The 101,281-nt window shown below is 40.8% G+C and overlaps 4 protein-coding genes and 1 long non-coding RNA gene across 11 annotated transcripts; 2 read left to right on the top strand and 3 right to left on the bottom strand.

The window, feature by feature from the left end:
- Positions 1-6,487: 6,487 nt before the first annotated feature.
- TRIP11 (thyroid hormone receptor interactor 11) lies at positions 6,488-43,913 on the bottom strand. The gene is made up of 20 exons (XM_083500788.1): positions 43,420-43,913; positions 40,184-40,260; positions 39,922-40,032; positions 38,515-38,793; positions 37,825-37,893; positions 37,264-37,429; positions 34,655-34,996; positions 33,823-33,863; positions 32,330-32,536; positions 28,808-31,861; positions 28,116-28,256; positions 27,622-27,815; positions 25,158-25,321; positions 24,851-24,954; positions 24,102-24,201; positions 13,287-13,368; positions 11,191-11,305; positions 10,603-10,728; positions 10,191-10,335; positions 6,488-8,786 (listed from the first exon to the last, which is right to left on the bottom strand). The coding sequence occupies exons 1-20, from the start codon at positions 43,562-43,564 to the stop codon at positions 8,566-8,568; spliced, it is 5,883 nt and encodes a 1,960-aa protein (XP_083356914.1). The 5' UTR covers positions 43,565-43,913; the 3' UTR covers positions 6,488-8,565.
- Positions 43,914-45,659: 1,746 nt separating this feature from the next.
- ATXN3 (ataxin 3) lies at positions 45,660-66,014 on the bottom strand. 5 transcript variants are annotated; one of them, XR_014526206.1, is made up of 11 exons: positions 65,889-66,014; positions 59,570-59,734; positions 59,238-59,282; positions 57,231-57,316; positions 56,654-56,720; positions 54,974-55,061; positions 54,549-54,681; positions 51,358-51,533; positions 50,160-51,076; positions 49,960-50,045; positions 45,660-48,199 (listed from the first exon to the last, which is right to left on the bottom strand). XR_014526206.1 is itself a non-coding variant. In XM_083503272.1 (11 exons), the coding sequence occupies exons 1-11, from the start codon at positions 65,910-65,912 to the stop codon at positions 48,105-48,107; spliced, it is 1,092 nt and encodes a 363-aa protein (XP_083359398.1). In that variant the 5' UTR covers positions 65,913-66,014; the 3' UTR covers positions 45,660-48,104. The 5 variants fall into 5 exon arrangements, 3 of the variants coding, with proteins under 3 accessions (XP_083359398.1, XP_083359399.1, XP_083359400.1); XR_014526207.1 differs by having other exon boundaries at positions 59,238-59,279; XM_083503272.1 differs by having other exon boundaries at positions 50,950-51,076.
- LOC310707311 lies at positions 55,560-56,022 on the top strand. The gene is made up of 2 exons (XR_014526425.1): positions 55,560-55,674; positions 55,705-56,022. It is a non-coding gene; the product is annotated as an uncharacterized lncRNA (long non-coding RNA).
- A 2,339-nt stretch (positions 66,015-68,353) lies between the features above and the next one.
- NDUFB1 (NADH:ubiquinone oxidoreductase subunit B1) lies at positions 68,354-73,466 on the bottom strand. Its single transcript, XM_083503809.1, has 3 exons — positions 73,290-73,466; positions 72,057-72,201; positions 68,354-68,440 (listed from the first exon to the last, which is right to left on the bottom strand). Exons 1-3 carry the CDS (start codon positions 73,462-73,464, stop codon positions 68,404-68,406), a joined length of 357 nt encoding a protein of 118 aa, XP_083359935.1. The 5' UTR covers positions 73,465-73,466; the 3' UTR covers positions 68,354-68,403.
- A 146-nt stretch (positions 73,467-73,612) lies between these two features.
- Positions 73,613-92,274, top strand: CPSF2 (cleavage and polyadenylation specific factor 2). Of its 3 annotated transcripts, none has more exons than XM_083501856.1 (15): positions 73,613-73,761; positions 75,741-75,895; positions 77,210-77,369; positions 77,491-77,596; positions 78,103-78,232; positions 80,483-80,598; positions 81,367-81,554; positions 82,180-82,470; positions 83,120-83,220; positions 83,674-83,874; positions 85,585-85,737; positions 86,180-86,405; positions 87,964-88,266; positions 91,273-91,407; positions 91,561-92,274. In XM_083501856.1, the coding sequence occupies exons 2-15, from the start codon at positions 75,747-75,749 to the stop codon at positions 91,651-91,653; spliced, it is 2,352 nt and encodes a 783-aa protein (XP_083357982.1). In that variant the 5' UTR covers positions 73,613-73,761; positions 75,741-75,746; the 3' UTR covers positions 91,654-92,274. The 3 variants fall into 3 exon arrangements, with proteins under 3 accessions (XP_083357982.1, XP_083357983.1, XP_083357984.1); XM_083501857.1 differs by having other exon boundaries at positions 73,621-73,766; XM_083501858.1 differs by lacking the exon at positions 73,613-73,761 and adding an exon at positions 74,063-74,087.
- Positions 92,275-101,281: the final 9,007 nt, after the last annotated feature.

Raw genomic sequence — 101,281 nt, 5'->3', positions numbered from 1 at the left:
TTTTAGAAGAAATTAAAAGGAAGGAAAAATTGGCCTATGCAAGCAAAAATAAAGAGAGATTAAATCAAGAAATTAAATTACTAAGAGTAGAATATAATAAAATTATAGAACAGGAGGTAGAAAAACAAATCAAATTTTGGAAATGTAAAAATTTTGAATGGGTAAATAAACCAGGCAAGATCCTTGCCTGGCAATTAAAGAAACAAATAAATGAAAAATTAATAAATAAAATAAAAGTAGAAGAGAGGACAATAAGGGATATGACAGAAATTAAAAAAGAATTTGAAAAATATTACAAAAAATTATATCAAAAAGATGAAGTGCCAATAGAAGAAATAGAGGACTATATAAAGAAAAATAAATTAATAGAGATAGCAGAAGAAGACCATAAATTATTAAATGAACCAATATCAACCGTAGAAATTAAGGAATCAATTCAAAAATTAAAAACAGGGAAATCCCCAGGTCCAGACGGCATACCAGCAGAATACTACAAAGAAATGTTAAATGAATTAATCGACCCACTAAAAGAAGTAATAGAGGAAGCAGTAGAGAAGGGGAATATTCCAGACTCTTGGACTCAAGCGTATATAACGCTCCTGCCAAAACAAGGTACGGATTTGGAATCTGTCTCAAATTATAGACCCATTTCATTGTTAAATTCGGATTATAAAATTTATGCAGGATTCTTGGCTAACAGGTTGAAAAAAAATAGGAAAAATAGTACATAAAAATCAGGCTGGATTTGTGGAAAGTAGACAAATAAAGGATTATATTAGAAATATAATAGACATAATGGAATATCTACAAGTAAGAAGAGATAAACAAGCAGCCCTGATTTCAATCGATGCGGAGAAGGCTTTTGATAAAATCTCATGGGAATTTATGAAAAAACTATTAAAAGAATTGTGTCTAGGTGAAAAATTCCAAAAAGGTATAAATGCAATATATAACCAACAGAAAGCAAAAATTATTATTAATGGAGAGTTTGGAGAAGAAATCAACATCTTTAAAGGTACAAGACAAGGATGCCCCCTATCCCCAATGTTATTTATACAGTGGTGCCTCGCAAGACGAAATTAATTCGTTCCATGAATTTTTTCATCTAGCGAATTTTTCGTCTTGCGAAGCACGGTTTCCCATAGGAATGCATTGAAAATCAATTAATGCGTTCCTATGGTCAAAAAAAGTCCAAACAAAGCCAAATTTGGTACAACTGTTCCCCCAGCCACCCAGCACACAGAAATTCAAATCCAGATTTTTTTAAAAAAACAGCAGAGTGGCCCAATGGTCACAGAAAATCATAAAAATGCAGGAAAAAAACAAGCTTCCAGATTCTTGCAAACCCCTTCCCAACACCAAGTCCTTGAATTCCAAACACCCCAACCCAAAATCCAACCCCCCCAAAAAAGTTTTAAAAGCTTAACTTACCAAATGGCTGCAAAAGAAGTTTTGGAAAAGCTTCAAAAATCACCAAAGTCTTTAAAAACCTCAAAAAACGCTACTATGTACACTGCGTTCTATGAGTTGCTCCTCAAAGTCAAGTCGCAACTGTATTAACGGTGTTAAGAAAAAGGAAACAAACTTGCAAGACGTTTTCATCTTGCGAAGCAAGCCCATAGGGAAATTTGTCTTGCGAAGCAGCTCAAAAACGGAAAACCCTTTCATCTAGCGAGTTTTTCGTCTTGCGAGGCATTCGTCTTGCGGGGCACCACTGTAATAGTATTAGAAGTTCTATTAAAGAAAATAAGGCAGGACAACCAAATAAGAGGAATGGCAGTTGGTTGAAAAAGATACAAGTTAAGAGCCTTTGCAGATGATGTTATGATCACAACAGAAAATCCTCTACAATGTACACCTAGAATATTGGAATGCATTAACGAATATGGCAGATTAGCAGGATTCAAATTAAACTATGGGAAAACCAAAATATTAGTGAAAAATATGGAAGAAAAAGATAAAGTGAAATTACAAGAAATTACAGGATTGGAAATTTAAAAGAAAATAAGGTATCTTGGAATAAATTTAACAACAAACACTAGAGATTTAAGTAATGAGAACTATGGGAAAACATGGAATGAAATAAAAAATTATTTGCAAGTATGGGGAAAATTAAATCTTTCCTTACTAGGGAAAATATCGGTGATAAAGATGAACATATTACCAAGGATGATGTTTTTATTTCAAAGTATCCCAATACTAGGAGATAAATGTTTTAATAATTGGAAAAGAGATTTGGCTAAATTCGTATGGTCAGGGAAAAAGCCAAAACACAAAATAATGATAGATAAGAAGGAGAGAGGAGGATTTGGTCTCCCTGACATGGAGTTATATCATGATGCGGTGGGTCTGACCTGACTAAAAGAATGGATCAAATTAGATGACTCGGATGTATTGGATTTAGAGGGAGTAGAGACGAGATTTGGATGGCATGCCTATCTAATAGATGAAAAAGTCAAAGTACATAAAGGCTTCCTAGAGCATACAGTCAGAAAGTCTATATATAAAATATGGGAGAAATATAAAAGACTCCTAGAACCGAAAACTCTCTGGTAGGCATCGCCAGCAGAAATTGTCGTAGTGAAAAAATTAAATATGAAAGAAAATTGGGCTACCTATAAAATTGTATTAAAGGAAGAAAACGGAGAATTGGAATTAAAGGATTATACAGAAATTAAAGCTCATATTAGTGATTGGTTCCAATATATTCAAATTAAGTATAGATTAGCGAAAGACAAAAAGTTAGGATTTGAAAATGCAATATCAAAATTCGATAAATAATACAAGAAAAATCAAAAAATATATCTAAATTGTATAATCTGATCTTAGAGTGGGAAACAAAGGATGAATTGGTTAAAGCATCAATGATTAAATGGGTGCAAGATATTGGGAAAAATATTATGTTTGAACAATGGGAAAAATTGTGGAAAGAAGATATGAAATTCACTATGTGTTATATATTGAAAGAAAATTACCTCAAAATACAACATAGATGGTATTTAACACCTGAAAGAATAGCAAAAATGAATAAAAATTGTAGCGATGTCTGCTGGCGATGCAACACTGGAAAAGCTACTATGATACATATATGGTGGAATTGTTTAAACATCAAACAATTTTGGGAAACAATATATAACGAAATGAAAAAAAAGTTCAGATATTCATTTAGGAAAACACCAGAAGGTTTTCTATTGGGAATAGTACCAGGAAGCCTAAAGGAAGAGGACAAGACCTTATATTTATACGCAACAGTAGCCGCAAAGCTATTGGTTGCGAAAAATTGGAAAAGTGGTATTGTACCGACAAAAATAGAGTGGCTAGCCAAATTATTGGAGTACTACAATATATCCAAAACAATAGGAGAAATTGGAAGGATCTCAAAAGAGAAGATAGATAGGGACTGGAAGGTGTTTAAAGGATACTTGCAAAACCATTATCGAAAAATCAGAACTCCTATTAGAATAAACAAGTTCCGTTTCAAATACTTAAATACTAAATAAGATGGATAACAATGTGTAATAGAAAAAGAAGTATGAAATTAGGTTAAAGGTGTGTGAAAGAAAGTAATAGAAGTGGAAAGAAATTGCAATTGAGTAGATTGGAAATCCAACACCAAGGTGGGGTGATGGTGGTGGATGGTGATGGGAAAAGGAATTATTTGTGGGATTGAGTGTAAGTATGTTTGAACACTTTTAAGGATTGTATGAAATGTATGTTTGTATACGCTTATATATTTGTAATATATGTGTATTAATGATGAATTATCTTAACAATAAAAACTTGTTGTTAAAAAAAAAGGAATGCTTTTTGTACCAGAAGCCTTCTGCTTTTAAATCAGGGGAGCTACTGCAGAGTAGATGAATGCAACCTGCAGCAGATGGACAGGTACAATCATCAGTGTGGGAACAGGGGTGTTGAAAGGAATTCATATTTTTATCTGTGAAAGGTTGGGATGATATGCAATTCACAACCACCTTTTGTTCCTCTTGAGCCCTCCAGTGTGGTGTAGTGGTTAAGAGCGGTAGTCACGTAATCTGGGAAACCGGGTTCGTGTCTCCGCTCCTCCACATGCAGCTGCTGGGTGACCTTGGGCCAGTCACACTTCTCTGAAGTCTCTCAGCCCCACTCACCTCACAGAGTGTTTGTTGTGGGGGAGGAAGGGAAAGGAGAATGTTAGCCGCTTTGAGACTCCTGAAGGGGAGTGAAAGGCGGGATATCAAATCCAAACTCTTCTTCTTCTTCTTCTCCAGTCCAGAACTGTGTTGCTGAAGAGGTTTTATTACACTAAAGAGCACCTGGTATTTAACAATTTGGGTGGATGAAAATCTTAACACTGTTCGACTTCATAGCCTTCGTTGAAGCCACCTTCTTCATTTTCATGATTTTTCAAATAGGTATTTTAAAAAAATTATTCCTTTGCAAACTACATTATAATGCAACAAGAGGATGCCTGCTTTGAACAAGGCAAATATAATTCTGTAGCTGTTGGTCAACAGTTTTGTCCCAAACCCATCTTCTATTCCCCAACAACCCCTTTATCCTTCCCTCCTGCTATCAAGGACCAACTTGACCTCCTTCCTCTGTCCCTTTAGTTTACCACTAAACATGTATATTGTTTAATAAAATTCACAAAGTGGCTAGAATAAGACCAGACCTTTTACCATTCTGCCAGAGGTTTATAGCCTTTGTGCACTCCTTCAGTTGAAAGAAATGAAAAGGGATCATGACACATTTTTAATATTTTAGGTGAGAGAGAAATAGGAGTCTGCGAACTTTCTCCACGGAATGAACTTCAATAATCTTATCTGCAGTATTAGAGCCTTGAAACAATTTTGCATTCATGTGCATTTTTAGAATGCTTTTGCCTAGCACATAACTTGGTACACCCCTAGATTTGAGGGTCTTTCTCTCCATCCTTCAAACACAGCAGTTTTGTGAACTGGTACCTGCATAAGCCATTGAGTAATGAAACTGAACAATGACTTGTGGATGGAAGACTAGCTCCAGCGATCACTATGTAAACACAATGAAGCGAAGAGAGAAAGTGTTCCCTGAACTTCCACTTAGAACAGTATTAATTTGCAACAGTACCAGGGAAATACTTTTCACAAGCAATTGCAACCTAGTTTATACAGCTAAACAGTTTATCAATGCCAGTGGCAAAATAAGAATGTGCAATTACTTTCGCTGCACTACTTCATCTGCATGGCATGCATATGAGACAAACATCTTTAAGGACTTTGTAGTAAGTTACTAAACTCACGTTCTGATTAGCCTAATTCACTAAGGCCATTTCTAACTAAGTGTGTGTGGATTTACCTTTAAATTATCATTTATACAACATGTACACCAACAAATTGCAAAATTCAGCTCATGCTGATGTAGTCCTAGATATGATTTTACCATATCTTCAAGATGATCAATCTGATATTAAAAGTTGGGGTGCTTTTACTGACATTTTTACTGTATAAGGCTGTGTTACCTTTCAGTTTTTGCCAAGTCTGCAGATACTTAATGCAAAAATCTACCATTCATTGGTAACAGTTACTACAATATTCACCCATTGATCTTGAAATGAGGCCACATCAAAGTTGGCTCAGATATACAACCTGATCCAGCTCCTGTTGTTCATAATTATTTGCAGTTACTTGTGGCAAACTATGGATGTGCCTAATGCACACACAGTTGACAGGTGTGAAAAAGTGTCTGCATACTGATTCAAATGTGTATCCAACTGACACCCATGACCATGTATCCACGTGCAATAAGTTATTGATCTGTACTGCTTCACTCTTAATCAGATGTGCATTTCTGATATGCACCCACATTCTAGCACAAATAGCCATGTGCACAAGACAAACATATTTTATCCAACTACTTGAGCCAAGGCAGTTGCATGGTTTTCAGGTTTTCTTCAGGCAAGAATAAAAGAAGTTTTCTTTACAAAATTTCACTTATCTCCTACATTCTTATTGGAAGTGTTCTAATAGGACAGGGTATTTTGCATGCTATAATGCACTCTGTGCCGGAGTGGGGAGAGGAATGGGGTGGAGGCATCTAAATCCTATGTCAAGGAACAGTGGTTTTTCCAGCCTGCATAAATTATGAAACTTCCATTATAATACATTCTGATTCGTTTAATAATTGAGAAGAAAAATCCCACATTCTCATCACATTCTGAGCTATTGTCTGGTTTTGTAATGATGACAAAAAACTTAAGAAATAAAAAGGAAAGCTGACATTACCAAAATGTTGAATTTTGTGCCCAATTCAGTACACTGAACTGCATGAACATGAAATCACACAACCATGGCAAGAAGTACTGACATACAAATGCAAAATCCACTGTGATGTGAAACTTCCTCTGTTCTTATGTCTGCTTAGTTTCATTTGTTGCATCATTAACAGTAAGCAATTTTAAGAACTGTATGCTAAAGCAACCACACAGATATAAAACGTATGCGACAGAAAGAAGGCACACAACACATATTTTAAGTTTTCTTTATAGTCCATTGGAAAAATTATAGCCATTCTATAAAGTTGGTTTTTCAAGGAAAGTAATGTTTCAAGTGGCCTATAAACTCAACATTAAGATGTGTGAAGAAACCATTTGGAAGTTTATAGATTAGAAGTTCATACACTTGCGATCCCTAACCTATGTTTGCCTTATTTGCAAAAACCCCAATCTACAAAAACAGAGTCAATGAAGAATATTGGGGATATGAAATGTCAAAATGTAACACTTCATTATGAATATAAACTCACGAAACCTTGCCAGAGATTCACCTATGTGGATTTAGAATGCTATCAATAAATATAAACAAAAGGCTTTGTGATTCATTGATTTGGCAGCTTCCAGGCAACTACATATCCGTGATTCAGTCTATACTTACAATTCAAACTGCAGGGCAAAAACTAAGATACACAGGAGAAAAGGCTGTGAGTTCTAATATAGAACTTACACAAAATACCTTTCAATACCAATTATATTATTAACAATGGCAGAAAACTCAAGTTTTATAGAAAAAAAATGACACTTCAAACAGATGTTGTGTCTCAACTTATTTTTCCAAGGTGGCAGGAACCCCTTTCATTACATGTGTCAATACACTGACACACTCAGTATAAACTGTGCAAGACTGTGCAGCAAAATTTACAGAATTCTACTAGTTCTTACGTAGACCTATTTACACATATTTGGAATAAGCATCTTCCTTTTAAGCTTTATACATACGTTCATACTTGGAATCTTCAATCAATTCTGTAAGTATAAGCAGGCATTTCTTAAATATACATTTTGAACCATTAAAGTATTGCATATTTCAACCACACACACCATGAATATACATAGGGAATATCAGGTTGCTTATTAGTGGTCAGTCACTAAATGTTGATATGCAACAAAAAATAAAGGGAAAATGTCCACAAACTCCTTATTGCTGGTTAGTTTTGAGCTTTCATTGTTCTAAGTAGCTACTAGGAGCTAAGAAACTCCAACTGAGGTGTTACCTATTAATAACATTTATGGGGTGTGAATGTTCTTGCACACAAAACAAAAACCCGCAACTATGAAGTCTCAGAGAACTTTAACAGAAGCAACTTCTTTCACAGATACCAGCCCATCCTCCATATTCAAATAAATTGGCTTTGGATTATGCTGAATTTTTGGTCAACACAATTATGATCCTGTTATCTCCAGCATTCCTAAAAAATTGACTTGGTCAGCTCAGCTAATGCCATTTATTTGGGAAACCTCCTACTTGTACTTTATCCTTTCAGAGGATTGTGTTGCAGTACAACCCATTCTGGCTAAAGAGAGGATACTTGACCACATGAACACATTCTAGATCAATACAACACTGGATAATTCAAAGCAAGTTTCCTCCCGCTTTATGAAGGGAAGGCTTTTCCAGACTGAAATGCCACGACTGGGCTCAGTATCTGAACATCAGTTCAAGGACTGGGAACATATGGCCCCAGGCTCCCTCAAAACAAACAGCAGATTGCATTTGTTTCCCCATCATTCCAGGCTCCAGAAGGCGTTGGCTGGAATCAGTGAAGTGATACTTAAATGGACCAGATGCACCCTGGATGCTGTCTGCATCCTGACACTGAGCTGGATTCCTAATGTGCTTGCAGCCCTTTCTAGAGAAGTTGTGTCCTTTTTATATAAAGGCACTCTATGTAACACCTCATTTGTCAAAGAAAGAAACTGCATACATGGTTGGAAAGCCTTGAACTGATTTGTTAAGTTCTCCAATGCTAACCTGTTATTTCACATGTAGATCAGCTTTTTCAATTTGAAAGTTAACTCGGCAAACTAATATAGGAAGGGCTATTTTTCTTGTGATGGTTAGAACATCCAAATATTGCTGGATTAGTTCCAAACTTCACTTTTTAAGGGGCAAGGAGAAAGACACACAAAGCAACTTACAAGCAATTGAAAATGAACAAACAAACAACTTTTTACAAAAGGCCTCTTTGTGGTATATTATATAAACTCAGGGTTTTTTCCCTTTCTCCTTAAAGTGCTTCTATCACTGCCATCCTTGGACCCAGAATTCTCTATTGCTTTAGCAGGTCTTTTAGTACTGCCCCAGCACTAGCATCAGGCGCTACTGGCAAAGGTGTGAAAGTAGGCAAAGCATCAGAAATGGGTTTCATAAGCAGATGTCCTGATCCGCCAGTTCCAAGATTCGTTGGGGTGATGAGAGGGACTGCTGCTGACCGGGGTGCAAGGAATGGATTTGCATCTGGTCTTCTGGTGGTTCCTGAGCCTGTTGGATCTGACAGAAAGTGCAGTAGTAAAATTATTATTATTGTTGTTATTATTATTATTATTATTAGTAGTAGTAGTAGTATTTAAGAAATCATTCTTGCAGGAAAGTCATGGCCTAAAAAGTGTCGTTCTTAGAAAAACACCCTAACATAATGAGACCGTACCCCCATCCATCCACAGGTGCAGGTCATCCACTTGAGTGACCAAGGCAGTGTTCCAATCCCAAAGGTAAATCTGAGAAAACCTAATGCATTGTTTTCCCCTTCCCTCTTTCCAGGGCCCTCTCACCACAGCCTCTTTCAAAGCCAGGAGTACCACTTCTTTCCCCAAGGGGAACCGATTACTGCTGCCACCCAACAAGCTATTAGTTACAGCCAAAGGCTATCATCGTTCCTTTGCACTTTGAACTTTCCTTTGCACTTTCACACCCTTGTGAAAATCATGCAAATAGTAAGCGCGATGGTCTCTGGAAAAGCAACCCCCACCAAAAGATAAATACATTATCAGTTGTGTAGTGAATAATCAGATCAGTGTGGCAAGATTCTGCACACACAAAGATTTCCACCTGGAGAATTGCAAGACCATTTTGTGTGAATGAGACCTTGTAAAGATTTAACTACAAGCCTGTGAACAGAAATGTAGTTTTTCTTCTAAAAGAAGAAGAAGGAAAAAGTCTGTCAGGAGTTAACGTCAAGGTCACGGATAAATCTTTTGCTCACTGAGTGAAACCTTGAAAGAATGTATTTATGTCTGATAACCTATTCTTAATATATAAAAGAAATCTTAAAAACCCAAACAATTCAGGGATATAGAATGGGTGTCTGGTTCTATATGACAATAATCCTGTTCCTGTGTGGACAAAGTCCCTGTGAACATTTCGTCCAGACAAGAAAACTGGGTGACTGCCAAACCAAATATGGCACCTTCAAGCAACGAGTACAAAAGGCATATAAAACATAAATTTATTTAAAAATGTAAACTTTCAAAGATAAGCCTTCAGACTGGAAATTCTCCAGCTTTACTGCAACAATATGAAACCAAACATTCACAACGACTAAAGTTTAGTTTCAAAGTTATATCAAAAACCATATTCTGCAAGGCCTATTTAACTCATCCATCAGCATCATACAGTATTTATTTGTTGCTACATTGCAACCTGGAAATCCAGGTTAAAATTCATGGCCTTGCAGTAAAAGAAATGGTAGAACAGTGGCTTTCAGGTCACACAATGGTTATCGCTTTGCTGTCCCCAGCTGGAACCTTGGCAAGGAGAAAATTCTTCTAATTTTATTTGTCATCCTCCTTACACTGCGCATCCAAATAAATATAAACTTGGAAAGACAACAATCAACAAGTCAACACTCAGATTCAACGTAACATTTTGTGTATTAGGAATATAAAAATACACTACCTGCAATGCTGCTAGAAGGACTAACAGTGGCTTTGCTGATTCCTGTTGATGCTAAAGGTTTCATGTCATGAACAGAGAGTTTTGGTGGGGGAAGAGTTGGACGGGATTCAGTTTCAAGGAACTTCACAAATAGCTCTGAGAAAGACTGAACGGGTGGAGACAAATTAACCCAATACAAACAACATTTCTGGAAATAAATGATATATACCTGGCTCATCTGTTCAAGATGGTGCACAACTATCCTAGTAGCAATATGGTTCTAATTTTAACACAATCGAGTTATTTGACACTGGTTTTAAAATGCAAACACCTTCAAGCCTTCTGCAAGTGTAACAATGACCTAGGTTGATAGCAATTATAATATGGAAGTCCTGCATTTTCTATACAAAAGCAGACAATGGAAAATACTTACACTGTTGAAAATTGAGTGATGGGTTGGTCTCAGAGGTGTGTTGGGGACACTCTTTGATCCAGCACCTCCTCCACCAAACCACCCAGTCACCCATCGAGTAACACCTTTTTGATCTTCTGACAGCAACTAGAGAGCAAATTAAAACAAAAAGAAAAGGTTACAACCCACACCTACTTCTAACACTTAGTATCAAACAGAATCTTTACTTCAATTTTATTAATGAACAAACCAACCAAAGTTTGTTTATAAAATTTACTTGTGTAAAAATTTCAGCCAGAACAAAAACTATATACACCGAGAAAGCTAGTTTCAAACAGACAATATGGACACGTATGTAAGAATTTAAGCCACACCATCAACATCAACATATGTAGTCCTTTGGTGAATATTTGCGTGTTTGAATGGATTTTATATTATTAAAATAATGGTAAACATTGTAACATGTTTGGAAAATATAGAACTTGTTCCATTCCAGAATGGTAGATGACTGGTTGTCCTTGGGGCCTAGCCCAGCAAAAGAAGAAAGCATGCTAGTGTATTGATATTGCAGGAGAGGAGGAAAATAGCAATGAGACGTATCAGAACTACCTGTTCTAATTCTTCCTTTTTTATTCCCAGGATACTTCCCATCAGCCTTAGCACTTCATGACGTTTATTCTTTGGGGTGTGGAAATGTCCAACGAAGAGATTCCTCATCAAGACTCTACCAAAGGGGACACAAAAGCAGTCAAAATATTGCTTGGCATTGCTAGTAACAGAGAAAAGTGAGGGTGGAGCACCTTTTGCACTCCAAAGCTTTGCTTATGGCACACTATCATCCTGATGATTCATCTGTACAAAGACCATGAGGGGAGCCCAGTTGAAGAACCATCTCAGCCCCAGTGACAAAGGAAAAGGTAAAGGCATAAAGCGGACAGGCAAGTTAAACACCTGTGCGAAAAGGTAAGTCAAGTTAAGCATGCGTGTGAGGAAAAGGTAAGTACTGCCCAGATATTTAATTCATTAATCATCAGCTGAAGTTGTAATGAGGCCATCTTGTGCTAGGAGCTAAATCCCAAGGGAATTTATGGGTCAGGAACCTTATGGGATATAGTTCCGTAGAAACAGTTTTCACAAACTGCGGTGGCAGGGAATCCTTGTGTGACTGTAGTAAACATCAGCCAGAAACCTAGATTAAAACCTTTATTTTGGAAAGGGGGTGAAAACTAATATATAGTCCTATGCTGACGCTATGGCACAAGGCTGAACTGAATATCTCTCTTTATTCTCAGGGGTGTACTTAGGGTTGGTTAGGTTGGCCCCCACCAAGGGTGCAGGCCAGGTGTGTGTGTATGTGTGAGTGTGAGTGTGTATGCAAAATTCACATCTCTCAACTCTGGTTCCGAGTGGCTAGGTGCCCACCCGCCATCTGTGCCTTCCCAGGTCAATCCTCCGCTGCTCTGGGCGGCTGGACAAGGCATGAAGACTCCTCTGGGTGACTCGGTGGAGGACGTTGCAACAGCCCTGCAGGGGGCCCTCCCCAATTAGCCAGGTGTTGCTATTAGAAGTGTGAGTGGAGTGTTCAGAAGGGCTCAGAGGGAAGAAAGATGGAGAGAGCCAGGGAGAGTTGCAGGAGAAAAAGGGAGGGAGGGGGGGGACAAGGGCTTTTCTTCCCACCCCCAGCATTTTAAAAAACCCCGGGACAGCGGAGGACTTCTCCGCTGTCCGGGGCGATGTAAAAGCCCCTGGGAAGGCAGGCAGGGGGGACAAAGACTTTTGCCCCCCGCCTGCCTTCAAAAGCCGTCCGGGAAGGCAGGCAGGGGGGAGCAAAGACTTTCGCCCCCGCCCGCCTTCAGAAGAGGTCCTGGACCTCTTCTGAAGGCGGGCGGGGGCGAAAGTCTTTGCCCCCCCGCCTGCCTTCAAAAGCTCTCCCGGGAAGGCAGGCAGGGGGGAGCAAAGACTTTCGCCCCCCGCCCGCCTTCAGAAGAGGTCCTCAGAAGAGGTTCCCTATGGGCTTGCTTCGCAAGACGAAAGCCCATAGGGAAATCTCCGGGGACCTCTTTTAAATGCTGGTGGTGGGGAGCAAAGCCTTTCCCCCCCTCTGGCCTTCAGAAGAGGTCCAGGAAGGCGGGCGGGGGGCGAAAGTCTTTGCTCCCCCCCGCCTGCCTTCAAAAGCCGTCCGCGATAGCGGGAAGCTCTTCCCTGCTATCCCGGACTGCTTTTAAAATGCTGGCGGTGGGGAGCAAAGCCTTTCGGCCCCCGCCGGCCTTCCTGGACCTCTTCTGAAGGCCAGAGGGGGGGAAAGGCTTTGCTCCCCACCACCAGCATTTAAAACAGGTCCCCGGAGATTTCCCTATGGGCTTTCGTCTTGCGAAGCAAGCCCATAGGGAAATTCGTCTTGCGAAGCGCCTCCAAAACAGAAAACCCTTTCGTCTTGCGGGTTTTCCGTCTTGCGAGGCATTCGTCTTGCGGGGTACCACTGTAACATTAAACTAACTTTTACTCACATTAGACCCATTAAACTTAATGAACTGAGCTTAGTCATGTTCATTAATTTCAGTGAGTCTACTCTAAGTAAAACTTAATTGAATAACCACCCAGCCTGTTTTAAACCATATCAGATGCCGCCACAGCCATTATTTTACTGTGCAAAGCTTGTACTTCTCCAAATAACTTCAAATTAAAAACACTTAAAAATCACTCACTTGTCCACTTTTCCTTCTGTGCTGTTTATGAGGTTCATTAGCTTATTCTGTGCATCTTCTAACATTTCTTGTTTGAGTTCACCTACAGGGGGGAAAAAACTTTTGCTATAATAATTTTATAAACAAAACTGATGTACTCATTAGGGGTCCTAGCGGAAGAGTTTCTCAAAAATATGTGCTGTGCAAATATGAGTTTAGCTTCCCTTTTATCCATTCTGCTGAAAAATCATGGGTCAAAACTCTATCCTATTTTTCCATCCTAAAATGGCAAAAACTGAGATTTTACAATGGATCGTGTTCCCTAGCTTTTGCTGATACAATAAAAGCAAGGCAAGGATTATAATGATGCCTTTTTGCTTTTTACAGTTTGAAGCAATCTGTCCAAATTTCTACCCAATGAAAAGGATTGTAAATTGGCACAGAGGAAATACTACGCAAGAGTTGTTTCAGAGAAGGGCGATACATGTGGAAAAAGCTTTACTTTTCAATTTGTGTTAAAATACCTGTCACATTACCCTGACATAGGCTGTGTTCCCAAGTCACTTCAAATGATTTTAACTATGGCTTAATGCAAAATGAGCGGTGTGCTGGTACACACTACTCAAAAGCTTCTACTCTGTTGCTCCCTGGCTCTTGGCCATGCTAACAACAAACCAAGGTTTGGGAGTTGTTGCTCACAGGGCAGCATGGCCAGGAATGGGGAAAAGCAAAGCAGGAGTTCTGAACATCAGCATGATGCTTGTCCATTTTAACCCACAGTTAGACACTGTGATTTAATGCAACATGCGAACTGAGCCACTGAGTGGAAGAAGTCAGGGGCAGCAGGACAAATCTAAAACACATGGCTAAGGACACATTCCATGCAACCTTATTTTATTTATTTCACAAAATTTATACACTGTTCGATTTTTAGAAAAAAGCAACCCTCAAAGCAGTTTACGGAGAGTGTTAAGTAAGATAAATCTGGGCTTAATAAACCAGTATATATTTGAGCTCCACGCACAGCCTCTTTGTTCCTCTATTCATACAAGCAAGGAAATAAGCCAGGAAGCCACAATGAACAATAGCTTTACATTAAGTCCAAACAGGGAACTATGGCTAATGGCATCCAAACAAGCTAGTGTACAAAATCATGGTTTAAAATGGACTTCTGCAAATTGGTTTAACATAGCTCCCATATCAGACTGCATGAGAAGCTGTGGAGAACTGCGGCTTCCTACCTAGTTTCCCTCTCACCCAACGGGACTGTGCGTGGGTGCACAGAAATCTTGCCCATCCTGGTTGAATAAGCTAGGATTTGATAATTCAAACAGTCATTGTGAGTACATGTTGAATTTTTGTTTAAATAGGTCTGGTGGACTACATATCTTTTTTAAAAAAAGATATTTATTTTTGAAAGTTTCTTTTACAAACTACATTTACACCTATGATTCAAGATTCACCATTTGAGAAGATAAGATTATAAGGATCAACAGCCATTTGGCAGTATTTAATAAATTCTTTGGGCAACTATATAAGAAGGAAGCTTTAAAATGAACTGATTGGTGTCCCAACTAACTCACCCCAACAATGTCTGCTTGCGCAATGGAACTCCCCCACCTTCACATGCAAACTGTATCCTCCCCAAACCCGCTCTGGAAGGTTGTGAGAAACCCCAGAACAGTTTTAGGGAGCATGAGGACAAGTTCTGTTACACAAGTGGAAATTCTTGTGCTGATGGAATGAGTTACTTGGATACTACCCACCGGATGTGCAATTAAAGAATAAAAAAATAGGCAATGCCAATTTTAGCTAATGCTAGGATAGTCAGATGGAAATGAAGTACTCAATCACCCCTCTGTCTTTTCTTTGATATAAATAAAACTACAAAAGTAAAACCAGACTGGTGTATCAGACTAGGACTGCAGAGATTCAAGTTTAAATCTGTATTTGGCTATGAAGACCTCACTGAATGACCTGGGACCACCTTCTATCTTTCAGCCCAACCTACATCACAGGGATGCTGCGACGATAAAAGGAGGTGGGAGAATCATGCCCAGTACCTCAAGCTGTTTGGAAGTAAGGATGAATATAAATGAAACAAAAGAAAAAGAAAAAGATGTATTGGTAAATTATTGCTTTTATAAATGATATAATACAGTATTCAGTTTGATATTATACATCTACGATTAATTGCTAGGCTGAATCCCCGCCTTAGCTGTGAACTCCAAGCACCTTTTCTCCACTACTGGCTAATTTTGCCATAATATCTGTTTCTGAATATAATATGATGCAGGACAGAATAGAGCCAACATTCAGCATGGGCTTCCGTAGACGAGATATTTACAGTGTTCTCCTGTAATCTGTTAACCATTTATGGAAATTCAAAAACCTGCATCTGGTCTTTCTTATGTTTTTCCATTAATATAATTTGTCCTGCCAAAACAATCCATTTAAAAAGCCTTCAGCAGCTTGGGCCAACAAATCTGTGTCTGGGAATGTATCTGGCCACTGTTCAACAGGACATTATATGTTTTCTTGTATAAATAAGATCTTTTTAATTCAGTCTCCTTTTTTTATACTAGCATTCGTCATGTCTGATGGTTGGGGGGGAGGGAAGGAGAGCTCCAATCCCATCCCCAACCCAACTCAATATGCACCACCACCCTGAATTCATACTGTTAGTGTGCATTAGAGCAGGGGTAGGCAGACTTTAGGCCTGTAAAATATCCTCTTTTTTAACAGAAACTCAAGATCTAGCAGGCAAAGCCAGGTACAAGAGACACAGAGTTAGAACAGAGTGCCCCCAAGAACATTCTGAGCATAGGAATTTGTTTTCGGTACCCAGACTGAACTGAGCTCATAGTCCTTCCTTTCACATAAAAGTCTGCTCCTGGTTACCCCTAGTTTTCTTCATTTCAGCATCGTTATTTAAAGAGGGAAATGTGCCTGCTGTCCCCAACTGCTAAACAACTGAGAGTCAGAAATCCTTACTAATCTATCAAATCACTGAGAGATCTACCAAGAGGTCCTGATCTACTATGTTCTCCATCCTTCCTTCTGCAGACATTCTCTCTTGTCTGTATGGCTCTCCTTGTGGCACAATTCCCAAAATGTTGACTATTACTGCTAAGCTAGCTACCCGGGAAAAAATTATTCAACCCTCCCCAATCCTTACCCCCCCTTCATTCCACAAATGGTAAAGATGGTCTCCATCTGCAACTTCTTCTACCTACTACATTGACAGCCATTTAAAAAAGAAAGAATGCTAGAGTGAAAAGTAAGAGATGCAGAATTCTTCTTTCCCCAGCCCTCTCATCCATCTGAAGCCACTGCTACAAGCATAGTCAAACCTAGTTCTAGCTCCTGTTCAACTCAAACTGACCAAGAATGCTAATAAGGATAGATACGTCCAATTAAATAATGCTCTTCCCTTCTGGCAGATGGCAGCTGCTGACAGGCAGATTAGGAAGAGAATTTCCCCTTCCCCTATTGCTGTGCTGTCTTCTTCCATCATCAGTGGGGTAGTTTTGCCCCTGCCCAATGCAGTGCTTTACTTTTCTCTGGAAGGAACAAATTTACAAAGAACGAAACATTCAGATTCTTTGCCTCCCTTTAGACTGAAGACCTTTTACTTTCTTATAGAACGCAGTAGCACCATGGAGAATCCTCAGTGCTTATCTGCATAACGCTTCCCAGTGTCCTATTTCTCATTCACATTAGGGTAATGCAAGGTCTGACAAAAGAATGATATAGGAGATGCTGGGGCCTCGAAGGTTAATGGGCGACACTCTTCTTGTGGCTTTTGAATTCTAAACTTAAATTAACAGGGGTCTCCTCCTACTAAATGGGTACAGAACAGCACCTGGATATTGGACTGATCAAAAGATTTGGTTCATTGCTCAGGCAGATAATCGTGTTGTATGTTTAAAACTTTTAAGTTTATCAGCACAAAAGTGTTTTGGCTTCGCCCGACTCTACATAATTTAATGACTTGCTTGGAGAAGGGCTTGGTGTATTTTAATTCAAACGATACTTTCAGTTTTTTCAAAAGCTACTCAATCTATTCCTTGCAGATCCCTGCAGTAAGATGGAGTGATGTGTAGTACTAGGCAGCAACATTTACCATGGGTGACTCTTTGGGTTCCAGTTGGAAGATGCCTGCTGGTATATAGCAAATGGATCATAGGAACTGTTTTGCCAGTATTTGCCCCCAGTTGCTGCAGGGCTAGGGCACAATCTTCATTCCTGCCCTTGTTAACAAATGGCATCATAATGGTATAAAAAAAGCTGCTACCGACAAAGTTACCGTATTTTTCGCTCTATAACACGCAGATTTTTTCTCCTAAAAAGGAAGGGGAAATGTCTGTGCGTGTTATGCAGCGAATGTGTGGTCCCTGGAGCCGAAAAATAAGGCAAAAATCAAACCGCGCTTCAGGGAGAAGGGAGCTCCGTGAGAGAGAAAGCTGTTGCTTTCCTGCATTCTGCCTCAGGGTCTTACTGCCCACCCTGCTCTGTTTCGTTGCTGTGTTTGCTCAAACGGAGCAAAGAGCAGGGAAAGCCCCTCCCCTCCAGGCAAGAAGAGAGGAAAGCAGAGCGTCGCTCTATCCTGTCCCTGCTCCGGAGGGAACAATGTATGTGAAGGGAAGAGAGATTACAGGTTCGGCTTAAAATTCTGATTTGACTTCCTGCTTTTTGTTTTTGGAGACACACAGCATTCAAATATGCTTTCTTCCATTTAAAAGGATGAAATCCTTAAACAGTGGCTGGCTTGTGTGGGTGGGTGGGGGGAAACTTTTGCCTTCCTTTCCTCACGTTATAGCCCTCTCCTGCATTCTTAGCCTTCTGTGTTTTTCCTTCCCTCCCCACTTAAAATGTGGTTACAAAGCATGGATCCACATGGATCCTCAGGATCTTTGCATTGGGTCACCCCAAATTCACCATCAGAGCACACAGCATGTCCATGGCTACAGCCTGTCCCCCCCCCCCAAAAAAAATCACGCACCCACTGTTGCCTGGGGCTGCAATGGTGCAAAAACGTGGTTACAAAGCATGGATCCACAGGGATTCTCAGGATTTTTGCATTGGGTCACCCCAAATTCACCATCAGATCACATGTCTGTGGCCACAGCATGAAGCACAAAAATGATACGTCCACTGTTTCATTCAGAATATTTTTTCCCTTGTTTACCTCCTCTAAAAACGATGTGCGTGTTATGGTCAGGTGCGTGTTATAGAGCGAAAAATACGGTATTTCACTGAATATTTGACCAGCCAGTCAATTTAGTTCACTATCTGATTACAGCAAGAAGTTGTGTGTGCCAATTGCAACAGGGCATTTCAAAAGGTAAAAAGGGGGAATAAACATGGAGCACTTTGATATTTGGTTGCAGGATGCAGTGACATTATCCTACTTCAGCTATAAAAATCCAGACTGCAGTCACACAGCTGGAATTTAGGGCAATGTTTATATAATCAAGGGGTAAATATAATAGTTTTATTGCAATGTGGCGGCTGATTTGCCATGGCCAAATTTCTTTACACCCTCAATAGATGAGGAAGGTGAAGTCTTTTAGTCTGTTAAAAAAAAACTTCAAACATAAGATGAATCCTCTAAGAGCTTTTATATCTTTTGAGATTCCTTGCCTAACTGGGAAGCATGATTTTAAAAAGTCTTTAAAAATTACAGTTACATTTTTCTCCCAGCCCCCCCCCCACAACAAAGAACAAAGAAAACAACCAGACAATGCAGCAGAGAGAAGACTGGTGTGACCTGGAGGATATTCTCTCCTGAAGACATTCCAAATTCAGCACCTCAACCATCTCAACACTGATTACAAATATAAAATTTGGAGCATCTGCAAAGGTCATCAGCCCTGAGCCATCAAGAATAACGTAGACGTGGGTGGCGCTGTTGGTTAAACCACAGAGTCTAGGACTTGCCGATCGGAAGGTCGGCGGTTCGAATCCCTGTGATGGGGTGAGCTCCCGTTGCTCGGTCCCTGCTCCTGCCAACCTAGCAGTTTGAAAGCACGTTAAAGTGCAAGTAGATAAATAGGTACCGCTCCGACGGGAAGGTAAATGGCGTTTCCGTGCGCTGCTCTGGTTCGCCAGAAGCGGCTTAGTCATGCTGGCCACATGACCCGAAAGCTGTACGCTGACTCCCTTGGCCAATAAAGCGAGATGAGCACCGCAACCCCAGAGTCGGTCACGACTGGACCTAATGGTCAGGGGACCCTTTACCTTTACCTTTAAAACTGAAACGAAGATCAATTGCTTAACACTCTCACCCAGCTTAACAGATACTGTTAGCAGCAGCATTTCTGCACAGCCTTGCTCACAGGACTGATGTGATTTGCATGGGGACTACCTTGCGTGAATCAGTCTCCAGAAATGTGCACAAGTGCTGCTACCCTTAGATCGTGCCTTGTTACTCCGAGACATTCAAAAGAGCAGGCCACAGGGACCTGACAGAACTCCAAGGACTATTTTTGCAAATCCAATGGTTAATGGAGCATCACGTTAAAAGAAAAAGGTAACTCCCCATAACATGAAGGCCAGAAGGGAGACACAATTATAGATTTGCATGATGAAGGATCCATAGGGTTTGGCAGTATGTTTGGATTGGCTGATTATATTCTCCAGCACCTATTATGAGAAGGGTCTATTAAGGCACAACTAAGTTACAAATAATTTTCCCACAAAAAGAGCCTTAATTATGTTTTGCTAAAAAAGAAGTCCCTATTAATACCATTGGCCTGTCCTATCAAGAAACCATTAATCTTAAACTGGCTTATATTTCATTTCAAATTCTGTCACAAGGCAAAAACAATTACCGCTTTCTTTGTTAAAAAAGAAAGAAAAAAGGTTTCTCCTGGCAAATCCTTCTACTGTCTGGCCAAGTTGAGTGTTAAAGAAAATACATTACAAAAACATTTAATCAAAACTTTGGCGTTCTTACCGCCCCCACCCCACCCCCGGCCAAGGAAGCTTACATTGTAAGCAAACCCAACATGAGATTCTGTAGATGGGATTTGTGCGTACAAGGCACAGCAGGGAAGGAGGGCACCTTAATTTTACAATTTACATTCTTGTTGGCACGTGAGTGAATTTGTAAGCAAATCAGAGACTCTAATTGTTTTTGGAAAAGCGAATTCATGAGCCCTCTCCAGGGAAAAACAGCATTTAACTTCACTGTGGCTCCACACTACTTAGTAACATAGCACACACATACACACGACTAAACAACCAAACAACAACAAAACACACATATATAGCTTATATGCCAAAAGAGCTTCTGTTGTTGTTGTTTAGTTGTGTCCGACTCTTTGTGACCCCATGGGCCAGAGCACGCCAGGCACTCCTGTCTTCCACTGCCTCCTGCAGTTTGGTCAAACTCATGTTGGTAGCTTCAAGAGCACTGTCCAACCATCTCATCCTCTGTCGCCCCCTTCTCCTTGTGCCCTCCCTCTTTCACAACATCAGGGTCTTTTCCAGGGAGTCTTCTCTTCTCATGAGGTGGCCAAAGTATTGGAGCCTCAGCTTCAGGATCTGTCCTTCCAGTGAGCACTCAGGGCTGATTTCCTTCAGAATGGATAGGTTTGATCTTCTTGCAGTCCATGATTCAAAAGCATCAATTCTTCGGTGATCAGCCTTCTTTATGGTCCAGTTCTCACTTCCATACATCACTACTGGGAAAACCATGGCTTTAACTATACAGTGGTGCCTCGCAAGACGAAAAGAATCCGTTCTGTGATTCTCTTCGTCTAGCAGTTTTTTTGTCTTGCAAAGCAAGCCCATTGACGGATTAGCGGATTAGCGCTATTAGCGGCTTTTAGCGGCTTATCGGATCAGCTGATAAGTGGCTTAGCGACTTAGAAAAGGGGGGGGAGGAAAAAACCCCGCAGGAACTCGCAAGACATTTTCGTCTTGCAAAGCAAGCCCATAGGAGATTCGTTGTGCGAAGCACCTCCAAAACGGAAAACTCTTTCGTCTAGCGAGTTTTCAATCTTGTGAGGCATTCGTCTTGCGGGGCACCACTGTACAGACCTTTGTCGGCAAGGTGATGTCTCTGCTTTTTAAGATGCTGTCTAGGTTTGCCATTGCTTTTCTCCCAAGAAGCAGGCATCTTTTAATTTCGTGGCTGCTGTCACCATCTGCAGTGATCATGGAGCCCAAGAAAGTAAAATCTCTCACTGCTTCCATTTCTTTCCCTTCTATTTGCCAGGAGGTGATGGAACCAGTGGCCATGATCTTAGTTTTTTTGATGTTGAGCTTCAGACCATATTTTGCGCTCTCCTCTTTCACCCTCATTAAAAGATTCTTTAATTCCTCCTCACTTTCTGTCATCAAGGTTGTGTTATCTGCATATGTGAGGTTTTTGATATTTCTTCCGGCAATCTTAATTCTGGCTTGGGATTCATCCAGCCCAGCCTTTTGCATGATGAATTCTGCATAAACGTTAAATAAACAGGGAGACAATATACAGCCTTGTCGTACTCCTTTCCCAATTTTGAACCAATCAGTTGTTCCTTATCCAGTTCTAACTGTAGCTTCTTGTCCCACATAGAGATTTCTCAAGAGACAGATGAGGTGATCAGGCACTCCTATTTCTTTAAGAACTTGCCATAGTTTGCTGTGGTCGACACAGTCAAAGGCTTTTGCATAGTCAATGAAGCAGAAGTAGATGTTTTTCTGGAACTCTCTAGCTTTCTCCATAATCCAGTGCATATTTGCAATTTGGTCTCTGGTTCCTCTGCCCCTTCGAAATCCAGCTTGCACTTCTGGGAGTTCTCGGTCCACATACTGCTTAAGCCTTCCTTGTAGAATTTTAAGCATAACCTTGCTAGTGTGTGAAATGAGTGCAATTGTGCGGTAGTTGAAGCATTCTTTGGCACTGCCCTTCTTTGGCAAGGCAGTGAACCATGAAATGGCTTCTACACTAGGCTTTAAGATGTTGAAAACATTTTTGTGCATATTAGCTCAGTAATATTTGCAACTCTGTAAGGTAGGCCATTTATTATTCTCCCCATATATCTCCTATTTCGATTCTGCACATGGTTCGTTCAAAAAAAGGCCCATGATATTCCATTGCTGTTTGGCCAAGACAAATATGACATCTCTGGAATATAGTCCACTGTTGTTATCAGGGACTGCACATGTTCAAGTGAATATAGCTAAGGAAATATATAATAATAATTTATTATTTATACCCCGCCCATCCAGGGAAACTGGAAAAACGAGAGCCAAACCAGAGACCGCAAATCAGGTGACGTCATGGCAGGTCGTCAGTCTCTGTTCACACACACAACACAGCATGTGAATACCCCAAGGCAGCAGTTCACCATCCCTTCTCTACAATTACACATTCTTCCAGTATGCTCATTCTGACAAGGGCACTTTTTTCTCTCTGGGAATGTTGGTCCCATTGGGGAACCTTCCACCTTCTAGGCAGGTATTAGTTGAACCACTTGCAATTTAGTTACATGACTGATTTAAAACTTTGAAATCTCTTAACATGAGGAATATAGGATAATATAGATCCAAAGCCATGTGTGATTGGAAAAGGCACTTCCTTTGTGCAGTGTTCTCCATGCTGCCTACCATTCCAACTCCTGGGGTCTCAATCCCATGTCATTTCAGAGGCACCCTTGGCCTGCAAAAGCATATTTCTAGGGGGCACAGGAGGCTGCAGTGGAAAACTGGAACGCCACTGGTGTTTTCCTAGATTGAACCACCAACTAGCTAAAAGTTCACCCTTGCAATATTGTTGAATTTCTGGCAAACTTTTCTGTTGAGTAGTTCAGAGTAACATTTATGTTCGGGTGCACACAAAAATGGCTACATACGTATATGTCTATTTACATGTATAAGTATATGTATATAATTACAGGTAGGTAGCCGTGTTGGTGTGCCATAGTTGAAACAAAATAAAAAAAAATCCTTCCAGTAGCACCTTAGAGACCAACCAAGTTTGTTATTGGTATGAGCTTTCTTCAGATAAGTGTGCATGCACACGAAAGCTCATACCAATAACAAACTTACCGTAGTTGGTCTCGAAGGTGCTACTGGAAGGAATTTTTTATTATGTATATGTATATCTATATGATATAGAGCTGCATTTGGAACTCCAACTGCTGGGTAAACCTACTCAATCTGGCTTCTATTGTTCCCCAGCCCCCCACCATCTAGTACACCACCCAAAATTGATCTACTTTTGCCTAGCTTGTATTTGTTCTTTCTCCCACCTGCCCAGGAAGCCGTGTGTTTTACCCTACGACCGAGAGAGACCCGGTAAGCAGCTGTCTTTAGTATCTCCAGAGCTGCAGAATAAAAACTGGTGAGGGGGGGTGAAACCACTTGTCTGCATTTGGCAAAAGTCTAAGGGCTGCATCCAATGGGGTTCCACTGGTACAAGATTGACATTTCCTTTCCTCCCACCCCAAATCTGCTCCAGAGGGCCCCCCATACCCTCTAGAGTTGATTTTGAGGGCGCATGGGAGGTTGAAGGGGATGAAAGATGAAGAAGCTCCATTGCATGCAGCACAGTCCAATGCACCAGTGGAGCTGCAGTGCTAATGGAATGTGAGAGAAGGAAGCAGACATTCAAATGAGGCTCTGCTAGGTGTTATGCAGGCTTCAGTTTGCACCAAGGCCTCCTGTTTACCATCTAGCCTGATGAAGAATTCTGGAGGTCTCGAAAGCTTGCACACTGTTTTGTGACATTTTTGCCGGCCTAGTAAAAGGCACTGCCACCAAAATGGATTTTATAATTTTTTCTTATAGGCCAACACAGATATCTTCCGGTTTTGGTGCATTGCGACCAAGTTCTGTTACCTTGTTTTTTAAGGTCCTCAATTTGATCCTCTTTAAGATCTAGCTGCTCTGCTAGCCTTGATGCAGATTCTAATGCTGTGTTTGCTTCCTCCAGGTTTTCCTGTAAGATGAGGTAGATCATTCATAGCAACCATATACTGCAATAACTATGCTATCAATACAGCACAACAGAGTTTAAAATCAGGCTAGCCAAATGGATTAAACACATACATACTAGTATAACTTAGGTCACACTTTTTAAAGTTTTCTTTAAGCATTATATTCCTTGAGTGATGCCACCAAAATGGGTGAATTCTTACTCTATGTGATTAATAGAGCAGAATGTAATTTCTGGGTCTTGTATTCTACACCTGCTGGGATGGCCTTAAATAGTTCACTTCACCTCACTGCATGGCAGGGCTGACCCTTGATTTATATAAAATTGTGACTGCAGTTTGATTTACTGCAGGTCTACCACCGATTTGCAAACTCTCAAGGCATACACCTTTGCAAAAATCATGTTCCTCACCTATGGGAAGAATTTTGGTTGGTCTTGGCTTGCAGAAAATATTTAACGACATGATCAGGCAGATTCTATTCCTCTCTCAAATCCTTTCCCCCCATTATTTCCTCATACCTTTCTATAGCAATAATCTAGTATCTTATTTCTGCTGCCTTCCACCCTTTCCCATCTGTCCGCTGCTGCTGTGGTTGTTTGCCATGCCAGTTAAAAGAAATGAGGCTGCATTATAGAACCATTTCAACATTACCTGCAACGAAACTACTTTATCTTCTAGTTGCTCTACTTTTTTCTTCCATTCTTCAGTCTGCCTTTGGTGTTTCTGTAGCTCAGCTGAATACATAGCTTTCTCTTCTAAAAATAAAATATGTACACTTTTACTTTTATATATATATGTGTGTGTGTGTGTGTGTGTGTGTGTTTTAAAAAACAAAAACCTAATTATGAAGAGCAGATATCTGGGAGAATATCTCAGTTTTATCACCAAAATACTATTAAGTATATTTTTTAAATAAGCTAGTATGAATGCACTCTTATTTCTGGAGGAGTTAACTTACCTTGCTGAAACTGCTCTAGCACCATCTGCAGGTTGGCCAGGGACACAGCATACTGTTTCACTTGGTCCTGAGAAATTGTTAGCTGCATGACAGTTTCATCTCTCTGCCTGGTAACAAAGTTCAGCTGTTCTTGCAAGGATTCCACCTGCATGCTAGCCTGGTGGCTTGAAGTAAAATATGTAAAATCAACCAGGTTATTTTAAAAACACACACCAAAAAACCTTAACTTCTGCTGCCCCTGGATCTTTCAGGGGTCTGGATATCTGGCACTTGTCACCTCGGCTTCAAAATATAAACATGAAATCAGTTCCTGCAGATATTCTTTGCAGGAAGAAGAGTTTACACTTTTCTTCTATCTTTCAAAAAAGGTTTTAAAAAGTTAATCAAATTTTGTTGAAACTACTCTCTTCTGGAAGCAATTCTAGTTATATACAGGTATTTCATTCTCTTCAGACTTAATATAACCCAGGGGAAAAGAGGGATTAAAGTGACACACGCAACAGAAATGCCAGTTTTTATAGGCAGATATTAAATAAATGATGGGACGTGGGTGGCGCTGTGGGTTAAACCACAGAGCCTAGGACTTGCCGATCAGAAGGTTGGCAGTTCAAATCCCTGCGACAGAGTGAGCTCCCGTTGCTCGGTCCCTGCTCCTGCCAACCTAGCAGTTCAAAAGCACGTCAAAGTGCAAGTAGAGATAAATAGGTACCGCTCCGGCGGGAAGGTAAACGGCGTTTCCATGTGCTGCCCTGGTTCTCCAGAAGCGGCTTAGTCATGCTGGCCACATGACCCGGAAGCTGTACGCCGGCTCCCTCGGCCAATAAAGTGAGATGAGCGCCACAACCCCAGAGTCGTCAATGACTGGACCTAATGGTCAGGGGTCCCTTTACCTTTTATTAAATAAATTATACGAGATACTAAGCTGGCCTCTAAAGAAGAAAGTGTATTGTCAGTTAGATTTTTCTTTTCTTTTCTTGGATTGTTTTGATTGTAAACTTTATGGAAAATACAAATAAAGGTACAAAAATTTTAAAGGGCCAGTGAGAAAGCAAGTGCTTCCCCACTTGTATGTTTCTGCCGTTTGAACGAGGAAGTTGAGAAGTCTGTAACAGCTCAGCTGCATCAAACCAAGAGGGACATTAAAGGCTAGCATCCTGCCTCTTTCAGTGGCCAGCTGAGAACTTCCAGGGATGGGGACAACGCTCCTCAACAACCGGCAGTCAGACGCGATTCACCTCTTAAGATGGAGGTTCCACTTAGCTCTTTTTCAAATCATCTAGCCAGTGACCATCGGCAAGTACAGTGGTACCTCGGGTTACATACGCTTCAGGTTACAGACTCCGCTAACCCAGAAATAGTGCTTCAGGTTAAGAACTTTGCTTCAGGATGAGAACAGAAATCGTGCTCTGGCGGCGCGGCAGCAGTGGGAGGCCCCATTAGCTAAAGTGGTGCTTCAGGTTAAGAACAGTTTCAGGTTAAGAACGGACCTCCGGAACGAATTACGTTCTTAACCCGAGGTACCACTGTATTCCATAAATGAGATCTGTTGCTTTCTTTGATCCATTAGCCAATCACTTTTATTGTCAGGCCGCAAGTTCCAGTGTTATGAAGGAAAATCCCCTTTTGCTCTCTATTTTCTTGACACCATTTTATAAAACCTCTTTCATGTTCTCTGTCTAATCTGAAAGCCTCCAGCACTTAAAGCCTTTCTTGTGCTTTACCGCATGTATAGATCAAACAAGGCCCTTCAGCTCCCACCCTAAAGAATAAAACACCTCTCTCTACCATGCGTTAAGATATGACTTATCCTATTATTGATGCACCATCTAGTTCAGGGGTTGTCAACCTGGTCCCTACCGCCCACTAGTGGGCGTTTTAGGAATCTAGGTGGGTGGTAGGGGGTTCTAGGGCACAAGCTGAATCCTCCTTCCATCGAGCACTGGTGGGCGGTAAGGAAATTTTACCATCAAGAAAGATGCATTAGTGGGTGGTAGGACTACCCCTGGTCTAGTTGAAAATTTCAGGACTTTCACCCAACCCTGGTTCAAATTCCCTCGCAAACCACACCCCCCCCCTTTCAGACATTAACCTAATTATAACTTATTCTGGGCAGGTTAAACAAGTGAAACCACCAGCATTCCCTTTTGCCTTTAGAGAAGGAGGGATGGCAGGCAGGCAGGCAGGCAGAAAGGAGGGAACAGTAAGAATGATAAAAATGTACGAGCGGGCCCTGTGTTGCAGTTAAAAGTCTGAGCATGATGGCTGTAGTATACTGACACTTTAATTACTTTCTGAAAGAGAACAAAGGAAGTGACACAAGTGCCAGCAGGACTTCTGGACAAAACCATACAAGGGTGTTCTCACATCACCACCCATCTCAATAGGATGTCTGGACCAAACATTTCAACAAAACTAGTTGCTGACTAGGATTCTGGGTACAGGCTAAAGGAAACAAAGTTATTACCTGGCATTCTCCACTGCAGTTGATGAAAACTGCAGCTTTTCTTCCAAAACCTGGACTTTCTTTTTAAGCTTAGATTCCCGATCCTCAGCTGCTAAAGCTTCCCGTGTGGAAGTGTCTTCCCTTTCTAAAAGGTGATTGCGCAATCTCTCCAATTCTTGATTCAGTCGCTGCTCCTTATCACGTAAATGCTGTATCTGTATAATTAATTGAGGGCACATTGCTTCAGCTTTTCTTATTCACCCTCAGCTACCCACTCTTTCATTCACTCAGTTTTCATCCTTCGATGGTGCCACATGTTTCTACAGAGACTTTCCCTGGTACCCAGAGTCCCCTGCCTCCCCACCCCCAATTAACCCTGCAAGGAGCATTATATTTCAACCTACAGACCAGGTTGCTGTGTGTACTTGGATTAGGGGTGGGTGTGACATCCCTGAGAGTTTGTTCAGTTTGCAAATATGCCCACAAGCCCCCAAAGGTTGGCAACTCTTGCATACCTCATTCTGTAGGGCACTAGTCTCCATTTGTTTCTGCTTCAGTGCTAACATGACTTTATCTCTCTCTTGCTGAAAAGCAACAGCCTTCTCCTGCATTGATTTTGCTTCATTTAACAGCTGGTTCAGCTCTCCTGCTTTCCCCTTCCAAAAATAAAAATAAAGAGAGGTTATTGCATTTTAAAGATCTATCTTCTTTTAATGTTAAAGGTGCAGCACTGTGCCAGGGGACTTGAAAGGATATAAATGTGGATGTACAGTAATAAATTTGAGAATTAAACTAAGGCTGGGAACCCCACAAATACTTATCTATGCACAAGCCCCTACTGAACACTGCTGACTTACATCTGAGTACGCTTGCATAAGATTGCATTGCAAATCAGATGTTGACTAGAATTTGCATCTTCCTCATTTACAAACTTTACATTCTAAAATATATGGACATTTAAAAACTGATACTGGTCTTTTCCTCAGGAGACCTGAACATGTTCTTTAGTTTTCAGCCTCTGCAAAAGTATAGACATTTCTCAAGCAAGAATGTCTAGAAACCTATTGACATCCTTCCTGGAATTCTGCATATGCAATTGGGACCCTGCGCCAGATAACAAAAATAAGCATTGCATGACTTAATAGCAATCACACCTTTCTCCCTTTGACCTTGAACAAAAGAAGCAAAAATTCAACTCATCACGTACCTGCTCTTTCTCTTTCAACAGTTTTTCAAACGTGAAAGCCTTCTCCTTCATGGAATTAGACTCAAATTCCTTCTCCTTCAACATCATTGAGAACTGCAGGTTAGTCTCCTGTAGGGCTCTGAACTCGGTTTCTTTCTCCTTGCATCTTGCCACTATTCTATCATTTTCTTCTTTCAATTTACGGATGTCCATTTCTAATATCAGAGTTCTCTCCTTTAGGTTAGTTATACCTTGCTTCAGCAGTTCATTTTCGTTCTCTTTATTACTAAGGTTTTCACTGAGAGAAAGCAACTGATCACTTTTTGATTTTATTAGCAGGTCTTTTTCCCTAAGTGACTTCTGCAGGACATCACACTTCTCCTTCAAGTGCTTTATCTCAAATTCAGACCCCTCTTGACCCTTTCTTTCCATCTCCGATGATGCAGCCATAGAATCAGACAGCCTCTGATTATTCTCCTGCAGAATTCGGATAGTTGAATCTTTTTCTTCCAGTGCTTTACTCATGCGCTCCAGTTCCTCATTTAGTGGTTTGGAGTCACTAGTAAACATCTGAGAAGCAGCACTGCTGGAAGTCTCCGATGACTGTGAAGCGGCGGTAGACTTTACTGGCAGAGGAGGTGTTACCATATCAAGTTTCCCCAGAATAAAATCCCTGGTGTTGTTCAGCTCTCCTATGCTATGCTGAACTTGTGCTAATTCTTGGCTAAATGTTTTCAGCTTTCTCTCATTTTGTTCATAGCCTTGAATCAAGCCATTATACTCTATCTGCAGCTGAGAATTGTTCTCACTATCCATGGAGATCTGTGTTTGAAGCCTTTGCAGTTCCTCTTGGAGATGAGCAGACTCATGTTGCATATTTTGGACTGTGGTCATTACTTGTTTCTTCCACTCTTCCATTTTCTTCACTTGCTGTTTCAAATTATCACGTTCCTGTAAAAGCTCCTCGAACTGATTGCTGTTAATCCCTCCTAACTCATTGCCTCCATCCACGCTGGATGTCTGGAGGACGGTCAATAAAGTTTGGCATTTTTGACTTAAAGCATCAATCTCAATATCTTTCTCTCGAATGATCCGGGACAAGTTCTTAATAGTTTCTCGGGACATATCTTGGCTGCTATTTTCAAATTCATTGGCTAGTTTCTGATTTTCTTCCTGAAGCTTTTTCAGAGCTGCTTCCTTAGCTGCTACAATGTCCATCATCTTGTGATATTCTGTTCTTAACTGACTGTTTTCCCTAGTCTTTTCACTAAGAACTGCCAGCACTTGCTCCCTTTCCATGGCATAGGCCTGTAATTGCTGCTGAAGGTAAATAATATCCTGCCCATAAGATGGAGCTGAAACCCTTGCATGGAGAGCTTGTATCTCTAAGTTTTTCTCTTGGATGATTTGTGTGAGCTTGCCAACTTCATCTTTGGATAGCTGATCAATTTGTCTACTTAGCAAGACATTCTTTTCATTCAGAAGTTTGATCTCCATTTCTCTCTCCTTGATGCCTTTCACCAGCCTCTCAATTTCAGCTTTAGATAAGTCATGCTTCTCATTTCCATTTTCACCATTAAGTGTCTGCACTTTGGTTTCTTGAAAGAGATCAGGAGGATCTGGCTGAATGACTGTTCTCTGATTATGCAACTGGTTTTTAATTTGTTCTACTGTCCGCTGCAAGCTTTTGATTTCCTCATCCTTTTCCAAGCACACCTGTTTGTGTGTGATGCTCATTTGTTCACACTGAAATTTGGACTCCTCAGTCTCCTTTTTATACTCCTGCAGGGAATGCTGAAGTTGGGCCATTTTCTGATTCTGATCCTCAACTGTTATTTTGTTAAGTTTTACCTCGTCTTCAAGATTATTTTTATGCACAGTTAATTGTGTTACTTCTGCTTCAAGTTCAGTGATAATATCTAGGGTTTTGGGCTCAGCCAAAGAGGACGACCTACTCTGCTGGTCTTTCACTCGTTCAATTTCTTCTTTCAAATGATTGTTCTCTTCTTTCATGGTTGAAAGGCTTTTCTCCTTTTCTTCTAAACTTTGTTTTAAAATGTCAAATCTTTTGGAGTCCTTAATATAATCTTCATGCTGCTGCTCTAGTTCAGAAGCCCTGGTTTTAAATTTTTCAACAAACACTTCTTTCTCTTTTATGAGCTCTGTCAGTTGTTTTTGCCCGGCTAAGCTAGTCGTTAACATCTCCTTGGTTTCCTCATGGTCAGCTTCCATCTGTTCAATGCTTCTCTTGAGTTCTGCTATCTCAAAGTCTCTCTCTTGGTTGAGTTTAACTAAGCGTTCGTGTTCAAACTGTAACGCCGTGGTATTCATGTTACGTGCATTAGACAGCTCCTCAATGGTTTGCTCATAATTATGAGCCTGTTCCAACAATTGGCTTTCAGTTTGGCTTAGTTCATTTTCTAGCCGCCTTTTTTCTAGTTTCAAAGCTTCCACCATGGTATCTTTTTCAAAAGCGATCTTACTCTTCTCACTACTAGCTTCCTGTAACTGCTGTTTCAGTTCTTCACAAGTCATCTGAAGCTTTTCCTTTTCCATCTGAAGCTTTGAAATACATTTCTCCAAGTCTGTATTTATTAGTTTATTTTCTGAAATTTGCTCATTCAACTTTGAAATTTCCGCTTCCCTTTCTTTGGCTGATTGGATGTGAAAACCACTGTTAGATTCTGGACTTCCACTGTTATATTCTGGACTTATCTTGCTTAACTTATTTTGGAGCACAGAAATTTCTTCTTCTCTTTGTGTTAGATTTTTCTTTAATTCCACTATTTCCTGCTTATTTTTGGAGCTACAGTGCTGGGATATTTTTAGCTGTTCTTTTAGCTCTTTTATTTTGTTTTCCAGGTGTTGTTTAGTCATGTGCAAATCATTAAGTGCAAATGTACACTGATTCAATTTCTCTCTCTGGCCTTCTAGCTCCTTGCTCATTTCCAGCTTCTCAGCTTCTAGCTTCGATGTTTTTCTTTTTTCAGACTCTGTATCCATTTTTAGCTGGTTGACAGTATTAGCTGTTTCTGCATTCTGCTTGGCTAGCTGCTCTTTTAAAATAATCATATGCTAAAATAAAAACACAAACAAATGTTAAAAAGTAGAGAAAGCCCATACATAAATAAACAGACCCGTAAAGCACCCTGAAGAGTGGAAAAATCACCATCACTTCATCATTAGTTTTTCAAAATACTAGAGAAATTATGTTATTGAATTAAGCATTAATGTCAACACCAGTTAGGGTTGTATTCAACTAACTTTTACTCAAGAGTAGATCTGCTGAAATGAATGAACCTAAGTTAGTCATGACCATTAATTTTAATGGGCCTACTCTGATCATGTTAACAGGAAATGTTAACATTTTGAATATATTCCATCCAACATTCTCTGAAAACTTGCATTGTTTCTCTTCACAACAAAGCAAATTCACTGATGAGTAATACTGATAAAAGTGATTCAGCCAATAGTTTTAGATTTCAGTACAGATAATAAATATCCTTACCCACCCAACCACTTTAGTTTTTTTCAATATATTACCTGGGTAGCTTCTTGGTTTTGCTTGTCCAATTCTTCTAGTTCTGCTATTAATGTTTCTTTTTCAGCAATACTTTCATTAAATTCATGTTCTTTCCTTTCCAAGTCTTGTCTTAACTGATTTAACTCTAAGTTCTGTCCTTGAGTCAATACATACGCATCACTTTCACACGTTGGTTGTAAGCTTTCCAGTTTTGTTTGAAGCCCTTCCTTAATTTAGACAGAAAAAAAGACCCTACATTTAATAGGATAAAATTAATTTGAGAATATTCATGAGTATCAATCAGTTGGGTTTTTTTGTCTTTTTAAAGAGGGTTTGAAATTATTTATGGAAAACACAAAATTCACTTTAATGACTGAAAGTACTAAATTAGCCAAATGGGAAGACAAAGCTATTCAATTGAAAAGAGAGGGCACCATTTATATTATTCCTGTCCAGTTTGTAACAGAAGCTTAGGAAACAACCCCATGCCTGGGCACAAATTTCATATTGCATAAACCACTTTTATTACATTAAAAGATTTAAGTCACCTTTGAAGGTGACCCGGAAACTACAACTAATCCAGAACGCGGCAGCTAGACTGGTGACTGGGAGCGGCCGCCGAGACCATATAACACCAGTCTTGAAAGACCTACATTGGCTCCCAATACGTTTCCGAGCACAATTCAAAGTGTTGGTGCTGACCTTTAAAGTCCTAAATGGCCTCGGTCCAGTATATCTGAAGGAGCGTCTCCACCCCCATCGTTCTACCCAGACACTGAGGTCCAGCACCGAGGGCCTTCTGGAGGTTCCCTGACTGTGAGAAGCCAAGTTACAGGGAACCAGGCAGAGGGCCTTCTCCGTAGTGGCGCCCTCCCTGTGGAACGCCCTCCCACCAGATGTCAAAGAGAACAACAACTACCAGACTTTTAGAAGACATGAGAAGGCAGCCCTGTTTAGGGAAGCTTTTAGTGTTTGATGTATTACAGTATTTTAATATTTTGGAAGCCCCCCAGAGTGGCTGGGGAAGCCCAGCCAGATGGGCAGGGTACACATAATAAATTATTATTATTATTATTATTAGTAATTCATACACAGCTGTAGGAAATAAACATATTTCTGAATTTATGGAATTGCAAAAATTACAACATTCTGGAAGAATGAGATGCCCTTTTTTAAGGGGATGCAAATGTTAAATCAGGGAAGGCATGAACATAAATGCTTACTAACTTGCCTTGTCCAGTCAATTTATTGTTTGGTAAGGTCTGAAGATACTGTGCTATTATGCTCTCTCCATCAGTGTATCATTGAGGACATAGTATACTACTATGGGCTGACAGAGATGGGAGAAATTGCAGCAACCTCCTGGTATTCACATAAATTTGGGTTCACATTTATCTGTTTCTCAGTGGCATTAAAACAGTACTGAGCAACATGGGGCATGTGTGGCTGTTGGAGCACTTTCATACTATGCAAGGTTATTTGTAAAAGCATGAGAATTTAGTAATTTGTTTACCTGATCTGATTTTTTTAGTCTTGTTATTTCATTTTCCGCATCTGTAAAAACAATAAAAAAATAACAGCTATTATTTTTAGAGGAAACTATACAAGAATACAAAGGCAACACCTAAGGTTATAACAGTAATCGCAAAGATACAATTTTGGAATTTTACATACTACCAAGTTAAAACAAACAAACAAAAAAGCTAGCATTAAAAATAATTGTGTAATTACTGTTAATTTATTTTCTATCACTCATCATTTCTGTGACAGCCACTCAGAAATAAGCTAGAAACCAAGGCAGCCAAATGAATTTCAGTATAACATACACATCTCTAATACAGTGGTACCTCGGGTTAAGAACTTAATTCGTTCCGGAGGTCCGTACTTAACCTGAAACTGTTCTTAACCTGAAGCACCACTTTAGCTAATGGGGCCTCCTGCTGCTGCCGTGCTGCCGGAGCATGATTTCTGTTCTTATCCTGAAGCAAAGTTCTTAACCTGAAGCACTATTTCTGGGTTAGCGGAGTGTGTAACCTGAAGCGTATGTAACCCGAGGTACCATTGTATGTATATTCTTAGAGGCATTCATTTTCATACACTTGGGCCAGGAACCAGACTCCTCAGCTTTCCTTCCCAGGCAGCAGCCTTATTCCTGAAGGTCAAGGGGAATTTTGGAGTAGCATTAAATGAGAGGACACTGCTGGAAGAGAAAATGGCCAAATCCCACCCCCATCCTCACATAAAGGAGCACTTTCTTCATATGTCTCTTTGAAGTGCATTTCAAGATTGTCCTAAAACTATATGCACATGATAATATTAGAGACAACATTACAGTGGCTTCATACCAAGAAGTGCTTGCTGTAGTCGGAGCACTTCTGCTTCCAGCGATTCTGCTGCAGACTTAGGGACTTCCACCTGTGTTTTTAAATCAGTCTGTTCTTCAAGAAGAGATGCTTGGAATTTATGGGAATCAGATTTGAGTCTTTCATATTCCTGCATTAGTTGACTCTTCTCCATTTTCACCAATTCAAGTTCTTTCAAGAGAATATTTTTCTCTTCCGCTGCTGCTGACAGTTGTTGACTTAAGCTTTTGACTTTATCCTGCAAGTCCTTCAGCTGCGATGCTGTCGATTCAGCCACAATGTTCTGTGGGTCACAGTCAGAAGAAGGGTCAGCAGCTGCACCAACTATAAAGTAGAAAAAAATGCAACTGTAACATCTCCCAGAAATAGGGCATTTTCCCATAGCAGCCACAAGATTGGATTTTATTCTGATCCTGATCTGATTTGAGGATGTATTTTAATTGATTGTCTGATTTTATGTTAATGTATTATACATTTGATGTTAGCTGCTCTGAGCCCAGCTTTGGCTGGGGAGGGTGGGATATAAATAAATTTATTATTATTATTATTATTATTATTATTATTATTATTATTATTATTATTATGTGCCAAAGAAATGTAATAATGGGTTGGGTCCAGAGTCAAAACATGCATAATGGGGCTGACAAAAGTCAACTTGTCTGCCTATCTTTTATTTTCTTTTTCCTTTTTTTGCACATCCTTTATTATTTTATTCACATAATATACATACTTTACAACAAACAACTCCAAAGTAAACAGACAACTCCAAAATAAAATCATATGTAACAAAACCAATTAATTAAAAATTATTAAAGAGTGGGAATGCGTTAAGGAATACATAAAAAAGGCGGTGCTGGAGCTTAAAAATTAATATGCAAAAGTTTAAAAGGGCAAGGAGATAGGATAATAATATATTAAGGATGGAATAACAAATAAAGTGAATAACACAACAATAACAAAAATAATAGTAGGTAAAGAAGATCACACACAGGAGGAGGGAAGTACTGGGCTGTGGGGGAGGGAGGTGAAGGGATTAATTGAAATTGTTAAAGACTGGTATAGGATTTAAGAGATTTAAATTTTTATAAAGATTCTATAAGGAAAGCAGAAAGCAGCAAGAAATATCAAGTAAAGATATCGGAGAGGAGATCAGTGTAAATGAAAACATGAAACTTGTCTGCCTTTCTTTCCCACACTACCAGGCACCGGAAAATGCTTCATCAAGGGCTGGAGGGGCCATGCAGAAAGAGGTAAGCTGTGGTCTAGGGGACTTGGGAAAACCCAGTAACCCACTGACCATTAGTGGAACAATTTCAGGGAGCTGCTGTGGAGAGAGGGGGGCAGGGAAGACTCCTTCCATGAGCCCCATTACATATATGTAACTCTGGATCCAACACAATAATTCTGGAATAGCAGGTATTTTCAACCTGTGAAAAATCAGTTTTTTCTCCAGCAGATATGTTGTCAAAAATCAATTATAAAAATCAAAGGTTTAATTAACGCTGTTTGGCATTCATAGCTCAATTACAAGTGAGCAGTTATTCTCATTCCTAAAAGATCTATTTCCCACAAGTGCAGAATTAATATTATGTGGCACCTATAGCAGTACCAGCTCTACATATGGAAGCAGTTGAGTTAGTCCCAAGCTATTGGCTTTATGTAAGAATAGTAAAAATTGGCGCCGACAGGCAAAGCATAAAACAATGACAAGGTTCTTATTAAATCACTTTTAAAAAGATTGAGAAGCTTCTGCTTTACCAACATGTTAGATCAAGTCCCTAAAGATGGCTGAAACAGGAATTTCCAGGATCTACTTCCATGCCTTTGGAGCCTGCTAGGTAGAAAGGGTGTGTTCAAAGGGTGTGTTCAAAGATGAACTGAACTGTGTCTGTGAAACTAGCCATTATGTGAATTTTGTGGCTGCTGAACCTACAGACTTGGGTGTAGGTAACTTTAAAAATGACTTTTTCCTAATACAGATGCTAAAAAGTGTGTGTGTGTGTGTGTGTGTGTGAAAATGGTATTTAGCTAGTACAGATGCTGAACTTATTCCATCCTGTCATGCGTATATTACTGTATGGTTGGGATCTAGGTTCTAAGACAGTAATCCTAGGCATGCTGATGGAGGAGTAAACCACACTGAACTTTGTGGGACTTACTTCCAAGTAAACATGAATAGAGTCAGGCTGCACATTTTTATTTTATCTTACATTCTCTATGGCCAGCATCACGCCCAGCTGCATCCAGAGTTAAATGTCACACTGAATAAATAAGGAGTGTGTGAGAACAAGTTTTCCACCTCTCGGCAAATCTGATCCCTAAACCATCACAGACTTGGTTAGGTATCTAGACAGAAAAGTCAGTGTAGGATACCTAGGAAGCCATCATTATAATTTCTTCTGAACGTTCAATTGGTTCTTACAACCTATTTAAATGCACCAAGGCCAATAACTGTGCAAATTGTCATACACAGTGCAACCATAAAGTATTCTTGAATGCCATACATATTTGGTTCTCTCAAGAGCTAGAATCAATGACAATAGATTATCAACAATTCATTTAAAAACTCCCATCAAACCAATAAACAAGACCTTTCTGTAATTGATCCTCAAGTTCTTCTATTCGTTCCTCGTATTCACCCAGTTCTTCTCGATGACGTCGGCTTATTTCTGCTAATTTATGACGGTGTGCATCCTGTAATACTGAAAGCTCGTGTTGATGCTCATCTATTTCTTGACTCAAGTTCTGTTTTAGCTCCTAAAATGTGCATTTTAAAGAAAGTTATATCATCTGTCTAAGATATAGGATGCAGATTGTCTGGTATTTTTAATGTGAGCAATAGTTCATGCAAGACTTCTGAAGACTTGGGGGCATGGTACACATTTTATATCTACGATATATCTTTATCTATATACACAATATAACAACACAGTTTACTTGTAAGAAACAACACAACATCTTGTTTTAATTCACTCAGATAATTTCTCCAGCACAAACCTATCAGTATTTATAGTCATCCTCACCTTTAATCGTAGTTTGTCCATAGTTAAGGATGTGAATATCTTGTTTTATGTGAATTTTTACAAACTGAAAGAGGAGTAACAGAAAATGTAAAGCAAGAGGAGAACTGATTTATTAAAATATAGTCTTACCTTGATAATATTTTGCAGCTTGCCGATTTCATTCTGATCTGTATTATTTGCTCCTTCTGGTTTGGAAAACTAAATAACAAGGAGAAAACTTTTAGTTTTGAAAATGCTGAAAGATGTTCAACTACAATGTATGGGATCCGCAGCAGATTTTGGGAGAATGTGGGAGGCTGCAGATGGAGAATGGGGACCCACTAAATGTTTGAAATGGGAAATCCCATTTGTGTAAGCCCACCCTGTGGAATGCCCTCAGATGTCAGGGAAATAAACAACTACCTCACTTTTAGAAGACATCTGAAGGCAGCCCTGTTTAGGGAAGTTTTTAATGTTTTAATGTCTGAGAGCTTGAATGAAGCAAGTGTGTGCTTTTCAAAGCTTTACAACCCAAGCATTCAAGGGTAAATGTAGCTCCACCACAATCTTGCAGAGCTTTGCACTCCATGGTTTGTAAGAGAAAGTTGGACACTGTCACCATGCTTATGCCATTCATGTAATAATATATATTAATAAGGATTACCCAGTTTTAGAAATAAGGAAGTCAACAATATCTCATTTAACGGAAAAGCCCAGAATAGTAATCTAATTCCTGACAAATCTTCCACCCCAGTAGAGACTGTAGCATGGCCTTTATTAGCAGTTAACTCAAAAAGTGTTATAAATTCAGAACACTTGTAACACAGGAAAGCGATCCACCTGTGCAATCTGTTTCCAATGGTCCACTTCTGATTCGAGTCTAGAAACTTCATTTGATAGTCTGTTTATTTCTTGTTGGGACCAGATTACATCTCCGAAGTCCATGTCATCTCCTTGAAAACCAGAAGAACTATGTCTAACCATAGGGACAAAGGAAGCTGATGGAGTGGTTGATGGAGAGGCAGCAGCTCCTAACTGTGCTGACTGAGCAGCTGACTGCACCTTCCGCAGTTGCTCCTGTAGTGTATTCTGCCTGGCTTTAAGATGGCTGATCTCCACCTAAAAAGACAGGACACAGTTACAAGTAAGATTCAGCGCGAAGGAACAAATAATCTCAGAATTTACCTATCACCTGATAAAAGTATTCCCATCTGAGCGGAAGACTTCAGAGATCGTACATGTAATAAAGCAGGAAAAAACTTTCTCACGTAACTCAGTGGTTACAAGTGGTATCAAATTGGTCACCCAAAGTATTTCTTGACCAGCAGCTCTACACTGCGGCTTTCAAGTACAGTCATACCTCGGGTTACGAATGCTGCGAGTTGTGCGTCTTCAGGCTGTGGACTGCGCCGAACCCGGAAGTACCGGAATTACTTCCAGGTTTTGGCGCTCACACATGCGCAGAAACACAAAATGAAGCACCGAATCGCATCACACATGTGCGCAGACGCAGCGCTGCAGGCTGCGAATGTGCCTCCCGCACAGATCACGTTCACAACCCAAGGTATGACTGTAATTAATTCTGGAATTTTCTACTTGATATACTACAGGTATTGCACAAGCACATTTTTCACACAGATCCTGTTCAGATGCTTATCTGGATGGCAATCTTGTATCTGTGGGGGAGGAACAGAAGAATTCATCCCCATCCATCATGCTCATAACACAATGCATCCATGTGGATGACTGTAGAATGAAGGGTAATTCTTCTGCCTTAAAAGAGAGAATGGGTGTTTACATATATATCTGCTATCGTGGGAACAGCATTCTTGATTAAGATAGGGGTCTATGCTATGCTACTGTCTCCTGGAAAAGGAAAACCACTCTGGGATTCGGGCAAACATAAAATGACATTCATAACGTATTTCTGTGTTTTAGTCCTTCACTGAAATTCCACCAACCACACTGAAACAATTCAAGAAGTATATGAAGAGCTGAATCAACAATTATTCCTATTTGTTTAGTGACAAAAATTCGACTGGGTAAGCAAATTGTGGGTAACCAGTGCAGCTTAACTCAGACAAAAAGCCATTGATATTATATTTCAATAAAAGAAACAGTAGTGCGCACATACACACAAAATTCTTGAATCATCTGTCACCAACCCTTAGGTGAAAACCTATAAATTTAATCAATCAATCAATGTACACACCCTTGCTGAACAACAATTTCTGTGTCACTTTATACCTCTTTCTGCTGTAGCTGATTCCGGTATTCTATGGACTGTTGCTTTATTTGAAGCTCTGCTGCTTCATGCTTTTCTTCCAGATCATTATAAGCCTTCTTCAGCCTCTCATTCTAGAGGAAAACAAGTAAACTGAATCGTCAAAGAAAAGAATGCTAAATCCAATTAAACCAACATTCTACTGTACTGAAAATATGCCAAGAAGTCCAAGCTTAAGAACAGGTGTTATTTTTTTCAGTGTGCTTTTACAGATTAATTTTTTACCTCTGATCTCAGTGTTCCATGAATATTTTCTACATCCCGCAGACTGGAGCTGGATACAGGAAAGTCTTCTGCAGAACCTGAAAGGAATGGAGAAGGGAATACAAATGAAATCAATTCTCACAACAGTATATGTATGTGGATAGGTTTAGTGGCAATATATTAAAAAGTGTCAGTTGAAGGTAGATTATTTAAAAGGATTTCTTAGACTGAACTACTACTACTTCAGTACTGTATTAGTCCCTGAGAGTCAATTAAAACGAATAACACAACATTTTAGAATTCATGTGTGTTGGATTTAAAATGGAAACAAACATATAATGGACCGACCATATTTGGATATTTAACCACTTTTTTAAAAAAACAACAACACAGGGAAGGTTGACGCCACTATAATTGTTTCTTACCTACATAAATCTCAGAGATTATATGTGTAAACCATATTCTCCTCAGAATATGAAATACTGATCCTTAGAAAAGATTTTGCTTCCCTTATGATATAGTGACAGTTTGTGTATAACAAAACATAATGCAAGTAGGGATAGTGCTGGAATATTTTATTGGTGCATTTAGTAAATACGTTCTCAACCTTTAAACTTCTATGTGACTGGCAGGTAAAAAGGACATAATACAGATGCTTGAAAACTTACTTAAAAACTTGATATTCAATAAAGTCACTACATGTTTTAAATTCAAATGTATCTTCCAGAAACTGCCTACAAATATTATGTTCTAAAAATTCTAGGCAACTGAAATACTTTGTTTTTTCCACCACACCCTGTTGGAATAATGGATAATCTCCAGAATCCCACTATTATAGACCTTTAACACGATGGCTGAACTTTGCCTTCTGAGTGTACACAGTGAAAAATGTCTTATGTGACATCACCTTTCTTTTGCAATTGAGTGTATATGCATTTCTAACAACAGAAAAATAGACATAAACATAACGATGTGCAATAGTTATTAGACCAAAATTATTTTTGCTGTCCTCCTTTCTCATATGCCACATGTTCTCCAAAGCTCTTGACAATTTAAATTGCTTAGTTGTGGAATGAAAAAAGTTGCTAAAATTTTCTAAAACACACTATTCTAATGAAACAAAGCCAACTGGAGATTAAATCAACCAACAAAGAAAACTACACTCAAGTTGCATGTTACTAACCATCACAATATTAAAAATTGGTACAAACCTTTTATGGAAAGCATGTTTGTATTACATGTTTGTAATTCATAATATACCTTCCTACGAAGTTTATATTAGCGGTGTGCTTTCTAAGATTGCCCAGGTATAGCAGCAATATATATATGTATGTATATATATATATATACAGAACGAACAATTGAAAACCATATGCTAAAAGGGGCAAAGCTCTGCCAGTAATACAGAAATTTTTTTGCCAGTGACATATACATTATCCGCACTTGATCCACAAATTCCACCTGTCATTAAAAATGTAATTTGCCTTAGGCAGTAGTCAAGTGTGAACTCAAAACAATGGTAAATCTTAATCACGTTTTAGGACAGAAAGCCTTCCAGATGATCCACTGTTTCCCCACTACTCCCACAACCCATGCTGGCTGGGATGATGGCAGCTGGAGACCAGAAGTGCCTGGAAGGTTAGATTCCCCATCCCTGATCTACAGGTAGCCCATTTTACACTTGATATTTTTTGAAAAGAAACTACTGCAATTTAGATCTTTAAAGCCCATTACACCAGCAAACAGCACAATATCCAAGGCATTTCTTATTGTTTTCTGCCAGGTGTCGCACACTGTTCCTTCCTTTATGATCTCCATGGTTGACTGCTGTTTTGTGATGTTCTTCATGAACAGTCCCAGTTTTAAAAGTTTTCTGAAATATCCTCATTGTATTTTTGACCAATACCGTCCTCCCCTATCACAATAATGCCATTTCCCCCAACCCCCAATATCTAACCTGTTGGGTGCAAGTTCGTGTTTCTGTGGAGGTGCCAAAACAGTGCAACATCATACCAAAAGAACTTCACCAGCTCCCATTCCTGTGTGCTTTCTGGTGAGCAGTCAAGACGTTTCCTCCCCCCCCTTTTTTAAAAGAAAAGGCACTTTTAACAGTTTGCTTGTTTTGTATTTGTTATTGTTTCAGTTTGTTTACATTGTTTGTGGCCTTGTGTATTTTTGGATGGGATGGGCAAGATACTTTATTTCAACATTTGTAGCTCCAACTCAAAACAATCCTCCCTGCCCTTTCATAAGCTCTCGATCTGACTCTGCTACCTTGCTTCCACATGAGAAAAGCCCTGATGAATCAGACCAAAGGCCCATCTAGTCTAGCATCCTGTTCTCACACAGGCCAACCAGATACACGTGGGAAACCCGAAAGTGGGAACTGAGCAGGGCAGCACTCTTCCCCAAATGTGAATCCCAGGAACTGTCATCTAACCTTAACTGTCATTTAAAAAAAATATTTTTTTTGACAGAGTAATACTAATAATTAAATAAAAATAAAGATGCGCACTCCACCCCCAAGACTATTCCACTGTAACTACCCAACCTCCCAAAATTTCAACACCACTTGCGATGGTCTGACCCTTCCATTTTAACAGTACAAAACCTACAAACACCTTCCACATCTCCTCAAAATCATTTCTCCTGTACATTCCCCAACTTACCTTAATAGCACATGTCAATTTGCCATTAATAGCTATATCCCACACCTCTTTATACCATTCTTCCATTTTACACTCACCTTGCCCCTTCCTATTGACAATAACTTGGGCAGCTGTCAACAAATTCGTGAGGAAGTCTTTCCTGGCCTGTGAACCTTCCACCCCATGGTAAATCAATTGACAATACTACCTCTGGACTTTCGGTCAGCTTTAACCCAGTGATTTCTCCTTAAACACCCTTTGCCAAAAAATAAATAAAAATAAATTACATATTCATACCCTTAACCCTGTCATTCTGTCGTGGATGCTTTAACTGAGATTCCTGCATTGCAGTGGGTCGCACCAGATGACTTTTGGGGGCCCTTTCCAACTCTACGATTCTAGGATTTTAACTCCACCCTTCCCCATCCCAAGAGCACATTTGGCATTTATAGACAACTCCCAGCATCAGAGCTACTCCCCTCCGGTATTCAGGACACTTTTGATTCCCCCCGCCCCCCGTGTCTTTCCTTTGTCTTCTCTATGCTGAGGACCCCTGAGTGCTGCCACCTTCCTCTCCCTCCCTCCTTCCCACCCACCCACTTTCCTTACCTCCCATCTCCTCCGCGCCGCCTTCCAGCAGCATATCCTTGGTGAAGCTGGAGATCTGACCGGTCAGGGTGGACAGGCTGCCTCCCACCTGGCCCACCAGGGACTGCCCCAGTCCCGCTCCCAGGCCGCCCAGCCACGACGCCATCACCGCTGCCGCTCAGCTGTCGATGGGGAAAAACAAGGCGCCGCCGCCAAGAGCAGCTGCCGCCGCCGGTTCCCTTCAGCGCCGGTTCCCCAAGCCCGCCTGCCTCGGGGAGCAACCCAGAGAAGGGAAGCCAGCTGCTGGACCTCCCTCAGAGCTCCGGGGCCGCCATGAAGCACCTCGCGCTTCCCCTCCAGCCCGGGCTCCTTTCTTCAGTCAGCCGTGGGGCCTCCAGGTTGGGCTGCCACCTCGACGGCCGCCATGACACCTCCCAGTTGCACCATAGAGCGGCAGCCGCTAGCGCGCCCCTCCGGACGCCCAGGGACGTGGCCCCGAGAGCAAAGCCAGCCGGGATACGGGAGGATAAAGCGGCAGCGCCCTCAAGCCGCGAGTGGGAGAAGCGCAGGCAGCCCGGATTTCGACGAGCTCCAGTCGGTTCGGAGGGTGGCAAGGCAAGGGCGGGAGGCGGGGTAACCGATCCGGGGCACGTTTACTCCGAAAGGTGTGCTGATTCACAGTTAAATGAAGTTTATTTCACTCCAACATTCTGTGCCCTAATCTTATTCAGACAATGTTAATGCAAGATTTCTTTCCCAGTCGTGGGCTCAGCATCCAATATTTAGTATTTTTCGAAACAGGGCCATCAGCTGCATCATCTCAAAGGAGATAAAGGGAAAGGACCCCTGGATGGATAAGTCCAGTGAAAGGAGACTTTGGTGTGTGGCGCTCATCTTGCTTCAGGCCAAGGGAGCCGGCGTTTGTTCACAGACAGCTTTCCGGGTCAGGTAGCCAGCATGACTAAACCACTTCTGGCGCAACAGAACACCGTGACGGAAGTCATAGCGCACAGAAACGCTGTTTACCTTCCCACCGCAGCGGTACCTATTTATCTGCTTGCACTGGTGTGCTTTCAAACTATAGTGGTACCTCGGGTTGCAGACGCTTCAGGTTACAGACTCTGGTAACCCGGAAATAGTATCTTGGCTTAAGAAATTTGCTTCAGGATGGGATCAGAAATCATGCAGCGGGAGTTTCAGGTTAAGAACAGACCTCCAGAATGAATTAAGTTCTTAACCTGAGGTACCACTGTACTAGGTTGGCAGAAGCTGAGACAGAGCGACAGCAGCTCACCACTGTCGCGAGGATTCAAACTGCGGACCTTCTGATCTGATCGGCAAGCCCAAGAGGCTCTGTGCTTTAGACCACAGTGCCACCTACTCCGTCTCTCAAAATAGCACTGTCTTCAACAGGGTTGTTGAGGAGCGCTGCACACATTATCAACTTATTTAGTTACAAATGTTGCATATGCACACCCCAACACACACTCTGCTGACTTAATTCTGGTTTTGAAGATAATGAATGTGCTGGTGGGAATGTGCTGGTGGTGCTCAGCAGGATTAAGAGAAAAGATGGCTGAATCAAAAAGCCTAGTAAAGTTAACGCAGAACCTGGCTAGAATGTGAAGACAAGTATCCAATACATATCAGCTTAACATTAGAAGCTTTGAAAGAAATCTGTTTACCTTCCTGCCAGAACTGGATTCTACATTCCCCTAATATGGAAATTAGGCTATGAAATGAACAGAAGATACATTCAATGTTTTCCAAGCTTTAGGTAGTTCTGACATTACTGGACAACAGGTTTTGTTCATAAACTGCAGTCCAAACTCATGGAGAGAGTTCATGTAAGATTTTTAAACTAAAGATGAACAAGGCTGAAGGCTTTCCATTAACTTAACCCTTAGGAGCAGCATATCAAGGTCAGGGGCTGCTACCATGCCTTTCAAAAGCATTTTAAAACTAGTCTTTGGAAGTCTTGTTTCCATATAAAGAAGTCTTGTGTTTCAAAATAGCTAAAGGCTACACAAATACATGTACAGCATCCATTTTGTAAGGTGTGTGTAAGTTTGAACCACAGCTGTACTCTATAAATTATGCAACAACAGACCTCCATCTTTGGTGTATTCTAAATGGAAAGGTAGATTTAGAAACCTCAGCACACCTTCCATAGTTGATGCGGTCCATGTATATTTTGTTCTCGGGATATATGCACTCAAGTAAAAGTATCTTGAAAAAAAGTGGCCCTAAATTCCACCAGATTCAACTTGTTCAAAAGAACACGATTTATTGGAAAAGTACAAAGGAAAAAAAACCATCATTTTTACAGACTGGTATGATTTCATGTTTTATATGAATCCATTCGCATATTTGTTTTCAAGTAATACCTTAAAAGCAAAAACAAAAAATCAACGCAGACAGCTTTATGTAACTAATGGTGCAGAAGTTTTAAAAACAATGATGGTGCATTAAGTTTGGCAAGCTAATTTCCTCCTGTTAATAAATCAAGTAAATTGTGTAGCACAAAACAGTGTTGCCTTAATTTTATGGAAATGGTAAAGCTAGATGCATTCTTAAAAGCAATGCTTACCCTCAGGGCCAAATCCCATTATCCATACTTATACAATGGTTTTTAGAGAGATCAACAAAACATGAAGCATGCAAGTAAGATAAATGGGATTCAGCTTCTGTAACTAGCCAAGCATCTAAAGCTCAGTGTTGTAAACAAACATTATCAAAATCCAAGTGTTCTTCTTTGTAATGTATTCCTTTGTCGTACCATATATTTGCATACAGTTATCTATCATTCAGTAGCTAAGGATGACACTTCAAGATGGTGCAATAATATAATTAATTTTGAAAACATTATCAAAAGAAATTAACAATAGGTTTTGCAATATTTTTCTTGGTATACCTGGCAAATGCCTATGGTTTAAGCAGAGTATACAGTCTGAACACTGTAAACATCCCAAGACCATAGCCATAAGATACATATGTAAACATAATATATGCTTAAAGCACCATTTACAAAATAAAAATAAAAATGTTAAAACAGTTTTTTTGTAATACAGAATGCCAAATGTGGTCATCCTCCCGTAGTACTCTTGTATACCTCAACTAACAGAATAAAAAAAATAACTCTAAGTTTGCTCCCCCATTTTCCTCAGTAACAGACACGACGATAGAAAAAAAACTGTAAGGTGCATGAACAAAGGCCATTCATGAAAAGCGGCAAAAATCTTACAGGTAGAGGACATTCATTAACATCTGATAGAACACACACCCACACACATTCATTTATGAATATCCATTCTTAACACATAGGTAACCATGCAGGGTTCATTTCAGAAAGCAGGTGTACAGGTGGCACTGAAGTCATGGCATTAAAATGTTTCCTCATCTTCTTTACTCCTAAAAAAAGAAGCCTGGAATTCTGGGAAGGCCTTAGCTTAGTGGCAGAGTACATGCATTGCATGCAGAAAGTCCCAGGTTTAACCCCAGGTTTCTCCAGTTAAAAGAAACTCAGGTAGCAGGGATGGAAAAGACCTCTGCTTGAGACCTTGAAGAACCCACTGCCAGTCAGAGGGGACGGTACTGGACTAAATAGACCAATGGTTTAACTCAATGTAAGGCAGTTTCTTTTGCTTATCCAGTCTAACACTTGTATAGAAACACAGGAACGGGGAGAAAGGATAAAACGAAGGATCAGAAAAGAATTCCCATGCAACAGAATAGGAATTAAAGTAACCGGTTCTGAAATATGCTCCACAACTTGTTACTTCAGCTATTCAACCAATGTTCAGGGAATCAGAGTGCTAAAACAGTGCATTGAGGGCAGAACTGCCCAAAATTTAGCAGAAAGAGTATAACAAATGAAAACGTTCCCTTTCCTCCTCCAAAAAAAGGAAAAATATTTACAGTTGAAAAAGATGCTAGATGGGCTTGTTAGTTTGTATCTCTTGCAATCCTTAAAACAATCAAAATTCAGTTCTGGAACCAGACCTTTTTTTGCATCTTTTCTTATACAGGTAAAATAACTTTATCTAATTTCGTCTATTAAAATGGTTTGCGTAAGAAGGACTGAGAATACAAGCCAACTTTCCTTTTTTAAAAAACTGTGTAACAGAAATATCTTTCAGAAGTGAAAGGCAAATTATATTTATATAGGCTTAAAATATAAAAAATACAGAGGTGTTTGGAGTGCCTTAAGGCATGTACGTGAGCCGATGAAGCTGCAGGTGTCACCCAATGCTGGCTAGCATCCCAACAGAAAAGCCTCAGGACTGGACCTCTGTGTAACTGGGTACAGTTGATTTTGCTGTGCAGAAACCCGCATGAATACGCCATCACAACTGAACAGGGCTCCTACCCCATACAACTATTTGAAGGAATCACTAACTTACCCTGAACATCTATGGATCAGGAAGGTGAGTTGAGATTTTAGAACAAACTGATAATCCTTTTGCTCACGTGCAGCAAATCTACAATCTTGATTAGAACTAGTGGCATGGGGAACTAAAACCTTGAGGTGAGAAGACTTTATTTTTATTATATGCAATTGCTTTTTAATTCTGATCCTCAGCCCCATAGGTTTTAGGGCTATATCCTGCTTTGGTACATCAGTGAAATGAACCCTACCTTTATACCACCCGCATAGGATTAATACAGGATTTAGTGTTTCGATAAAATAAAACTAGGAATTTTTGTCATTTCTTTTCTTCTGCATTCAAGCTGTTTCTAACAGTTTCCAAGGACATATTCATAGCTGCCTGAAGCATATCCTCTTCACTCATATCACCTCCTGGCAAAATAGAAGATAAAATGCATTAGGTTCTAAAATACAGTGGTACCTTGGGTTACATACGCTTCAGGTTATATACACTTCAGGTTACAGACTCTGCTAACCCAGAAATAGTACCTCAGGTTAAGAACTTTGCTTCAGGATGAGAACAGAAGTCGTGCTCCGGCAGCGCAACAGCAGCAGCAGTGGGAGGCCCCATTAGCTAAAGTGGTGCTTCAGGTTAAGAACTATTTCAGGTTAAGAACGGACCTCCGGAACGAATTAAGTACTTAACCCAAGGTACCACTGTACAGCTATAAAAAGGGGAAATGTATATGTCATTTCTCTTTTTAGATTTTACTGACTTCATTGTACCTTTCCCCTGATAAAATGCTCAGATCTTAATAGCAGTTGAGGTTTCTTTATTTTTCAGCATGCACCCATCTGCTAGAGGGTGGGGGTGGAAGGGTTATCCTGGTTACTAGAGCATGTAACAAGCAGATCAATAACGACTTGCACTTGTCTTGATCCAACAAATACAACATGGAGAATTCCAAGAAAGGAGCCTTTCAAAATAGTGCTCCATATCAGTTTCTTCCCTGTAATGTGGCATGAAGAAAGAAATCAGACTTGCTTGCTCTGGAGATCAAACAGCATGTATGACTGGGGTACTCTGGGCCCTCACTGGCGATAGTATACTGTAAGCAACCCCATTATGTTTTATGGCTGCAAACCCGCCCCCCCCCAAAAAAAAAGTAAGAGGAGAAACTAGTTATCCAAAGTGCCAACTAGTAATCAATGCATGTCAGAACTGAAGAGCTTGTTAATGTAGTTCTAACAATTTGTATTGTTTTCTTTGTTGCACTGGTCTTAAATGATGCCTTCTTTGGGTAACTACAGTCATACCTTGGAAGTCGAACACCTTGCGAGTCAAAACTTTTGGCTCCAGAACGCCGCAAACTCGGAAGTGAGTGTTCCAGTTTGTGAAGGCGGGTTATGCGGGTTCCGAATCGGAAGCCGTGCCTTGGTTTCCGAACGTTTTGGAAGTTGAACGGACTCCCGGGACGGATTCCCTTCGACATCCGTGGTACAACAGTATATATCTCTAAGATTTCAAACAGTTTGAATAGTATTTTGTTTACACATCAATAGTTGTCTTTTACAGTTTTGATTCTCTCTAGATTGTTCCTGAAGAACTTCAATTCTGAAATGTGTTGAACTACAGCAAATATTCATGGTTGGCACTTCTAACAACTAGTTTCTGCTTTTTGTATTCTTTATAGGTGCACCTGCAGTCATGGCTAATGATGAGTTAGTCATTGCTCTAGATTGCCTCTTGATTGACTGAAACACGAGGCTAGGCAGTTAGTAGAAAATACACAAACATGCACCATATCATTCATTCACTTGCTAAACTATACAGATAGCCATACCAAATCTTCCCAAGTCAAGACTGAAATTAAGACCCATCAAGTTAGAAAGAAAGGACTACTACTACTACTACTACTATTATTATTATTATTATTATTATTATTATTATTATTATTATTATTATTATTATTCCCCACCCATCTGGCCACTCTGGGCGTCTCCCAGCAGAATAGTAAAAACACGATAAAACATCAAACATTAAAAACTTCCCAAAATAGGGCTGCCTTCAGATGTCTTCTAAAAGTCAGACAATTGTTTTTTCCTTGACATCTGAAAACATCATGTAGAAAACAGTAGGCAGAACAGTAAGGTAACACATATATGGTAATATGATAGAAGGAAAGTAATACCTGGATCAGTGACCAGTGTATTTGAATTTGTAACTGGTGCATCATGGAAACCTGGGTTCTGAACTTGCTGATGCAACTGCTGCTGTCTAGAACAGTCAATAATAGTTTTAAAAGTGGAATCTAAATATGCAGTTCTAATTTTGACTAAACAAGTTCAGTGATGTTGTAAAGTAAGGGTAAATATTTATTCACATACATACCAGTTTAAATAACACTCACAGCAAGATCTGCTCTTGGCAATGTTATAAAGGCCTGCTACCCGCGTTGTTCATTGCCTTCCCATCTTGGCTTTTAGAGTTTCATTCAATGCTGCTGTTGCCTGAGTGGAACAGATTTCCCATTCGCAGACCTCTGCTTGTGCAACAGGACATCTTCTTCCCATCCTCCCCCTGCTTCCCCCCCCCCTCCAAATCTGCCCCAGGGCTTTGGGGGACCTTTTGGAACAGAATTCAGCTTGTGTGACATCAGATGCAAGCCCTTAGTTTGCTTCATTTTCCTTTTCAGTAATGGAACAGTATTTGTGTTAAGATTGTAAAGTACTGACCTAACAAGAGTGATGAGCTGTAGCAGTGCTTTTTTTTGATAGTCAATTATATACATTTTTAAAAGAATTATCTACCCAATTCTAAAATATTTATTAGGCTGGATGGAAAAACCTAGCCCAATCCTGTGCCACAACCAAGAATAAAATGAATCAAAAGCAACACACTGTCATTTTTGCTGCAGCAAACAAACACAGCTACCCACCCGAATGTTTTTACAAAGTAATCGAGACATCTACAGAATTGAGAAAGCATTTACTAGACAACCACTGATGTGAAAATAGTATTGAATAAATTAACTGATCATAAATCAATCAAATGTGATGAGGCCCAGGAGAGGGAGTTACAGATACCAGTAAAACACTGGTATTACTTAATGCAATGGCCAAGTAATGAAATACTTCTGGGACTGCTACGAACAAATCCCACTTTGCAGTGTCTACATTACTTTTCAAAATAGGCCTGTCTTCTCCGCCGCAGCTCTTCTGATGTAAGGGATTCAGAGTGGCTTGTTGCAGATGAATGTGGGACGTTTTGTGTGCAAGAATCTGGGAAACCACTTCTAAGGCCGCCTCCTAAAATTAAAACATGTACATACACCATTATTGGGATAGAGCAGATTAAATTTAAAATGATTTTAATTTTCTACTCTTCTATTTACAGTTTTTCAGTGGTTTATAATCCAAATTCCTCCTAAAAAATTAGCAGTATAAAAAAATAAAAACCACCACCAATCACCCACTGAAAGTCTTCAGAGAATAAGTCTTGCCTGTTGATTAAATTATTTTAAAAAGGATGGTGACAGCTGGGTCTACAGGGAGGGGGCATTTCAGGGGCGGCAAAGTATGCATTTTACCTTGCATACTAAGTTGAATGGCCCTACGGAGATCTGCTTCTTCATCCTCCATATCTATTTCCTGTCTGCTGAGAGCAAGTGCTTTTTGGAAATTCTCTTCATCTTCATCTAACATGCCTGTACCATCGAAGGGAGGATTAACATCTACAGCTGGTTCGAGGTCTGTTTTTTGTACCCTGCAAGGATTACAAAGTTTAAAATGGCTTTACTCTAACGCCAATGATTTCAAGTTCTACCACATTTTCAAAGCAGTGGGAAAAACATTTAAGATATTTTTTATAAAAAGATTTAAACTTATCGATCCCCCCCCATAGCACATAAAACAGTAGAAAGAGTAGAAAACAACATGAAGAATCTGATGGAGCTACTTTGAACAAAAGCATGCTAAGTATCAAAATAATTCTCAAGCTGCATTCCCAGCTCTAGCTCGGAACGTAACAATAGAGGATAACAGGGAATGGGGGTTTTCTTCACGTCAATAATTCTGGAAGAGGCAGGCACTCCCTCCACCAAGTTAGGCAGTGTTGCCACACACCTATTAAACTGCACTACACTTTGGTTAACTGAGTTAGGTTTTCTCCATCATAGTGAGAGCATTCATTTCTTTATGAGTCACAACTGATGGCATTTATGTAGTCAAAGACAAGTGTTGTTTTGCCATTCTGGAAACCTGCTAAACAGGTAAGCAAAGCTCAAAATGCTTTGCTGGCTTAAGATATGGAATATGGTTAGTATGAATCTAATAATTGAGGATGCCTTTCAACAGAGGTGTGGCAGGAGGAAAGATGGTGAATATCATCACGGGTGGGCTCTTTGGAACAGCCCTCTCTGCTTGGAATCCTTGGTAGATTTTCATTCAAATGGATAGCTATGGGAAGCATGCTCTTTAGAGTTTCTATACAAATGAAGTTTCCCCCACCCCCAAGCAGTGCACTATACCAGTGTTTCCCAACCGGTGTTCCGCGGCACACTAGTGTGCCGTGAGACACCGGCTGGTGTGCCGTGGGAGGGAGGCGGGCGAGTCGGGCGGCGAGAGGCGGCGGCGGCGAGGATCCGCGTCGAGCCGGGGGCGGCTCCGCGGTGCTGGTGCCGAGCGGCAGGGCAGCGCGCGCAAAAGGGAGGAGCGCGAGACAGCGGAGGAGGAGGAGGCCGGCATGTCCGGGCAGCAGCAGCAACAGCAGCAGCAGCAACTCCCGGCGACGGCTCCTCCTCCGCCCGCTATCGCCGCCACCACCACAACAGCCGCCGCCGCCTCAGCTGCCGCCGTCCCTCAGTCCCTCGCTCTGCTGCCTCCTCCCACCCCGGCAAGGGGAAGGGAAAAAACTTTCACTTTTGTGCGTCCCTCCCGGCGTGACGCTGCGCGCTGACGTCACGGGGCGGGGCTTTAATGGTGGTGTGCCACGAGATTTTTTCCCGGTAAACAGGTGTGCCGTTGCCCAAAAACGTTTGGGAAACACTGCACTATACAGACATAATGTAAAACTTGTACAGTGGTGCCTCGCAATTTGAAATTAATTTGTTCCGCGAGTTTTTTTGTCTTGCGATTTTTTTCGTCTTGCGAAGCACGGTGTCGGAAAAGCTTCAAAAATCACCAAAGTCTTCAAAAACCTCAAAAAAGGGGGGTGCTTGGGAGGGAGGGAGAGGCGGGCGTGGGACGTGGGGGAGGCGAGGCGGAGGTTGCTGCCTGAGCCCCCGGGATCGGTTCGGCTCGCCTTGCTCCGACCCTTTGCACTACAGTCGGCGCCGTCTTGCTGCTGCTGTCGCCGCGGTAGTCAAAACTCCTACCGGCCTAAAAGTTGTCTGGTTCAAAATCCCTTCTGCAGCAGCAGCCCGAAAGAAAGCGAGAGCGCCAGCCAGCCAGCCGCCCGCCGCGGGCAGGATGGAGGGAGGGAGCGTCGGCGACGGTAGATGCCTATTGCCCCTGTTGCTGCTGCAGCCGGCCAGCCAGCCAGAAGCGTGCGAGCGGAGAGGGGTGCATCCAGCCCGTTGGTGGCTCCCGAGCTGACCTTGCCTGGCCCGGCGCCTTCCGCGCTGCCAAAGGGGGACTCACCTGCTGCCTGCGCTGCGCCGGGACTAACTCGAGCGGGGCGAGAACACACACTCGCGCGCACACACACCGAGAGGCAAACTTGCCGCAGCCGTCGACATCACGGGGTTGGAAAGCGCGGAGATGCAGGTAGGGGGCGCCCCTCACAGGGCGAGCGCCGGAGGGCCCGGGCAGGCGCTCTTGTCACCGCCGGGGCGGTGGGGGGGGAGAAGGAGCGAGCCCCGTCCGAAGAGCCCCGGAGCCTGGCCTCCCTAACTGGGAGTTGTGGGGAGGGAAGTGTGCGCGCCTTGCTGTTTTTCGCCGAAACAAAGCTCCCTCTCCCTCAGAACCCGCCTTAACGCATTCTTGCCCCTACGGAGATGCACACCGCGTGCTATGAGTTGCTCCTCGAAGTCAAGTCGCAACTGTATTAACGGTTTTAAGAAAAAGGAAACAAACTTGCAAGACGTTTCCATCTTGCGAAGGAAGCCCATAGGGAATATCGTCTTGCGAAGCAACTCAAAAATGGAAAACCCTTTCGTCTTGCGGGTTTTCCGTCTTGCGAGGCATTCGTCTTGCGAGGTACCACTGTAATTCCAAATTTGATATATAGGCAACCCCTGATTTGCATGGGGTTGTGTTCAGCACACTTCCATGAAATTGGGTGTAATTGAAAAAGCCTGCAAACACCCCGTTCTGCCCCCACTACCTACTCTACCCCCATTCCGCCTTCTTAGGGGCGTCTTTTATTACGTTTCTGGGTTACTTCCGGGTTTGGTGCCATACATGGTCAGACACATATTGAACACACGTCAATGGGGGCTGCCTGTACCTTTTATTGTTCTTATACAACCTTCCCACTGATAAGGTGGCATAGGGAAATATATGTCCTACTTAGTATTGTGTGGAGGACAACAGCCACGAGGTTGGAAGAAGTGGCAAGGGAACACTCAGGGACAAGGAAGCTAGGAGTTCATCTCTAGCCTACACAAAAGTTTTGCAGATAAAAGCAGGCAGAGAGAAAGATGTTTCGAATTACTCTCGCTCCTGCTACAAAAGGGTAGTTGTTATCTCTTACTGTATTTCCTTGCCTACTTTCAGAGTTCAATATTACTCACAGCCAACGCTCAACACTGATGAAAATACAAGTTTTTATTTACCTTACCTCTGATCTCTTGATTGCAGTGTCTCTTCCCCAATCAATTTTGGCCGCTGCATCTGCTGCACCCGAACCATTTGCAGTAACTGGTCAGCCTCACAATCTGGAAGGTCACCCTTTACCACAAATATTGAATAGCCTTGAAGAAAGTAAAAGCAAGTAGCCAAAATATGAGAGACCAAAACTTATTAAGAAACATTACAAGGGGGGGGGGGGGAGAGCAGGGGGAATAGGGAAGAGAATAAAACTGTCATTTGCCAGTATTTTGCATTCTGTCTTCCCTTCATTATAACTAGTACACTTAGTGGATGTCATTGTTTTATTCATAAAATTGAGGAAGACAGACTTCTTGCATGAACATCATTGGTTGGCCTTTGAATTTTACTCTTGCTTTCAAATAACAGGGCTCAATATTTCAAAGTTACCATTACCTTCCTGTTGTAACTGGGCCAGGAAAAGTGCAAGATAAGTATCAGATATTAGTTCTGGACCCGTCAAGAGAGAATTCAAGTTGAACCACTGTAATTTTAGAAAAAAAAGATTTCAAATAAAAGTAGTTAATATGTGATTTAGTCCATTTATTTTTGTACATGGCAAACACCTGCCTGCTCTATATGTAATTGCTATGAGTACACATAATTTTCAAACACGAGTGAATGAACTGAGTACTTTTATTGCCTGCTTCATCTGAAATTTCAGTAGGGTTGCCACTATAGCCTAATAAAGATTTGTGGGATTTGTGTACTTCCAAGGTATAACTTATTAGCAATTAATTTAACATTAAATTTCATTGCCACAACTAAACGTTCAACCTAGAACATCCTTTGACTGAACTGATATAGGGTGCATTTTTACATCTCCAATACTCTTTATGTTCCGGAAACTGTCATGCCTCATTCTTTAAAATGCCCCATCTCCTAGTTTGGGCACAGTTCACCATACATTCTCGAGTTTTGATTACGTCAGCCAAAACGCTCATGCGATCTTGTCAAGGATGCTTTAGCTGAGATTCCCTTTGGGGTGTCTTCCAACCCTGCAATTCTATGATTCTATGTAGGATGATTTGGCTGTTCACCTAGATCTCAGAAGAAACGAGCAGAACAACAGGCGCCTACCAACTAGAGTAGGAGATGTTAATAGGTGACTTAAAGTGTTGCAGGAGTTCATTTTTGGCAACCCCAACACTGTGTACTGGCACTATTGAACTGATTGCTCCCCTCATTTGTTCATCTTGCCTTTTTTTGTCTGACAGACTGAAGACAGGGCCTGTATCTAACATTTGTTGGTGTACAGCACCTGCCATCAAATTTTTAACTGATGGGAAACCATTTTATGAAAAGCAGGATACAGTTTTACATAAATGCCCAACTAAACGTGCAGTCTTTGTTCATTTATTGAAGGCAGTCCAAATATCTCATGCTTCTGCTGAGAAAGACCTGTGTTCATGAACACTCAAGGTATAACAATTTGTAAACACCCCCCCCCCATTGATGTTCTCACCACAGAGAACAAATTATGACTGTAACTGCCTCATGGAATGTAGCTGCCACAAGTATTTGAAGCATCTTATTTTATATAACTTGTGACGTGGAGGATGAGCAACAGCTCTTCAACATGCCAGATTATCTTATTTTTATTCTCTCTTATTTTTAAGTGGCAAATACTAGCCCCGTCTCCTCACAGGATAAAAAAGTGGGTTGCTTAATTTATTTATTTTTAAACTCTATCTCATTTCATTTAGTTCTTTGCATGCTGTGCAGCCGCTGTCAAACACTGAAGTTCTCCCCCATTGTCGCTTTCTTAAAGAAATCAACAATACAATCATCTCCCCACTCCTCCCGGTATTGGTAGATGCCGTCATGCAAATGATTTGAAAGGAAGAACTGTGGCCCAAAGGCTGGAATGTTGTTGGGATGCTGCCCTTCATATTATGCACATTTATGCCAAACTACATGGTTGTTCTGTGATGCAACTAAACAGCTGTGAATGTTATTCAACTACAGTCTTAGGCTGTCAAATACGCAATTATAATACTTGGCCCTAAGAGCAACATTCTTCTGACACCCAAGCTTGACGTTAATTTTTAAACAAGAAAAAAAATAGAATGTCACCTGTTTTCCTAATTTTCGAACTGTAAACCAGTGTTCCTTATAGTTACAAATAAAAGATCTTTCATTTCTAAAAGAAGAAAAACACAACGTATACAAAGAATTAATAGAGCTCGTATTTTAAAGGGTTGGGGTTTTTTTTTGCTATCATTGGTGTCATTTTGTTATCATTTTAAGCATTTTATTAAATTCAGCTACAATTTCAATCAGATATTTGATCATTTAAATATTTTGATGGTTCAGAGTACTCGGATAGCACTCTTTTGATGATATTTTTGTATATATAAAGCATATATATTAATAGACACACACCATGATGTCATAAAGCAGATATGATGCCACGTACCATTCAAAGTCAGCATTCTGTGATGCCACAGATACTGAGATGTCATGAAGGCTCAGAGGACAAATGGACATGTAAGGCCTCAATAATATGAAAAAGAAAATGCTGAGGGGATAAAACCAGAACTTGATATACTAATTTTCAAAAGGAACTCTGAGGAAAATGATAGGGTTTCTTTTTCTTGCAATTTTTTTTTTTTTGTATAATGGAAGCAGGGAGCTAAAAAGAAATTCTTACATAGGGTCGATCCCGAGCCTCTGATACTCTGGGCTGTTGAAGAGGATTAGTTCTAAACCCCAAACTTTCAAGGCATTGCTTATAACCTGTCAAAAAACAGCACTTTTCATGAGACAAACCAGTCAGTTATAAAATTTAAGCAATGCAACCATTTTAGCTACTATAAAAACAAATATATTGTTTTCACAAAGCTGGGACTGGAAAAAAATTTAAGTTTTATTAAAAGGAAACCACTGGGGTGAGCAAATTCAAAAGTCAACCTTCATGAATCTACATTCAGCAGACCACATATATAACACATTTAAGGGTGAATAACGAATACACAATTTGACGAGGAAATTCTCAAAAGGCATAACACTCCTGAACTGGTGTTATAAACAACTATACAATTGTCACTTTGTTTTGTTTTGCACTTCAATTATGCCGAATGCCTGAACTGGATGTTGGCAAGCTATTGAGAGGCAATTTGCCTAATTCAGCAAGCTCCATAACTACAAAAGATTTCACTTTGTCCTAGCATGCTCTAAGATACAAAACAAAAAGCACCCATGTTCTAAGCAGGTCAGGATATTTGCACAAGAAGTATACTATCCAGAATTACTATTGAGACCTTCCCAAAATACTTTCTGCATGTTTCTGAAGAATGTCAAATACATTTAATTTTACATTTTCAGTTCAAAATACAGTTTTTGGCACACACTTTTTAAAGCTATTTAGGAAAAAGGCAGTTGGGACATCACAGAGACAATTCACCTCAGACACCCTGTACAAGAAAAGGAATACTATTTAAAGCAAAGTGGAATTGTAAGTTGCAAGCTGCAATTGTAAGTCTGCCAGTTTCAAGGATTTATTTCTTCTTCTTCTTTTTAACACTGGTGTTTTCTGTAGCATACGTGTGAAGTGTGGAGCTCTCACACAGTCATGTACACGGATCTGAAGCTCCTGGCCCTAGATATTTACACAATATTTTCTTGGCACTAGTTACTTACTAAATATATAGTCCATCTTTTAGTCTGAGATACCCATGAAACAGCTTACAATGCAAACAAGAAAGTGTTTCTTCAATGTGCGTGTGTATTATCACACCTTTCACATTTTGCTTGCCTGATTCAGGAAACATCAGTGTGAACACTAAAATTGTTACAGACAGGCCTTGCACAACATGGAGCTGCAATTATCACTTTCTTGCTGCACCATTCAGAAAAACGAAGAAATGTTTCCATTAAATATAAGCCTTAGAGGACCCATGGGCTGATCTATTTCCCAAGAGCACAAATTGAATGGAATTATCTCACGTCACCAAACAAAATGAAATTGTATAACTGCATATTTCAATTGTGTAATAAAAGAATCATTCACCACTTTAATGCTTTTGCCACTTTGGAAGATACATGTAAACCACAAACCCCAAGTATGTAGAAGACTTCTGATTTAAAGGAAACGTCTATTAAAACTACAGTGGTGCCTCGCAAGACGAAATTAATTCGTTCCGCGAGTTTTTTCGTCTAGCGAATTTTTCGTCTTGCGAAGCACAGTGTCGGAAAAGTTTTGGAAAAGCTTCAAAAATCACCAAAAACCTCATAAAAGGCTACCACACTGCGTTCTATGAGTTGCTCCTCGAAGTCAAGTCGCAACTGTATTAACGGTATTAAGAAAAAGGAAACAAACTTGCAAGACGTTTTCGTTTGCGAAGCAAGCCCATAGGGAAATTTGTCTTGTGAAGCAGCTCAAAAACCGCAAAACCCTTACGTCTAGCCAGTTTTTCGGTTTGCGAGGCATTCGTCTTGCGGGGCACCACTGTATAGGGCTGCCTAAATGTTACTGAAAAATTAGTGGCATATAAAGATCAAAATTATCTGTAGGGTTGCAGCCACAGGGATCTGAACTGACTCCTAAACAGGCTCAAAAATGTGAACATAGATTGAACTCTCAGTAAAACACACTGCATTTTTAAAATGTAAACATTTTACTTTTTTTAAGAACGGAGACTACAAGGAGAGTGCTTACTTGAATAGAGAAGAAGCCACTGTCATCCATGTTTCCAGAAGGCTGCTGTTCAAAAACAAATTGAAAAGGGGGAAGGGGGAAGGTGATTAATCCATATTACTAGAAAGGCTTCAGGGGGGTGGGGCAGAAGCTGAGAATGAGTTATGCCCATTCTTCATAATTTATTCATGCTTAAACATATTTTTAGTAAACCACAAACCACCCCAGGCAAATAAAATAGGTACCCAGGAAATATATTTGGTAGACCAATCCCATTTTAAGCATATTAAATTTGCATAAAACAAGCTGGTGAATTAATGCCAGGTCATCTGAAAAGTTTTAAAGGCTGTTACCTGTAAAAATGTTTGATACTCTTCACTAGAAAGTCCTCCTTCTGCCATCCTTATTCGCTCTTCTTCATCCAGTTGCTGTGCAATAGAAGACAGTTCTACAGGACTGAAATATTCCCCTTGTAGTAAGTTATTCAAGCAATGCTGGGCACACAGGGAGCCTTCTTGCTAACGAATGGAAATGTAAGAAAAGAACGCCACAATGAACATTACAATGTCTTGCCATGGTTTCATTGTTCAAATGCTGGGTTTTTTAAAGGACGTGTTTATTGAGCTTTCAAAAACAACATTCAAACAAGATAAATAATAAAGACACAAAGGACCATGGTTGTGTGGAGTATGCTATTGCAGTGGGAATAAAATTAACAGAAGGCTCTGTACAATTTTGCAGACATCATAATAAGATAAATTCTAAGAAGGGACATTTGGAATGTAAGAGTCACATACCAATAAGGTAGTCTCACCACACAGAGGCATATGTCATGGGCGGAAGGGTCTATGAACGTGCTATTTTTATTTATATAGTGTATGAACAGAGACTATACAACATCAGAATGGTATTGCTTTGTGACCCCTTTTAGAACCCCTGCGATGGGTTGATGCTCACACAAGGCCATGCCTCACATCCTCTTAAACCATTCATTTCTTGAGGGACCCCACCTGATGCAGACTTCCAATGTTTGGTGATTTTGAGTCTAGCTGCTAGCTTTGCTAACTCCTTCCAATGGCCAGGAGAGCTAATGTTGGTTCCAGGATTAGAGACTGGTTTTTTTATTGAAGAAAGATCAATGAATATGGGCTGCCAATAAGCACACTGACCCTTTAAATTGCCCTGAGGAAAGTAAACACATGTATTCAAATGAGGTTTGGGCCTGAATGCCTTCCCCCCTGTACAGTACAGACCTCATGAATGATCTAATTTGGGTTATTTTAAACCAACTATGCTTTACGTTGGAAGGTACTGAGAGGTATTAACTCAAGTTACACCTAAGGAATTGAGAATTCTCCATTAATAATCAGCATCAACTGCTTTAGCTGGAATGTTGTGTTTTTAAAAGACTTCTGTGTTTTGTCACTTTGAGAAATGCTCTCCATCTCTTGACAATGAAATGGACAGGTCTATAGACACGAAGTTGAACAGACTGTTTTCCAATTTCTTCAAGAGCTTTTAAGTCACTGCCATTTTTATTATAGAAGCATTATCCAGCAACTGAAGTCCATGCAAAGGTACATGTCACAAAAATTGTGCAACAGCAGAAGCACAGTCCCAATCACTTGAGCTTTTCTGAATTGCCTCTTTAGGACTTTCTTCTCTTGGCCAATCAATCCCACATATTTACTGTTCAGCTGCTAGCAAACTAGGCCACGCATATTGTTGCACATATTGGATTCTGTGTCAAAATATGCACATTAATACAGTTGTGTTACAGTGGTAAACAATAATAAAGTTTACCACTGCTCCAAATGAAGAGAAAATGGACAGGAAAAGCTATTGAAAAAAGTCTTTTTAATAATTTGGTCTCCTAATAGGCAGACTGAGATACAATTCCATCAAGGGCTACTGCCTGATGTCAGCAGGCATGTGAATAGCAACTAACATTGTCAGGCAGACATCTATTCATAAATATATGGCATTGGAATTTTCTCCCTTCTTCAATGTGGTTGTCATACTTGATTGAACTTCCCAATGCCAATTATGCTAATGGTCACAGGATAGAAAAATATTTAAGTCTTTGGGTCAGCAATCCTTTGAGTCATATTTACAACTGAAGACTGAAGGGTCAGCAACATTACCTCTATCCCCACAAGCAATACTTTCAGCCAGCCCAAATCCATTTGCAGCTTCTTCTTGTCCCTGCCTCTGCAGGGAAAAACCTGGCATGTGGACCATCAGGTGCCAGAAGGGACTGCTATACAGTGGACGCTCGGGCTGCGAACATGATCCGTGCGGGATGCACGTTTGCAACCCACAGCGATGCATCTGCGCATGCACGGGTTGCAATTTGGCGCTTCTGCGCATGCATGCCCGCCAAAACCTGTTCCAGTACTTCTGGGCTTTGGTGGTCCGTAACCCAAAAAAACGCAACCTGAAGCATCTGTAACCCGAGGTATGACTATACTCAAGTATCCTTCCACCATCTTTTGTCGCATCTTTTTAATGGCTTGCAACTGTTGCAAGCTACTTTGACTAAATAGTGGGATATAGTTAAATTAGTTGCTTGCTTTCTAACCCAATCCTCCTCAGCAGGAAACGCGACAGAAGCTTTAACACAATCACTCAAATATTCCAGGGTTTGAAACGCTTCAGTCACTTTTGTTGCTCACAACAGAAAACTGAAAAAAAGAAATACAGTGGTACCTCGGTTTAAGGGACGCGGGTGGCGCTGTGGTCTAAACCATTGAGCCTAGGGCTTGCCGATCAGAAGGTCAGCGGTTCGAATCCCCATGACGGGGTGAGCTCCCGTTGCTCAGTCCCTGCTCCTGCCAACCTAGCAGTTCAAAAGCATGTCAAAGTGCAAGTAGATAAATAGGTACCGCTCCGGTGGGAAGGTAAACAGCGTTTCCGTGAGCTGCTCTGGTTTTGCCAGAAGCAGCTTAGTCATGCTGGCCACAGGACCTGGAAAAACTGTCTGCGGACAAACATCGGCTCCCTCAGCCAGTAAAGCAAGATGAGCGCCGCAACCCCAGAGTCGTTTGCAACTGTACTTAACTGTCAGGGGTCCTTTACCTTTTTACCTCGGTTTAAGAACAGCCCTGTTTACGAACTATTCGGTATATGAACTCTGCAAAACTGGAAGTAGTGTTCTTATTAGCCAACTTTACCTCAGTCTACGAACAGAAGCCGAACCGTGGAAGGGCACTGGTGGTGGGAGGCCTCATTAGGGAAAGAGCGCCTCGGTTTAAGAATGGCTTTGGTTTAAGAACGGACTTCCGGAACGAATTAAGTTCTTTAACTGAGGTACTACTGTAATCATCATCACCTCCCGTACTAAGACTGCAATCATATATGCACATCTACCTGAGAACAAGCAAGACTAACCATGGTTGGGCTTACTTCACGATAAACATGTATTGGATTGCACTGCAAGTGTGACCATAAACAGAGGCTCTCTAAGAGTTCTAAGCAGCTTGCCACCATGGACAAACTACTACACAGGCAAACAAAGGGATTTATATAATGAGGACAGAGAACATCTTGTGGTTCACAGCTGAAGAAGGTATTAAAGAGCCTCTTTCCCCATTTATTCGCCTGCATGGGAGAAAGTGGATAAAAGGCATAATTCTGGGGATGGGAGAACAGTCCTTGGCTCAGGGCTATACTAAGGGACAAACAGGAAGCCAGTGGTGACTTGACTGAATCCTTCGGGCATCAATTGTGCAATCATACTATTGGGTTCAGAATGAAGTAGCAAACACTTCCCAGCTTCAAGCAAAGTGTTGATGGCAGAACATTTTCATTCAGCCTGTGTATAGGGCTGCTTTGCAAAACAACAACGACAATGTCACATTCCAGCTTAGAAGTTGAGGAAACAGGGTGTGCACAATGTTTTGTCAGAAAGAATGTGTGTAGGACGATGTATCTTTGAGACATATAATTATATTTGTGCCTTTATGCAATCATAACTGATTTAGCTAAAAGGCTTCTATATCCCTGTGTCTTCTTACTTCAGAAAATAGAACATGAGCTCTGCATTTAAATTTCATACAAACTTTTTTTCTTTTCATAGAAGTGGAATCTTTTTTTAAGAACTGTTTATCATTAAAGTGGAGCTCAAGTTTGCTTCTCACGCTGTCAAGCTGGACTAATGCTCTGGAGCTGCTTTTTGGAAGGCATAAGAGACAACAGCTGTAGAAGGGGATACGGAGTAACCTCATTGTGTACAGAAGTGTCTTCCACATATGTTTGCTATAATCTATTAAACTGTACCCAAAACCTTGGAGGGGGAGTTAATTTATAAGAATATTAATAAAGTTTAAGACCTGGAAGGAATATCAAGAGGAATCTAGTCCAGTTTCTACTTAATGGGGTGTCTAGTGTTTGACTAGAAAAATATATTTCTTTTAAATGTGTCTCAGTCCTGAAAAAAAGTCACAACATTTCAGTCTGAACTACCTTATGAGGTTGTTGTAAGTGATCAAATTAGTTAGCCCATGAATGGTACAATGAGCTCCTTGGAGCAAGGACAGGATATGAATGTGGTAAATTATTTCCAGTCAATTAACACAAGCAATACAATATACTCATGAAGCTAATCAAGTTATGTTATACCAAAAGTGAAATGCAGGAGTGACCAGAATATATCACACTTGCTTATAAGTTGATAAGGTGACTGAACCTTGGAGGCAAGCATGTTTGCCTTATCACTAGTAGATATCATGAAAAAATGAAAGATGAAAAAAGTTGTGCCGAAAGCAAAGAAAGTCATGTCATGTGCAAGACTATTATCAAAGTATTTGAAAAATCACATGTTTTCAAAATAGCAAGCTGGTCATATGTTTAGGACAGGAAAAAATATATTTAATACTGTACAAGTAAAGTAGCTAAGGCACAGCAAATATACATTATACAGATGTCAGTGGAGTAGACAATGTTTTGAACTAAGCAGCGCCCTTCAAACTAGGATTGTGACTCACCCTTGTCCTTCAAGCCGAACCACCACTTCCCTATTTTGTACTCCCTGCCACTAGCAGCAGGGTTAGTTGCCCCGCACTTGCCCCACCAGGAAGGAATTAAAAGAAAAACACTCCTCTGTGCCACCCAGCTTACAATTTTACATGAACATGCTTTAATGGGGGATTAGCCATTTCCAATGATCATTAGTATCCTGTCAGTAGAAAAAGGCGGAGGACAAGAGTTTACTTCGTTATTTTTTTCAGACTTTCGAGATCACCCATCCTCTAACAAATACCAGGGTTGGGTACAATATACAAGGGTGATCTTGAAAATCTCTCTCTCTCTAAACATCCCCACCTTTCATGTGATAGGACACAAGGATAGTATAGAAATATAGAGTGGCTGGGACAAACCAGCCAGATGGGTGGGGTATAAATAAAATTATTATTATTATGACTATGAGCAGAGACCATAAAAGCAATTAGGATGGATTCATACCCTCCAACATTTTTCCGATGAAAATAGAGACGTCCCATTCCATGATGACAATTTCACTATTTATACCCCACACATCTGACTGGGTTGCCCCAGCCACTCTGGGCAGCTTCCAACATATAGAAAAACATAATTAAACTTTTTTTTAAACCCACTTCCCTATACAAGATTGCCTTCAGACGGCTCATGTGGTCGGATAACTCCATACCTCCAAAATTTCTTCAAAGAAAATAGGGACATTCCGCCATACCCTCCAACATTTCTCCGATGAAAATAGGGATGCCCTAAGGAAAACCGGGACATTCGGGGATCAAATCAGAAACCGCGACGGCTTCTGTAAATCCGGGACTGGGTGTCCCTGGAAAACAGGGACCCTTGGAGGGTCTGCGGATTAGGGAACCCTAAAAGACGCCTGCTTCTTGGGAGAAAAGCAATGACAAACCTAGACAGCATCTTAAAAAGCAGAGACATCACCTTGCCAACAAAGGTCCGTATAGTAAAACTATGGTTTTCCCAGTAGTGATGTATGGAAGTGAGAGCTGGACCATAAAGAAGGCTGACCGCCGAAGAATTGATGCTTTTGAATTATGGTGCTGGAGGAGACTCTTGAGAGTCCCATGGACTGCAAGAAGATCAAACATGTCCATTCTGAAGGAAATCAGCCCTGAGTGCTCACTGGAAGGACAGATCCTGAAGCTGAGGCTCCAGTACTTTGGCCACCTCATGAGAAAAGAAGACTCCCTGGAAAAGACCCTGATGTTGGGAAAGATTGAGGGCATAAGAAGAAGGGGACGACAGAGGACGAGATGGTTGGACAGTGTTCTCGAAGCTACCAGCATGAGTTTGACCAAACTGCGGGAGGAGTGCCTGGCGTGCTCTGGTCCATGGAGTCACGAAGAGTCGGACGCGACTAAACGACTAAACAACAACTGCTTAACCTGCCCCCCAAGTGCCACTGAAGCGTCCCAAAACGAGGGCCCCCTTCGCCCCTCACACAACCGAAGGTCCATAAACTTGTGTCCAGGGGGAGAGGCTTCCCCAGGCGGCTTCCAATGCAACCCCTGGAGCGGCCAGGCGGACGGCAAGCGCCGAAGCCACGCGGCTGCCCCCTCGAGCCTCCCCTCTTCGCAGGCAGGCCGCTCCCTCAGGAAAGCCTCTCCCGCTTCCCCCACAGCCCCCCCCCCTCGCCGCCGCCACTCTCGCTCCGCTTACCCTCTCGTGGAAGATGGCCTCCATGTTTATTTGTCTCCCACCACTACCACGGCCGCCGCCGCCAGAGGCAGCCTCCACACCACATGACCTCCGCCCAGCCAATCCAAGCTCCGCCCCGTGACCCGCTGCAGCCAATCGCCGTGGCTACCGCTTCCCCCCTCCCCTCGGATAGGCTGGGCTTCGCTCTCCCCCACGCCGCCACCTATCTCTATGAACGCAACAATCGCCCCAAAGAGGCACGCGAGGGGCAGAGAATGCTCGCGGCTACCCGTGGCAGCCTTCACTTCCGGTTCCGATTGAAAGGGGAGGGGGGAACAGAAAAGTGCTGTGGGAGAGAAGCGTGTAGAAGAGAGGTTCCCTTTCGACGCCGTGCTTTGAGATACGTAACCCTGACGTGCCCCTCAGGAAATTGATCTTGCTCAGTCGATGGGTCAGCGTCATCATAGTAGAAGTGTGCATGCACACGAAAGCTTATACCCAGAACGAACTTAGTTGGTCTCTAAGGTGCTACTTGACAATTTTTAAATTTATTTCGATCATAGTGCAGAGTAATAGTTCGAGCTCGAGTTGGGGGTGGAGAGAGCCTTGAGTTCCTGAGTCTTATCCTTTATATAATTTATTTTTTAACCCTAATTAGACTCACACCAGCTGTTGCCCTTTTCATATCTATCCACTATTTTCCTCCTTCCTTGACAGCTGTACAGCTCCTTTTCGGCTTTTCAAAAACAAAAACCCAGTGATGGGAGTTGTAGTACAGCAAAACCTAGGAGGCAACAGGTTCCCCACACCTTCAGTAGACAGGCTGGAAAAGAAGGGAATATTTTATCCTTAAAATAAGGGCTCTATTGCAGAGATGTTTGAGAGAAAAGTAACAGGTTGAAGCCTTAGATGCGTGTTTCATAATTGTACCTGCCACTGCTACATCACAGGTTTTGAACAAGGGCCTATCAAAAGTTTATTTTAAAAAAATGGAGCTCTCTGCAAGTATTAATGAATTATGTATTAATCCATAGAAGTCAGGATCCTTATGAGGATTGATGAGAAGTGATTTGCAGGATTGGGTGGGCACTTTATGGCATATGGTTACATTGTTATTAACTGTACGTTAGCCTCATTGAAGAGTTATGTACTTTATTGGTCAATTACAAATTTTCTTTATTGCCCCATGCCATCAGTTCAGGCTGGGTCTATACTGATCCAAAAAACACTAAGAAAAATACTGTATAGCTCCCAGCGCAATTTTCCATTAACTGCTGTACAGCACCCCCTGGTGTCACATTTTTATAACACATTATAACTCACCAGTATAGATTAGTCCTGTCTTTTTTAAAGATTGTGTGTTATTGCAACAGAGTCCGAGCATTTTAGGTATTTTTATCCTTCAAAAACTGCTGCCATCTTTGCACCTGTTGCAAGAAGTTATTTTTGCTGCAGCCCTATAGGGCTTCAAGGGCACCGCCATTACGGTGTCAGCTTGGGTCCCCAAGGAGCTATCACAGTACATGAACTGCCCAACTCCTTGCAATGAAACAGGAAAGCAGCGTTCCGTTAGTAGAGAGTGGGTTTTTGTGCTGAACCAATGGTCACAGACACATGACCAAGTGCTTTCCTTCGGCAGTTCCTCCCTCAGTTATATGATGGCCAGGGTATGATTAGTTTCACCCAGCGGTATATTGAGTGAAACCGCCACTGCTCCAGGGTCTCTTTGCCACCAGTGCCTGGCTGCCGTTTGTTTTTCCTTTAGTGCGCAAAGCACTGGTGGCAGGAGGGACTCAGAAGCGGTGACAGGTTCATTCCTGATATACCACTGGGTGAAGCCACCATTGTGGTCTGGCACTCATACTGGTCCAGGCAATGTATTGATACATCACCCAGGCCTAACCAGCTATTTTCAGTGTCAGGTAAAAACTTCTCTTTTTCCAGGCTTTTGATAGATTATGATGATGATGTTTTGCTGTTAGCTTTCTGCTGCTCTTGGGAGAGGAGCAGGAGAGAGGATATTATTTCCTGTATTTTTAATGGACTGCATATGTTTTCGTGTGAACATATCAACATTACGATGTATTTTTATTTATGCTGCAAGTCATTTTAAAACTTCTGTGAAACAAACAACTAACAAGTCAAATAATAATACTCTGAACATGACTTTGTTGGTCATGACCCATTTTTTAAAACTCAAAATGTCTGTTTAAGCGGAATGTTAAGACATTTTTTGTTTTAATGGAATGAAAAGGGCCCTGTCTGATCTTCTCCGAGAAGGAATTCCACAATTGCAGCATCACCACCAAAAAGGGCCCGTATCTAGCATCTACCAACATTGTATGGCCAATGAAGTATGCTTGAGAACAGGGTACAAGCTTGTTCATACACAGAGAGATAGTCCTTCAGGTTTACACTTTAACTGGCTGGAAAGTGCCCATATATTTCTTCATTTCCTCATTTCATTTGATAACACAATCACACACTTCTTATAGATACAAGTTTAATTATCTGGAAGCATTTCTCATTTAATGCATTATCGCCACGTGACTTCTTCTCCAGGTTTCAATTCCCTGTGGAAAGGAAATAGAGGACCACAGAATTAGGAATGAATTATTCCAGAACATAGCTTATAAATGTAAAATATGTTCTGTTAAGTAATTAGATGCTTTATAACTGATTTGGAAAGCAAGACTTAACTTCTGAACTGTTATGTCCACTACTTCTCACAAAGTCATGAATATAAACATCATTAAAAACAACAACCTTCAAATCAAATTTGTGTAAACGATTTCCCTTTTGCCTTTTATTTAATCAAAGGCATTTAGGTAGTTGTCATTATCCCTCACATCTCCCCAAATTGTGTTCATGACTCATTCCCCTAAGCTCTTTATACAAAACTGACTATCCCATTTTATCTTTGCATGAACCCTATGAAATAATTAGGCTGGGAGACAGAGATTGGCAAAAGGTTACCCAGTGAGCTTTACAGCTGATTGGGGGCTGAACCTGGGCTAACTGAAATAGGGGAGATCCACTGCAATGTAGCACAAGCAACCTGCAAGTTGATATTGTTCAAATGGTTGCACACAAGCTGGCCACAAAGTATAATTTCAGGAACAGTGGTTGCGCAACATTTTTCACAAGCAAAGGTCACCCATTTGTACAATTTGTACCTATTTCTGGGGGTTGGCAATAGAAGTGTCTGCCACTTCTATGTTCTACTGACCCTAAGAAGAGCAGGCTGGATCAGGCCAATTGCCCATCTAGCCCAGCTTCCTGTTCTCACAGATCCCTTTGAGAAACCTGCAAATGACCCCAGCACAAGAGCACTCTGCCCTCCTGCCGTTTTCACCAATAGGTATTCAGAAGCATTACTGCCCCTGACCCTGGAGGCTGAACACTGCCATCAGGGTTAGTAGCCACTGATAGTACTATCCTCTATGAATTTGTCTAATCTTCTTTTAAAACCATCCAAGTTGGTTGCTCTCACAGCCTACTATGGGAATGGGTTCCACATTCTAGTGTTACAAGAGAAGGAGAAAAACCTTTATCAACTTTCTCCATGCCATGCAATGTTATACAAATATATCAAAGGCCTGGAAACGATGCCTTATGAGGAACAGCTAAGGGAGCTGGGCATGTTTAGCCTGGAGAAGAGGAGGTTAAGGGGTGATATGATAGCCATGTTCAAATATATAAAAGGATGTCACATAGAGGAGGGAGAAAGGTTGTTTTCTGCTGCTCCAGAGAAGCGGACACGGAGCAATGGATCCAAACTACAAGAAAGAAGATTCCACCTAAACATTAGGAAGAACTTCCTGACAGTAAGAGCTGTTCGACAGTGGAATTTGCTGCCAAGGAGTGTGGTGGAGTCTCCTTTTTTGGAGGTCTTTAAGCAGAGGCTTGACAACCATATGTCAGGAGTGCTCTGATGGTGTTTCCTGCTTGGCAGGGGGTTGGACTCGATGGCCCTTGTGGTCTATTCCAACTCTATGATTCTATGATCATGTTGCCTCTCACTAGCCTCTTCTCTAAACTAGAAAGTCCCAAATGCTGCAACCTTTCCTCCATCCCCTTGATCATGTTTGTTCCCCTTTTCTGGACCTCTTCCAACTCTATAATATCCTTTCTTTGGGCAGCAAGGAAGCAGAATGACCCGAAGGAATAGATATGTCCCTCTTTAGCCAGCTCACTGAAGAGAACCTTGGAGTGGTTAAGAACAGCTGCAGTAGCTTGGAAAAGTGGCAGAAAGGATAAAAAAAAACCTTTTGGCCGACTTGTGTAACTACTGTATTGGCCTGAATATAAGCCACACTTTCCCCCCAAATTCCGATTGTGAAAAGTTAAGTGCGGCTTATATTTGTGACCTTAAGGTATCGCTGCTGAAACGGCTGCCCACGAGTGCCCTCGGGGGTGCGGGACAATGGCACCCATCCTGACCGTAACTCCCAAGCCTCCCGAGCTGCTGTTAAGGAAGGTTGGGAGTTAAGGTTACAGCAAAGTGGCACGGCTCCCCCGCCCCAGGAACCAGCCCAGGAGCGCGCAGCCCGCCCGCCGCTCCCAAGCCTTCCCTGGCGCCGGCTTGGGTAGGTAGTGCCGGGAGGTGGGTGTGCAGTGTGCTCGGAACTGAGCACCTGCCACCCCCCCCCCATTCAGGGCAATAGTGCCAGGAGGCGGGCTGCACCCACAGATAAGCCTTGAATTTTAAAAGTGTGGCTTATCTCCGGGTGCGTCTTATATTCATGCCAATATACACATGCATGTGTATATGTGTGTGTGTGTTGACAGCAAGAGAGCGCTACAGGAAAGAGGCAGGCAGGAGGCTTTCTCCTAAATAAACATGTGTACCATCAACCTGAAAGTCTTTTAAGAACACATCCTCAATAAACCTTCCCTCTATTTGTGCCCCCAAACTTCACACCCTACTTCAACTAGCTGTAATGGGATAGCATGGTTTTTTACATTTACAATTCAAACTCTAATTGCATTAATACTTTTTTCTAACATGTGTGCCAAATTGGGCCACTTTTTTAACACTGTAGTCTCCATCCATTTTCCCGCTTTTGCATGACAACCACTAGCAATTTTAACATCAATATGAGCACATATTTGCTTGCATAATAATAATAATAATAATAATAATAATGGTGTAGCTTTCACTTAAGATCCAAATCCCTATTTTCTTTACATGGGTGTACAATCATATTTCTATGATTGAATATGTTTATATATTTCCTTTCATAATATTAATTTAAAGATTAAGTACAAACATCGATAAATAATACTACAAAATATTAAAAAGATAAAATCAGCAGTTAAAAACTTAAAGCAAACAAAAAATTGCTTGACTGGCCAAAGGCTTTGCCTGGTGCTTTTATTTATTTAACAAAATTTGTATATCAATTGTCAACTAAGTGTCTAAGCAGTTACCAAAAATACAATCATACTTTGGGTTAAAGCTGCTTCAAGGTTGCAGTTTTTTAGGTTGCGGACCGCCGAAACCCAGAAGTACCGGAACAGGTTACTTCCGGGTTTTCTTAACCTGAAGCACCACTTTAGCTAATGGGGCCTCCCGCTTCCGCCGCCACACAATTTCTGTTCTCATCCTGAAGCAAAGTTCATAACCCAAGGTACTATTTCTGGGTTAGCGGAGTCTGTAACCTGAAGCATCTGTAACCCGAGGTACCACTGTATAAGCAAAAATTACAGGCTATATGGCAACTTCACTTGGTTCCAACATTGCTATACTGGACGTGTAAACTGCTGTGGATAGGGCATTCTAAAAGAAGGATGAAAATAAAAACAACCAACCTTCTCTCTTGATGATAACATCTCTCATCTTGGGTAAATGAGGTACACAGAGAAAACTACAACAGATTTTTTTTTAAGGCTTGGGAGGCTGAGATCAGAATAGGTACTTCTTTTGGTAATTTGGTCCCATGTCATTTAGGCTTTATGTGGGGCTCTTTTGACTTACTACATATTGACTAGGCCATGCAAGCCAAGGTATAACTGGACACCATTTTGAATCATGATTGCAGATTGAACCTTTCAAAACTGCACTGATTTTTTGGTTTCTCAGAATTCCCAAGTAATGCAGGGTACAAGGCTGCTAGAACAGGCCTGTTGTTTCAAAATAGTGTTAATATCCCATCAAATAACATGTCAATATTTCACTTAACTAACCTTTGAAATAACTTGCTTTTGTTTCTGAAGAGTGCCATTTTCTCATCATTCTTCCTGTCCAAGTAACATCCCAACACAAATCCTATGGGGACCAAACTTAAGGCCCAGTGTTCTCGCACAAGATGCAAAATATTCACCATAGTTACTAAGAAGAAAGAGAACCAAAAATAAAATAAAATTAACAGATAACGTATGGATGCCTAAAACATTTAAGCCACTTGTAAACAGTTAAACAAAAACATCCTAGAATTAAAAAAAATTAAGGCTGCAGTCCTATTCCAATTTACCTCATGAGGCTAAATGAGTTAGCCTCATTTAACACAATGGGACTTACTTCTAAGTAGTCTGCTTTAATCTCCTACTGCAAATCAGTTTTAACTGAACGTCCACAAATTCTAGTGCTTTAATGGAAAGGGAGCAAAGCTTCTCTTTATGCACTGCATTCTATCATGCATAATTTTAAACATTTCTGTTACAAGTGAAGAAAAGCCTGGCTTGATCACACCGAAGGCCAATTGAATAATCTTGCTCTCAGTGGCCAACCAGCTGCCTTACGGGAAACCTGCAAGCAAGACCTACGTGCCACTTGCACGTGCACTTACTCGCCCTCCTTGTGGCTTCCAGTCAGAAGCTAAAGAAACTAGGCTTTATTTCACCCAGGTCAAAGGCCCAGTTCGGTACACACAGACAGGCTTGCAGCCTCAATGGCGTCCCTCTGGAGGCTTCACCCGGGTCAGGAAATAAACAAACCCGGCTAGCCGCCGACCCCGCATAGCTACGGCACTGCTTCCTGCAAGGGGGTGAGGCAACCAGGACTGGACACGGCATTTCAAGCCAGGGTGCCCCCATAACGTTGTGTAAATGGCAGTCAGTCTCTTCGTAACAAAAACACGGAATCTGCCTTCTGCTGCACCCCTGGGGGGGATCCACACCTTCACCCCAAAGTCTTATCGCTGGTTCCTACTCCGTTGGCGCCATTGTGAAATCCCAGGTTTTTCCGTTACTTATTCCTGGCTTAACACTGACCCTTAACAATCGCCCCCCCTTTTTTTCTTTTCTTTTTACACAGTCTGGAGAGACGCGCTGGATATTCCTTGCAAACCCCCCCCCCTTTTCTCGTTTTAACAACCCTCCCTTCCCCCCCTTTTTTTTGCCACCCCGCTCTTAATACGCCTAAACCTTACCTGGCCTGAAGGCCTACAAGCGCGATACCGACCTGAGGCCTCAACCTACCAAGGGCGCTTAGAGAGCCGCGCACCGAGCCTCCGATGACCAGAGCCGGAATGAACCATTCGCGGAGCCGAGAGGGGTAGGCGGGCGAAATTTTCTCCGCCGCTCGCAGTGGGATTCCTTCGCTATGGCTTTGAGACTTTTCGAGACTCTGCTTAGAAGAACTCCAAATGAACATCAATGGCGGGAGGGGGGCATCTTCATTAATCCAAGTGCTTCCCCTCTGGTTTACTCCCCCCCCGTAAACGTCTCTGATAGTACAGCCCGCTTCTTGGTTCGCTTTCAGAAGCGGCGGAAGCGGCTCCTCCGCCTCTTTCGGCGCGCTCGCCGGTTGTTTCCTCTCGGGCCAAAATGGCGGCGGCCGCTGAAGGGGCTGAGTGTGGCTGAGTAAAGAGTCCCTCGCTTTCCCCCTTCCTCCTCCAGGCTTCCATTAGGTTTTAGGGGGGCCGGGAGTTAACAAGGGGCCGCCGTGCAGGTAAGGTTGCAATGAGTCTGGGAACGGGAGCAAAGAGGCTTCCCTCCGCTTCCCCCAAAGGTGGCTTCGCATACACTCTTAGGATGAAACATGCGTGATCAGTTCCCGACCCCGTCTCCTGGTGGAGGATTTGAAAGGGCTACCACTGCAGGGCAGGTGGTGGAATGAAGGTCTCGCTTCTGTGCAGTTTGGGGGGTGATTCCTACGTTACCTTTCTCCTTTCGCATCCAGACCCTTTGCTGGGTGTCTGAGCCAAGTCTCTGAGAGACACGATCTTACTATACACACATACGGTATATGAAGGATCAGAATGCATAAGTGACTTGGTATGTAAAAACAAAATAATTATCAAAAGGTGGCATCACCATATCAGTTAAAAATCCTCTAGCTGACAAATCCAAGGAGACCCTTCGCTGGGCTATTTCCTTAATTGATTACATATGTATCTTATTCTTCCTTCCTTCCAAAGGAGCCCAGGGCAGAGAAGAGAATAAGCTCCGTCTAACCTTGTATTTGTCAGAAATACTATTGGGAGAGTGGCCTTATTTTCATGACAACGGTTGGGGAGCAGTTTAACTGGTAGCATTCACAGTAAAAGAATTGTACGTCAAGTGGGACTGATGGGAGTTGTAATCAGTTTTTAGTTAGTTGATTGTATTTTTAAATCACCTTATGCAGTATAACCAAAAGGAGCCTCAAAGCAGTTCACAAAGATTTATTAGAAGTCCAAAACACCTGGAGAGCACCATGTTGGGGAAGGCTGACTGAACTAGATGGTTCCTTTGTATTGCCTGTCTTCTCAGTTTAGCTTTTGTAGAACTTGAGCATCTGTTTGACTTCCTTGTATTCTTATAACTTAAGGCATATTTGATTTTTATTGGATTAGAGGTGGCTAATAATAATAATAATAATAATAATAATAATAATAAAATGATAATAGGGCAAGTGAAGTGTGCATGGAGGGAGGACTTGTATATTGCAGTTCCCCTTCTGGGTTCATTTTCAGTTGGTTGCAGCTTATCATTACGTCTGAATCCAAAACTGATAAATCTGAATTATGGTTTTGCAAAACATGTCAATGTCATAAACTACAGTTTGAAGATGGCATGTTTCTCTAAACAGGGTGTGGAACCTGTAGCTCTCCATTTGTTGTTGCACTACAACTTCCATCATCCTTTTCCACTAGCCATAATATTTTGGGTTCTTCAGTTGTACATTTCTAATATTTCCTATTTGTAGGACTTGATACAGCTAAGAACTCTATGCCATGTTCACATGTAAGGAAAAACCAGACTTTCTTACTTAATGTGAACTTATTGTGAATAAGTAACATGCTTCTTCATTGATGCTTCACACCTCCCCTGGTGTAAGCAATATAAACAGACCAGGAAGCCTTGACTTGCCATAACACCCAACCTAGGGAGTGTGATTTATCCCCTAATCTACAATTATTATAAGAAGAGCAATGCTGGATCAGACCAGAGGCCTATCTAGTATTCTCTTCTCACAGCCACAAGCAAGACCTGAACACAGCAGCATTCTCCTCACTTGCACTCCACAGCAGCTGGTATTTGTGGTATTTGGAGACTTACCGCCTCTGACATTGGAGGTATAACATGGGCATCATGACTAGTAGACATTGATTGTCTTATCCTCCATGAATTTGTCTAATCCTCTTTTAAAGCTGGCCAAGTTAATCACCAAGCCAGTAACAAACCATGGCTTAAGCTAGGCTTAAGATCATGGCTTGTTGGAAAAAAGCCACAACCCCTGATCTGGGCATAATGGGAAACCAATATCAGGTTTGTTTATCTTGTTTGTGCCATGAAAGGAATGAAACAGGAGTAATCGGGCAGCATGCAACTGGCATGCTGTTTATTCACAGTAAGCCATGATCAGTTATAAAGTTCGAATTATCATTATGTGGCAATGGCAAAGTCTTTTCAGCTTTATAATACATTTTATTCTCTTTTGGGAAGGAAAAAATGACTTCAATTATCAAGCTAACCACCCTTTCAGGGGTGCAGGAAGAATCTGCTCTGTGTTATTTACTTCAAGTAGATGAATTTCGCTTTCTGTTGGATTGTGGCTGGGATGAGAATTTTTCTATGGACATCATTGATTCCCTACGGAAGTAAGCTAGAACCTGACTTTAATTAAACTGTTATTCCTTTGCAAGTAAGCTAAAAACCAGATGTAGTTATTGCATGCTTTATATCCTGATATAAGAAGACATCAGTAGTTAATGTATTTAGAAGGATAGAGCACAGTAACAAGAAGAAGATTAGAGAGAGAAAATTCTCCACCAACTAATCTGTGGGCATGGAACAACTATTCAATGCTTGTGACCTACTATGGCAGGGGTCGGCAACATGCGGCTTATAGGCCGGATCCGGCCCACAAAGACTGTTTTACCGGCCAACGAGCCGCCTACTTGGTGAGTCCCCCGTGCACTGCGTTAAACCGGCACAGCGTAGGGACTTGCCAGGTGGCGCAAGAAATCGCATCTGCGCGTGTGCAGATACCGGAAATTGCTTCTGCTCATGCCTAGAAGCCAAAAATTGCTTCTGTGCAGGTGCGATTTTCGGTGTCTGGGCATGTGCAGAAGCGATTTCTGGCGCTGCAGACATGGCCAGATGCGATTTCCAGGGTCGCGCTGCGCCGGCCCGGCCCACGGATGATCGTTGCAGGAGTGATCCAGCCCATGGCCGGTAAGCCTTGCCAGCACCTGTACTATGGGGCCCCATGCATGTGAAAGCAAAAGCAAATCCTCTGCTCAAGAGTTCTGCATGTGAAAAGTCTCCATGCAGAGCTCTACTCATTGGATTGGGGCACATGTGCAGCACTTCAGTGCACAAATAATCCTGTGTGAATCAGTAGAGTACAGGGTAGATTTTCATCAGCTACAATCTAACTTGCTCAATTTACCGGTATATTATAATAAATGCCCACCTTGTTTATGTTTATGTTTGCATTATCATTGCTTTGCATTAACAGCAACTGCAGGCCAGATTGTAGGACCTGTGTTTGCCTGGTCAAAGAAGGTGCTTTTTGCCTCTGTTAACTTGCCCATTTGTACAGATTTGGTTCCAAGGCCTTATCTTAATTTTTGCCATACAGCTTTTTTTAATGAAACATTCTAACGTATGACAACAATGGTGTGGGAGGCTTTTGATCCAGTGGAGAATCATAGTGGCAGAAAGGGGAAGGTCATTTTTTGCTGATTTCAATACCCTTTCCCGCTTTTCAGAAGATCCCCCAATTCTGCAGTAAAGATTTTCAGGGGGCAAAGGGAGAAATTGGCAATACACTGTTCACAGGGTGTTCCTGCCCATTGTTTGGATTTAGACTCTGGCAGGTGCAATATTTCATTGATGTCACTAAAACTGCAATTTCTCAAATGATGGAGTGGCATGTGATTTTCTCCCTTCCTGTTTTTCTTCTATAGATATGTTCACCAGGTTGATGCAGTACTTCTTTCACATCCTGATCCTTTACACTTGGGCGCACTCCCATATGCAGTCGGAAAGATGGGGTTGAATTGTGCTATTTATGCCACTATTCCTGTCTACAAAATGGGCCAAATGTTCATGTATGATCTCTACCAGGTATAGTTCCCTTGAAACTTATTTTTCCTTCCTTTTTTATATTCTTACAAACAAAACTGAAACTCTCACTGAATATGATTGTTATATATTAAGAATAATTTCATGTTCTTTTGTTTGGCAGTCACGTCACAATACAGAGGACTTCACTTTGTTTACCTTGGATGATGTGGATGCAGCTTTTGATAAAATACAACAACTAAAATTTTCTCAGATTGTCAATTTGAAAGGTGAAGAAATAAAATTTTAAAGTAATCATCATTGTACTGTCTGTAATTTGCTGTTCATTTTGCTCTAACCCAGATGTTTCTGTATTTAGAAAAATAAACCTTGAAAATGGTTGTACGTATGTCAAATGAATAACTTTAGTCAAAGTGAATACTCCGTTTTAGCAGATTTAACGTTCTGCTTGCATACTTCTTTTTAAAAAAATCTTCTTCTCCAAGGTTAGGAGGTCTAGAGCATTTCATGGGCTTAGTTGCCATAAAAGTATAGTTCACAAATCATTTTCTTTGTCATAGATGTAGGACAGCTTTGTAAAGTTCATTAGGGCCTTGGGAAATACTGCAGAGTAAAGTTGCTTGTGAAATGCCATTTTAATGTGACTAACTTGACTAATGTGACTATAATTTGACTATAACTCAAATATTAATGCCATACTTTTCACCTGAGATTACGATGTTCTACAACAAACCTTATTCGTTTGTGTCTGATATGCTGCCCTTTATTCTCTTAGGGAAAGGTCATGGCTTGTCCATCACACCATTACCAGCAGGCCACATGATAGGAGGAACAATTTGGAAGATAGTTAAAGACGGGGAAGAAGAAATTGTTTATGCAGTTGACTTCAACCACAAGAGGGAGATGTATGTACACAATATTGATATTGTCTGCTGTTGGTTAATTTTGTTGCTTGAATGGTTCTGATTTTTAAAGACGATGAGAGAGATCCAGTGCAGTGTGAGTGGGCATCCACTTGTGCAACGGGGCTTCTTGTTCTCCCTCTTGCAACCCCCCACTCCCAAAATATTGAGGGACTTTATGGAGCGGATTTTGGGGGGGTGATGGGCTGCCAGGGTGAAAAAATAAATGGGCAGTTCTGATGCACAAGTGGATGAACATTATATAATTTTGCCCATACAGCCTTCTTTTTAATGGAGCATTGCAAGTAAGGCTACAGAAATTATTAGCCTGCAAACACATTAAGCCCGGGTTCATTATATGTGGAATATCGGTGACCTGAAAGAAGAACCAGCTCATCTTTATTTTGCAAAATATTCCTGTCCCTGTAGATAAGTGATTATTTACAGGTCTGAATCATTAACAAGAATTTTTAGTGTCTCCTAGTTTGTGGCAAGGATTGGGTGGTCATGGGTTATAATATCAAAGTTCACTGGAGAAATAAACAACCCCCTTTTAATTTCAAGACTCAAAGCTTTAAAAATATTTTGAAATGTAACATGGCTGGGAAAAGCTTGAAGATTCTCTAGATAGCGGCAAATGCCATTTTTAGCTATCTGTTTTAAGACAAATCCTAAACAATCAAAACCACTTTCCTTAAATCCCATTTAAAAATAAACTGCCCTACTGCATGAGAGAGGAGCAGTCTCTTATATTGAATTTCTTGAAATAAGTTGGTACATCTATCAATAGTACTGTTATAGTGCTACCCATGTTCTAAGTACAGATGTAAATCCCAAAATTTGCGTATGCAAGTTTGTATGATTCACATGGAGAGTCGTAGATTGGGTTTTATTTATAGGAAGCTGCTATGTTCTAAATTCTCTTTGCAGTTTTTATTACAATGCTATTTTTATACTTAGGAATGTTCACAGCTGATTTTTAAAAAAGAAACTAAGAATAAGACATATGGAACAGAGTTATTTTTTTCTGAGTGAAAATGAGGAAATGGGTAAATTTCTGGGCGACCAGTAAATTGTAAAATTATAACTTAAGAAGTACACTGAGAAGTGTTGAGATCCTTAAATGAGAATGAGTGCAAATCCCTCAATATATAGTCTTTCTTTTAAAAATTATGGAACATAGACTATTGCTCAGTTCAAATTGTCATCTTGCTTGTTGTCACTGAAGGCTGATGAGAAGCAAGAAGTACAGAGAGGAGAGGTCCTTCCAATTCTACAGTTATATGATTCCATGATTTGCAGTCTAATTATAGTAGTTTTGTTCATTTTTAAGGACAGTACTCAGTTAACCCATCCTGTTAGCACAATGATTTCTGCTTGCACAACAGGACAGCCCGCCTCACCCTGCTCCCTGCCTCTGTGCATGTGCTCTCAAATCTATTCCAGACGCAGAATGTTAATTTAGCATTTCCTTGGATTCTGCCCTAAGCAAATAGATTAAAACACTTTGGTATGTCAGTTACATCGATCCTTCCTTATCCTGTTCTCTGCTTGGCTTTTCTGCCCATATTTTCATTAGGTGTCATCCAGCGGTGTCTGTCCGCTAGCGCAATAGACTTCCATTTGTGCAACAGGACTTGCTCTACTTCCATGTGCATCCTTTAAATTTTCTCCAGTGTTGAGGGACCCTCCAGAGCAGATTGATGTAGGGGTGGGAGGGGCTGCAGAAGGAAGGAGAGGGCAGGTGAAGTCCCATTGCACAAGCAGAAAATTACTTGTGCAAAGTTGGATATCACCAAATGTCTATTTTAGATTCCTTGCAGCAACAATTGACTGATTCTTCCTGCAAAACTAGGTTTTAATGTACGCTAAATAAATCATGCTGTATGACATGTGCAGTGGGACCTTGGTTGTTGAACTTAATCTGTTCCAGGCGTCTTTTTGACTCTTGGAACCATTCAAAAACGTGGCTTCCAGTTGGCTGCAGGAACTTCCTGCACTCAGTCAGAGGTCGTGTCAGACGTTCGGCTTCTGAAAAACATTTGCAAACCGGAACACTCACTTCCGGGTTTGTGGCGTTTGTGAGCCAAGCTGTTCAACAACCAAGGTATCACTGTACTTGTGATTAAAGTGATAGCAAAATTGGTTGTTACAGAAACTAACTTTATAGAAAATTTCTGCTACATATGTAATTTTATCATCACCTTTCTTTAACTAAAGCACTGCAATTGTTTGATGTAACTTCTCTTTTAGCCATTTGAATGGATGTTCCCTGGAAATGCTAAGCAGGCCTTCCTTGCTTATCACTGATTCCTTTAATGCTACTTATGTACAGCCACGACGGAAACAAAGAGATGAACAGCTACTAAGTATGTATTTTTCCGCAGCAGCTGGGAAAATTCAGTTTCTAATAGATTTTTAAAACCTAGCTTCCATGTGGTGCTCATAAATATTATAAGAAAAAGGAGAAAAAATAGTCTTGTTCTCTGGATAAAATTGTAAGTTTCACACACCGTTGAATAGATTTCTAGAAAATTAACAGCTTAAGATGATTATAACTTTAATTTGAAATTGCAATATTTTGTGTGTGTGTTCAAAGAAAGCCTTTAATGCACTACATTAAAATCAACTGCTTGTAAGTTCCCTCTTTTTCAGGAATTAAGATTAATCTGGAGACATTCTAGGGACTTCTCTATTGTGGGTCAAGTGTTATATTTTAAATAAATAGATATATATGTTAAATAAATGCATTCAAGAAATAAATCATATGGTGAAACCCAAGACTCCCTACAGAGTTCTAGGAAGTGTGTAAAGACATTTCTTTTTTAAAAAAATTCTTGCAGAAAATAATTTAATTTGGAGTATTTAACTATTTTCCTGAATATGGAATTGTGAATATGATTTTTTAAAAAAACTTTATCCAATTTTAATGTAACATGATGTGAAATTATATTGTTTTTGAGAAAGCAGTTACCATTATTTAATTAGAATCTGATTTAGAAGCCATGTGTAGATAAAAATATAACCCTTATGCTAATTGGGTTTTCCTCTGACTATTAAAAGGAAATGTTTTATATACATATGAATTAGGATTCAAATCCTGCCACAAAACTAATACATTGTTTTCTTTTCTCCAGCAAATGTCTTGGAAACACTGAGAGGTGATGGAAATGTCCTAATAGCTGTGGACACTGCAGGCAGAGTTTTGGAACTTGCCCAACTACTTGATCAAATATGGAGGACAAAAGATGCCGGTTTAGGAGTCTACTCTTTAGCACTTTTAAATAATGTCAGCTACAACGTTGTAGAATTCTCAAAATCTCAGGTTGGTTTTGATAGCAGATTATTAGACTGACTTCTGTAATTATATCAAGGCTTTGCCCATGTCCATAGTATTTTACAGCAACACTGTGTTGCTAACCACCTGAATTGTGCTAATATAGAACAGGCATTTATATTATCCCACATTGGATACCTTAAGATCAAGGAGAAAAACAGATGGTATAAGTGGAAAGTCCTTCTTACACTATGACTTGGGGTAGCCAGTTGTAGTAGAAAGTGCTTAAGGCATGTAGACCAGTACAGTCGTACCATGGAAGTCGAATGGAATCCATCCCGTAAGTCCGTTTGACTTCCAAAACGTTCAGAAACCAAAGTGTGGCTTCTGATTGGCTGCAGGAAGCTCCTGCAGCCAATCAGAAGCCCCCTTGGACATTCGGCTTCCAAAAATAATTTGCATACCGAAACAGTCACTTCCAGGTTTGTGGCATTTGGGAGGCAAAACGTTTGAGAACTAAGCTGTTTGAAAACCAAGGTACAACTAGTCTGATGCTGTATTAGGTAGTTTCATATGTTTGCAAGTACTATTTAAGCACCATTTAAGCACTCTTTGCTACATAGGTGTTGCAACTCAGTACAAATTGCTTCCCCCCCCCCCTTCCTACCTACAGGTTGAATGGATGAGCGACAAACTGATGAGATGCTTTGAAGATAAGAGGAACAATCCTTTTCAGTTCCGTCATCTCTCTCTCTGTCACGGGCTTGCAGATTTGGCGCGGGTTCCTAGTCCCAAAGTTGTCCTTGCCAGCCAACCAGATCTGGAATGTGGGTTTTCAAGAGATCTCTTTATACAATGGTGCCAGGACCCTAAAAACTCTATAATTTTAACATATAGAACTACTCCTGGCACACTAGCACGTTTCCTAATAGATCATCCCTCCGAAAAAGTTACAGATATAGAGGTAAGAAAATTTGTTCCAGGAGACTGCAGCCATATTGACTGTCTTGGGAATTTTGCTTGCTTATGTTGACCAACTTATGTTCCCTTGCTTATATTACCAAGGGAAAATACTGATGAAAAGAATTCCCCTCTTTATTCATCTGATGAGAAGGAAATACTCTTTCCCCCTCACTTCTTTAAAGAAAATGAGTAAAATCATGTGTGGTAAAATAGTGTTTTAGTAAGATCATAAAAATATGTGACAACACTTGGGAACTTTTAGGCCTGTTTCGAGCATTATTTTTTTCCATGTGGATACTTAAGACAGTAATGTATGCATGCTCCAGACATATGTTTGGAAATGTGCATGATTTTCCATTAATTGTTCAGCTATTTTTTTTATTACAAAGAAGGCACACTTTTCCATTGTCTTCCGAGACAGATGAATGTCAGTGGATGTGGAAGATTCCTCTCGAAGACCAACTATTAGATTAAACTTTGTGTTTTTCAAATATGTGGCATTGCAAATATGATGCCTTCTGGTGTTCTGACGTTTCTACTTGAATTGATAATGTTTATCACTCTTTAGGAAATGTGTTGAGAACTCCTGATAAAAGGTTGCCACTTATGTCAGCAAACATACCCCTTATTTGCACATGCTTTTCTTTTAGCTGAGGAAAAGAGTGAAACTGGAAGGGAAGGAACTTGAGGAATACCTGGAGAAAGAAAAACTGAAGAAAGAGGCGGCCAAAAAGTTAGAACAATCCAAAGAGTGAGTACCTGTGGTGGTTGCAAATGACCTTTTGAGCAAATACTCAAATACTGCTACTTTACCATTTCTACAGCACCAAGGAAAAAACACTTTAAACAATTCTAAGCTTATTTGATGTGACCTCAGTGAAACTTACAGCCATAATGCCTTCCGGCAGTATCATAAGTCGTCTTGAAACTGACGCTTCCCAAGATAAGCAGCAACTCCTCGTAACAGTTAACTTCAAACATTATGTTCCACAATGCTCTTGTTTTAATGGTATAGAACTATATGGGCCTAATTGTCTGAGCACCCAGTACTGTAGTGTTGTTACTAAGTGGTTGTCAAGCTGGTGTCTCCAGATGATGAGTTCTGGAACCGCTCCGAACTTGGTAAGATTGGGATAGAAGTATAATATTTTGGTGTTGTTTGCCTTGTGTTCATATGAAACTCTATTTTCGGCTCACATTCTAGAGCAGATATTGATTCCAGCGATGACAGTGATGCTGAGGAGGACGTTGATCAACCATCTGTTCATAAAACTAAGCATGACCTTATGATGAAAGGTGAAGGCAACCGCAAAGGAAGCTTCTTCAAACAGGCCAAAAAGTCCTACCCTATGTTTCCAGCTCCAGAAGAGAGAATTAAATGGGATGAATATGGAGAGATTATCAAGTACGTGGGAGAGAAGAGATAATATTATAACAAGTGTTAATAATAATGTGTTTAAAATTACATGTGCACCAAGGTAATAGGTGCACATTTTAAATTTAGGGGAGCTTTTCAGGTGGGAGCCTCACTGAGGCATACCAAGAGGAAAAACAAAGATTATGTGCAGAGTTGAAATTCCAGATATCCCTGACTAGATTCATGACATTTATAATTGTCTGGATGATACCAGTTTTTTCTGTTTAGGTTGCAATCCTGTATATGATTAATTATGTATTTATGTACCTTTGCTGTACTCTAATTGATCTCTTATTGTCTGGGTTCTTAAAGTTCTTTATTATTTCCTTGTGCCTGGTTCACACTTAACATTAAACCAGGGATGGCAAACCATAGTTAATATGGTTTAATCCAGGGATGCCATGTCTGTGGTTCTCCAGATGTTGCTGAACTATAACTCCCATCATCCCTGGCTGTTGGCTATTCTGGCTGGGGCTGATGGAAGTTGGAGTCTTAACAACATCTGAAGGTCCATAGGTTCCACATTACTGTGTACTCTAGTCAAAATTCGCCACTCCACTCCTGACTTGCCGGGCTGGGGGGGGGGAGCAGATCAGAGGCTGGCTTAATGTTATGTGCAAACCAGCACTTGTGGTTTGCTTCCCCCAAACAGAGGGCCATAGCTCAGTGCCAGAGCATCTGCCTTGCAAGCAGGTGCAGTCCCCAGTATTTCCAGGCAGGGTTGGGCGATATTCCTGTCTGAAACCCTAGAGCAGGGGTGTCCAAACTTTTTCAGAGAGGGCCAGATTTGATGAAGTGAGGGCCAATCAAAGTTGTTAATCTTTTTTTAGGATTTTACCCTAGGCTCTGGATTAAACTCCCAAAATGGACTTTGGACATGCCTGCCCTACAAAAATCGATCCCATTCAGTGTAGGCAGACGGGATGTGCCAGTGGTCTGATCTAGTGTACAGTAGTTGCCTTTATAGTGGTACCTCAGGTTACAGATGCTTCAGGTTACAGACTCCGCTAACTCAGAAATAGTACCTCAGGTTAAGAACTTTGCTTCAGGATGAGAACAGAAATTGTGCGGCGGCGGCGTGGCAGCAGCAGGAGGCCCCATTAGCTAAAGTGGTACCTCAGGTTAAGAACGGACCTCCAGAACGAATTAAGTTCTTAACCCGAGGTACCACTGTATTCCCAAGTGCTAGTGCTATAATCACACAAAAACTACACCGAAGCAGTAAGCCAAGAACAAACCACCCTAGCTTCCGTTCATAGCTTGTTTGGAGAGAAACAAACAATGAGTGCTAGTTTATGTATAAACCTAAGTTATCTGATTTGTTTCCTCCCTGGCATGGCTAAGTCAAGAGTGGGACTTTGGGACAGCAGACACTAGCACACTGCTCACTTGCATTCAGCCAGGGATGTGAAACCCACCAACCTCCAGATGTCTTATCTTCCTTTTAAAATATGCCACAAAGAATGCATATTTTTCAATATAATTCCAAAATTGGCAAAACCTTCTTTAAAAGGACATTTGTTGAGCCTCTTCCTTAGATTTCTGGATGCGTATCCAATGGTCCTTTCTTGAGCTTTGATGTTGTTAAATCTGTTTCTCTTCATTTAGAGAATAGCTATTACGTATATTGTCTTCCTTCACCATAGATGTTTCCTTAGCATTCCCCTAATTAAGAATTGACAACAATCCTTTGTTTAGACCGGAGGATTTCCTCGTTCCAGAGCTTCAGGCAACAGAAGAAGAAAAGAACAAATTAGAATCTGGACTTACAAATGGAGAGGAACCTATGGACCAGGATTTATCAGATGTTCCGACCAAATGCATTTCAGCAACAGAATCGATGGAAATAAAGTGAGTGTCTTATTGTTAGTTGCAGCTGGATGGCGCCATTGGCAGATGAGTAGGGTTAGCAATTCATTGCAATCTGTCACCTTTTACCAACTGAGACTGCCTGATAACTTGGGCTGGAAAAAATTCCCCATTCCTAATCTTATCAGATCACACCATCTAGATTTTCATGCTCAAAGATTTATGAAAGAAATTGTGTTGATGCCTTATTCTATATTTTTAACAATATAATGTACATATTAAGAAAAGCCCCCTTTGAGGTGAAATGTTGAATCACTCTGTTAAAGTTCAGTAATGGTGCCAACCTAACCCTGTTTAGCAGAATGAATTGTGAAGATTTCCAAACTTTTTCTCAAGGGAACGCTTTGCTTGCATACTATTTGTGTTCTGATTTTGCAGCTACAAAAAAACAACAACTTGTTTTTCTCCTTACATTGCATTTTAGAGCTCGTGTTACATACATAGACTATGAAGGGCGCTCAGATGGGGACTCCATTAAGAAAATAATTAATCAGATGAAGCCGCGACAATTGATCATTGTCCATGGGCCCCCTGAGGCCAGCCAGGATCTTGCAGAATCCTGTAGAGCTTTTGGTGGAAAGGACATTAAAGTATACATGCCTAAATTGCATGAAACCATCGATGCAACCAGTGAGACTCACATATACCAGGTAAGATTGTAGAATTGGGTAAAAAAAAAAAAGGGCAACTATCCTCATAAAAACTTGTAATTTTTTTTGTATTCCTAGCTTGTATTTAATTTAATCTTGTGAACTTCCCTGAGATCTTTTGAGGAAGGGTGGTATACAAATCAAATAAAAATAAGAATAACAACTAGCCAACCTGCAGTGGAAGTACTAATTCCTTCTAATCAAGTACCTAAGCAGAAATACTGTTTATGCTTGCCTGTGACATTCTGGTTTATTGAGAGAAGATGGTTAACAGTTTGTGGGCTAGAAAAGGGTTTTGCATAAACTTGCAAGGCTGCTGTATTCTATTCAAGAATAATGAAGTGTGTGTGTGTGTGTGTGTGTCCTTCTGTGTCTGTGTAGCTACATTTCCTTAGGTGAGAACAAAGCTAACACAAGCTTTTCACCTCAAGCAGTTTTTCCCCTTCTCGAAGTCCCCTATATGATATTTTCTTTGGGAGCCTCTAAGTAGCTGGTTGCTGTTGGTACACCTGACTCCATTATACAGATGTCAAAGAGAAAAATAACTACCAAACTTTTAGAAGACATCTGAAGGCAGCCCTGTTTAGGGAAGCTTTTAATGTTTAATAGGTTATTGTATTTTAGTGTTTTGTTGTAAGCCGCCCAGAGTGGCTGGGGAAACCCAGCCAGATGGGCGGGGTATAAATTATGATGATGATGATGATGATGATACAGAACAAAAAGAGGTTGCAAAGACTGGGGGAAAATCTTGCCTGTATGCAACAAGAAACACAACTTGTAAATCATCAAGATAACTTGGTGGTTGAAATAATACCATATTTTTCGCTCCATAAGACACACTTTTTTCTTCCTAAAAAGTAAGGGGAAATGTCTGTGCATCTTATGGAGCAAATGTGTGGTCCCTGGAGCCGAATTGCCCAGGGGAAAAAAGCAGATCATGCGTTTAAGCAATTGGGGAGGGAGATAAGGGAGGCTAGCGATAAAGGAGGCTGCTTGGGATCCTGAGGAGCCCATGGATCCTCAGGATTTTTGCATTGGGTCACTCCAAATTCACTATCAGATCACATAGCATGTCCATGGCTACAGCCTGCACCAAAAAAATTACGCACCCACTGTTTTGTTCAGAATATTTTTTTCCTTGTTTTCCTCCTCTAAAAACTAGGTGCATCTTATGGTCAGGTGCGTCTTATGGAGCGAAAAACACGGCAATTAAAGTATGCATGCCTAAATTGCATAAAAGTTTTATGCCCATAACACTAGGAACAAAAACTTTTGGTTTCGTTATGTGATTTACTGCTAGTCTACCTGTCCAAATTTCACCATTAATTTCTATGTTCTTGGAAAGTCTTACTTATTTCCTCCCTGAACTGTTTCGTCCCCCCACACTAGTATCATGATTATAAAAGTGCTATGATACGCTGACCATAAAGTTCTCTTCTTAACAGCGTGACTTCCTGTTGACTTCAAGCATGTAACGATACGGAATTTAATGTATATAAAACAGACTCTGTGGTTCATATGTTTCAGTAATATATTTTATATATTTATTTGTGATTAGGTCAGATTAAAGGACTCGCTGGTCAGTTCCCTTCAGTTTTGTAAAGCCAAAGATGCTGAACTGGCATGGGTAGATGGAGTCCTGGACATGCGGGTATCAAAAGTGGACACGGGGGTGATTTTGGAAGAAGGGGAACTGAGAGATGATGGAGAAGATACAGAGATGCAAGTGGACGCACCCTCGTCGGATTCTAGTGCTGTTGCACAGCAGAAGGTCATCAAGAGTCTTTTTGGAGATGATGACAAAGAAATATGCGAGGAAAGTGAGATCATTCCTACTTTGGAACCCCTGCCACCGAATGAGGTAGAAAAACTAGTTCCTCAGCTAAGCTTTTTTTTTAATGCTTTTTGTTAGTTTTCTTACTTGATGAACACATACAATAAAGTAACCAAAATAATAAAATGTCAAAAAACAACAAGAAACATACATACAACCATAAATCCATAAGTTCTTACACATTGACTTATGTCACCGTATTCTTTGTTCCCAATTCATTTTCTTCTCTGACAGACTTCTGTCTTCCTCAAAGCGGGTCCGTTTTGTCTGTTTGTTAAACTGCTTCTTTTATCATTTCATCATTTCTACTGTTTTTGACATACTATACTTATAATCAATATTATAGTTTGGGAAAATTAAAGCAAATCCAGGTTTTGACTTGGGGGGGCGCTGTTTTTTAAAGTAATCTCTACATATTTTCCATTCCTTTTGGAACTTTTGGTTAGGCTGTCTCCTAATTTTCTCCGTCATTTCTGCCACTTCAAGATATTCAAATAATTTATCCTGCCATTCCTTTTTTGTTGGTACTAATTCACTTTTCCAATTTCTAGCTATTAATATTCTTGCTGCAGTTGTAGCATATAAGCATATTCATAAGAATATTTCATTTGGGATATCTGAATCTAAAATACCCAAAAGGAAGACTTGTGGTTTCTTTATGAAGGTTTGCTTAAACATTTTTTTCAACTCCTCATATATAATATCCCAAAAGGTCTTAATTTTTTTTGCAACCCCACTACATGTGGAAGTGTCCCTTCTGCCTGTTTACACCTCCAGCCAGTATTAGATCTCATTTTGTACATTTTGGGTAGTTTGCTGGGAGTTATATACCACCTGTGGAATGTCTTCAAAAGATTTTCTGCGAGAAGCCAAGTTACAGGGAACCAGACAGAGGGCCTTCTCGGTAGTGGCGCCCTCCCTGTGGAACGCCCTCCCACCAGATGTCAAAGAGAACAACAACTACCAGACTTTTAGAAGACATCTGAAGGCAGCCCTGTTTACGGAAGCTTTTAATGTTTGATGTATCATAGTATTTTAATATTCTTTTGGAAGCCGCCCAGAGTGGCTGGGGAAACCCAGCCAGATGGGCGGGGTATAAATAATTTATTATTATTATTATTATTATTATTATTATTATTATTATTATTATTATTAATAACAGGCCATAAATTTCCATTCCTTATTCCATAATCTTTCCCAAGCTGATAGTTGGATAATTTTACCCAGATATTTTGCTCACTTAATCATTACTTCTTTCACCTCCTCATCTTTCACCTCCCATTCTAAAAGCAAAGCTTTTATTTACTTCTCTGCAAGTTGGGTGGGATATAAATAGCCCATATAAATATTGCTGTGCATTGTTACCTTGTATGCAGAGGAGATTCTTGATATCCAAACAAGATACACTTAAGAGTTAACTCACTGAGATATATCTATTTCAGTGGGACTACCAAGTATTGTTAAGGGACGTGGGTGACGCTGTGGGTTAAACCACTGAGCCTAGACTTGCCGATCAGAAGGTCGGCGGTTCAAATCCCCACAACGGGGTGAGCTCCTGTTGTTCAGTCCCAGCTCCTGCCAACCTAGCAGTTCGAAAACACGTCAAAGTGCAAGTAGATAAACAGGTACCGCTCCGGCAGGAAGGTGTTTTAGTGCACGTCTCTGGTTTCGCCAGAAGCGACTTAGTCATGCTGTCCACATGATCCGGAAAAACTGTCTGCGGAAGTGGACAAACACCGGCTCCCTCAGCCTGTAAAGTGGGATGAGCTCCGCAACCCCCAGAGTTGTTCGCAACTGGACTTAATTGTCAGGGGTCCCTTTACCTTTACCAAGTAACTTTGGGTATGACGCATGTTCTTCAGTGTTAGATTTCAGGGATTTATTTATTTATTGAGCTCTTATATATGCAGCCTGGGTACTTGATAAATGGCCTTGACCTTATATATCAGTGCAATCACTGCAGTAATTGGGAGAGGCACTTGTATTCTTATATAGCCCTGAGTTCTTCTCTGGCGACATGGAGCAACAGGACTTTTAGCATAGCAGCCCCAGTGTTATGAAACACACTTCTATTCGACATCAGACAGAAGCTGACACTTTTGGGATTTCAGCAGCTTTTCAATAATTTTTTATTTCACCAGGCCTCCCAGAAGGATAATCCTGGTCGGGTTACTGTTGATTTTGGAACACAATAATGCTCTTGTTTTTAATTTAATTTAATAGGCTTTTATTTGCTTATTAATACATTGTATTATATATTGATTTCTGTTTTGCAGTCAGCTTTGATTCTTTTGTGACTATGAAGTGACTTTTAAAAAAATGTTCATATTGCAAAGTCAAATAAATTACACAAAACAGTACAGAAGCAGTTTACTTCATGAACATATGATAAACAGCATGGTTGTGTATAAGCTACCTTGCTATTTATCAAAACCAGGAAGGGCCAGCTTGTTCTGTCTATTTTTAAGTGCATTTGCTGTTTTTGTGTTTTTAACTGTTTTTAATTATATTATGTGTAAATCACACAGTTTTTAAGAAGGCGATTAGTAAACTGATGAAGAGAATAATAATGATCATCTTCTCCTTGCACACAGTTGCAAGTCTGAAAGCAGAACTTTAGTCTTCTAATTGTGCCATGAAGTATGGAAAGGACTGTTGCATAGCTGTCAACTTTTCCCTTTTTTAAAGGGAAATTCCCTTATTCCGAATAGGATTCCTCGCAAGAAAAGGGAAAAGTTGACAGCTATGCTGTTGGTACAAAGCACTGGTCATTTCTGTGGTATTTATGGTATCATGGGAGTTCCATGTATTCCCCTGAGGTCTTTGGGGGGACAGATTCCTAGTGGGTTTTGTCCTGTGAACACAACACAGGACACAATTGTTAAATGGGTAGATTGCACATGATCTCATTTACTTGAGATTAAATCTTACCGCTTATAATATGAAATGATTATGATGCTTGTATTTTCATCTTTCACTCTTCTCCCCCTTCTAAATCTGTCAATTAACTTCTGTTTTGCACCTTCACAAAAGGTTCTTGGACATCAGTCTGTCTTCATGAATGAGCCAAGACTGTCTGATTTTAAGCAAGTTCTCTTGCGAGAAGGAATTCAAGCTGAGTTTGTAGGAGGGGTTCTCGTATGTAACAACTTGGTGGCTGTTCGCAGGGTAAGCTCTCTCTCTCTCTCTCTCTCTCTCTCTCTCTCTCTCTCTCTCTCTCTGTGTGTGTGTGTGTGTGTGTGTTTGCTTGCTTTTATGTGCCAATCATAGCAAATCTCTGTACAGTCTCTAAGTAATTGGATGTAACATGTTTTCTTGCAGACTGAAACTGGACGCATTGGATTGGAGGGCTGTCTCTGTGAAGATTTCTATAAAATTAGAGGCCTTTTATATGAACAATATGCCATTGTCTAAAGGAGGACTGTAAATATAATAGATATGGACATTTTATTTTTATGGAATCCTTTTGCGGCACACGTTTGTAAGGGCCCTTTACCAGCCATTACCAAAGGTTTCCAGCAGAGGAACCCAGCATTGGAACAATATTGGATATATTAAAGATAAGGTAGCTGTATAGGTATCCTGTACATTTTGCCAGTTTTATTTTTCAGATTTTTGTTAGAAAATACCTGTTAGATTGTTTCACAACATTTCATTTGAAGATATTCTTATGAGAACTGTTTAAAAAATGAGTTTTATCCAGATTAAGTTAGTTGCTCTTAGGTTAAGACATTATGAACTTAACTCCATTCATTTCAGTGGGAGCTAGGTATAACTAACTTTTCCTTAATGGGCTGGATCCAGACTATTTAAGAATGTAAAACATTATAAGTTAATGTTAGATATCAGTTTTCCTATTTTGCAATTAAAATATTTCCTCCCATCCTTGATTTTTTTGTGAGGGAATTGTACATTTACTGTTTTGGTAAAACCAAATACGATAGATAGACCATTGACAGTTAGTCTGTTTCTTGTTAATAGTTTCCTCCCCAGGATATGAGAAATCACCAAGAAATTAAAAGTATTTCTTGGTTATGCTTTCAGTGTATCTTTCTTCAGTGTTTAGTTAATCAATTCAGCCATTATTGTTACTAACTGGACACTTATGAAAAATTATATGTGCAGAAAGAAAATTACAGTGACCTCAAATGACTGCCACCACTGTTTTGAAAATGTATGCTAGATATATTGGTGTGGATATATATCTATAAATTTATGCACACACACACACACAAATACATAGAGAGAGAGTTGCTTTTCCACTAACAAAAAGCCTGTTCCATTCACAGAATTGTGTGCTACCACTATAATTAGGTAGAGTTAGGCTGCTACTCAGGAGGTGCCATGATCTGTGTGCCAGAGGGCCTGTCCTGCACCCCCCAAGCTAGCCTGCTGCCATCAGGTGCAGTAGAGGCTGCTTGCCCTGTTGCCAAGGTTGAAGGAAGTCAAATTGGCTTTTATATGTAGAATGGCTAACAGGAATGTGGGGCTGGGCGTCATCTTGTCTTTCATCACGGGCAGCAAAATGTTTTGAGCTGGCCCTGGCCGATTCCAGTGTTGCAAAAGAGAAGTGATTCCAAATCAGGAGCAGTTTTTTCCATCTGCACAAGACTCTGCAGAAACACTTCTCAATACCTTCCTATGGCCCAACAGAGTTTCTATGTCATAGCCTAAATTTCATTCATTTCGGAAACATTGTGGCACAGTACTTCCACTACTGGTTGGGTGAAAGTTCAAGGATTCATTTTCTGATTCCACTCATACTTTTAATCCAAGCTACAGAATTCTACATTTAATTATGTTCCGGGGTGGGGGATAAATATGTTCCTCTCTCTCTATTTTTGTCACTTTGGATATAGGGTAGTCAGGTTAACATTGGACCGAATGTGTTCTAAAAGATAAATGGGGACATTTTGGTGAGTGAACTTTTTATACCACTGCAGCACTTTAGGCAACATGATAATTGCTGAACTCTTCTCAGTTTAAATAGAAACCTTTTCATGTTGTGCAAGAACATACTGGTTTCACTACTTCCATTCTAGTACAGTCATACCTTGGTTTTCGAACAGCTTAGGTCTCAAACATTTTGGCTCCTGAATGCCACAGACCCAGAAGTGAGTGTTCCGGTTTGCGAACTATTTTTGGAAGCCGATGTCTGACGGGGCTTCCGTGGCTTCTGATTGGCTGCAGGAGCTTCCTGCAGCCAATCAGAAACCACGTTTTGGTTTCTGAACATTTTGGAAGTCGAACGGACTTCTGGAACGGATTCTGTTTGACTTCCAAGGTGCTACTTTAGTGTCACATATTAATCCTTTCCAGGAACAATGTTCTTAAATGTATTTCACTTAAATGTATTTTGGTTCTTAAATGTATTTCACCATAGCAGGGGTTACCTACACAGTGCTTTTCAGATGTTGTGCTGCCATCTGCCCCATCCAGCATGGCCAGTGATCATGGTGTGTGGGTGTGTAAGTCGTAATCCAAACATTCGGAGGGAACCACATTGGCTACCCCTGCAGTGTAGCATTCCCACCTCCCAACGTTCAGATCTGTTATGGCATTTTTATCTAATGCAGGCTGAGGGCCTTCACCTCTGTACAGTTGCAATATTAGATCAGTTTTCACCCACTTTCTGATTGTTTTCTCAATGAAAAGTACTTTTAAAAATATGTAACATGTTCTTTAAGTTGGCAACCAAATTATTAATTAAAAGTTACTGGCGTTACTGAAACTTAATTTTATACCTGAGGGTTGTTTTTTTTAAAAAAATGGGATACTAAAATCTATTCCAGATGAATAGATGTTGTATATTTCTATCTTAATCCTTAGGTGGAAACATGAGGGGGGGGGTTTAAATATATTGTGCTTTGTTAAATATAAACTCTCCAGTTGTACTTCATTTCTCAAACAAGTCTCCTAATTTAATATGGGCTTTTAATTCATTTGACAGTTTACTTAATGATGCAAGGATTTTCTGACAAACGTTTACTGTTACTGGTGCAGATTTATTACTGGCAGCATGTAGTCACTGGTTTCAGCTCCATCTTGGTGACGAAGGCAGGAGCGAAAAGCTCTTTGGGAAATAGTTTTTCGCTTCTGCTTTTGTCACCAGGATTCAGCCATAGTCCAACCCAGTGACCACACGATGCCATCACAAATCTACACTTCAGGTATGTACCAGCTGTACTTTTTCTATATACAGCTTTCTATATAACCAGGACGTAATCATCTTGGGCCTAATTAACGAAACAAAGCAAATATGGAAGAAAGGTTGAGGCACTTAGTGTACTAACTTGTTTTCATCTCTCTGTGTGGGCATAAATCGTATGATCACATCAGTTCGCTGTGCATTGGGTTGCAGGTTTAAATGATCCCGAAACAAAATGTCATATTCATGAGGAACCCTCTTACAAGATTGGTAAAGATGTAACTGGCCTTCCTTAAAGTTGTCTTTTAAGAGAACCAAAGGCAGAATTGTGTGCTCCCATCCAAAGCAAACTCCCTTCCTTTAACCACAGCCAAGGCTAACTCGTTTCTTTTTAACCAGGTTCATGGTCAGGTTAAATAAATTGATTAGCTTCTAAAACTGGTGCCAATATATTCCTTAGCTGCAGTTGTGATGAAATGGGAGGAACTCGCTCCTAGAAAGGGAATTGACCATACAGAAGGAGAGTGTGATATTGTGGCCACCTCCCATAAGAAAATCCTGTCTTCTAGTCTTCGCTTGCATTCAAACTGCATGGGTTCATCAGTATATGCAGATCTCCCATGAGAATGGATTTAATGGTTGGGGCCAGTTTTGTGCATGTAATGGACAGGATATGTAAACATGGAGTTTCGTGTGCAGCCCTTTTTATAAAAGCTTACGTACAGCTCTTTTGTGAAACGTCACGGCGGTGTATGGGCAGCATAAAAGCATTTTAAAGTAATCTGAAGCAATCTTTAAAATGACTGGTTACTCTTCCCACATTTAGAGTTCATGCATTCCTCAACTCTGTAGGACAATTTATGTATATTTGTACAAAGATGGCACATAAAATATTAGGCGTTAGCATCCTGCTTGAGACCTGTGGTCCATCTTGTCTGATGTCTCCTGGTGCTGTAGTGCAGAACTGAGGTGGGCATATATAGAGAAAGTAGCGGTGCTGTTACCTTGTACCTGTCCCCAAGGCACTGATTTAGACCCTCTACAGCTTGGGACCAGGGTACTTTAAAGATGAGCTCACTGTGTTCTGCAGGAGAAGACAGCTTGCAATCAGGAGGTCCATTCCACAAGATATCAGAATCTGGGCACTGTGGGTTAAACCACAGAAACTAGGACTTGCCGATCAGAAGGTTGGTGGTTCGAATCCCCGCAACGGGGTGAGCTCCCGTTGCTCGGTCCCAGCTTCTGCCAACCTAGCAGTTCAAAAGCACGTCAAAGTGCAATAGGTAAATAGGTACCACTCTGGCGGGAAGGTAAACGGCGTTTCTGTGCGCTGCTCTGGTTTGCCAGAAGTGGTTTAGTCATGCTGGCCACATGACCCGGAAGCTGTACGTTGGCTCCCTCGGCCAGTAAAGCAAGATGAGCGCCGCAACCCCAGAGTCAGCCACGACTAGACCTAATGGTCAGGGGTCCTTTTACCTTTACCTTTTTACCTACCCTTTGGAACTCCCTCCCACTGCATATCAGACAGCCACTCCCTCTATTGTCCTTTTGGTACTTGCCAAAGACGTTCCTCTTCAAGTCTTCTAAAACCTTAATCTGCCTTGGATTTCAACTGATTTTATGTTGTTTTAAATGGTTTCTATATTTCTATACACAATTGTTACAAGTGTTTTTATCAATACAACTTTTATGTATGTTATTATATTCTATATCACCTCAGGATACCTCACAGGAAGCAATTCATGAATGAAAAAAAAAATTGATTTTAGGTTTAAAAGGCTTGTCAAGCAAGCGGAACCAGTGGGTGCATTTCAAAATAAAGCATTTACAAAGGAAGAAGAGAGCGTACTGAATTCTAGAAGCAACTTTTGCAACTGGGGCTATAGGATGCCTACTACTTTTGTAGGTAATTGCTGTCTGGCCCTTGCTAGTTCATTTGGAAAAGTCAAGCAAAGAGACTTCACTGGTCTCTAAAGTAATTGTCACAAGAAGTTCTTTACTGGGCTATTGGAGTTGTCTCTGCAGTTCTTTTCACTCTTTGATAATGGCCTTGTGGAGAAAGTGTGGTATCCAGTGAAGTTAATTTTCCTAGGAACAATGCTTTAAAGGGCAAACTACGTATATATTTTAACATCTTGGTATTTTTAAGAAAGTAAGTATCTGTTTCAGCCAGTTAAACTTAACTGTGTACTGTTTTCTGTAAAGTATAAGCAGCTTTAAAAGCACACACTGAGCCTTTAGATGTACAAATAAATGTGTGGAAATTTGATTTTTTCCCTGTTAGCAAAGGGAAAATCGCCTTAATGTAATGCCTTCCATTACCTTGTGGCAATCTCACACCGTACTTTGTGTAGGTAGATCTAGGTGTCTAATCCTGCTATTTTCTTCAGCACCATTGAACTCAGTTGGACTTATTTCATGCAGGACTATGAAGTTAACACAGTGCAGAAAGCATGCTTAAATTGCAGGTTTCATTATTTTGATGGCAATAACCACTGAGTGAGACCAAATGCCTAACTTATTTTGAAACAGGGAACATTGACTCAAAAAACGATTGGTTAAAAAATAATAATGTATAAACGTCATCCTCTGTGTAAGAATTTCATGGCTTTTAACTTGGTTAAAGACATCTAAAGGTAAAGGTACCCCTGCCCATATGGGCTAGTCGTGTCCGGCTCTAGGGTTGTGCACCCTTCTCACTTAAGAGGCCGGGGGCCAGCGCTGTCCGGAGACACTTCCGGGTCACGTGGCCAGCGTGACGAAGCTGCTCTGGCGAGCCAGCACCAGTAGAGCACATGGAAACGCCGTTTACCTTCCCGCTATAAAGTGGTACCTATTTATCTACTTGCACTTAGGGGTGCTTTCGAACTGCTCGGTGGGCAGCAGCTGGGACCGAAAGACGGGAGCTCACCCCGCAGCGGGGATTCGAACCGCCGACCATGCGATCGGCAAGTCCTAGGCACTTAGGTTTTACCCACAGCGCCACCCGCGTCCCCTTAAAGACATCTACCTATGCATAATTGTAGCAAAGAACATTTCACTGCATAACGTTAGTAAAGTATTTCTGTAGGTTCTGTATGGAGATGGAGAAACTCGTGTTTGCCATGAGACGAATGACTCGAAAGCCTTGTCTCTTGTATCATGTGAGACACCGTGCAGAGATTCCAGAAATAAACATTCTGCCAGTTAAGACCATACTGCTTCATCAAGCATTTTGAGCAGATGTTTGTATTTTATTCAAGAATTAGAAATCTGTACTCATTGCTGTTCAGCTCTGCTTTACTTGTACAGTGGTACCTCAGGTTAAGTACTTAATTCGTTCTGGAGGTCTGTTCTCAACCTGAAACTGTTCTTAACCTGAAGCACCACTTTAGCTAATGGGGTCTCCCGCTGCTGCCGCACTGCCGGAGCACGATTTCTGTTCTCATCCTGAAGCAAAGTTCTTAACCCGAGGTACTATTTTTGGGTTAGCAGAGTCTATAACCTGAAGCATATGTAACCTGAGGTACCACTGTATTGCATTTGCCAACTGGATTTTATTTTTTAGTTTCCCATAGACTCTTGAATATATAAATTGAAAATCAGTTATCCCCCCCCCAATTGTTCTCCACCCATCTTCCAAGGAACTCAGAGCAGCCTATTGGCCTCATAGCAATATGTTCTGTCAAAAACAAACACCCCTCCCTATTGAATTGAGCAGTACTATTCTAGGGCCAGCTGTTAAGAGGCCTGCAGACCCAAATAGAAGGAAGTGGCAACTCTTCAGCGGGAGCAATTGTTGTAGCAGAGCTGCCTGCGTTGCTAAGTAATTTTGTTCGTAAATGGTCTTGTACTTCTGCCACTTAAATTAATCTATACCGAGACCAGTTCTGCACAGTCTCTCCATCCAAGTGACATGATGACTATTGAGTAGCAACACTTCATCCTTTGATCATCCACTTGTCTCCTTGGATTCAGGTTGTCCAAATAAGCATAACATGAGTGTAGCTTCGGGGATAGTTTGCTGTTGTGCTTGTGCACAGCTAAGTCTGGCTGTGTGGAAATTGCCTCTAAAGATAGCTAGGGCTGGGCGGTGTATCAATACATCACCCAACACCGGTTTGCAGACCACATCAACACGGAGCCTGTGGGCCAAACACAGTCTTGTTGCATGGGGGGGGGGGGAATGAGGCCAAAATTTGATGCCTCCCCAGCCCACTTTCTTCTAAAAGCTGAGAAAGCACCAACTAGGCTTTGGGAAGGAGGTGGGAGAACTCTATTTTTTATAATAATTTTTACTAGTTTTCAATTACAATAATCCAATAATAGCCTCATTATATCAATGCCAAATTATAATACAACTCCTAATACGAATCATTCAAATACCAAATTATATAATTTAGGTGGCCCCCCACCTGCTAGAATTGATGGTTCAATGATTTACTTTGTTTCTGCATTCCAAAATTTTAATTGATTCAATTACATTCCAGTCATAATAGTAATCCCTTCTACAATAGCTGCAATGTTTATAACTTCTATTTGTGTTGACACATTAAATGGTTTATAAGACTACAAGTGAAGATCTCATACTGTATCCTTGTTTCTCCTGTGTGTGGCATTTATTCTGTCCACATTGTTTGTTCCTGGCCTTGTAAAATATTATGCCTATCTTTTCCCGGTTGCTGCTGCTAGCCATAATGTTATTCCAAAAATTTCTCCCTCACTCAGTCCCGTGCTTCTTTGTTTTTGCAACTTTTAACAACTTGTTAATTTCTTTTTTCTTTCTCCTCATGTGATGAGGCTGCATTTTAATATTTTAATGTTTCAATATTTTAATTGTTGTATTTTAATCTTGTTTTTAAGTTGTATTCATTCAACTTGTTTTTATTATTGCTTGTTAGCTGCCCTGAGCCCAGCCTTGGCTGGGGAGGGCGGGGTATAAATAAAAATTATTATTATTATTATTATTTGTTAGTTGTTAATTGTTAGAGGTGGGAGAATTCTGGACCCTGTCAGAGCCCTCACACCACCTCCCCAAATCCTAGCACCTTGCTTACCTGGCTTTGGGAAGACAGTGCGAGGGCTGCGGGAGGCAGGGAATCCAATGTTGCTGAGGGCCACAGAGAAAGGCCTCAAGGGAGCTGAGGGTGATGGGAATCGTAGGCCAGAACACCTGGAGACTACCAGGTTGGAGGAAATTTGCTTACTCTTGTCAGGGTTCGTGATGGGAGTCTTTCCCACTCCTATCTTGAAGTACCAGGGATTGACCCTGAGACCTGCTACACGCAAAACACATACTCCACACCTGAGCTGAGCTCCTTCCCCTAAAGTTCTCAGTCCCCTTTCAAATGTGTGAACCTCCAAAAAACAGACTCCTGTCACTCTCTGATCAGAACAGCTTCCCATAAGACAGCATCTCTTGACACAGCTCATGAGCTTTTATCTGTTTTTCACAACCTGGATGTGTTTATAAAACCGTTAGTGCAGAGCTCATCTCCCCTTCCTTTCTAGAATTGCCTGACTCCAACCTCGTTGCAACTAAGCAATTAAATGCACAATAAAGTAGCATTTTGAAAATACATCGCGGGGAGGGGGAGGGGGTTATATAACCCGTCTTTAAAATGATTATTTAGCAGCTGGAATTCAGAGAAGAGAGAAACAGCACCACATGACTGGGCAACGTTGCATATTAATAAACTGGCTCTGCATGGCATCTATTGTGAAGTTGGCTTGAGAGGAACGGAAGCATGTTGTAGCTTAGTGCATGCTTGCTTGGAAGCAATTCCTACAAAGTTCAGTGGAATTTACTCCCAAGTCAAGGATGAATGAAACTGCAGCCTTTATTTTGTCTGTTCGGATATCACCGTGCAAGTAAGTGGCTGGTCAGCTGGTCAGTCTGATTGCCAGATTCTCTTGCATTACTCTTTGGATCCAGCAGCTGTGCTTTGCAGAATGCTTGGAGCGGGAGGAGGCGACTGGGCTGCTTTCTCCCTCTGCACTTTGCTGGGTCAAATAAGTTAACGTTGCATAAAAACTGCGGCAATCTGTTTTCCTCGCACGCCAGATAATCCAGCTGCATTAGCCAGACAGTCAGTCTTCCGGCTTCTGCTACTTCCATTCATGTAAGGCCCAAACCCTTTTCTCATATTACTCCTGAGGTAAATTTCAACCAACCTGAGTGAGGACGGGATTTTGCATATAGACCTACAGATTGTTTTACATAATTTCATTTATGATGCTTTGGAGGGCTCTACCCTCCCCGGCCTTCATAATCCCTACGATTTGACTAATGCACAATATTGCAAATGCATTCCTACCCGGGCCAACAGCCTTTAAATCACTTGTGGATCTCTAAACCTCTTATGCTGATTAAAAGTGTTAAGGTTTTTTGTTTTTTTATGTAACTAGAGCTAAATTTAATTTATGTTACCGTCAAAGGAATACTCTAATATCGCCTAACATGTTCCCGTTTATGCTTCTGTTGGAGTCAGTGGCAAAATCTGCAGCTGTAGCTTGATTGGGCTGTATCTGTGATCTCAGGGCTGCCTGCTTCAAGCTGCAGCATTGTAATTCTGGAAAGCTCAGGAAGGTGGTGACTCAACTGCTCTCCACCCCCCCCCCCACCTTGTATCATCTGTAAAACTTGTATGCAAACTATGCAAACTGGAGGAGAGTTTACCTTTCATACAAGCAATGCAATCATGCATGCAATTATTTTTATTTCTTAAATTTTATATACCACTTGATTGTGGAAAACCTCAAAGCCTTTACAAAAAGAATAAATAGGATTATTAGTAAAACATAAAAAAAATAAAACCAGCAAATAAACCCTAAAACGCACACCAGCATGCTAAGGATCTGGGAAGGCTTATCTAAACAAAAATGTTTTAAACAGGTGCCACAAAGAATACAGCC

Source organism: Podarcis liolepis (genome assembly GCF_965112155.1).
Source record: "Podarcis liolepis genome assembly, chromosome: 1".
Taxonomy (NCBI): Eukaryota; Metazoa; Chordata; class Lepidosauria; order Squamata; family Lacertidae; genus Podarcis; species Podarcis liolepis.
Note: the sequence above shows the minus strand (reverse complement) of the source record. Positions and strands in the feature narration are given on the sequence as shown.

Coding starts and splice junctions, on each gene's coding strand:
- TRIP11 (XM_083500788.1), bottom strand. CDS start 43,564: ATGGCGTCGTGGCTGGGCGGCCTGGGAGCGGGACTGGGGCAGTCCCTG. Junction 37,894..38,514: donor ATTGGAAACAGATTGCACAG/GTGGATCGCTTT, acceptor CTTGTTATTTAG/TTTTCCAAACCAGAAGGAGC. Junction 37,430..37,824: donor AGCTGCAAAATATTATCAAG/GTAAGACTATAT, acceptor TGCACATTTTAG/GAGCTAAAACAGAACTTGAG.
- ATXN3 (XM_083503272.1), bottom strand. CDS start 65,912: ATGGAGGCCATCTTCCACGAGAGG. Junction 51,077..51,357: donor CATTCAACTTAGTATGCAAG/GTAAAATGCATA, acceptor TTTTAATTTTAG/GAGGCGGCCTTAGAAGTGGT. Junction 48,200..49,959: donor TACACTGGTCACTGATCCAG/GTATTACTTTCC, acceptor CTATTTTGCCAG/GAGGTGATATGAGTGAAGAG.
- NDUFB1 (XM_083503809.1), bottom strand. CDS start 73,464: ATGTTCATTTGGAGTTCTTCTAAGCAGAGTCTCGAAAAGTCTCAAAGC. Junction 72,202..73,289: donor CGGCTCTCTAAGCGCCCTTG/GTAGGTTGAGGC, acceptor CTTTCTTCTTAG/TAACTATGGTGAATATTTTG. Junction 68,441..72,056: donor AAAAGCAAGTTATTTCAAAG/GTTAGTTAAGTG, acceptor TCCTTTCCACAG/GGAATTGAAACCTGGAGAAG.
- CPSF2 (XM_083501856.1), top strand. CDS start 75,747: ATGACTTCAATTATCAAGCTAACCACCCTTTCAGGGGTGCAGGAAGAA. Junction 85,738..86,179: donor ACAGAATCGATGGAAATAAA/GTGAGTGTCTTA, acceptor ATTGCATTTTAG/AGCTCGTGTTACATACATAG. Junction 88,267..91,272: donor AACCCCTGCCACCGAATGAG/GTAGAAAAACTA, acceptor CCTTCACAAAAG/GTTCTTGGACATCAGTCTGT.